At 34.9% G+C, this 144,179-nt stretch overlaps 2 protein-coding genes across 3 annotated transcripts; both read left to right on the top strand.

Annotated features, from left to right (window-relative positions):
- Window positions 1-36,361: 36,361 nt before the first annotated feature.
- Window positions 36,362-89,967, top strand: LOC149410806 (low density lipoprotein receptor adapter protein 1). 2 transcript variants are annotated; one of them, XM_089647778.1, is made up of 6 exons: window positions 36,362-36,542; window positions 59,892-60,126; window positions 67,580-67,682; window positions 78,314-78,539; window positions 85,980-86,068; window positions 88,351-89,967. In XM_089647778.1, the coding sequence occupies exons 2-6, from the start codon at window positions 60,073-60,075 to the stop codon at window positions 88,452-88,454; spliced, it is 576 nt and encodes a 191-aa protein (XP_089503904.1). In that variant the 5' UTR covers window positions 36,362-36,542; window positions 59,892-60,072; the 3' UTR covers window positions 88,455-89,967. The 2 variants fall into 2 exon arrangements, with proteins under 2 accessions (XP_089503904.1, XP_089503905.1); XM_089647779.1 differs by lacking the exon at window positions 36,362-36,542 and adding an exon at window positions 52,689-52,729.
- A 2,361-nt stretch (window positions 89,968-92,328) lies between these two features.
- On the top strand, window positions 92,329-103,885 carry LOC149410805 (uncharacterized). Its single transcript, XM_089647858.1, has 6 exons — window positions 92,329-92,453; window positions 92,651-92,784; window positions 93,207-93,304; window positions 96,729-96,878; window positions 98,228-98,376; window positions 101,837-103,885. The coding sequence occupies exons 2-6, from the start codon at window positions 92,758-92,760 to the stop codon at window positions 101,995-101,997; spliced, it is 585 nt and encodes a 194-aa protein (XP_089503984.1). The 5' UTR covers window positions 92,329-92,453; window positions 92,651-92,757; the 3' UTR covers window positions 101,998-103,885.
- Window positions 103,886-144,179: the final 40,294 nt, after the last annotated feature.

Here is a 144,179-nt window from a genome sequence, read left to right as displayed (position 1 = left end):
AAACTTGTTATAACTAGGTGTGTAGGGTAGTTAACTTAATAGTTAAATTTTCTTTTAATTGGGTATTCGGGGTAGTTAACTTCAAAGTTAAAACTTGTTATAACTGGGTGTGCGGGGTAGTTAACTTAATAGTTAAAACTTGTTTTAACTGGGTGTGCGGGGTTGTTAACTTATTAGTTAAAACTTCTTATAATTGGGTATGCGGGGTAGTTAACTTATTAGTTAAAACTTGTTATAACTGGGTGTGCGGGGTAGTTAACTTAATAGTTAAAACTTGTTATAACTGGGTGTGCGGGGTAGTAAACTTAATAGTTAAAACTTGTTATAACTTGGTGTGCGGGGTAGTTAACATAATAGTTTAAACTTCATATAATTGGGTATGCGGGGTATTAAACTTCAAAGTTAAAACTTGTTATAACTGGGTGTGCGGGGTAGTTAACTTTATAGTTAAAACTTGTTATAACTGGGTGTGTGGGGTAGTTAACTTAATGGTTAAAACTTCTTATAATTTGGTATGCTGGGTAGTTAACTTCATAGTTAAAACTTGTTATAACTGGGTGTGCGGGGTAGTTAACTTAATAGTTAAAACTTCTTATAATTGGGTATTCGGGGATGTTAACTACATAGTAAAAACTTGTTATAACTGGGTGTGCGGGGTAGTTAACTTTATAGTTTGAACTTTTTATAACTGGGTGTGCGGGGTAGTTAACTTAATAGTTAAAACTTGTTATAACTGGGTGTGCGGGGTAGTTAACGTAATAGTTAAAACTTCTTATAACTGGGTGTGCGGGGTAGTTAACTTAATAGTTAAAACTTCTTATAATTGGGTATTCGGGGATGTTAACTACATAGTAAAAACTTGTTATAACTGGGTGTGCGGGGTAGTTAACTTTATAGTTTGAACTTTTTATAACTGGGTGTGCGGGGTAGTTAACTTAATAGTTAAAACTTCTTATAATTGGGTATGCGGGGTAGTTAACTTTATAGTTAAAACTTGTTATAACTGGGTGTGCGGGGTCGTTAACATAATAGTTAAAACTTCATATAATTGGGTATGCGGGGTAGTTAACTTCATAGTTAAAACTTGTTATAACTGGGTGTGCGGGGTAGTAAACTTAATAGTTTAAACTTGTTTTAACTAGGTGAGCGGGGTAGTTAACGTAATAGTTAAAACTTCTTATAATTGGGTATGCGGGGTAGTTAACTTAATAGTTTAATTTTGTTATAACTGGGTGTGCGGGGTAGTTCACTTAATAGTTATAACTTGTTATAATTGGGTATGCGGGATAGTTAACTTCATAGTTAAAACTTGTTATAACTGGGTGTGCGGGGTAGTTTACCTTATAGTTAAAACTTGTTATAACTAGGTGTGTAGGGTAGTTAACTTAATAGTTAAATTTTCTTTTAATTGGGTATTCGGGGTAGTTAACTTCAAAGTTAAAACTTGTTATAACTGGGTGTGCGGGGTAGTTAACTTAATAGTTAAAACTTGTTTTAACTGGGTGTGCGGGGTTGTTAACTTATTAGTTAAAACTTCTTATAATTGGGTATGCGGGGTAGTTAACTTATTAGTTAAAACTTGTTATAACTGGGTGTGCGGGGTAGTTAACTTAATAGTTAAAACTTGTTATAACTGGGTGTGCGGGGTAGTAAACTTAATAGTTAAAACTTGTTATAACTTGGTGTGCGGGGTAGTTAACATAATAGTTTAAACTTCATATAATTGGGTATGCGGGGTATTAAACTTCAAAGTTAAAACTTGTTATAACTGGGTGTGCGGGGTAGTTAACTTTATAGTTAAAACTTGTTATAACTGGGTGTGTGGGGTAGTTAACTTAATGGTTAAAACTTCTTATAATTTGGTATGCTGGGTAGTTAACTTCATAGTTAAAACTTGTTATAACTGGGTGTGCGGGGTAGTTAACTTAATAGTTAAAACTTCTTATAATTGGGTATTCGGGGATGTTAACTACATAGTAAAAACTTGTTATAACTGGGTGTGCGGGGTAGTTAACTTTATAGTTTGAACTTTTTATAACTGGGTGTGCGGGGTAGTTAACTTAATAGTTAAAACTTCTTATAATTGGGTATGCGGGGTAGTTAACTTTATAGTTAAAACTTGTTATAACTGGGTGTGCGGGGTCGTTAACATAATAGTTAAAACTTCATATAATTGGGTATGCGGGGTAGTTAACTTCATAGTTAAAACTTGTTATAACTGGGTGTGCGGGGTAGTAAACTTAATAGTTTAAACTTGTTATAACTGGGTGTGCGGGGTAGTTAACTTTATAGTTAAAACTTGTTATAACTGGGTGTGCGGGGTAGTTAACTTTATAGTTAAAACTTGTTATAACTAGGTGTGCGGGGTAGTTAACTTAATAGTTAAAACTTGTTATAACTGGGTGTGCGGGGTAGTTAACTTTATAGTTAAAACTTGTTATAACTAGGTGTGTGGGGTAGTTAACTTAATGGTTAAAACTTCTTATAATTTGGTATGCTGGGTAGTTAACTTCATAGTTAAAACTTGTTATAACTGGGTGTGCGGGGTAGTTAACTTAATAGTTAAAACTTGTTATAACTGGGTGTGCGGGGTAGTTAACATAATAGTTAAAACTTCATATAATTGGGTATGCGGGGTAGTTAACTTCATAGTTAAAACTTGTTATAACTAGGTGTGTGGGGTAGTTAACTTAATGGTTAAAACTTCTTATAATTTGGTATGCTGGGTAGTTAACTTCATAGTTAAAACTTGTTATAACTGGGTGTGCGGGGTAGTTAACTTAATAGTTAAAACTTGTTATAACTGGGTGTGCGGGGTAGTTAACATAATAGTTAAAACTTCATATAATTGGGTATGCGGGGTAGTTAACTTCATAGTTAAAACTTGTTATAACTGGGTGTGCGGGGTAGTTAACTTAATAGTTCAAACTTGTTATAACTGGGTGTGCGGGGTAGTTAACTTAATAGTTAAATTTTCTTATAATTGGGTATTCGGGGTAGTTAATTTCAATATTAAAACTTGTTATAACTGGCCGTGCGGGGTAGTTAACTTAATAGTTAAAACTTGTTTTAACTGGGTGTGCGGGGTTGTTAACTTAATAGTTAAAACTTCTTATAATTGGGTATGCGGGGTAGTTAACTTAATAGTTAAAACTTGTTTTAACCGGGTGTGCGGGGTAGTTTACTTTATAGTTATAACTTCTTATAATTGGGTATGCAGGGTAGTTTACTTCATAGTTAAAACTTGTTATAACTGGGTGTGCGGGGTAGTTTACTTAATAGTTAAAACTTGTTATAACTGGGTGTGCGGGGTAGTTAACTTCATAGTTAAAACTTGTTATAACTGGGTGTGCGGGGTAGATAACTTAATAGTTAAAACTTGTTTTAACTGGGTGTGCGGGGTTGTTAACTTAATAGTTAAAACTTCTTATAATTGGGTATGCGGGGTAGTTAACTTAATAGTTAAAACTTGTTATAACTGGGTGTGCGGGGTAGTTAACTAAATAGTTAAAATTTCTTATAATTGGGTATGCGGGGTAGTTAACTTCATAATTAAAACTTGTTATAACTGGGTGTGCGGGGTAGTTAACTTAATAGTTAAAACTTGTTATTAATGGGTGTGCGGGGTAGTTAACATAATAGTTAAAACTTCATATATTGCGGGGTATGCGGGGTAGTTAACTTCATAGTTATAACTTGTTATAACTGGGTGTGCGGGGTAGTAAACTTAATAGTTTAAACTTGTTTTAACTGGGTGTGCGGGGTTGTTAACTTAATAGTTAAAACTTCTTATAATTGGGTATGCGGGGTAGTTAACTTCATAATTAAAACTTGTTATAACTGGGTGTGCGGGGTAGTTAACTTCATAATTAAAACTTGTTATAACTGGGTGTGCGGGGTAGTTAACTTAATAGTTAAAACTTGTTATTAATGGGTGTGCGGGGTTGTTAACTTAATAGTTAAAATTTCTTATAATTGGGTATGCGGGGTAGTTAACTTCATAATTAAAACTTGTTATAACTGGGTGTGCGGGGAAGTTAACTTAATAGTTAAAACTTGTTTTAACTGGGTGTGCGGGGTTGTTAACTTAATAGTTAAAACTTCTTATAATTGGGTATGCGGGGTAGTTAACTTAATAGTTAAAACTTGTTATAACTGGGTGTGCGGGGTAGTTAACTAAATAGTTAAAACTTCTTATAATTGGGTATGCGGGGTAGTTAACTTCATAGTTAAAACTTGTTATAACTGGGTGTGCGTGGTAGTTAACTTAATATTTAAAACTTCTTATAATTTGGTATGCGGGGTAGTTAACTTCATAGTTAAAACTTGTTATAACTGGGTGTGCGGGGTAGTAAACTTAATAGATAAAACTTGTTATAACTTGGTGTGCGGGGTAGTTAACATAATAGTTTAAACTTCATATAATTGGGTATGCGGGGTATTAAACTTCATAGTTAAAACTTGTTATAACTGGGTGTGCGGGGTAGTTAACTTTATAGTTAAAACTTGTTATAACTGGGTGTGTGGGGTAGTTAACTTAATGGTTAAAACTTCTTATAATTGGGTATACGGGGTAGTTAACTTCATAGTTAAAACTTGTTATAACTGGGTGTGCGGGGTAGTTTACTTAATAGTTAAAACTTGTTATAACTGGGTGTGCGGGGTAGTTTACTTAATAGTTAAAACTTGTTATAACTGGGTGTGCGGGGTAGTTAACTTTATAGTTAAAACTTGTTATAACTAGGTGTGTGGGGTAGTTAACTTAATAGTTTAAACTTCTTATAATTTGGTATGCTGAGTAGTTAACTTTATAGTTAAAACTTGTTATAACTGGGTGTGCGGGGTAGGTAACTTAATAGTTAAAACTTCTTATAATTGGGTATGTGGGGTAGTTAACTTCATAGTTAAAACTTGTTATAACTGGGTGTGCGGGGTAGTTAACTTAATAGTTAAAACTTCGTATAATTGGGTATGCTGGGTAGTTAACTTAATAGTTAAAACTTCTTATAATTGGGTATGCGGGGTAGTTAACTTCATAGTTAAAACTCTTTATAACTGGGTGTGCGGGGTAGTTAACTTAATAGTTAACACTTGTTTTAACTGGGTGTGCGGGGTAGTTAACATTATAGTTAAAACTTTATATAATTGGGTATGCGGGGTAGTTACTTTCATAGTTAAAACTTGTTATAACTGGTTGCGCGGGGTAGTTAACTTAATAGTTAAAACTTGTTATAACTGGGTGTGCGGGGTAGTTAACTTAATAGTTAAAACTGCTTATTATTTGGTATGCGGGGTAGTTAACTTCATAGTTAAAACTTCTTATAATTGGGTATGCGGGGTAGTTAACTTAATAGTTAAAACTTCTTTTAATTGGGTATGCTGGGTAGTTAACTTAATAGTTTAAACTTCTTATAATTGGGTATGCTGGGTAGTTAACTTAATAGTTAAAACTTCTTATAATTTGGTATGCTGGGTAGTTAACTTTATAGTTAAAACTTCTTATAATTGGGTCTGCTGGGTAGTTAACTTAATTGTTAAAACTTCTTATAATTGGGTATGCTGGGTAGTTAACTTAATAGTTAAAACTTCTTATAATTGGGTATGCGGGGGTTTAAACCCTATACATTCAGTTCAAGAGTGAGGGAGATCACCTCTACGCCACGGAGGTCGTAGAACTATGTCCACAAAACTAAACTAGCATTCTAAGTTCACGTTTTTTTATTCGTCAATTCTTATTCACCAAATGATTTTTTTTTATCGAATATCTGTTTGTTTTATTTATATTTCACATAATTTTAAAACCAAAATAACAATAAATTCCGTATTAATTGTGCCATCTGTGGATTTGAAATTCAAACAAAATGTTCGTCACAAATAATAACATTTAATTTAATTCCGACAATCAAAGCTTTGCTTTTCAGTTTTTCATCGAGGCGCTGCCATCTATCGAATCATTGTCAAAGCTCTCTTATAGCATAATGGTTATTGCTAAGAAAGTCTCAATAACCTAAATTAATGCAACTGTAACGGTTAAAACTGTTATTATTAAAATAACTATTCACATTATATTAATAAACGCAAACATAGCATGATTTACTGCAAATATTAAAAAAGTATTTTCCCTTAATTTTTTATGCGAAGAAAAAAAAGCCAATACGGATACTGAGTACACAATTTTGGGTTACCAAATAAATCATCAAAATGACAATTCAACAAACATTTAAAATGTGATATGTAGTCATAAAGAGTTATAAAATTTATAAAATAAAAACTAGATTAAATAGAGGTTTTTATGTTTGTTTTTTCATCGCTTTCAATAAATAGCAATATTGAAATTAATATAAATTAAAGCAATATTGAAATCAATTAAATTAATTAGTAATATTGAAATAAATTAAATAGCAATATTAAATTAAATTAAAGTGCAATATAGAAATATGGAAATAAATTAAATTGCAATATAGATATATTGAAATCAATTAAATAGCAATGTTGAAATAAATTAAATAGCACGATTGAAATAAATTAAATAGCAATATTGAAATAAATTAAATAGCAATATTGAAATAAATTGAATAGCAATATTGAAATACATTAAATAGCAGTATTGAAATAAATTAAATGGCAATATTGAAGTAAATTAAATAGCTATATTTAAATAAATTAAATGGCAATATTGAAGTAAATTAAATAGCGTTATTGAAATAAAATTAAAAGCAATGTTGAAATAAAGTCATTTTTATACCACTATTTAAAGGTGTGTTGAATTGTAATTTTGTGAGTTATCATGGATCCGTTTTTTATGCGGTACAACGCAGTGGGATTATACAAACCCTAATACGAGAAATCTTTTAGAGCTGAGGGAGCGAATAGAAGAAGGATATGAAGAAGAAGAATGTTGAAAAGTACCTAGCTATTCGGATCTGGTCACTCAACACGATTAAGCCATTTAGATTCACGTTTCGTTTCTAAATTTCCGTTTTCACTAGGTAGATACTGATTAAGTGTAACATGTTGCGAAAATTGACCCTTGACAATATTTCCACTGCCGGAGCCAAGGTCTCAAGACATTGTAGAATTGATAAAAAACAATGTTATTTTTAAAAAAATTGTCTAAATGACCATCTTAGATCATAACATGTACATCTTGAATATTTCAAGATTAATTCACTTAAGGCGAAGCTTAATGCTAAATCACTATTTTGATTAATCTTTATAACGAATTGGTGTACATTATGAATACCAAAAAATATACTCTAGATAAATTGAAGAGTTTCCTATCGTTTCGCTTGAGTAGAATACAAATAAATTAATAAATTACTCCATAAAAAATATAAATATAAAGTACTGAAAAAAAAAATTCATTAGAAATGTATGAACGCGTAAAAGAAACACTTTTTAAAAAATTCAGTGTTTTAGCTAAGATTATCTGTGACAGTTTCACTTGATTAACTTTTTTGCTTTCTTATAAAATTATTTACAAAATAAATAAATACCAGTTTTGTGCTTGAAATCGAACGTTTCTAGATTCCGTTTGTCCAGCGATTTTAATGCCTATTACCTACAATATAAGGTATACCAAGAATATACACATTTTTGGCTTGTAGCTTCCTCTTAAAAATAAAATGTATCTGACTGATCTAATATTGACTACTGACAAAATTTCCACTGCCCGGAGCCAAGGTGCCAACGTAATCAATTTCGAAACCACATTACTGTAAATTTCAAGACATTATAAAATCGATAAAAACAATGCTAAGATTGTTATCTTGATATTTGTCTAAATGACCATCTTAGATCATACGATGTACGCCCTGAAAACTTCAAGATGAATACATTTAAAATTAAAATGCATCTGATTGACATAATATGTTTACACAAAATAAATCAAGGCCATCTTGATACTGCATTGTATTCTATTATCTTTGACATCATGTTTTGCAATATGCCTGTCCCTGGGAGAGATCCTGGGTTCGATTCCTAGTTGTGATCGTTTTCAAATTATTATAATCAAAATTAGTCACCTGTAATATCAATACAAATTGAAAATATCTCCCGATTAAAAATAAATTAAATACAATAAGCAGTAATTGTTGATTGAAGTGTTGGACCGGACATGAAAAGGCGCGGGCTCAATTTCCTTATAATTTATTTATTTATTTACACCCAAAAAGGCTTTTACATGGAAGTGATACATGATGCAGTGTACATAGGAGAATATCTGTATTATACAGGAGATACTGACAGTAAACAGTGTTAAGTAGGGTTTGACCCAGGGTACAAATAATAATAATTGTATAAACTTTGTTCGGTAGAACGCGCCAATCTAGGTTAGAATTAATCATCTAGAATGTTTATACTCAATAATCTCAGGTGTGAAAGTTCGCAACCAAGGTCGCGTGTCAGCATCATGATAGTTTCTTTTGTTTTAGGATGGTATCTCAATGTACATAAATAAAAGGCGGTGCATGGATAGATATTACATGTATTAGAAACCTTTTGGACATTTTGCTGATGAGCCCTAGCTCAACAGATTAACATAATTATATAATTTTGACTTACCCCAAAGACCGACCAGTTTTTAGCTATCTGTATCCAAACTATGGAAGAAGCGACGGAACGTCCCGCACACCCATTCGGCGGCGGACGTAACTCCGTAGAAGCGTGATCCGTCTTCTGGAAAGGTGGATATACTCCTCCTGGCCACATCCATGAACTCCAGCTATCTATAAGCGCGTAGCCGTTCCTGGGGATGCTGCAACCCATACATAGGGCTCTTTCTCGGCCCGTCGAACACCTGCGATGTCGGGATTCAAACTCCAGAAATCAAAAAGAACGAAGTTCCCGATTGACAGCCATGCATGGCACAAAATATAAATCGCGTATGACCCAATCCTACGCAGGATTGACCGTTACTTTACGGATTCCCGTTCAATCGTTTAACGGCGGTCGCGTGGTCCGTCCGTAACAACTTCCGTCCAGCGAGATCACTATTACCCACTTCGGGAATGGTTATTTTACGGTCACAAAAACGTTTACCGCCGTGCCCGTAAGCAAAATAGCACTCATCGGCGACAAAAAATAAGGAATTACATTCCGTACAATTAAGTATTCAAAAACGAAAAGCACTGCGACCATCGTCTGTACAGTCTACCAACCCACGCGTTGACTGTCCAGCCAAGAAGTGTTTTGTTTTTCTGTTTCCGCCCGGTACAGATTTTAAATTTTAAATTATGATTCGAAATTTTACCAAAACCAATACCAGCGACAATCGCCCAGTTCCTAACTAGGTTAGAGAATCGGCGAGGATAAATGTGATGATGCAGAATAAATTAATGAATAAAATATTAAAACAAAAGGAGTCTAGCCCTGCATCATAACAACAGATGTAATCCATTGTAAAGAAGGTACAAAATACACAATTGTAAATTTGTGATTATAAGTATAATGAGAAAATATTAAGAAATAATTTTTAAAAAAATAATTAAATATTAAGCAATATTAGTAAAACGTAAGAGTAACATAAAGTAAAAAAGAAATTACAACAACACTACATATAAGACAAATCATTAAAACTAATTTACCAACGCTACTCTAATTTGTAGGATTCGACAAAGTGTTGGTATAGATCAGTCATACTCAACCTGCGGCCCGCGGGCCGCATGCGGCCCGCCGAGCTATTTTGTGCGGCCCTCAATACATTTAATATCAGGAACATGATTTACAAAATCTGGCATTCTATATCACGTTAATTTGAGATTAATTGCGACTTTGACGTACAGACATTGAAACCCGAAGAGGATAGTATAAGTATAATATACTATCTATATAATATAATATGGTATAAGAGTGTTGCTACTGCATACCATAACTGCACAAGCTTGGATCTATCTCTAAAAAACAAAGATTTGACAGACAAATATGCGCGCAAATAATTTTGCTCGTGGCAACACATAAATTTTTGACAGTTCCAAAGTTAAATGGTTACCAGTGTTACTTGTTACTACCAACGAAGGCGATGTATCGCCATTTAGGCTACTAAACATAACAAAAACCTATCTTTATATATCTATTCTATTTGATATAATATTTTTTGCGGCCGGAAATTTTCGAAAACGGAATTCCGTAGCTACCCCCCCTCCATGGATTTCGAAAAATTGTTGTGGGGAATTACATATGATGCTTTTGGCTGTGCGGAATTTTTTTTCAGCGAAGTTCTGTAACAACCCCCCCCCCCCCATGGATTTGAAATATTTTTCGTGGGGAGCACTCATTTTGGATTTTTTTTGTGGGGAATTATTATGTTTTACAGAAATTCTCTAACAACCCCCCCCCCCCCCCCATGGATTTCGAATAATAAAAGGGGGAATCAAGCTCACACCGTTGGCAACACTGACCAGTATAGTGTTGCGGCCCGCGTAGCTTTACAAACATATGAATGTGGCCTCCAGAAGAAAAAGGTTGAGTATCACTGGATAGATTCTATAAATGGAGTCAATAAATAAATCAATAGCACCCCCATACTTGTTACCCAGATCATGCATCCTATTGGTCACTGGGTGTGTCTGATAGTTGGTCGTGTATGTATTACAGAAGAATGTTATATTTCGTCTTATATTCCTAGTCGGCACATGGAGTTTAATAGTGGCAAGTATGGCAGGACTATCAATTAAGTTGTTATTGACTCTGTGTAACACAACCAGGTCTGAAATAATTCTCCTGTCAGACAGTGTTATTCGATGCAATTGATTCATCAAACTGACATAATTAATGTAATCAATAGGAATTCTGAGCTTAAAATTTACGTACTTAAGAAATTTGTGCTGAACTCTTTCTATATTATTGGAGTAAACTTTATATAAAGGTTACCAAATTATAATAATTTACTATCTAATAATTTACTATCCTTTGTGCTTTGCATCAAAACCTTGTATTATAAACATTAGTTTATCATTTAAAAAAACAATAGTGATCGTTATCATTTTATTTTTCTGTGTCTTGTTCTGTTTCATGTTTCGTTTAGTTTATTAGTATTATCTTCTTCTTCAATTATATATTACATTGAAAACCTTCGTTCTTCTTATATCTTTGCCTTCAATATAAGCTAAAGAAAAATTTGTTCCTGAAGTTTTAATAATTAATTAATATTGAACTTGTTTCAAAATACGTATATCTAGGCTTAACAATTGATTGTAATTTTAAATGGGATATACATATACAAAAAGTCTGCACACGGCTTAGAGCTATAGTGAGCAAACTTTATAGATTGAAGTTTTGTATTCCACCAAATACCCTAAGAATAGTATACCTGTCATTGGCGGAATCCCTAATAAGATATGGAATAACTTCATGGGGACATTCAACAAAAACAAATCTTCTTTCAGTCCAAAATGTACAATATTCTTTGGTAAAATTATTATTAAACTAAACTAAATACGAACAAAGAAATGACGTACCAAATTCATTACTATACAATTCTGTAAATTTATTATCTGTTCGTGCTATATTGTGGCTTAAAATTGCGAGTCAGCATACATCTCAATCTGAACATAATAAAATAGTGACACATGTTCATAATACAAGACTAATTGCAAACGATAGACTTGTAGTTCCCAGATACCTGAATAAATACGGTCAAAGAACTCTAGAATACCTCGTTCCAATAATTTACATCATGTTACCAAACTCATTAAAAAGCTGTGAATTGACTCACAGAAGGAAATTTATGTTAAAAAAATGGTTATGTCGTTATGTGAAAGAATTTTTTTGTACTAATGTAATTATTTGTATATTTTATGTACTTGTTAAAATTGTATATGTATTTAAAAAGTAATTGTTAAAAGAACCCGTTGACAAACTGATATCAATCAGTTTAACGGGATTTAATAGTAAAAAAATGTATTTTTGAAAGTTAATAAATGATAAAAAAAATATTATTATAATCATTGGATACAATATTAGCTACTTTCTAACGAAAATTTAATGGTATTTGTTCAAAAATAATTTGCGAATTTCGCGTTTTACGCGTAAAAACTATCTTTATCGGAAACGCGAGATTTTCAAGTCTGCTGATAACATTATATCATATTATTTAGAGAGACCTGATATTTAACTGTGACGGTACGGACTACGGTTCGTTGATTTATTTATAACCGACTGTTGTGCACCATTGAAAATCGATATGTCTAGGAAAAGCGCTGTACCGGAATTAACGCACTGGGTGTTTCAAAACCACATTTTCTATTTATTTTTAAAACATTTTTGGGAAATAATTACTAACCATAACCGAACAGAAGGTGGAGGGTACCTACATCTTTATAATTAAAATAAACATACGAAATTATATATTCAAAGAATGATATTTTACAATACCTACGTACACGAATTACTCTATAAGTAACTAACTGTTATATCTGGCTTACTTTGCAGATTTAAGTGTTAGGAACTCTGTGTAAAAAGTAAAAGGTTCTACTTATAATTGTGTTTATTTACGTTACAAATAATAGGTCTGGATTTAGCTACACTGTTCATTACCCGAGGGTTGATAATTCTCTGGTTCGAGAAGTTTGTTTCCTGTCAATCTCATCTCACAAGTAATTGTTACACTCTAGCGACATTTGTCGGAGTCTGGAGTAAGCTTTATGACTAGCGCCATCTATCGCTTAAATACTCAATTTTATAACCATACACCACACTAACAAACTAACCATAACGCTGTTTCCCGGTAAGTATAGGCAGAGAGAATGGACCGCCAAACAAATCGGTCTTGGTGCATACTATTTGCTGCATTCACCGACTCAAGTATCTGGTTCACTTGATCGTTCCATGTCTTCCTCGGGCGTCTCCGACTTATTCTATCATTCACATACTCCTTGCACTCCTTTCTCCGTTCATTCGCTTTACGTGCGCAAACTATCTAAACGTCCCGTTCTTAATCTTACTCATTACGCTTACACCAGCCTAGCGTTCTTTGCGAATCTTCGCATTTCTCTCACGATCATACATGGTTTTACCACACATACCCCACGGGGATCTCATTTCATCAGCATTCAGTCTACTTTCATCCTTTCTCTGCCAGTTCCATGCCTCGCTTCCATACATCAGTGTAGGTACCAGCACTTCATTTTGGACTGCTAACTTCGCTTCTTTGGACATTTTTGGACACCAAACACATTCATCAGGGATCTCATTTCGCATTATGTCTACTTTCGTCTTTCGTCTCCCATGCCCAATGCCTCACTGCTTTGGGAATGTCGTAAGGATACAAATGAATTAGGTTTTGAGGTAACAGCGTTTATTGTAGCGAGAGATGAATCCGGACCGATGCTCACGCAATTGGTGGGTGTAGTCAGCGACGAATTCCCCGGGTCGAAATCGACACCGGGTCGAGGCGATGAAGTAAGTATCTCGACGCCGCGTTGGTGGAGACTGGACTTTTAGATGGTGTTCAGCACTGGAGATGACGTTGAGTCTTCTCGGTACTCCAGTGTGAAGTAAGGGAGCCGTAGGTAGGATTGACATAGTCGGCGGATGATGCGAGCGCATGTGAGCGTGAGATGCAGGCCGGCGAAGATGTCGCAGGGCCAAGGCGCAGACCAGCGAAGATGTCGAAGGACCTATACGCGTCAGAGATGATATCACAAGGCCAGGGCGCAGTTATAATCTCGCGGAGTCGTTGATTATTTGTAGCCTCTCTTTTAAGGTCGTGCAACGCCGGGCGTAGTGGTTCCGTGGCCTTTGCCGACCGCCCGATTCAGTTAGGTGAGCGCTCGTAGTGGGAACTCACTTGTAGCTGCAAACTATTGATTGACTGACTGACTTAGGTACATTGACGTAGCCGCTTATATAGGCGCAAATGCGTTCAAGAACAAACCAGCAGATCGCGAGTAGGTAGATGCGCCGTACATACGATGTTTCACTAGTACATTATTTTTTGAATATTTTGTTTTGAATTTTAGTTGGTTATTAGTATATCAGTTAAATTTAAATTTTTGAAATTTAGCTGGTTATTAGTATATTAGTATATCAGTTAACTTTAAATTTTAATTTATTTGTGTTCCTAGATCTGTTATTATTTTTTATTTATTATTTACAATTTTGTATTTTTTGTAAATTTCTCAGGCCACGGGTACAGAACCCTTAGTTTCTTGTTTTAATATTTTTTATTATTATTATAATTTTAAGTGAAAATCTGTTATTGGATTTTATCTTTATTATTTAGTTTATTCTTATATATGTATAATTATATATATGTATATTCTTATATACACGGTGTCCGGAAACTCGTAGTACAAGCGGGAAACTGGAGAATCTACACCACATGGGGAACCCAAAAAAACATAAAGTTTTTTGATTTGAGCATTTTCAAAAAAAAAAAAAAAAAACCAAAAAAAAATATTTTTCGGCTATTTTAGGGTTAAAGTTTTTTCTGGTGTTTAGGGTTGAATAACAGATGTTTTAACCCTGCAGAGCAGAAATATTTTATGATTACACCGGGTAAAATGAAGGGTGATTTCAAAATAATGCTTCAAATCCGAGTTTCTTCATTTGTTTTACTTTCAAATAGTTTTAATTAGTTGGGTACTTTGATCTTCAGTAATAATTTATAAGAATTTGATTTAAAAAAAAACAAAAAAAAATTAAAAAAAATCAAATTCAAACTCGATTTACTCGATAACGAAAGCTCAAATAAAAAAAATATATACTACAAAATCGACTCCAAATGTGATGTAGATTCACCAGTTTCCCGCTTGTACTACGAGTTTCCGGACACCCTGTATATCAAATTACCCATCTGGTAACACATCTAATACTTATTTTTTTCTTTAATTTTGAAATATTTTGTGTTTGTATGTAGAATTACTTTATGTTTGTGATTACTCTTATGTTTGCTTCACTCGAATGTAAATTGTTAACCTCGATACAGGCTCAGTCCTAGTGAGGTTGATTTTGTGATGTTTGGATACTCACATAAAATAAACGAGACAAACATACTCCAAAAATTTTTTTGTTTAGAATATGAGAAGATTTATGGACAGACAGGCCTGGAGTAAACAGATTCCCACGGGAAAGGAGAGACCGGAGCGACAGTCGAGGCTTGAACTTGGGTGCATTGACAGCCCCGAGAAATGGATACAAATCAGAAGTGTTGTTTGAAATTACAGTTAATTATTGAATTCAAATGGTATTAGAGAATATTGTGGAATTTTGAACTAAAGTGAAATATTATTGAACCGGTTTTTGTGTGAAGTGAAAGTGGTTGGACTCAGTGAGAAAACAATTAATAATAATGACAATAAGGAACAATCGGATAATTTGTAGAGCGCCGTTTTGTAAAAACCCACCTCAGGGGCGCCCGGTGTTGTGCAATCGCGATTGTGTTATAAAGTTGTGTTGATTTAAATGTGTAGTTCAAACTAAATTACTTGTCTTAAAAACATGAAAATAATAATAATAATGATCGCGTTTTTAAAATAGAGTGAATGTACTTAAAGGCAGGAAGTTTTAATCGGGCTAGGTTATTGATTTGGCGAGATGGCATTCTATCCACGGAGACCGAAAAACCAGAGAATCAAATAGATTATTAACTGTGGGTTCGAATCCTAACAGATTAGGGAGGTACAATTTTATTTACAGGAATATTTAATTACCCTTTTATAAGCGTAGGGAGGAGGTCGAAAATTAAAGTGATTTAGCTATATAGTGTAACCAGGTAAGCTTCACGCTGAGAATGAGAGGTGCCTAACTGGGTGAGTTTTTTATATTATTTATTAAATTCCAGAGGACCCCCTTTAAAAGACGGATACAACTAAGTTTACGACACCTGCCGCCCGAATAATGTTATCATTAAAAGGAATACCCTAGACGGATTGTCAATCAGCTGTGAGTGAGAGACAGGCCAATGACTTTTCATATATAGGCCGAGAGGCGCGGAGTACAGTCAGTCAAAGGGGAAGTTTTGCTAGCGTATGCCGTCCCAAATTGAAAGCGTTCGGATGCAACCAGACGGAACAAAATGAAAACTTTTCTTCTGTTATTTGACTTTTCTAATTTAATACTTTTCATCTATTGTTTGACTTTCTAAGTTACGAATTGGGATGCACGAAAACAAATCTAAAGTCGAAAGAGGGAGATGGTAATCTCCGAAATAAAACTACCAACCGAACAACTTTTCTCAACAGGTATCTTTCGAGAGGTAGGCAGCCTCTTTAAATTAAATGCAAAACATCAAACCAATTATCCGTTTATACCTTACCTGAGAGGATAGGTATTCAGTAGGAGTTACCCATACCTAATACACGAGGATGCTAGTAACCTCATAAAATAAATACTGGAACCAAATATTAAAATACAGACAGTCCTCATCCCAAATTTGGCATATCGAGTAGACCTTACATATATCTCACATGATAATTGGCTGAATGGGTAGGCACACAACCTATCGTTAATAAGCGGGCAAAATGTCGACAAGATCGTCGTGTGTTATATATGTATTGACCTAGAAAGGGATGTAAATCCCCGACGACGTGGGAGTTACAATGTTTTCTAGAGGTGGCTCGTAACTTAGGACCTTACGTGTCACACTTTCGCGACTAGATTCGTGACAAGGGATGTCATGGCTTTCCCCTTCTACACTCAGTAAAGTAGGTTATCCTGGAGGTGTTTGAGATTGGGGCAATTCTGAAATTGGTGATGAGACCTGGTTTTCTTTATTCTGGCGTGAAGGTTGCCGATTTGGAACAAGGGGAGACCCGGCCGGTTGTGATATCCAGACACGCAGATATCGATCGCCTTGCTCAAATTATCATCCATCAGTTTTGTTTGGTAAGCGGAGGAGCCAATCTTAACTTGAAAAAAATTCATTTCCTTTCCTCTCCTTCCCCTCCCAAAAATATATACATGGATGGCGCCGACAACTAACACCATAAATTTATCGTATGTATATCACATATATAAAATCTAACACTTTATTATATTCACATTACCCTACGATAGGTAGAATCGAGTAGCTAGGGGGGGTGAGCAGGCGACTTAGAAGATAAGGTTTATGAAATGGTTTTGAAAAACAGCGGTAATGGATTCAACCCACTCTATCTCAAAAGAACCAAGGGATACCACACAAAACATAAATAACTAGGTTTCTAAACCGAGAAACAAAAACCCAACACAACGTTCGGTGAAGCCTTTTTATACTGAACCGTCACGTGAAATGAGTACGTTCAAGGTCGTACGTCACGTAGACAAACTAGGATGTACACACTTGAAGGGGTGTGTAATAAAGAAAAGGCGGCAGGGAGGACCTTCCTACCCCGGATATATAAAAACCAAAGCCTTATGGAAAAGTTACCTACGGGACTTAAGAAAAATGTATCGTAGAAAGAAGAGAAGGAAAAGTTTGAAGTAGAAAGGGCAAAACATTACAATTTTTATGTGAAAAAAAAAGTGTTTTATGGATAGTGAGATGCAATAAATAAATAAATAAATAAATCTGTTGATTTTCCCAAATAAATAAAATAAAATAAAAAAAAGTATGTTCTAAGGCGATGCGTGTTGTTGGTATGAACGTTCCCTAACCTTGTAGTAGCTACCGCTACACTGTTATATATCAGGGTAGGTACCAGCACTACTTTTTTTAGTGCCAACTGCATTCAGGCACCTCGTTATAGCAGTTACTTACATTTACCCTTCATTCAATATCTCTATCAGCCATCACTCATCCACCTGCTCCAAGTATTCCTCATTCACAACTATATTGCACACTGTTTTAGTTTTCTCTCTTTCAAACACCATGACTTTGGACTTACTGTGTCTATACATTTATTATTTAGGTAGTAAATATATTTAACTATTGAAGACAATATTAGCGATTTCTAAACGAAAATCTGAAACAGAAATATCAGAAAGGGATACGGTCACATCTAGGACTCGAACCCAGGACCCTTGTCTTTCCGGGACACCGCTCTACCAACTGAGCTAATGGGACCCTATCCCCCTCGGTTATATTTAACTGTATCATACTTCGAATAAGAACTATGAACATTGTCTTCATTTTTTCACCGCACATTTTTGGCGACAAGGGTCCTGGGTTCGAGTCCTAGATGTGACCGTATCCTTTTCTGATTTTTCTGTTTCAGATTTTCGTTTCGAAATCGCTAATATTGTCTTCAATAGTTAAATATTACAATTTGAGGTTTTACTCAATAAAGTTATTCCGAAAAATAAAAAAGTAATTTTTTTTTTTTTGAAATTATTTTTTATTTTTAATAATATCTTTACATGGTACATAATTCATTTTACATCTTGGGTCTTTTTACTACTCTTCCATTGAAAGCATTTGCTTGTGTATGGATTGATATGGTTCTTAATAAATAAATATTCACGTCTTTGGTATTATTATAAACATTCATTTCCTTAATATAAGATTAGAAAAGTACTGAAAAAAATAATGTAAAAAGCCGAAATAAATAAAGGCATCACGATATCAGAATCAGAATCAGAATCGACATCAGAATATTTTTGCAATCTTCTTAGGAAAAGTTTTTACGCAATGAAAATTAAGAACAAACAATAAAAATTTTAAAAAAATAAAAGAACAATCAAACATCAAACTTCTTTCTTAGTTTTTTACCGTAAACGGGAACTTAAAAAGCTCCATAGCTCATGATGGAAATGGAGTGGACCGAAAGTTAGCGTTAATCTTCAAAAATTTCAAACAGAAAAAACTTTGTAAATTTTAAGACGCCAGAGATCACAAATAAACGTAACTCTGCTGGATTTCAACTAACATATTTTTATTAAATTTACAAATACAAGCAGATAAGAATTTAAAAATAAAACGTATCTTTGTTTTGTAAAATAGGATAAATTTAATTCCTGATGAAATTTCGTGTGATAAAAGGAAATGGTACATTAAGAACACCGTGTTATGTAAATGTATTTGAGATAGGTACCCATCACGGTTGAGCGAACAGCTCGCGATGCAAAGCGGATAGCGGAGGGAATGGCGTTAACATCTGCGAATCACATACTCAACCTAGCATCTATTTCTGTAGAAGATACGGCCTTATTTGATTATAATATAAGGCTCAGTATGCTACGTTTAGGGGAGATTAGATAATCCTTTTTGGAGAAAGATGATCTATATACGGTACCGTTTTTGCCATGTTTTGAATCTGTATAAATAGCATTTTTGCTTTGAAATCTGCGAATTTCGAAATTAGAATAATCCCGGTTGTCGGAAATCACAACACACTTTAGCGTATGGCAGAATGTCTTTTGATATGCGTGTTTAACTTTGAGGAAAACGATTCACAATCAAATAGAGATTTGTGGATACAGGTGATCAAGTGATGCACTAACGAAAGATCGTAATAAAAAAATGTACACCGTTGTTTACAGTAGACAAAATATTGTCAATCTCAATTGAACTATTCTTTAACTCCACTATTTTGATTAATCTTTATAACGAATTGGTGTACATTATGAATACAAAAAAATATGCTTTTGATAAATTGAAGGTTCTCCTATCGTTTCGCTTGAGTAGAATACAAATAAAAAAATAAATTACTCAATAAAGAATATAAATGAAAACTACTAAAAAAAATGTTTTTTCAATAGAAATGTATTAACGCATAAAGGAAACAACTTTTAAAAATACAGTACTATAGCTAAGACTATCCGTGACAGTTTCACTTGATTAACTTTTTTGCTTTCTTATAAAATTATTTACAAAATAAATAAAAATCAGTTTTGTGCTTGAAATCGAACGTTTCTAGACTACGTTTGTCAAGCGATTTTAATGCCTATTACTTACAATATAAAGTGTACAAGGAATATACACATTTTTGGCTTGTAGCTTCCTCTTGAGGGTGGAGTAAAATATTTAATAAATCTTGATTCTATGCAAAGTACGTAAGACACGATGTACATAGGCATGATGGGTCTGTTCCACATTTCTTTAAGGAGCCTGCTAGTAGGATCTAGGTTCCCGATAGCTTCCTGGTGATGCACGTGCGTGATACTCGACAGACACGAGCGGAACACCCGTTAACATTTGATGTTCGCTTCATGAGAACGGGTCGTTTCTCGACTCGTTCAATTGTAAGTCAGCTCGTATGAGGAATAAGCTACCGACAACTGTTTTTTCTCCTTCATATAATCCGGGCGTCTTCCTGACAAGCTTTAATAAATCCCTTTCTACAGCCCCTACCTTAACCAGCCTTACAACGCTGCCCAACTGCGTGGCTATAAAACAAACAATTACTTCGTTTATTGCAGAAGGGCGCTCTTGTTAAATGTCACATAAAAAACATTAGTAAATCAGAGCACATTTTTAAAGTTATCTGTGGAGACGGACTAATGGGAACCAACGAACGAAAAAAATCTGTATAATAACTTTTTAAATAAATATACAAAATCTTATTAAGTATGAAGAAATCGAGCAGTAAAAAATCTTCTGTAATCTGTTTTCTTCTTATTTGGTTATTTAATCTATGTGTGTATTGTCTTACAGATGGATTACTATCTCAATGTGTTTATAAATTTCCACAAAAATGTATGAAACAACTTCGACAAATCATTAGTCGTAGAAATAATGCATCACAAATCTCATGTGATATAAAATAAAGTCGCCATCCGCGTCTGTCTGTCTGTGCGCTTAGTTCTTCTAAACTACGCAACGGATTTTGATAGTGTTTTTATTATCATTTAGAGTATTTCTTCAGGAAGGTTTATATATATAATACATGCATATTGTATTTATATAAAGTAGAGAAAAGTCGATGTTTTATAATTAAGTCGTGAAAATATCTTTTCGGGCAATACATTGCTAACGCTGGCTAAACCTTATGAGATACATCAAAGTAATGTACTACGGAATTGTATATCTTAAAAGGGCCTACAGAAAAGTAAAAGACGGTATATGTCTATCTCCTAAGGATAACTCCCAGCAACGCCGGGTCAGTCAACTAGTTTTTGATAAATCTGAAATATTATTTTTATATTTGCACCAAGCTGTGCAGAATTGCTTACTCTGTACTAAGAGCCCGCTGAGAAAAGCGCTTAAACGATTTAATTACAGCGAAAATGCATTAAACAAACAGAATTCACGGCGCAATGATTCAGAATACTAACTCTGAATCCGTAGACTGGGGTTTCATCGCCGATGACGAATAAATTGAATATACAAAGCACGAAGAAATTTTTTAAAATCGTGAATTTTTGGTTTAAAAATTTGATGCCTTATAAATATTTCAGATGCTTTAATTAAATACCGTGAGTAGAACACATATTGGCATTGGAAGAAATGGAGCACATTTGTGATAATTATTTTCAAGCTCTGAAAAAACCTGGTCTATGAAAACTGCTTTAAAGTTCTAAATGTCCTACTTACGAAAATTAAGGTCTTTATAAAATGGGCGTAAAACACCAAAATATTTGTTTATGAACTTCGCAAAATAAAATTAAACACATGTTTGGGAGGTTTTTTCTTGCAAAAATTAAAATATGCAGCTGGTGTCGAGCGGGAATTTAAACCTTATCGTCACCTACATAAAGAGTGCTATTGTTACCGGTCCGATTCTAAATATTACACGGCGAGGTGCATCACCTTAATGTAAACATGTGTATTTTTATAGTGGAATAATGTTTTGAGTAAAACCTCAAATTGTGTAATATTTAAAGTGATTTAGCACAAAAACGGCGCTACACAAATCGTTCGTACCCGAGTACAAGCAAATGTGTGTGAGGGAGTGTGCGAATTATGACCGGTTAGTCCTAGAAAATAATGCATGAAAAAATATTCCATTTAAACAATTTTAGGTCACCTTGCAACTCTTGATTGTAACCGAGAGCAGCTGTTTTCTGTCATGTTTTAGTGTTATTTAGATTGGTATGTAGATACTTTTTTTAATCTTGTTATGTAGCGAAAGTGTTACCTACGACTTTATCTACACTTGTACAATATAATATATTAAACAATATAAATTCCTTGTGCGAACGAATGTGACATTTCAAAATTTAAACTGATTTGTATAAAAATTGTTATTAAAATTATCAAAAATATTAATGTCGGTCGTGTGTCTGTGATTGTAACTAAGGTTCAATGAAATTAATTGTCATGTTCAATATTGGAACTAATTGTTTCAAGAATTCATATTATTATGCAGATCTGTGATGTATAAGAAACCTTTCAGATATTCGAGTGACGCTCTCTTCAAGGAATTTAATGTACTAGATGTCCGACAGTGCTATATAAAAAAATTGTTATCCATGTTCATAAAAATAAAAACAAAATGAAAACAGCCGAACACAAACATCAAACCAGAAGTGAGGGAAGGAATGACCTTTCCGTTCCAACAAGCAACAGAGCGGCTTATCAAAAAATATTTTCATATCTCGGTCCTAAAATATATAATAAAATCCCCTCTCAGCTGAAACTGTGTGAATTGTCATCTTTCGGTCCAAGAGTGACAAAATGGTTGTTGGATCTAGGCAGGACTGATTCCGAAATGATACTAAAAAATATAATTTGAAATCACGAACGCCTCTATGTATCTTTTTTATGTAACTTTTTTATGTCTCTTTTTATGTACCTATCTTCGTTTTAACATACTTATTTTAGCTAGTCTTAAATCCTGTATTCGTCTAGGATAACTTGAAACTTGTAAATTTGACTGTCCTGAAACGGGAATCCTTCCTAGTTGGACAGTCAAAATCATAAAATGTAATCAATTTTATTTTATAAAAAAATATATATAAACTAAACAGAAGTGGACCCAGAACTGATCCTTGAGGAACACCACCATGGTCATATTTCGCTCAGTCGACAGCTAGTTGCCAATTTGAACTTGTAATTTTCTCTCAGTGAGTAAGGATTTGATCCATATATAAAGTCGACCAAGGAGGCAAACGATGCCTAGAAATTTAAATTTAGCCAACAGTCTATTGGTTGGAACAGTATCGAAGGCTTTCTCAGAGTAAAGTTATATTGTGTATGTGGGAATCCATTTGTCCCACTCGTTTACCCAATACCCAGACACAATAACATTGGTTATTGGGTATTCAATCAAAAAATTACTTATAACATTGGTTATTGTGGATCATTTCGGTACAAATACCTATACCAGCCTATATTATAATATTTGTTTACCAGAAAATAATTTCGATTCCATATTTGAAATAGGGTGTTCTTTTGTTTAAATTCCTTAAGGTTAATCGTGAAAAATAAATTTAGTTTTCGTGATTTTTCAAGGGCCTGCGATTTTCCATTTTCAAGAAAGCAAATGAAGAAAATTAGTATTGTAATTTATTAAGAATCTCTTCAAATTATTTGTAATCCGGTTAAAAACGGGATTGATGGAATTACGAATGAATCAACAGGTTTCCTGATAAACTTCTAGTAAATTGCGAATATATTATCACGATGTCGTTATACGTGTTCACGAAATCCGAAATTTTTCGTATATGGTCATTTTTTAAATATATTTTTTAACAGTAACCCACACGAGAGGCCATTAGGAAAATAATTTCTATAATGGCCTGTCATCTTTGGGGACGCTGTGTGGAGGCTATTTTTAAGGAAGGAAGGAGAAGAAGTTCTGGGAAGGAAAAAGGTATGATGAGAGACGGGTAGGATAGGGTATCTAAGAATCAGTGGGTCCATGAGTAACGGACGAATGATCTATCCCTTCCACTGCAGCGCAAGGCGATGGGTCGAGAGACACCAGTTGGAAAGATCAAAGGGTCTCCCCAAACCAAACCTGCCTCTTCTTGATGAACCCGGGTACCCCTGCTAAATCACCAAACGTAGGAAACCACTCGTGGTGACCTATGGCAGAGGCGTTCGTTATCCAATAAATGGTCACTGGGGCGGCGGTCCCCAAACCTGCCTCCCAAATTAATTATATATGATATATTATCGAGGCAATACTCATTTTTCTCCGTGCGTTATTTACTAGTCATTTATAAACGTAAAGGTTTTAAAATCCAGATAAACAATAAAGTACTTACCATTAATATATGTTACAAAATGATTATTTTTGTTCTATATTTGAAATGTTTTTTTTATTCTCTAGAAACATTTTTTCTCAGTTTTCATCTTTCAACAACAACAAGAGTGAATAACCATTAATTATACATCTAATCCTAGTTGTTAGTAATTAATGGTTATTCATGGATCGATTTTTAAACAATTGTAGCAAATAAATAAAAATAAAATAAAACAAAAAGTCTAGGAATTTTCACATAGCTAATGCCTAAGAAATACAAAAAAATAATTGTAATAAATTTGATTAGAAGCATCATCAAGGACATCTTTAATTAATTATTAATTAAATCGAATGAAACAAAGTCGCTATTCGCGTCTGTCTGTTTGTGAGCTTAGTTATTCTAAAGCACACAACGAATTTGGAAAGAGTTTTCACTATCATTTAGAAATTTTCTTCTTGAAGGTTTACATATATGATACTTGCATATCATATTTATAGAAAGCAGAGAAAAGTCTCATGTTTTGTAATCAAGACGTAAAAAAAATATTTTCGGACGCTTACATTGTTAACGCTGGCTAAACCTTATGAGATACATCAAAATAATGTACTACGGAATTGTATATCTTAAAAAGGCCTACAAAACTTCATGATGGTATATGTCTATGTTTTAAGGATAACCCCCAGCAACGCTGTGTAGACGTCAGCTTTGAAAATTAAATAAATTGTTTCCTCAACCTTCTGCAGACAACGACTCTTATTGCTGCTTCACGGAATTAATCAATAAATAGCCATCTAATCGCGTTATAATCAATTTCAATGGTATTCGCTGCACTGCATGATGTCATTGGGTTGAGAAAAATCTTTTAGATTGGATTACTAGAGTTACCCCATAATGTATGTACTTTGGTTTACTTGGGATACGAATAAATTTTTAAAAGAGATTTATTTTCGTTGCAAATGAAGATATCTACTTCAGGGAGAATGTTTTAATATACAGGGTTTTCCAATAAGAGGTGTTATTTTGATATTCAATCGTAAAAGATCAATGGTTTCGTTGCTTGTGTGGCACGTAGTGCCGTCTTGTTGAAATCAAACGTTGTTCGGATCAATTCCGTCCAATTCCGGCCATAAAAAATCATTAATCATCTCTCGATAGCGATCCATTCACCGTAACTTTTGCTCCAGCTTCATTTTCGTAAAAGTAAGGTCCAATGACTCCGCCGGACCATAAACCGCACCAAACAGTCACACGTTGATGATAGAGAGGCTTTTCAACAATAACTCTTGGGTTTTCCGAGCCCCAGATGCGACAATTTTGGTTGATGAGGAACCCACCGAGTTGGAAATGGGCCTCATCACTCAAGATGATTTGCATTTAATTCACTCAAGTGAATTTTAATAATTTCAATGCGTTGTTGAAGCGTGTATCGTTCCATTTTTATTAATGGCGTAGTTTTTACTTGTCAAATGTCAAAAAATGACAGCTTCAAAAGTAACATCTACCGAAATAGCGGGCTATTCAAAATAACACCTCTTATTGGAAAACCATGTATTGTGTTGAACACAATCTAAACATTTTGATTCGAATTCGTTTACAATATTTTCCATTAACAATAATTTACGAAAGCGTGTGCCGCGTAGGTAACTAACTAACCATCACGCCGTTTCCCCGCAGGGGTAGGCAGAGAGGACGGACCGCCAAACAACTTTGTCTTGGCACACACTCCTTGCCTCATTCACATTCATACATACTCTTATATTATTCTGACTCTTGACATGGCCCGACTCAAGTATCTGATTCACTTGGTCGTGCCATGTCTTCCTCGGGAGTCCCCGACTACTGCTACCATTCACATTTACATCGTATATTCTCCTTACACTCCTTTCTTCGCTCATTCGCTCTACATGCCCAAACCATCTAAGCGTCCTTTCCTTGATCTTACTCACTACGCTTACATCATCAATTCAATTCCATTTAATAATTCAGGACATTCAGTAAAGTAAAGTTATTTTACGATTTTATACAATAACTAACTGAAGTGGTTGCTGTGGATTATCCTTAGGAAATAAACATATACCAAAGTACACTTTTCTGTAGACCTTTTTAAGTTATACAATTCCGTAGTACATTATTTTGATGTATCTCATAAGGTTTAGCCAGCGTTAACAATGGAAGCGCCCGAATATTTTTTTTCGACTTGAGTATAAAACATCGACTTTTTTCTACTATCTATAAATATAATATGCATGTATTATATATATGAACCTTTCGGAAGAAATTCTCTAAATGATGGTGTAAACTCTATAAAAATCCGTTGCGAAATTTTGGAAGAACAAAGCGGACAAACAGTCAGAGGCAGATAGCTACTTTATTTTATACTATTTAAAGATATCTGTAAACAGTTTACTCAGTGAAAACATTTTTGAAAAACACAGTTGCAACAAGATAATTGTGATTAGATCGATTGTGCGATTTGTAAAACATGTATTTCATGATTTATTTTCTGATAATATTCAATTTTGTTTATATAATATTTAATGCATAAATGGAAACCACAAAGTCGACGCAAACACTAAATTCATGCATTTGCAAAGTGTAATTGTTTGATATGACAATGTGTGTGAAGTCTTTTGTATTTCTTGTTTTTTATCCATGTATTTTAACTGCTTTGTTTATTATCTGATAGTGTTACATTTATATTGTCTCTTACTAAAGTTTTTCCTTAAGGCGAAGCTTAATGCTAAATCATCATTTTGATTAATCTTTATAAAGAATTGGTGTACATTATGAATACCAAAAAATATGCTTTAGATAAATTGAAGTTTTTGCTAGCGTGTCGCTTGAGTATAATACAAATAAAAAAAATAAAATTATTCTGCAAAAAATATAAATGTAAACTACTAAAAAAAAACTTTTTCAGTAGAAATGTATGAACGCGTAGAGGAAACAACTTTCAAAAATACAGTATTATATACGAGAAGATTATCTGTGATAGTTTCACTTGATTAACTTTTTTGCTTTCTTGTAAAATTATTTACGAAATAAATAAAAACCAGTTTTGTGCTTGATATCGAACGTTTCTAGACTCCGTTTGTCAAGCGATTTTAATGCCTATTGCCTACAATATAAGGTATACCAAGAATATACACATTTTTGGCTTGTAGCTTCCTTTTAAGAGATTATTGATTGATTTACATTTTTTTATTCTTCTTCTTATGTTTTCTTGAACCATAAAAAAATAAGTGCTTATTCTGCCATCAAACAAATAGCTACACTACTTAAGTCACCTGTTATTTGATAATATCGGTTATATATGGGTTTGTACAGATTGGCATCAATGGAAAATAATGTATTATATTTCATTAATACGTCAATTGAATTTTTATATTTTCTATTTTATTTTTATTTTATTTATTAGGGAAAATCAACAGATTATTTACATATACAGGGTGTCCGGAAACTCGTAGTACAAGCGGGAAACTGGTGAATCTACATCACATTTGGAGTCGATTTTGTAGTATATATTTTTTTTATTTGAGCTTTCGTTATCGAGTAAATCGAGTTTGAAGTTGATTTTTTTTATTTTTTTTTATTTTTTTTTTAATCAAATTGTTATAAATTATTACTGAAGATCAAAGTACCCAACTAATTAAAACTATTTGAAAGTAAAACAAATGAAGAAACTCGGATTTGAAGCATTATTTTGAAATCACCCTTCATTTAACCCGGTGTAATCATAAAATATTTCTGCTCTGCAGGGTTAAAACATCTGTTATTCAACCCTAAACACCAGAAAAAACTTTAACCCTAAAATAGCCGAAAAATATTTTTTTTTTGTTTTTTTTTTTTTTTTTTGAAAATGCGCAAATCAAAAAACTTTATGTTTTTTTGGGTTCCCCATGTGGTGTAGATTCTCCAGTTTCCCGCTTGTACTACGAGTTTCCGGACACCGTGTATAAGAATAAAACTAAATAATAAAGATAAAATCCAATAACAGATTTTCACTTAAAATTATAATAATAATAAAAAATATTAAAACAAGAAACTAAGGGTTCTGTACCCGTGGCCTGAGAAATTTACAAAAAATACAAAATTGTAAATAAAAAATAAAAAATAATAACAGATCTAGGAACACAAATAAATTAAAATTTAAAGTTAACTGATATACTAATATACTAATAACCAGCTAAATTTCAAAAATTTAAATATAACTGATATACTAATAACTAATAATTTCAACACAGCAGCAATCAATAAAAGCACTACACAATAGCAATAATAACAATATAATAAATGTATACCTACAACTAAATTGAACAGATGAGTATAAATTGGAAGGTAAGTAACTGGAAAGGATTCAAAGCAATAACATGATAACTTCAAGTAGAATATTTAAAATTATTTAATGTTAGTTATTACATATCTTTTAAAGGTTCCTAAATTACTTGAGAATATGTCCATATCATTAAAATTCTTATTAAATATACTACAGGCTCTGAATATAAACGCATTTTGTCTTATATTAGTAGAACATTTATGGAGATGAAAAAGTGATTTTTCTCTAGTTCTAACGCTCGGGATTCTAAAATTAATTTCAGACAGAACTTTTCTAACACTTTATACTTTTAACTTTTAGCCGGTTCGAATCTGGAGGTCGCGAGTTCAAATATATTTAAATTATGGTTAATTAGAGGTACCTATTCGCGGCACGTTACGGTGTGGAAATTAGTGTCAGTACCGTCCAGGTGAAAGACCACCATTTAGAATGGAAACGTTGCTTGAAAGGACTTTAGCCGTGTTTGTTGACCAGATCGGAATAGCAAGGTACTTCCCCACCTTCCTCTTCCCCACACGGAGTAAAATGACTATTGCTAATTCATTAATAATCCCTTAAAATTATTGGTTATTCCGGTTAAAAAAGGATTGCAAGCACAGACATAGGAATTAATAGACGAGAAGATAAGGGCGAGGGGTAAAATCAACTGTTGAAGAACGAAGGGGGTAAGGCTGACTGTGATTCGTCAATAAATCAATCTGACAGTAAATAGGCATCTCGCATTATAATATCACCATTTAGTTCTTAAAAGTAAAATCTGCATTTAAATGAATAGATATTTTTACATGGGAGCGCAAATTACTCGCCACGTTATGAACTAATTTGCGAAGTCCAAATTCGTCAAAGTAAATTTCTTCTGTTTGCAGAGTCGTAGTTAGTTTCAGAGTATTTAGTTAAAACACTTTTATAAATGTTCATAATTTACTTCCCAGCAACCAACCAGCTTTGTGTTTCGCGTCCAGACGTTTCTCGATGTGATAGTAACAACTGATTCATATTATACGATGTGAATATGCTTAAAATAAAGTAAAATAATGCTTATATATGGAATGTAATACGACAATTGGGTTTATTCTCTTTTTCACATCTATTTTTACAAGTTTTCATAGTACAAGTCAACATTTTGCCGTGTTATTTCGTAAAATGAACCGATGATGCCTCGACCATAGTTCGCACAAGAATGATGACGTCACGTTTTCAAATTTCATTTGAGGCCATACGCGAGCCCAGCCGGCTCAATGGAACCGGTATGGGGAGTGGGGATAATACGCTTTTAATCACTTAGGGCAGGTCTACTAATATTCATATGTCTATGATTGCAAGCCTTACGAATGAATTAACAGGTTTCCTGATAAACTTTTAACAAATTACGAATACATTATAGTATGTCGGAACCCGTCTTCATGTAAATCCTAATATTTTTGCATCACAACGAAAATTCTTTTTATCGTCGTGATATACTCGTATTATCAAGGAAAATCTATAAAACATTCTTAAATCGATGTTTTTTTAATGACTGACTAATTAACTATCACGCCGTTTCACGCGAGGACGGACCGCCAAACAACTCGGTCTTGACACACACTCCTTGCCTCATTCACATTCATACATCGTCTCACACATACTCTTCTATTATTCTGACTCTTGACATGGCCCGACTCACGTATCTGATTCACTTGATCATGCCATGTCTTCCTCAGGCAACCCCGACTTCTGCTGCCATTTACATTCGCATCATATATTCTCCGTACACTCCTTTCTTCGCTCATTCGCTCTACATGCCCAAACCATCTAAGCGTCCCTTTCTTAATCTTACTCATTGGGCTTACATCAGCCTTGCACTCTTTGCGGATATCCACATTCCTCACACGATCGTACATGGTTTTACCTCACATCCGCCTCAGGGATCTCATTTCATCAGCATTCAGTCTACTTTCATCCTTTCTCTGCTAGTTCCATGCCTCACTTCCATACATCAGGGTAGGCACCAGCACTCCATTGTGGACTGCTAACTTCGCTTCTTTGGACAATTTTTTGTTAGCGCCAACTGCGTTCAGTCCTCCATTACCGGAATTACCTGCATTTACCCTTCTTTTAATATCTCTGTCAGCCTTCTCATCCCTCATAAAAATACTTCCTAAATACACAAACTCATCAAACTGATCCAAGTATTCCTCATTCACAATAATATTTCACACTGTTTTCGTACTCTCTCTTTCAAACACCATTACATAAGGCTTGTTAATTTATCGTGATGGCAAAAATCGATATCTCTCCCCTTCCAGCTACCTTCAGGCTTGCAACATATCCCAACATAACAGGGGATGTCATAGTCTAACTGACTCCGGTTGGGAGCGGTTGGAACTCTTGTGCAGTATTCAGTATATAAAAAAGTGATCAGATCTGAACGGCCAAAACATCCAAATCTTCTCCTCTCTCATCTCTTTTCCCTCCCAACTTCTTTTTGGCTCAAAATTATTCTCAAATAGGCATGCCATAGTCACAAAAAGGTGAATAAAAAGCAACGTCATTCGCTTCCTGCAACATAAATCTTTTACCACCAATAAATGATTATTATGTGGTAGAACGAATCGAAGAAAGGTAACCTAGTTACTGTCTCTTGTTCTCTTCTTGTTTGTATCTTGTTATTTGTTCGATTTTTAGTTATTTTGTTTGTTGGTGGAAGAACCATTTCTTCAAAAACTTTTTTAAGTAACGTTGAGTCTATACATAAATAAACTATGCAGTACACATCCAGGGACACTTATTTATCCACTCGCGCGACGGGTGTGTAAATATACATATATTTGCCATATATTGCATTAATATAATTCCACAAAATATTAATATGGAAACATATGAACTGCTTACTGCCGTTTAAAGCCAATGAATTCACATAGATTTCAACTTCCATCCCATATTTTTAATTTCAATAGAATTGGTACATTATTTTAATTTTATTTAATTTGATTTTACGCCCAGCTGGGCTATTACATGGATTATAAAAAAAAATATCCATAGTGAGATATCGAAAATTATAAATAAAGTTTTTACAGCATTAAACTGATAAACTAAATATGAAACTATATTAGTAAAACATGTAACAGTAACAACAAATAATTTAGAAATTAGAACAATACGACATATAAGACAAATCACTAAAACTACATTACCAACGCTACTACAATTTGTAGGATTCAAGAAAGTGCTGGTATAGATTACGCTTAGTTTTATAAATATATCAATAGTACTCCCAAACTTATTGGTCAGATCATGCATCTTATTGGTTAGTGAGTGTGTCAGATAGTTGGTTGTGTATGTACTGCAGACGAATGTTACATTTCGTCTTATTATGGCAAGCGATCCCTCAAAACGGGTTTTGTAAACTTGCCAAAATATACCCAAAATCGTACGAATTGTTAAATGTGAATACTGTACAAGAGACCCAACTGTTCGGAGCCAATGGGACTATGGTATCCAATTATTGTATGACGTTGTGATGCTGAAGAGAGCGAAAACACTAATTTATTTGCTGATTTATAATGACACATAGCTATAATATAATACTGACTTTGTTCTACAGGTATTTCAATGGAAGATGCTCTGGTGAACTAGCGTCATTTATTCCTTCAGCTCCGGTGCATAGTCACTCCTTCCTCTCCAAAAAAAGACCCTCCACACAGCATCCCCAAAGATGACATAGGCCCCGAGGGAAATTATTTTCTTCAGGGCCTCCTGTGTGGAGTAAATATTAAAAAAAAAAAAAAAAAAGTCGGGAAACATGCCAAACGCGCGCCCAATTTATTGTACTAGAACATTTGTACACTGTTGAAATTGTTCATAAAAGAACGGGTCGCTTTTACTACTCGTTCTGATTTATTTTTTTTTTTAAAGAAAGACAAACATTCCCGGGTTACGAATAACCCAACAATGTTTGAAAATCTCCTACTACCACCACAGAAAGCCGAAAATGTTGCTTGTGTTGTGATGGAGGACTTAGCCAGCCGAGGAATCGAACACGCGACGCTCGGGTGAGACCCAAGCGCTATGCCCACTCAACCACTGACTGATGCTCGGTAAATTGCTGACCACTGTATTTCCTCCCTCCTACAACATGGGCCTCTTCAAGACCAAATTTCATTCCTTCTTCTCCTCAAAAATACCCTCCACACAGCAACCCCAAAGATGATATGAAAATATTAATATGCAATATTGATAGACTTATTTCAAAAACGAAACAGACAAAATGTAGATCCTAGGAAACAAATTGTACAGCGCCCTTGAGGTGATTTTTCACAAAAACGGCGCTCTACAAATAATCCTATTATTATTATTATTATTAAAGAAAGTCATCAATACAATTGTACAATCTAATGTGTGTAATCGGAGGCTTCCCTGCTGTAAATATATTAGATACAAAATTGATTGAAAAAAGTCAGAAGGAGCTTACGTGGGGATCTGCCCAAATGGGGCATTAAAAAAATAGGAACACTGTTAATGCAATAAAATTTTGATTTTCGGTTTATTTTGCGTCATGGCAGTAATGTATCAAAAATAATATCTCGTTCGTTCGGGGCCTTACAAACCACTCAATATAGTTGGTTCAACTCAGATTCAATAATTCAATTCAGCAATACAACGCATTACCTAGTAATCTAAAACTTTCGGTAACGAACAAAAAAACATTGGCAAAAGCTCTTAAAAGCTATTTCCTCAGCAGTTTTATTAATGACTGACACATTCTTTCTTTGGAACTCCAAAATAACTTCTGCGTTTATTTATTTAAATGTATTTATGTTGTCTTGTCTTTAATCTAATGTTTTCTTTCCCGAAATGAGTTTTGTAAATTCACTGAGAATAATACATTTAAATTTTTTTATCATTTTGTAATGTTTTTATTAATTGATAATTTATTATCTTATGAAATAAAATGAATTTAAAATAAACCACCGAGATTCAATTGATAACCTTATCGCATACAACCTCCACACGAGAGACGAATACATTTGTGATTCGAAACGCGAACCGTACCACGAATTACGGATAAGGAACGAATCAACTGCAAGCGGCGTTTCGCTCCAATTGCGGTTGTTTCGTTTCTTTCCCATAAGTTGAGGTTCAGTTGCGCATTTTGGCTCGCAAATGTATACGTAGCATTACGTTCTACTCGATCAGATTGATAACAACCGCTCAGCAAAATTGAGTCGTATGTAGCGCCCATAAGTTCTTCTATTCATTGGCTGTCTGCAATATGTCAATTGTTAACTTCTTTAATATATTAACAGTGATAGAAATAATCTATTGCAGGAAATTAACTCGCATATTGTAAATAATATGTCATTGATAAAAATGATAAATTGATTTGTTGATAAAGAAAATAAATTATTGTATATTATTTATATTATAATGTGTATACGAGATAGCCAGTGCCAACCCTGATAAAGTCCACCTGCTACGGTTGTACCTAGGGATCGACAACATTTAAAATAAATATCAATTTCCATGTTTTTTTGTAAAAGTTGTCATCGAGGAGTATAATATTTTACATGAAATTCAATGAACTCGGATTTGTTTTTAATTAAGGTATTATTTTCAAAATTGGAACTGATTGTGTCAAGAATTCAGACGTAGGAAGTAAGAACATCGATTCAGTGTTATATAGACCGTAAACCTTAAAATTAACACCGAAACCAAAACATAGGTTCAAGAAACTATTTATCAAAAATAAAGTTCATTATCTCGCAATCGAAAGATCGGAAGAAACATTGCTTTTTACTTTTTGTTGGTCTACACGGTGCAAATTTCTCTTCCAGTAAGTTTGAGTGTTGCAGAGATCAATTTTCTAGTACGAATTTCATGCAGTTTACAATACTTCCGGTAGAGGCTTTCGTGAACTTTTTATTATCAATTTAATCAGCTTTATGAATATTTAAAAAATTTACGACAGCGCTTTTGCCACAAAATGAACGAGTTTCGCGAAACCCGGGTTTAAACATTGAGGAATATTGTCTATTAAGTTTAGCGACGTTTTAAGTTTGACGGCCGGCATAGTCCAGTGGTAACGCATTGGACTGCCATTCCGAAGGTCGCGGGTTCGAACCCGGCGTGCGCAAATAAATTTTATTTGATTAATTTGTGTTATTTCACAATTAATTAATTAAAATAATATATAGTATATTTGCGGCACGTTCCAGAGTGGAAGATACTACCAGTATCGCCCTGGTGTAAGACCACCATTCAGAATTGAAACGTTGCTCCAAATGGCTTTAGCCGTGTTTAGTGACTAGATCTGAATAGCCAGGTACTTCCCCACCTTCCTCTTTCCTTTCCCCACTTACCTTCAGCCTCACAACATCCCCCAATTGGGGATGCCATAGTCTCACTGGCTCCAGACGGGAGCAGTTGGGACTCTTGTGAGGTATTCACTATAAAAAAATATAAAAAAAGCGGATGCATTAAAAATAAATTATTCCATTTAACACTGCAATTAGTAATTGTTCCATTAAACATAGTTCTGGGACTGGTCCTTCGGGTGTGTTGCGTAGGGCTCATTCCAACAACACCAACTAATAGGGTGGAGTCGTAGTTTCTACATATTGTGACGTGTTGCCTTTCATGCAACTGGCCGATAAAATTAACAAATTACACCACGGGATAGAGTGATAACTGTGTGCTTTATTTTATATTGTATGGAACTTGCAATTGTTTCTAGGCTTTCAAAGTGAGGCATCGGAAATCAAAGGAAAATATGTATTATTTATCTTCTCTTTATTGGTGTTATTTTGGAATTGGTATTAGTTATAAGAGAGAAAACCTATTGTTAGCTAAAACAAATTCTTACGTTTCATAAATTTTAAAATTGCTATTCCAGCAATTTTGTTGAACTAAAACACTCTGTTAAATTATATGAATATGCTCAAATTGTCAGACAGAAGAATTTGCACTGACTTGGTATTTCTATATACAATTCTAAATGATTTAGTCGATAGTCCGGTATTGCTAGAGTTGATAAGCTTCCGGATTCCACAACGTAATACTAGAACTCAGGATTTTTTCATTGCAGAATTTCTGGGACCAACTACCATATGTATTCGTCTTTGCCAGGAATACTAATGGAGGGAAACAATTATACCAAGTCAGTAGACATCTTCAATTTATCTTTAAACAAATATAAAGTTTTGTTAATGAAGCAATTCAGTTATGTAAAATAAATAATGTATATTTCTTAATATTCATACGTAAAAGCGCCAAAAAGGGCGTTAATTAATTAATAAATAAACAAATAATTATATATCGTCAATTCGGTACCTACTTGTCATATGATTTGTTTTATAAAATTATTTCAATTCTGTATTTGAAACGTGTATTTCATTTGTTTATATTTTTTTGAGTTAGGGCGTCGTCAGACGAGAGACTTTAGTTGTGGAGACAGTTGCGTTGCAACATTTGCGTGAATAAAAAACGGTTTATGGAGTTGCCATGGAGGTGAGAACGTGAGCACTACCGGCAACCGCAACTTTCTTCGCGGATGAACGATTCTATCTAAAGTCTTCGGAAACTGTTCCAAATCCAATTTTTACACATACTACCATATTTCCTCCAATATGCAACCGCAACTGCGACGAAATAGTTGCCGCAACTAAAATGCCTTAATATTGGCAAGTGAAGTCATATTTTGTGATTATTCAAGGTAGGGTCTGAGCTATTTAGCTTACATGCAATAATCATTCCTACAATTAACAGTAAAAATGCAGAAACGAAACTTTAAACAGCTCTTCTGCAAAACTACAAATTATCACATCCCTATTTGCGTTAGTACTTAAATAACAATGCGATTTTTTTTACTAATCCTCTTACACGTATCGCACATATAAATAATGACTAAAACACATTTATTTAAATCGCAAATAAATTTCAGAACTAGTAATTAATTTAATATAAAAATATCATAAAGCCAATGGTTGATTCTCGCTGTACCGGCAGGTAACGCACCTGTTCGAATATAGCAGTTGCTTCTCCACCGACAGTCAGTTCAGTCAGTCATACACGAGCGCTCTCGTGTCGTGGTAGTACCGCAAAGTCGTTGGACCGATATTACACCTTATACTCGACACCCCATACCTCATACTCTGTTATACCCGGCCTTGCAAGGTACAAATGACAAGTACTCATGGTTTAAATAACATTTTAGTTGTGTTTTGTGCGAGTTTATTGTGAAGTGAGTGTTATAATTCAAAATGTTTAGTTTTTCTCTTGCAATATACCCGCATACTTCTCTCGTTAATAATAAAAGTGTTTTAAATTGTACACAACTGATAAACTAGTAATTTCGTGAACTGTAGTCTTCGCGTAATGTTGATTATTACGATTTGGCAGTTTACAACAGCGTAACGCTAATGCGCTCTGGCGGAAGAAAAAGGTAGCATCACACTTGGCTACCATATTGACAGGATTGATCAAACAAATGTACAGACAGACTTAATATAAAGTAGTCGAGTCAAAACAGGAATTCGCCAAATTAAAATAACAGCTATCAGTTGTTTAAAATATAAAACACATTAATTAGTGAGGCCCTTAGTAATTAGACGTACTTGTAAATAGCCCAAAACTCATTTCTTGGGTTTGAAACAAGACGTACAAATGTAACATGATTTGTTTTATATTTGAATATATATTTTTTTATATTATAGAAACAAACAGTGCATGATTTACAGAGATGAAACAAAATACAGGAATAAGATACTTCATGTTGAGTACCTATGATATGTTTCCTTGTAATGTCTGCTAAGTGGTATGTTTATTCCTTAATTACCAGGTGACGTGTGTAGTATATAGGAGTGTGTGTAATCTATATGTGAGTGTTTATGTGAGTGTGTCTGTATGTATGCGCATTGAACAGTTTAAATTATTGACATGATGCTACGTTTGAATTTGGGCAGTGAATCCGAAAAAATGTCAATGTTAGAGTTAAGACAAATATTATTTAGAGTATGAAGAGCTCGGTTAATTGGCGAATTAGATGATGTATTAGCAATATATTTTGAAAATATGAACCACGTTCCAGACTGGTAGATATTCCAAGTATCGCATAGAGCATAGAGTTTCTATTGAGAATCGAATCGCTTACCACTAAACATAACGTAAATTGCGAAAGACAAACATTCCCGGGTTACGAATAACCTGACAATATTTGAAAGTCTCCTACTAGCACCACAGTAAGCTGAAAATTTTGCTTGTGTTGTGATGGAGGACTTAGCCAGCCGAGGAATTGAACACACTACGCCTGGGTGGAACCCATACGCGATGTCAACTCGGCCACCGACCGACATAAACATAACTTAGTAATAATTATTATCTGTTCGCGCTCGGTCAGCTGTTATATAAATTATATTGCTCGTGAATGTATGCTCTTTTATGTGTTAATCTTTTAAACATTAATAGGAAAACTTTTCTGATAAAAATAATACTGCACAAGAGTCCCAATTGCTCTGGAGCCACTGAGACTATGACATACCCAACTGGGGTAAGTTATGAGGCTGAAGGTGATGAGGGATGGGGAGGGGAAGGTAGGGGAGTACCTGGCTATTCATATCTGATCACCAAACACGGCTAAAGCCATTTCAAGCAACGTTTCAATGCTAAATTTTGGTTTTACACCAGGGCGATACTGATAGTATCTTCAACTCTGGGACGTGCTGCAAATATACTATATTATATTATTGAAGACAATATTAGCGATTCCTAAATGAAAATTTGAAACAGAAAAAGATACGGTCACATCTAGGACCTAGTCCTAGTCCTGTTCTAGATGTGACTGTATATTTTTCTGATTTTTCTGTTTCAAATTTTCGTTTAAGAATCGCTAATATTGTCTTCAATAATTAAATATTACAATTTGAGGGTTAATAACTTAGTTATTCTATTATACATACTATCTCCATAAATAGTTAGTAATAATATAGATCACCGTAGAAATGTATTATAAATTTGTACAGCGTCCTCGAGGTGATTTTGCACAAAAACGGCGCTATACAAGTCATCCAAATATTATTATTTATTATTATTATTCCACAAATAAAATGTTATATTTTATTTGAAATGACTAATTTGCGAAATATCACAAATTAATCAAATGAAATTTACTTGCGAACGCCGGGATGTGAATCCACGACCTCCAGCTTGCTAGTCGAGAGCCTTACCGCTAAACCGCTTTGTTTAAAACTTTGTTAGAATTTTTTTTTAGAATACCATAAATAATCTTTCCCAAAGTTTCGCGGTATGAGCGTAGAACATATTTTGTATTCTTCCCAAATGATACATTAATGTTATTATATCTTTAGTTTTCAGTCATGTTGGAAGTCCTTCTCTATCTGTAGCCAACGTTTCGGACAGATGTACAGTGTTCTTTATCGCATTTTCACTAACGATGGGTGGGATACAAGATGTAGGAAACATAATTTCTAGTAATAGAAATATACGTTCGTATATTATTACACATGCTAGCACAGATGGTGCACGGAGAATTGTAGTATTGCTAATGTATTAAAATTTTCTTCAAATTATTGGTAATCTGGTTAAAACGGGATTGCAGGCAGTTTCCTGATAAAATTTTATAAAATTAACATATCGGAACACTTATTGCCCCGGTAGTTCTTATTGCCCCGGTATTCCGACATCGTGATATATTCGTATTTCACTAAAAGTTTATTATGAAACTATCAATTCATTATATAACCTGTTGAAGGCCGGAGTATGAAACAGAAAAATATTAGTATAACCTAAAATGTTATTATTACAAACGATGATGATTTTGTTTTCATACATTTTATTATGCAAATAATTCTAATATTAGTATAACCTAAAATGTTATTATTACAAACGATGATGATTTTGTTTTTATACATTTTATTATGCAAATAATTCGTATATTAGTATAACCTAAAATGTTATTATTACAAACGATGATGATTTTGTTTTTATACATTTTATTATGCAAATAATTCGTATATTAGTATAACCTAAAATGTTATTATTACAAACGATGATGATTTTGTTTTTATACATTTTATTATGCAAATAATTCTAATATTAGTATAACCTAAAATGTTATTATTACAAACGATGATGATTTTGTTTTTATACATTTTATTATGCAAATAATTCTAATATTAGTATAACCTGAAATGTTATTATTACAAACGATGATGATTTTGTTTTTATACATTTTATTATGCAAATAATTCTAATATTAGTATAACCTAAAATGTTATTATTACAAACGATGATGATTTTGTTTTTATACATTTTATTATGCAAATAATTCTAATATTAGTATAACCTGAAATGTTATTATTACAAACGATGATGATTTTGTTTTTATACATTTTATTATGCAAATAATTCTTATATTAGTATAACCTAAAATGTTATTATTACAAACGATGATGATTTTGTTTTTATACATTTTATTATGCAAATAATTCTTATATTAGTATAACCTAAAATGTTATTATTACAAACGATGATGATTTTGTTTTTATACATTTTATTATGCAAATAATTCTAATAAGCATCATCTTAGAATGTTAGAATGATCTCCAGAGACCCATCGGCGTTCCACGGGTTAAGGGCCTGCAATCCCGTTTTTTACTGGATTACAAAAAGATTCTTAAGCCCCCGCATTACCAATTTCTACCGATTTATAACAAGTTTCTCATTGACTTTTTAAATTTTTAAGTTCTAAAAAAAACGTTATTTTTGAAGATAATATCTATACATTTATTATGCCGAAACGTTAATTATTTAAAATCCCATCGATAGAAAAAAATCGCAAAGTAAGCTCCGAAAATTATTAAAAACACGTTATGTTCTGTTATTTAATGTGTTATAGGCATGAAAAAATTCACAGTGTATCTTTAAATACAACTAAAGCATTCATCGAGAGATTTTTGCTCTATATCAAACTAGTCGTGTTTTATTAAATATTTTCACCCTTTTCGCTTAATTGTGATTGTTTTTTTAATATTAGCGCGCTCCCTCTAGCATTCGTATTTACATATCTCCCTTTCAAACCATCTTTGAACGCTTACTACGGGGCCTTAATAAATATTCAATATTAGTTACTCTTCTTTCGTGTGTCATCCAATCCAATTTCTATAACGACGCGACTTGTTTCCGACCAATTGAGATGAGATGAGAATGAGGCAAGAAGTGTGTTCCAAGACCGAGTTGTGTGGTGATACGTCCTCTCTGCCTACCCCTGGGGAAACGGCGTGAATGGTTATTTAGTTATAATGCGTAGCAGCGTAGAACCGACTCCAATAGTACCTTAACAGTTGTTGCCGAAAAGGATTGCTCAAATCGATGTAAATGTTTACGTTCAGGTCTCTCACTGTGCCACAGATGATCACATTTTCTATTGTTACTTTGTAAATAGATTGATGCACTGGATGACGTGGTATGAAACTTTAATTAGTAAGCTTCATATGTAATAGAGTGCCACATCCATAGATAGTTCTGATAGATAATGATAGTTCTGCGAATGCATTAGATTCGCTTCATGTAATTACCAAGTAAAACTTATCTTATCTGTAAATCTTTTTACATTAACATTAAGTGCAGATTACTCTGTAAGCAGTGCCGGAGTAGCTCAGAGGGCTACCGTGTTCACAGTGTCGTATAATTCATTTTACACAAATTAAAGCTTTAGGCATCACTTTTTAAACAAACCATTAATTTTTTTTTTCGAAGTAAACAAATAGATATTTACTTTGTGGTATGACATTATATATTTACTGAAAAAAACACACTTTGTATTACACCACTTTTATTGAATTAATAAATGACAGCCAACCAGGTTACGCTTATCTCAAGCGCCATCAGTCTCCCCTTTTTCTATTTGTATCTTTTTCTGTCACCAATAAGATTTCTTATTTTCCATTTGTATCTTTTTCTGTCACCAATAAGATTTCTTATTTTCCATATGTATCTTTTTCTGTCACCAATAAGATTTATTATTTTCCATTTGTATATTTTTCTGTCACCAATAAGAATTCTTCTTTTCTGTTTGTATCTTTTTCTGTCACCAATAAGATTTCTTCTTTTCTTTTTGTTTTTCCTCTATTTGTTTATTTAATTTCTCTTCGGGCGTCCTCGACCTCTTCAACCATTCACTTCCAAGTAATACATTCTCCTTACACATCTTTCTTCGTTCGTCACTTACGTCTAATTTCACCACAAATAATTATGTGATTCACCTCTTCCTCGGGCATCCCCGACTATTTCTATCATTCAATTCATGTAGTATCATGATATCCACATTGTTACTCAAAATATTACATTATGTCGACATTCATTCGACTCCTTATTTCATTCCAGTGCGAACGAATGATAGAGTGTTTTTCGAGCATCCCCGACTTCTTATACCGCCCATCCACTCTCAAACACTCCTGGCACTAATAAGAACAACAATTAAATTTTCATTAGAGTCGGTTGAATGCTATAGGAACGCGTTCAAGAAAAACAAAGAAAAAAATAAATAGATAGATTGTAATGAATTTATATAGAGAGAGAGAGAGAGAGACAGATTGTCATGAATTTTTATATATTTATATAGATAGATTGTCATGAATTTTTACATATTATGTATAGATAGATTGTCATGATTTTTTTTTTTATTTCTTTAATTTTGTCTTCTAATATTAATGTTGTTATTTTATTGGTTAATGAAATAAAAAATCGCTGTGAAATATGATTGTATAAATACTGTAAAAGCAAAAAATATTGAAGATACAATTTTGCTCTAGTAATTTACCACAATTCTGAAAGGAAACTTAACTTGAAACAAATGGCTTTAGTTAGATGATATGTTTTCAAACCAGATCTAAATAGAGAGGTTCCTACTTACAAATCCTCGTCTTTCCAGAAAGCCTACATTTTATTACGTGGCATTATATCATGCTTTAGATCAGGGGTTCCCAACTCCGTGCCCGCGGGCACCATGGCGCCCGCGGAACGATTCTTATGTGCCCGCCACTATTCGAAAGTGAAATAATTTTTTCATAAACATTAATTAAAAATGTGATTTTTTATTTATTTGTCAGAGTTTTAATTTGTTTGAGTCCCCAGGTTTACTAAATACGTTCGCATGTTTGCGATATTGTATGTATGAGTGGTTCCTTTGCTGACAGTACTTGTCGCAACCTGTCTAGCGGCGAGCCAGACTACACTCTTCACGCTAGCCTGGAACGGGGAGTGCTATTTGCACATCACTCCTTGTACACGCAGAAAACCCGAAGTGAACGAACGCCACAAACTGAGCCGATGAACGCCGAAGGCGCCAAAACACATGGAACATGACTCTGCCAGCTCTGTCTGTCAGTGAAAGCAATAAGCATGGCCCCGACAGCCAAACTGACAGTAGTCACGTGCTCGTACCGTCCCGATCGGTTCGGCGATCATCGGCTCACTTCGGGTTTTCTGCTTGTACAAGGAGTGATGTGTAAATAGCATTCCCCGCCTGGAACCGCGTTGTTGTCATTTTGATTGCGATTGCTGCCCCGAGTTTGTCGATCAAAAATAGGTGGTGCCCGCCACACTACCTATATTTTAGAATGTGCTCTAGAGTACAAAAAGGTTGGGAACCCCTGATTTAGATGCATCAACTGGTGAAAAATCACGGGATATTTTTATTAATAAAAAATTTAAACCAATAAATACACTTTTCAAATATAGATTTATTAATTAATTCTTAAAAATAACATTATTTTAGTATCTACGTTATCGCTTACTAACTTAACTAAAATCAGTTCCTATTTTGAAAATTAAATCAAATCCCAGTTCTAGAGTTCATTTAATTTGAGTTACATACACATACAGAGAATATAAATACACACAGGGGTATAAAGACACTGCAACACTGCATATCTTTTAACAAGAAGTAAACATAATAGAAGAATATGGATTAAAATTCTACCTATTCTTTTTAACCATTAATAAATTTTTATCATATTATTTTGTTTAACATTTTGAGGTTAGTTCCTTTAGTTCCTTAGCTAGATGCCTTTTTTAAATCGGCACACAAAACATTAAGTTGAAGAATATTAGAAGAAAAATCGCAAAATTGTGTTTAACTAGCGTGATCCTAAACTGCGTACAAAACTATTTTCTATGATTTAATTACAATGACTTTTGCATTAAGGTCCAGCTAATTGCAATATAATCTTATAAGAATTAAAATAAATTAATGTCTTGAAGTACGGTGAATCATTTTAAAGAGATTCTTGCTTGTGTAGTGGTGTATTGTATCGTAGGACTACACTGTGGGGCAAGAGGGGACTGCGGGCGGGTGTTCTAAACTATTTCAAATACTGAATAGAAAGAGTTTGAACCACTATCGGTGTGCATTACTGCATCGGTACTGGTGTCATGAAATATGCACAACATTTTGTCTGGATTACTTCATAACGCAATAATTTATGGTAACCGGGTAACGCAAGACAGTGGCAATTCGACACACTCTTGAAAAGTGGTATAAAGTCGTGAAAAGTGATATAAAGTCATGAAAAGTTATATAAAGTCAGGAAAAATTATACGAAGTCATGAAAAGTTATATAAAGTCATGAAAACTTATATAAAGTCATAAATAGTGATATAAAAAAATATGTAAAGTAGGTTAGGTTAGGTTTTAAAACCATTTTTCTTTTCTCATCACTTTTAATAACTTTATATCACTTTTCAAAAATGTGTTGAATCGCCACTGTCCTGAGTTGCCATGCAACGCAATTTACAGCTCGCAAAGTCATATCTTAACTTTCAAGCAGAAATCTCTTTGGATCATTTCTGGAGCAGAATAACTATCTTTCAATGAGCTCTGGTCTCATGAAATTTGAACAGATTTTTCATACCTCTAATATTTAATTCATCGCAACTATGTTTGTTCAGCTCGCAATAATACATCATATTAATTTAACTCTAAAAAACTAAAAGGAGATGCCATATTGTTTCAACCATAGAATAAAGAAGTGTGTGAGAGAGAGAGAGATCGCGTGCTAAATGCGCTAGACCCAAAAGGTCAGTAACGACATTCGTTTGCATTCAAATCTACATGGAAGGCATTTCTAGTGTGTATTATCTATTCTATCCTTTCAAACATATTTTTCGACTATCCAATATCACAATAATTGATTAAAATAATGCGAAGCTAATGTAAGAAAATAACCTTGAAAATTCAAATGAAATACCCATTATGATTCGTCGCTTTTTGTTGACAGATTCATCATAAAACTAATTGATTTCTGTATCAATAAAATATTGCATAAACAATGAAAATATTTTACATGAATCAATTCATTCATAATCATATCATGTTGATTTTATATTAGATAGTTAACATTCATAAGAAAATAGGTAGATTGCATACAAATATAATGAACATGTTGAAAAACAACTTAATATATATTTTTAAATCTATTTGATTGTATTTTATGATAAACTAATTTAATTATTTATTTATTTAACTCCCAGAGGGCTTTTACATGTAGGTAGTACAATTATTCATGACAGTTTTGAAACATAAGAAAGAAATAATAAAAATAAAATTACATTAAAAAATAATATATGCAAGAAACACAATTAAAAATTACAAGAACATACATTAAAAAATACAGCTATTTGACTAGTTTACAAAAATATAACTTCCCTTTAGGAAAAGTCTTGAAATAAGTCTTTTACGTTATCCACGAAATTCGCAAAGTAAATATTAAATATATCGACATCACCTAAGTATTGGTTTCCCATAGTGTGAAACCGTTGTATTTGGGAGTTCGCAATGTAATTGCGCTTATGTGTGTTGCAGTGGAATAGTGTATTTTGTCTTGTTGTTATTGTAGGTATTCGTAAGTTTATGAGTTGCAGAAGCTCGCAAAAGTCGAATTTAGAGTTTAGATCTTGAATAAAAAAGTTAAGTCGTTTATTTTACGCCTGTCTTCCAATGTGTGTCTTCTCGTTGGACACAGCACAAAGGATAACGTAATATTTCTAAGCAGTAATTATTGGCCTGAAACAACCATATAATACGAGACAGGCAGTCGCCTAGTGTGGTGATTTAATGTATCACGTGTAAGAAAATGTATTATTGTATTATCATGTATTCTATAAATAAATAAATAATTTTTTTTAAATCTTCCGAGTAAAAATACATACCGCTCTCATTTGGCGGTCAGGTGCTCTACCAATTGGGCTACGTCGGTTAATTCAAAACCGCAAAAAAATGGTACGGTGCCGAACCGGCAATCAGAAGGATGCGGGTTCAATTCCCGTTGGAGGCATGTATTTTTTCACTTAAGATTTTGTCAATTTATATACAGGGTTTTCCAATAAGAGGTGTTATTTTGAATAGCCAGCTATTTTGGTAGATGTTACTTTTGAAGCTGTCATTTTTTTACATTTGACAAGTAGAAACTACGCCATTAATAAAAATGGAACGAAACACGTATCAACAACGCATTGATAATATTAAAATTCACTTGAGTGAATCAAATGCAAATCATCTTGAGTGATGAGGCCCATTTCCACCACGGTGGCTTCGTCAACAAGCAAAATTGTCGCATCTGGGGCTCGAAAAACCCAAGAGTTATTATTGAAAAGCCTCTCTATCGTGTGACTGTTTGGTGCGGTTTATGGTCCGGCGGAGTCATTGGACCTTACTTTTTCGAAAATGAGGCTGGAGCAACAGTTACGGTGAATGGATTGCGCTATCGAGAGATGATTTATGATTTTTTATGGCCGGAATTGGATGGTATTGATCAGGACAACGTTTACTTTCAACAAGACGGCGCTACGTGCCACACAAGCAACGAAATCATTGATCTTTTACGATTGAATATCAAAATATCACCTCTTATTGGAAAACCATTGCTTTTAGGCTAATCCTAATTATTGGTTAAAAATAATATATCTATTTGAAATTCAATTGATTGAATGTATGAATTTTGGTAGGTCTGGGTACCAACCGGGAGCCATTAATTCGATAACCAACCTCTGCCATAGATCACACCAATTGGTTCGCTACGTTTGGTGACTCAGCAGGGGTGCCCGGGTCCATCGGGTGAGGTGTGTTCAGGATGTGCCTGCGCATCAGCTGCATGGCGTGCCAAATCGAGAGAGGCTGGTTTCGGGAGACCTTTGACCTCTCCACTGGTCTCTGGACCCATCGCCTATATTATATGCCCATATGTCCGTCACTCCTGGACACACTGATCCCTAGATTCCTACACAACCCTCATACCTTTTGCCTTACCAGAACTTCCCCTCTTTTCGTTCCTTAAAAAAGACACCCCACACAGCATGACAAGATGACAGGCCCTGAGGGAAACTATTTTCTTCAGAGCCTCCTGTGTGTGTTTTTAATGGATGAAATGTAATATTGGAAATGGAGATTTACCCCCTTTCCGACATCCAATCGAGCTGATACTCGGCAGGTGGACTCGTTGTCGATGACAATGTATTCTATCAACTTTTGGTAGCAATCACGCTAACACGCGAAAAAAACGCCTTTGAGAATTGTATTGGATTAAAAAAACAGTCCTATGAACATAACATAACGTATCCAAATTTATCATATTAAAACACAAATAACTTTGTTTACATCACTTTATTATATATAACCTCTACATGTTTCATTAACAAAGTTCACCTCATCAGGAGCAAGTATATACTAAAGTCAAAAATTAAATATAAATTACAATTGAACAGTGGAAGAAGTGGGGAGGGGTAAGAGTGGGCGGAGTTTTTCAGAATTAGGAATTACAATATTGTTAGACGGGAAAGACCAGTTAATGGGAAAATATTTAAAAATTTAGTTTGTAATATTTTTTTGCTTATTAATTAAGTCTGCTTTTTAAATAAATAATGACATCACAAAGTGATAAGCTTTCAGAAGAAATTTTGTCGAAAAATTAACCTATTTAATCTATTTTTTTCATCACTTTTCATGACTTTATATCACTTTTAAAGAGCGTGATAAATTGCAAATGTCCCGAGTTGCCCGGTTACCTTCTGATCTAGTCATTAAACACGTCCCCACACCTGAGTGCTATAGCTATGCCCTTAGTGATACTATGAAATTTGAAATGTAGGAAGATGTTCACCCGACTGTACTACGGAGTTCAACAATTATCAAAATTGTCAAGGCAAACTGACCAGGAAAAAAATCTCATTACGTATTATAAGAATACAAAGTGACAGCAATTATTTTCCATACGTGGATCGCGGGCAATAAATTAATTTTATGTTCTATTGTCGTCTTGGAAAACCAAGGTCACTGTTGTGTTCGTACAAACAGGTCTCCAACTCGTCTTGTAAGGAGTTTATAATTAAATGGTTCTTTTAGATTAATCAGGGATTTATTAATACTCCGCGTGTTATAATGGTGACTCGATAGTCGACCTAACTAGAAGCTTGCTAATTGGAATCTGAAACAGTAAGTTTCTCTGAGAGCCTTCCCACTGGCCCTGGTGACTACTGGCCACTGGCTCCATCTTGCGGACTATCACGCAAGCTCCGTGCACTGCCATCTGTGCGTGCATCTATGAAGCTCTTATTTCCCAACAGGTCACGAAACGCATTTATATATAAAAGGAAAAATATTATATATGTCAGTGAGCATTGCTTTTTTCGGTTATCCAATCTCGAATAATTAATATAAATATAGTAGTTTCATTGCGGAAGACAATGTCAACAAGTAGCAAAGAAAACATGAAACAAATAAATACACAAAAAATAAAATGATAACGATTGTAACTGTGGTTCGAACCCAAATACTCTAGTTTTACCGGGACTGCGTCCTTCCCACTTGATCTTTTAAATCCTTATTAAAATCAGACATTTAAATCAATCTCATATTTGAATTTTAATAATTACTAACATATGTAAACTAGGGATGATATTATGAATGTTTTATGGATGATGTACCTAATCTACTGCAACTAATTCCCTTCAATATCCCCCGCACAGACTCAGAAATAATGAACTGCTCTTCCTCAACCATCATTCGACAAATTATGGATATTATTCACCATTGTCCAGAATGTGTAGACTGGTCAACTCAAGTCAAAACCTTAACTTTTTTGGGATAAGTCTGAATGATTTTTGCCAGTCGCTAAACAAGTGACGGAATATTATAAGTGTCCTGTGGTCCTGACCCACGGCGTATTCTTGTCTTGATTCGACTTGTCACTTTATTTTCTTTTATTATATCTGCCTTATGCCTTTGCCTTCATGTAGCTTTGTCTACTCCTGTATTTTTCATTTTACTGTATTCGTGTTATTATTTTGTAATTTGGACGATGTCCGTTAATAAATAAATTAATAAATGTATCAAATAAGAACGCCATCAAAGTTACTAAAGTGTCAGCTACACTACTCGCTTCGACGCTTCGACGAAGTCCTCGACGAAGTTAGCCGAAGTTCGAAGTGCGTGCCCACACACTCGTGCAACTTCGCGAGTAACGCTTCGAGTCTTTTGACTCGGGCGCATTTACCGACAACAATCGGAAGTCGGTCAAAGCGAAGCGAAGTTGCCCGAAGCGAAGTGAAGTTCGTGCCCACACTATCGTATTCGGTCAACTTCGATCAACTTCGCGAGTAGTGTAGCTGGGCTTTTACAGATTTATTTGTAATCAATTAAAACACATCATTCATTGCTGATATTTAAACTAGAAGGTGGTGAGCGAACATTGAAGCACCTCGCAGGTTATTGCACCTCGGCAGTCAGAAACTGAACGAATCGGTTCAGGCTAGCGAATGAGTCATTAATAACAGGTACTCTAATGTAAGATCTCTCCTGATTCTAGTTTAATATAGTCTCACTGGCTCAATAGGTATTCACATACAATAAATATTGGTATAATTTCATCAATGAAACCAATATTGGCCTCATCATTTATTATACAGGGTTTTCCAATAAGAGGTGTTATTTTGAATAGCCCGCTATTTCGGTAGATGTTACTTTTGAAGCTGTTATTTTTTGACATTTGACAAGTAGAAACTACGCCATTAATAAAAATGGAACGATACACGCTTCAACAACGCATTGAAATTATTAAAATTCACTTGCGTGAATCAAATGCGAATCATCTTGAGTGATGAGGCCCATTTCCACCTCGGTGGCTTCGTCAACAAGCAAAATTGTCGCATCTGGGGCTCGGAAAACCCAAGAGTTACTGTTGAAAAGCCTCTTTATCCTCAACGTGTGACTTTTTGGTGCGGTTTATGGTCTGGCGGAGTCATTGGACCTTACTTTTTCTAAAATGAGGCTGGAGCAACAGTTACGGTGAATGGATTGCGCTACCAAGATATGATTAATGATTTTTTATGACCGGAATTGGATGGGATTTGGTATCACACAAGCAACGAAACCATTAATCTTTTACGGGAAAAGTTTCTTTGAATATCAAAATAACACCTCTTATTGGAAAACCCTGATACATATATGAACACTTGTATTAAGCTGTCGTAAAATGAGAAATTCTTTCTAGTTGTATGGCCTAAACATTACATTATTGGTAAAATATTTTTTTTGTAATAAATAAATTATATTAAACATAATATTGTTAACCCCTCAGGCCTCTGGCATAGTGACCGTTATATTTCTTAAAGTTGCTGTCAGAAAGTCTTGAGAATTTGTGCTTATTTCCGATTCTCAATAAAATCCAAATAAATGGAATATGTCTGAACGTATCCAAAAACTAAAAACTTTTTTTGAAATGTGATAAAATACGCTTTAAAATTTTAATATTAGAAATAAACTTAAAAGTTTTGAAATATCAAAATTTTCAAATCAAACATAAAATGACTTACCTGACCTTCGTATAAACCCTTACTTAAAATTACTGATAAAAAATTACATATTTTACTGTACAAATGTATTATAAACATTACTGTCAACTCACTTTTTATCGTTTCATGTAAAAATAATCAATAAAAAATTCACAAAGTTTCATAATGTTTTTGGTTTCATAGAGGGGTACATTTAAATTATTCTGTGATTTAATTCTAGATTTGAATATAAAGCGTGATATTTTTTTTCTTTCTAACACCGTTTAGTTCATATTTCTAACTATGGCAGTAAGAGAGACTCAAAGAATTCTATTAGACCATATGAGCTGTTCCGAAAAGTGAACAAAATCGACTCTACGGATATTAGTCGTTTGTTCCTAAAACCGAATAAATTAACCAGCGGAGTAATTTGAACTTAGCCTTCAACACCAGCGACTAGATTCATCTTAAGGCACTGCAAATTCGTGTAATATTTTCCAATAAATTATTTCATTGGAAACCGACTAAATCTCAATTCATCCTCTCACAAAGAAGGTAGGTACTACGTAGTAATATTTTTTTTCTAAAAACGTTAAACAAGCAGAACGCTATAAATTATTTTACGACCTCTTATCTGACGGTTTTCTTATCAAGTAATTCGATGCACAGTTGATAACGACATTACCTTCAACAAAACAAATGAGTAAAATAATTTTCTGTTTAAATATTATAATAGGTTTCACCCGTACATATCCTTTAAATGACTCTCTTTCTAGTGCGTTCCGTTCCATCTAACCATGAATGATGTTATTTGTAGCCATTTAATTCATTCGCACATATTCGTTGTTGTTATTCCTTTCTTATGCGTTTAGTTATTCGATTTCAATCTAGAAACAGGGCCGCGATTCTCGACGAAGTCATTCCACTCGAACAAGTCTATGCCTGAAACTGGACGCCAGAAAGCTTATGAATCATGAATAACAAGTTGAAATGTGATTCACGATTCTTGATTGAATATGATAAATGAAATTTCGTTTCTGTTTTTATTGTTTCGACAAATAAATTATAGACCTGTTCAGAACGGTTCTTTTTAATAACTTCTCTGCCGTCATTATCATTCACCTGTTATTATTTTTCGTTGTGATATACCATCTACGAAACAAACTAATCTATGACTGTACGAGTATCAGTGATGTAAGAATTTCAGAAGATATTGTAGTTGTTAAAACATAGTTTTTTTGTAATTAGTTGAAATTGAATTCATAACTTCTTGAGACGGTACCTTCGAAACATTGTGTAGGTTTCAAACACTGCAATGGGCTAACCATTTAGAAAGAATGACAGATAACAGTGAGGATAGCAAAAAAATGTGACAGAGTGGGTACATCAATGGAAGCGATCCAGAGGTAATCTAAGGAGGATGTGAATTGACTGCAACGGAGAAGATTGAGAGGGATTGGAAATTGGGGATAAGATTGACTAGAAACCTGAAATTGAGGAGAATATTTGTATGGAGAAGGTCGAATCCCACCAATCAGTTCCTCCAATTCTCGGTGAAGTCTTCCCCAGCTTTCCGGAATGGGCCTTAGCTGAATCTAGGTCTTTAGCAAGAGTTTTATGAATTCTTCCTTCTCCCAGGAGTCTGTTTTGATTTTCTAGATTTCTTCCTTGGATTGCTTCCGAGCATTCCAGTTTTCAGACTTTTTGGCCCTTTTGAACGCTTGTCTCACTATTTTCCGTGGCTCATGTAGTCCTTTACGCTACCAATGTATTTTGTCCTTGGTACTTTCGGAGGGCAGCCACTTTCGTATGTCCACGTCATTGAGTCCCTCAGTATGTCTCTGCGTCCTCAATTTTTTCAAGACGACCTATTTCAAGAAACGTTTAAAAAAATAGACTTATAACAAAAATTTTACTGTCAGATGCAGAATAATTCTCTTTCTGAAAACCTATTTTTTAAATTATGTAATTCACAATTTCAGACTTCTTCATAAATAAGGATGGCTTTTCACATGTGTTTTGAATTTTCTTATTAATTATCATGTCTAATAGTTAATTTATTGAACGATGCATAATTAATATTAACCCCGAGTAATTCAAATCACTCAAAACTGTATCACGAAAAAAAGTTAATGTAGATATTTCTTAATTGTAAAAAGCATTCACTTTGTGGCTCATCATAATTTATAATAAAAACACAGAAATTTGTTTTTATTGTAGATATTTCTATTTGTGAAAACGCTCCCCAATTTTGGTATGCTGTGAGGCTAAAGGTTGTGAGGAAGGGAAGAAGAGGGGATAGAGGAAGTATTCAAATGTGATAAACAGACACGGATAAAACTATTTCAAGCAACGATTCCTACAAAGAAACAACGAAGCCGACTAGTTTTTGTAAAAGTCTGATCAGTCGCCAAGGCAATACTGATAGTATCTGCATCCGCTACAGTCATATAATCCTAGCTCTTGCCTCTTTATCAGATTGCGTTATCTCCCGTTTGATTGCTTTGCCGTGTAGAGTCCAATAAATTTATCTTTTATCCAGTTTTACGATCCAACTAGTGCGGCACTTAGTTTTTTTGATATTTTCTGGTAAATATACACAAAGTTACCTCCTCAAACTCAAACAGTGACTAACTTATACCAACTCGTTAGTGGTAATGTTTTAAAACATACATTTGATGTTCATCTGTAAATGATGCAGATTTGTTCGCTGTACAGTGAATTTAAACATCCAAGAACATTTTATATATCATACCTTTATATTTATACCGGGTATTTATATATTTTACTCTATTTTAAAGTGGTTTTGTGACTTTCGATTGAAGCAGTCCACTCCGAGCGCCGAATTGCCTATACCCAGAGGCGGATTAACTGTTGAGAGCGCCCTAGGCAAGCACCTCATCGGCGCCCCTCTAGCGACCACATATTATAAATTTTAACAAGTACCTAAAGTAGCCGAATTTGTAGTTAGGTGGGTTTTACGTGAAAATAAAAATTTCGTGGGAGGGGGGGGGGGGTGGCTAGAGAATTTCAAGAAAATAAAATTTGTCCCGAAAAAAAAAATTCATGGGGGGGGGGGGTGGCTAGAGAATTGTTTAAAATTGATGTTTTTACGTGAAAATTATGTTTTTAACTTGACTCTGAAGTAGCCCGACCAGTCGCCTTTTAGATTTTTTTCAGCGCCGATTCTCGTTCTGGGTAGCCTAAATGGCGATATATCGCCCTCGTTGGCAACACTGCCAGCTATCTTTTTTTTACATACCAAGTTTCATCACAATCGGTTCAGTAGTTTTTTTGCATGAAGAAGTAACATATACCTATACAAACACACACATATACACTTTCGCAGTTATAATATTAATAGGGATAATTAATAAAACATAAAAAATTTAAATGATCAATTATTTATGTAAAGGAATAAGTACTCACTAATAAGTACCTACCTAGAAATGCCTAGGATCCCTTTGTGTTTAAATTACGAATTTTATTTTATGCACTTTTCAAATGTCACTTATGTGTTGTCTTGGTTACACTTAAACAGCATTTATTTATGAACAGCATTGTGTACTCGCTATGTGGCTGACTGAGTGACTAATAAAAATAATGTAATTTTTTAATATAAAAAAGGACGACAAATAAACTTTAAATGTCGTTTCTTTGTACTTCAGAGCAACGCATTGTTTTATTTGTCTTATAAAACGATATTTTTAGTGAAGAAAAATGGAAAAGTTACGATTCACATTTACAGTGTTAGCAGCATTGGGTGGAAAAACCGGTGTGAACTGCATAACTTCAATCGAGTCACCCGATGAACATTTATTTGATATTCCTGATGATTTGAAACTTGCAAGAAAACACACCGCCATAACAACTACGGACGTTTTTACTAAAATTCAGAATTCTCTAAAGAAAAAACATCAAACACGGAAAATATTTATTAACCGGTATTTCAATGGAAGATGCTCCAAGGAACTAGCATCATTGATCCCCTCGGCACCGGTGCATAGTCGGGAAACACACCAAACGCGCGCCCAACATATGTACACGGTTGACATTTGTCATGTGACAAATGTCAAACGGGTTGCTTCTACGACTCGTTATTGTGTTCAACAGCTCGGCTGTGGAACGATTTGCCGGGCTCTGTGTTTCCTCCTTCCTACAACATGGGTCTCTTCAAGACCCACGTTCACTCCTTCCTCTCCTCAAAAAGACCCTCCACACAGTAGATGGATACATTCATCAACAAAGCACTTTTCTAAATCACTAGAATATACTGTTACTAACATACTAACACTATTTTGAACTTCTTCGGTGTTCAAATTGACCAAATTGCTTAAAAACGAAAATTTGGTATAAAAATTGCTGTACGCTTCTCGTCTCTTTTGAAGTTCAACGACAAGTCTGTCTATAATTACTAAATATACTGTCACTCTAAATGTTTCCCGACCAGATAATGAAAAAGTAATATCTTCGGCAGATTCATCTGCTGTGAGTTTTCTCTTCCGTATCCTCTTGATGTCCTTTTCATATTCTCTGACTAATGCGAATTCTAAGGCTTGCTCTTCATATTTATTAAAATTTTCCCTTTCTGAAGAAATTATTAGAATCAGACTGTCATACATTTGAATAACTGTACAAATATCAAAATCAACGGACTGTAATTTTTTATTGGTTTTATTCATGTGAACTAAAATAAAACCCCAAAACACGATCATGAAAGCAGTTTCTAGTCGTTCTAATTTCAATCTTATGCCTTTAGCTTCACATACAACAGAACGTTTTTGCTCTGTATTGCTCTCGATAGCAATTAAAGCATTGCAAATTTCTGGAAATGACTCTTTCAAACTTTTGCAAGCATCTGCTCGAGCTGACCAGCGTGTGTCAGATGGATTTTTGACAGTAGTTTTATTTTTTTTATCATTACCTAGGATTATTTGAACTTGTAGAGTTTGCCATCTTTGAGTTGAAGCTGTAAAAAATGTGTAGATTTCTTGAAGGAGACCAAAGAACCAACAAGCTTCTTGAGCGCATTCAGCGGCACATTCACCCACTAGGTTAAGCGAATGTGCAGAGCAGGGTATATATTCTGCTAGGGGACATAGTTCTTTTATTTTGGCCTGTAATCCATTGTAAATGCCTGACATATTTGCGGCATTATCATACGACTGGCCTCTACAGTCTAATATATTAATTTCAATCATGTCCAATGTTTTAATAATAGCATTTGCTATGTCTTGTGATTTGTGGCCGACATTTGCGATAAACTTAAGAAAACGTTCAACGGGCGTACCGTCGGTTTGAATGTATCGGATCACGAAAGTTAATTGGTCAATGTGGGAAATATCTGGTGTTGAATCCACTATTATTGAATAATATTTTGATATCTTGATTTCATGTTTTATTTGTGTTAATATTTTGTTTGCCATCAATTCAATAAATTCGTCACACGTTTTAGAACTTAAGTAATTGGTATATCCCTTTCCCTTGCCGCCATATTGAGCAATATGTTTACTTAAAAACGGATCAAACTCCGCTATGAGTTCCAGCGTCATTAAGTAATTTCCGTTATGAAGAGAGCCAAGTTTTTCGTCATGTCCTCTAAAAGGTAAGCCACGCGATGCTAAAGATTTTACAGTGGCAACCACTCGTTTTAAAACTTCACGCCAATAAGTCATCTCTTCTAGAAATTGAGCGGCGAGCTCATGATCGACACGACCGTCAATGTTAGATCTACGTTGCAAGCTCAAAATACATGTTTTATGTTCACATGAGTTTTCGTGGCTTTCTAATCTATTCGATGCGTTCTTCCAATCATTAAAACCAACATCTTGTTTTCCAAAACTAGTTCCACCACCGAATAATAAACAAGGTCCACAATAAACTTTACCTGTGCTTGGAGAGTAAATAAGCCATTTCCTTGGAAGTTTTTCTCTATTTAACAACTTTCTTTCAAACATTGTTTTTGTTAAAAAACGTGAGATTTTATCTTCATATATTTTCTTACTCAATGAAAAATCTGCATTTTGATTTTGATTAAATCCATTAATTGCAATGTATTCTTGTGTTTCGTTATTGATATCCCATTTGACTGGGTCACATCCCACGATAAACAGTCTATTTTGCGACTGCCTCACAACTTCTACGGCTGACGGAGTAGGCAGCATGGACAAATCGTGTTGTTTAGAACTAGTAGGAATTTCACATTGAATAGACTCGGTAGAAGACGCACTGTGAATTGCGTTAGAAAATTCCGAATCATCACTTTTTAATTTAGAAAAAAATGTCTCAATATGTTTCGTATGCTTTATAATATTTTGATTTTATTCTTCTTTTTCCTTAGCCTTCCTTTTATAAGCTGCACCACTAGGTTTCTTCTTCAATTCACTCATTATTTGGGTAATGAACTAAAACGCAATGTACTAATTAATTCACACAAATACCGCTGCGAGTACGTAATCAATAGAAGCGCGCGTAACCGGCGACATCCAAGCTGAAAGTGATGAGTGTGACTGTCACCCCGTCATTCGTTCGGAAGTCCGGTGCCGGCCGCTTAGCCCCTGCCCCCGCTGCGCCCTTTGCCCTGTAATCTAGCAACGCCCGCGAACGAATCCACGAGCGAGCGGTCTTCTATTAAAAAATCATGCGATGGAGGCATGGAGGAATAATCAAGAAGGCGAGTATGCTTTGGAAGCTCTGCATCTCTACAGAAGTAAATAATCTTTTATATTGTGTAAGCAGGTGCATACTTACTTACAAAATTAAGTTTATATATATATATTTTTTTAATTCTAGGGGCGCCCGCCGGCGCCCCTTTGTAACTGGCGCCCCTAGGCACGTGCCTACTTTGCCTTAGAGTTAATCCGCCACTGCCTATACCTAATATCTAACAGTCCAAACACATCGCGCTTGACATTATTTTTCATAAAAACGGCGCAACTATCATCTAAATATTACAGTAATAATAGTGATCACCACCTACTACCTAGGGCCTAGACGTCTACTGATTTTGACAAGGGGCGCCAAAATTTTACTGCAATTTACGGCTACAAATCACGGCCACGCGAACGTTAAGCGCTGCAATAGTGCGGGAGTGCAAATTATATTCTATTTATTATAGTGATCTAAGAACTCTCCAAGTTATCCTTGTGTTGTGTCTGAAGGAAGGAGATGGTAAATTGGAATTTCTTTAGAAAATGATCGTAAAACATTTAAATATTTGTGCCTAAACTACCTACCTAACGCAAAATAACACACTTTTTGGGGATGTTTTTTTCTCACATAAATCAAAACAGGTGTTAAGCGGGAATTTAAACCTTATCGCCATCTAAATAAGATATGTTATTGTTAGCTGCCCGATTTGAAACGTTATACAACGTGGTTAAATTTCATTTGAAAATCAGCAAAAAATCGTTAATTTTAATGTTATAGAAAATTTATTCTGATGTCATCTGAGATAACTGGAATCGCAGCTAACGTAAAATTCGTTAATACTTTTAAGGTTAAAGACAATTCTTCCTTATCCTTAAGTAGAACCGGAATCTCCCCCTGCTCACTAAACACTGCTAAAGCCATTTCAAGCAATGATCAATTCTGTATGGTATTTGTTTATCACCAGAGCGATATTAAAAGCAAATAACAAAATCTGTTTGTATCCATGGAAAAGCCAATAATGAGAAGGCTTGCATACATTTAAATTCTATAAAATTGCCACAAATAATTTTGGCACGTGTTATGCTGCGTATAAACACGATAATATTTTCTCGAGCCGGGCTACTATTATGGGTAAGGAACGAAAGAACCGCAAACGACGCGAAACACTCGCGTTTCGCAGAAATTTTCTACAGTTTATACACAGCATAATAGATTTAGAAAGAAAGGTTACAACGGAGCTGTCAGTGACACAATTGTTTATATTATGTGTTGTTTTGCCATTCTTCTAATGTTTCGAAGGTCAACAAGGGCAATGCCTAACAATGACAAACTGTCGTTGTGATAACCAAACATGTGTTGACCCACTGGACCATTGTGCAATTTACCGTGAGAAATAATCGTGATAATACAAAGAAACCTGTCGATTGCCAACTCGTAATTTTCCTAGAAACTTTTAAAATTAATATTAAATTATTGTTATTAATTTTTTTGTTAACAACACAAACTCATTTGTTTATTATTTATGTTTCTGTGAATAGTAGAACCTCGAGTCCAAAAATGCTGTGTTCCAAATTCAAATTGATTTATTAAGTAATAATAATTTTATAAATCAATGCCAAAATTTTCTAGTAGGTAGGTACTAAAATTCCTAAACCATAAATTTTATATAATAAACATTTTGGTATTCAAATAAATAATTATACAATTTATCCAAAGAAACTTAACTATCTCAATTACATTTTTTCAAGCGGGTAAGTAGGTACTATAATAGTGAAAAAAATATTTTCATTCAAAAAAATAATCTTTATGAAACCATTAAAACGACCGCCATCTTGTACCGGAAACAGAAAGTTAAAACAAATTTACAGACAGACTAAATGCAAAACAGTCGAGTTAAAACAGGACATGACACAAGATTGGTAGATACTCTCAGTAGATCCCTGGTGAAAGACCACTATAGAAGTATTGATTATTGAATTATTTATTGTTAAAATCTGAATATTCAAGCACCGCCCAACCTTTATCTTTCTCGTCTCCTTTCGCTCCCACTCCCTTAAGCCTCATAACACACCAAAGTTCGGGGTGCCAAAGTTCCAAAGGATCTCGGCATTTAGGATGTTGGAAAAAAGTTAGAAAACTTTTGAACCCTGATACCCTTCAAGTAGATATTTGGTTCACTTGATCGTGCCATGTCCTTCTCTGGCATCGCCGTCCCGAACTTCTTCTTCCATTCACAGCCGCATCATATAATATTCTCCTAACACTCCTTTCTCTGTCAATTCGCTCTACATGCCGAAACCATCTAAGCGTCTCTTTTTTATCTTTAACTTTAACTTTCTGTATTCTATGAGAATCTCCACATTTCTCACAAGGTCGTGCGTGGTTTTACCACGCATACGCCTCAGGGATCTTTTCAGTTTTCAGTTTCAGTGCCGGCAACCCGGGCGTTTATTTAATTTCATGGTTGTTTACATTGTTTTCTTTTCTTTTTTCTCCATATTTCTCCAGTCTACTTTAATACTCCTATATATCAGGGTATTTCATTTGGGAGGCGGGTATAGGTACCGCCGCACCGGAAACCATTTATATGATAGCGAACACCCCTACCATTCATTCCAAGCGGTTCGCTACGTTTGGTGACTTAGCAGGGGTGTCCCGGTTCATGGGGTGAGGTCTGTCTAAGTCTTGGCAGCAGAAGCGTTTGCCCACTTGCTGTGTAGCGGGCGGGATCGGCAGAGACTGGTTAAGGGAGACCTTTTCCTCTTTGAGTCTCACTCCAGCCGGATTCTCTCGACCTATCATCGCTTTGCACCGCAGTGGGAGAGATGGAGTCATACGTCGGTCACTCCTGGTCACATTAACGCCCAAGATTCCAACCCACCCTCATACACTTTTCCTTCCCAGAACTTGCTCCCTTTCGTTTCCCTAAAAAAACCCTCCACATAGCATCCCCAAAGATGACATGGGCCATGGGGAGATGTATCTATGTGGAGATAATGTAAGTTTTTTTACGTAAGGTACAAATCAACGACAATACAAAATAGAGCGTGCAAAATATTTTTTCAACTGAAAATAAAATGAAATTTTCCATACATAAAAGTTTTGCAGGTTTTTTTTACCAAACACCACGTTGTGATTTTATTTGCAATCAAATAAACAGTTAATAAACAAGCAAAGTGAAAAGTGAATCAAACTTTCGTTTTAATCTAAAACTGTGTAATGACTCGGTGAAGTGAAAACAATATTGTTATAAAAATATTTTCAAAACAAATATTTCCAAAATGGCCGACAACGATGATGTGGTTACCATAAACGACCTGCCTATAGAATTTCAAGTAAGTGGATATTTATTTATTTTATAAATTTATGAAATAAGACTGAGAAAACGATATATAGTGCATTATAGGGTGTCCGGGGGTAAAGTGCACTAACTTCGGGAAGTGATTCTACATGATGATAGGAGTAAAAAAGTTAGTGACTTTTTTCGAAATTTCAATGTTTATTTTCCAACACAAAATAACCTAAAAACTACCTTAAAACGTTGGAATTTCGATAAAAATGTTTTTCTTTTTCACTTTTTCTATGTTGTAGAATCACTCCTCGAAGTTAGCGCACCCTCGGACACCCTATATAGTTGTGAACGATGAATACTTGACCAACGGAATGATTGTGTGTTTAGGAACGATGAGTACTTGGAACAACGGAATGAATTTGTGTGTTTGAGAACGATGAGTACTTGGAACAAAGGAATGACTTTGTGTGTTTGGGAACGATGAGTACTTGGAGCAGGTGGATGATTTTGTGTGCTGGGAACGATGAGTACATGGAGCACGTGGATTACTTTGTGTGTTTGTACATTGGAAGAAGGGTGAAAGTGTATTATTGTGGTGAAATGTGTTTTTTTATGTATACGGTACCGTGTTGCAAGCGTTAATCCTCTTAATGTGGTTTTCTGTGTTTAGTTCTGGTGTAGAACTGTTAAGTTTAGCCCCGTCGTCAACCTTTTTTTCATAAATTTGCACAAAACCTACATTAGTTGCATTAGATCTGTAGCGACAATGTGTCAATGTCAACAGAATGATATTCCTCAACACATCATTGTAATGTGTGTACCTATTCAATAAATGTATAGGTAGGTACCTACCCCGTGTACTCACGTTCGAAGGACAAGCGTGGACTACCATAAATAGTGTTGCGTATACTTACGTGGACTTACATAAATAGCAATCACACCTTTGTGGGATTCAATCGTTAGTAATGGATCGAGTCACGAGTGGTGATAGGTGTTTCCTTCCGAGATAAATTGACTAATGAGAAGATTAGAAGCAAGACAAAGTGCAGCAGAAAATTAATTAATATTACTTTATTATCTCTTTTTAAAGGTGTTTAATTGTCTCCAAGTCTTCTCTCCAAGTTCTTTTCTTTAATAACACCTTAATCATTTTCAAAGCCTATAATGGAGCTGTTGTTATCCTTAAGGTTATAAAAATCCGTGGAATAGATTTTTTTTAAATAGAATTGGACCTAGCGTACTGCCTTGTGGAACTCCAAAATAGATTTCTAATGGTTCAATTTAGTCTTCATTGAGCTTAGTAATTTGGGTCCTATTTGCAATATATCTTTTAAACTACTGTTTTTCTAGTTTGTTTTTAATTTCTTCATTCAAATTCATCACAAAAATTTTTAAAAAATCAGAAACAAACCTGAACATGGAAATTGTATAACAACATCACCTAAATGGGGAATGTAATTGTCTTACATTGGAAAATTTTAGCCACATAATCACAATTTGAAATGGACTTATCACATTATATATTGAATTAATGTATTTTTTCTAAACAACTTTTTTAAAACAATCAAAATGTTCTTAGGAAAAAATATCTTATCAAGATCTACATGGTTCTCTTCCGATCACTATTATAATACGGTATTATCAGATAGGGCAGTGCAAATTCACAGATTAAAATCAAATATAATTCACCCATTAAAATCTCTTTAACAATAGTGGTGACGAAACCTTCAACAATCTTTACATCATATCAATTAAACAACTCTAATCTAAAATAACACTCTCTTATAAAATTCAGAAATACAAAACACGAGAAATAATGACAAAAACGTATAAAATACTAGATCTCAGGGTCAAAACATATCCAACAAACAACTACGAATACAACATTTGAAGTTAAAAACTTATTATACTGGGGCACTAAACTAAATAGCAAAATCCCACTTTCATTGAAAAATCATAATAACATCAAAAACTCAAATAAAAAGCTAGATACAAAACGTAGGAATATCTGAAATGGAAAACATACCAACACCAAAAACACACTGAGACAGAAACCACACAACAGCAGTAAAAGCACTACATTATAACGTAATTCTTTAGGTAAATATATATTATTCAATTCAATTTATTTATTACTATCGTCATCTGAGAAGCATACCTTATTTAAGATTTATAAAAACTGGTATTTTTGTAATTTATTTTTTTTGATTGCAAATAATCCCTTTTAAAGCCTTCCACGTCCATAAATATTTTATGGAAACCAGATATCGGTTATTTTCTTTATAAACCCTTGTTTAGTATAATTATGGTAATCAACGTAGGTATTGGGGATTCTGGATTTTAATTAATGCGAGGAACACGGTATTTTTTAATAATTCATTTCATTTACTGGTGAGATTGTCTTGAGTACTTTCATATTCAAATTATTTCACTATATAATCATCAGTATTGTCTTTGATGAAATGCATATATAGGCACATATATCTGTCACATCTTAACTATCTACTATCTCATTGCATGATCATTATTATTGTCTACGATCAAAAACATCTATATAGGTCACATCTTATATACCTACTATTTGATTACATAGTCATCAGTATTGTCTTTTATTAAATGCTATTTATTTATTTATTGCATCTCACTACACATAAATAATGTTTTTTTCTCATAAAAATCAAACTCACTAGGACTAAGCCTGTATCGAGGTTAACAATTTACATTTGAGTGAAGCAAACATAGAGTAATCACAAACATAAAGTAATACTACACATTATTATAAAATATGTTTTCGATGAGTTACCAGATGGGTAATTTGACAGTATATTGTAACAATATTTGAACTATAACTTCTTATTAATCATTATTCCCAAAACGAAACAAGTAGATACTAAAGACAGCTAGGGTGACATTCAGTTTTTAGCAAACGGCACTTATATAAAAATCTTATTGCTTAAGAAAGGACAAGGATGAAAAAATATTAAGACAACTGTCTGTCAATACAAACATCTCAACTAACTCATTAAATTTAATTAAGAAATTGGTAGACTTGATATGATTTGGAAGAATATTAAACATAATTGGTGCCTGATATAAATAGTTTCTTTGACCAAAAGAAGTTTTAGTATTTACCGCCACAAAGTTCAATGTAGAGCCAATTCTAGTTGCACGCGTTTATTGTTCTTACATACAAACACAAAATATTTAAAAATTAAAGAAAAAATTAGTATTAGATGTGTTACCAGATGGGTAATTTGACAGTATATTGTAACAATATTTGAACCATAACTAATAATTAATCATTATTCAAAAGAAGAAGCAAAGTAGATAATAAAGACAGATTGGGTGACATTCTGTTTTTAGCAAATGGGACTTACATAAAATCTTATTATTTAAGAATGGACAAGGATGAAAAAATATTAAGACAATCGTCTGTCAATACATAAACCTTAATTAACTTTTTAAATTTAACTAAGGAATTGGTAGACTTAATATGATTTGGAAGAATATTAAACATAAGTGGTGCCTGATATAAATAATTTATTTGACCAAAAGAAGTTTTAGTATGTACCGCCACAAAGTTCAATGTAGAGACATTTCTAGTTGCACGCGTTCGTTGTGTTCTTTCTGCAAATTTGATATTGATAAAATGTTGACAAAGTATTTACGTGATATATAGCTTTTTATACACATAAAGTTAAATTCCTTATTAAGTAGGTTGGATGGATAACAGATTTCTTTTGTACATAACTTTAAGGATCAATTTTTGAGTAATATTTAGTGGTTCTACATTGACTTTAGAAGTGATCCCCAGCAAACTATAGATAAATCTTGTCAGAAGGTAAGAGTGTTACCGCTTTGGAATAAAATACAAATAATGGAATATTTTGTAACGTATTCGAACACTAAAAACCAATGGTAAAAGATCAATGGTTTCGTTGCTTGTGTGGCACGTAGCGCCGTCTTGTTGAAATTAAACGTTGTCCAGATCAATACCATCCAATTCCGGCCATAAAAAATTATTAATCATCTCTCGATAGCGCAATCTATTCACCGTAACTGTTGCTCCAGCCTCATTTTCGAAAAAGTAAGGTCCAATGGCTCTGCCGGACCATAAACCGCACCAAACAGTCACACGTTGAGGATAAAGATGCTTTTCAACAATAACTCTTGGTTTTTCCGAGCCCCAGATGCGACAATTTTGCTTGTTGACGAAGCCACCGAGGTGGAAATGGGCCTCATCACTCAAGACGATTTGTATTTGATTCACTCAAGTGAATTTTAATAATTTCAATGCGTTGTTGAAGCGTGTATCGTTCCATTTTTATTAATGACATAGTTTCTACTTGTCAAATGTAAAAAAATGACAGCTTCAAAAGTAACATCTACCGAAATAGCGGGCTATTCAAAATAACACTACTTATTGGAAAACCTTGTATATAAATACTATATTTAGATATAAAGCGTGATGTTTTCTCTTTCTAACACTCTTTGGATCATATTTTTAACTATAACAGTAAAAGAGACAACGATTTCCACGAGATCTACATGATCTGTTCCCATAAGCGAACAAATTAGCCGGAAAGATTAACAAGTTCAATAAATATTAGTTTTCTCAAAAGCCGTGTTATGTTTTACACATTAATACCTACAACGCTCTGTTAAACTTTAGTATCTGGTATGCTGGAAGGCACTAACAACATTTCCTTGGCTTCCTAACATAATGTAAGGAAAACGAGAAAATCAATAAAGTAGATTGAAACAAGCACTAAAAGTGGCCTCTAATGTTTGTACCGTGTACTGAGCTGTTAGGTGTTTTTGTATTTATAACGGTATAATATTCAAATGATGTTGATTTTATAAAACATACCGTAGCGTGTGGTATCGTACGATTCATTACACTTTATTTAATATGTAGATATAGAGCCACAATCAGTGATGGATTGTGATTATTTGAGATTACAGATATTATTCTTCAGTACCAAAATGAACAGTAAAATATGATCATACGCCTGACTTTTTAAGCTAAACAACAAAATATTTAATATAGCTAGATATACATGATTCCGGTGTATTACTAAGGATGGGATGTTTCGGAGAATTTGAACAATTCATCAAGGTATTTCTGAGGCAATATATGAATGTGAATAAAGCAAAAATGTGTGTCAAGACAGATTTTTTCGGCAGTCAGTCCTCTCTGCCTCCCTCCGCGAAAACGGCTTGATAGTTAGTTAGGTTAAAAAACAGTTATTACCGATTTTGTGACAAGTGATGGTGAGCGGATAACTATAAAGTCATGAAAAGTGATGAAAAAATAACTAGGTTAAATAGGTTAGTATTTTTTATAATGATAAACTAATGTATATAAGACAAGGTTTTTTTATGCATAGCACAAAGGATAACAAATTATTATAAGCAATAATTAGTCTCCTGAAATATAAAAAAAAACTTGTCTTAAAAATATCATTTATCATTATAAAAAATAATAATCAAAATATTTCACCAACAAATATAGATATAATATGTCTCGACACCATCTAGGGGGAAATTTAGCACTAACAAAGGCTTTCCTACAAAAATAAAGTTGGTTGTTTACAGATGAAAAAGTATAATAAGCGGTAATTGTTAATAGAATTACTAGTACACATTGGATTATTTGGCGTGTTGGAAATAAGCAGACGTAGCTCAGTGGTCTAGAGCACCTGACCGGACATCAGAAGTCAGCGGCATTTAGTTTTACTCGGGAGATTTTTTCAATTTGAATAAATATTTCAGGAGACTAATTATTGCTTATAATAATTTGTTAAATTGGTTAGATTATTGTGAAATTGAACAAATTCTAAACCATTCTCCTTTAGGAGAACGTCGGAAAAAATCTGATCTCATTTATTACTCACCTACATTACCAGAACTCATCTCATTCAATATACCTTCTCGTAGACTCAGAAATAAAAAAAAACTGCTCTTCCTCAATCAACACTCGACTAATTATGCTTATCACCATTGTCCAGAATATGTAGAATGGTCAACTCACGTCAAGAACTTGGTTTTTTTGGTATAAGTCAGAATGTTTTTTGTCGCTCACTATGCAATTGATATTTTGTATCACTTTAGTTTTAGCAAGGTCTTGACTTGACTTGACACTTCTATTTCATTTCTATTTTCTTATGTTTTCCCTGTTCGTTTCTGCTTTTATATACCATCCATTACTCTTGCATTGTACAATGTACATTGTCCCAAATCTCGTGTCGCTTTGTAACATATTGGACGTAAGTCTTGATTATTACTCGTAGATCCGATATCCAATCCATCCCTGAACACAATTATTCAGATACGATAGCTACATAGTAACCAGCACGAATATTGTGTTGCGCTCAACTCCGGGTATCGAACACAAAGCAAACAGCGTGCAATGGAGGTACACAAAGCGTGACGCCGTAGCCGGTATAGAGAGCTTCCGGTTTGACACTTCCGCAATAATACGCTACCTACCTAACTATCATAATATATTGTGTTTTGTTGTGTGGATTCTTTATTTACCTGTCAATGTCAGGGAAGGCAAAACGATCGGCAATTTATTTAAATTTATCCGAGCCGTCCCATGTAGATCTACAGGGTTTTCCAATAAGAGGTGTTATTTTATTTTAGAGGTGTTGTTGATGATCGAACGCCTTGAGTTCTTGTGTTAACTGAACTTTATAAGCCTTAACACACAAATCTTCATGCAAAATACGGTGTAATGACGTTTGTGGAATGCCTAATTCCAAAGAACGACGAGGAATGGACAAACTTGGGTTTTCTTCAACACTTTCGGCTACAGCAGCAATATTATCTGCTGTTCTTGAGCGACGTGCACGGGTTTTATTCTTCACATCACTAAATTGTCCCAACAGCTTGAATTTATCCACCAATTTCTGTGTTGCGGTCCGACAAGGTGCTTCACGACGACCTAAAAATGTTCGAGTTTCACGAACCGTCTCTGCCAAATTTTCACCATGTGAATTTTAATAATTTCAATGCGTTGTTGAAGCGTGTATCGTTCCATTTTTATTAATGACGTAGTTTCTACTTGTCAAATATTAAAAAATGACAGCTTCAAAAGTAACATCTACCGAAATAGCGGGCTATTCAAAATAACACCTCTTATTGGAAAACCCTGTACTATAAGTTTCCGTACACTGTTTATTTGTGCTTGCATTCATCGATGGCACGTTGGAGATGTTTATTGACTGCTCTGGTTGGAAATTATTGGAAAACCCTATAGCACCGACGATCAATAACGCCATCTGTCAATGCAATATTGACGAAATCCGTCGTCTATGGTCAGTTAGCGATATTTGCGAGCACGTAAGAATATAATACCGACAGTCAGTTGACGGTTCTGTTGAAATCCCGAGTTGAAAACTATAGGTATAACAACGAATGAACTAATAAAGATAATAATACTATGATAATTTTTATAATATTATTTAAATAGTGTGTTAATTCCTTTCCAGGTAAAATACCTTGGTCAGCATGACGCCGGAGGACTATGGGGCATCAAGCACACCAGAAGACCAGTGGACAACATGGTCTCCGCAGCCAAAAACCTTCCTCAAGGTAACAACACTAAATAGAACTAACTCCTCGTGCACCAGTTTCTGTAGTTGAGCTGCAAACAAAAGAAGATGCGCAGACGCATCCTGCTACGCGCAGAAAGGGCGCGATTTATTACTAGTTCGCTAACGCTGGTTGGTGGATTGCCACGCCGCGTCGGCCGCAACAGTCATTTGTTTTTTGTCGAACTTTATATATACAGGGTGTATCGGCACGTACCCGACAAACTTTAACCAGCTATTCCTTAGCACATTTAGAGTAAAAAATGTTATGGGCACTTTGCTGTCCGGTAGCATTTTTTTTTCAATTAAAAACAAAAAAATTTAAAATTTCCACACTACATCACTGTCATTGGCATTGCGTTTCGTGTTCAACAGCTGTTATAAGCAAGTATGTCAAAAAGCGTCTTCGCTCTTTCGCACACACTAAATAATAATACTTAAAAATGAGACGAATGGTGCCGTGCCATTTCGTTGTGATTGTAAAAGCGCGCCAATATAGGTACATACGTACATTATTCAACGGAAATCGAATAAAATATTTTCAGATGGGTTTTCAGACTTTGACAAAGGATAAAACAGTGGTGACATGTGGTGAAAATATGAATAATATTTTTTTTATTAAAAAAGAAACGTTACCGGACAGCAAAGTGCACATAAGATTTTTTACTCCAAATATGCTAAGGAATAGCTGGTTCAAGTTTGTCGAGTACGTGCCGATACACCCTGTATATGTAGATAAATAAATTTACTTACTATTTAACCCTTCAGCATTCTAGCTTATTGACATGTATATGTGGTATGTAATTTAGTCCGTATTAATAACTTCCTTCTATTCTCTAAATAGAATAACACAAAGTCGCTATCCGCGTCTGTCTATTTGTGCCTTTAGTTGTTCTAAACTACACAACGGATTTTGATTATCATTATCACTATCATTTAGAGAATTTCTTCCGGAACGTTTACATATACAATACATGCATATAATATTTATAGAAAGTAGAGAAAAGTCAATGTTTTGTAATCGAGTCGAAAAAAAATATTTTCGGGCGCTTACATTGTTAACGCTGGCTAAACCTTATGAGATACATCAAAATAATGTACTACGGAATTGTATATCTTAAAAAGGCCTACAGAAAAGTAAAAGACGGTATATGTCTATCTACTAAGGATAACCCCCAGTAACGCCGGGTACACTTTATGCTCAAGAAAGTCAAGTACTTGTATATATTGTTTTGTATTAAATCTTTGCTGATAAGACTTAAGTAACAATTACTGTAAGGAAGTGATGAAGGATATTGATTAAACAGATTAAATTTATCATGACTTATGGGCCATAATATTATTGATAGGACAAACGAGTATTTAATATGGCTCCTGAAGCAACGCATTCTCAATTTCTACCGATTTATAAAATGTTTCTCTTTAACTCTTTGAGTTTTTTACTTCCAAAAAAATATATGTTATTTTTTAAGATAATATCTATTCATTTGTTATGCCAATACGGTATTTATATGAAATTAGCAGTTATAAAACCCGCTCCGTGGGTTTTTTGCTGCTAGGACCTGCGGGCGGCACTTGGTTGGGCTTCGCCCAGTTTAAGTGATACTAACAACAGTTACATTTAATAGTTACATATTAGGTCATTCACAGAGAGAGGGTGAGTATATATTGCAAATAGATTATTACAATATAGCGCCCCTGAGGTGATATCTCACAAAAGCGGCGCTATACAAATTGTTCAATAAATAAATAAATATAATGTTTACATTTTATTGCGTACATATGCATTGATATACAACGGAAATAGATAAAATAATGTAATCTTATTAAACTTTATTACAAACACAAATAACTTTGTTTACATCACTTTATTATATACAACCACTACATGTTTCATGAACGAAGTTCACCTCATCAGGAGTAAGAATTCATTGAAGTCAAAAATTAAACATAGATTACAATTGGAAAGAAGAAGTGGAAGTAGGGGGGAGGGGTAAGAGAATTAGGACTTACAATATCGTTAGACGGGAAAAGGTTATTCGGGATTTACCCAAAACATACGATTTGAATTCGACCAATCAGAGGGCCTAGATCGTCCATACGCTGGCGTAATAATACTATCAGATTCCCTCGATAGAAAATAATCACAAAGTAACCTCCGAAAATTATTAAATCACGTTTTGTTCTATGTTATAGGCATGGAAAAATTCACAGTGTATCTTTAAATTCAACTAAAGCATTTGTCGAGAGATCTTTGTTCTATTTCAAATGAGTCGTGTTTTATTATATGTTTTCACAAATTTCGCTTAATTATCATCGTTTTTTAATATTTCCTTTTCAATTTATCTTTGAACGCTTACTACGGGTCTGAAAAGGTGTACGAGATAATCATTGGGTGGTAATCATTATAATAGACAGACAGTTTTATCTTTAAAACATACGTAATCTACAAAAACAATCTGTACCTAATCCCTCAGGCTCCAGTGAAGAAAATTTCTTTCTTATCTAATTATTAGTAACACCTTATAAATTTTGTTGTTTGGATAGATCGATGCCACAAACAAGAGGCAGCGGTACTGTGTTCTGTTACCAACTTACTTAGAATTACATAGTTTTCCTTGAGGGTTAGGTTTAGGCAGAGTTTGACATATACACAATACCTATACAAAACATAAATTACAATTACCTCTTGGATAAAATGTCTCTACTGAAACTTTCAGAAAGAAGAATAAGCACAGATTTAATACTGTTACAAAGAATACTACATTTTAAAATTGACTGTTCCGAATTACTTCAATGTATCAATATCCATGTTCCCAAAAAATCATGCCGACATTTCTTACCTTTTTACTTCAATAACACCAGGACACTAGCTTACCAAAATTCTCAGATTCCGAGACTTCACAATCTCGGAAACAAATATTCTGATCTGGGTGATATATTTCATTTGAAAACTAATCAGTATAAATGTTGTATATTCTATCACTTTTATTCTTCTAGACACAAATAGACCTATGTACCCATATAACTTCTCCGCTTCTACTATTTTGTTTTGTTGAATCTTTTAAATTCAATTATATAGGCCAATCAATAAAGAGTTTGAGGTATGCAAAAATTCCCCCGTCGATGAAATTTTTGCAGTCACGTTTAGTATCATTTAGGGATGACGAATGACAAGAGATCCAACAAAATATTTAACGGGAAGTTAGTTATTTTTAGCAAAAACTGAAAAAAAATTATTACTCTCGCTGGAAAAGTATTTCTTTCGAGAACTCTTCACATATTGTTAGTATTAATTAATATCCACCTGATTAAATAGAAATCCAACAATATTTTTGTAGGGAAAGTGTTTTTTTTAAAAGAGATTTGTTTTTTAATTCTATTGTTACCGGGAAAATTACTCCCTCCAATTTTTGATCACGGAGTGTTTTTATATTGGTGTTTGCTTTATTTAATCAAGAGATCCAACATTTTTTTCTTTTGGAACATGCTTTTTTGATATCAGTCAAAAATATCGCTCCGGAAAAATCATCCGTCCAATTTTTTTACGCCAAGTTGATGGGATAGCTATGTAAAAACGATTTCTGCAAAGATCCAACAAAATTTTGAACGGCAACCTATTTTTAAAATTAATTTCGAACGCACGCTCATTTCGCGTGATTTTTGGATGAACGGGAGCCCGCGGGGTAAGGGGAGGGGTGGGGCTAGTCGCACGGGGGGCAAGCGAGCCGTTCGGCGCGAGACGCGAGATATAGCTGACCGCTGCCCGCCGAGTAAGCCGCGGTGGGGACTTGGGGAGGGGTGGGAAGCCGACTTGATGTTTTTTGTGTTTGGTTGTCCGAAAATGTGAAAAATGCATTGAATATTATACCTCAATGGAAGAATGAATGTTTTAAACAAAATCTGTTTCTATTACTGTAAAAGTGTTTTATAGTAACCATAGAATTAAATTAAATTTTACTAGTGGTTTATATGCGAAGTGCAATATAAACAAACTCAATATATATTTTTAAATTATTGTGGCATTGTAAATGAGGTTGTTTCATAATTCTCAAATTCTCAATAAAAAGCAACACAAACAGGCATTTCCGAAAGCGTTGTTAAAACCAATGAAAGAGACGTAAAGCTTCTATAATATCAATTTTAATTTTAAAATACTTGCATAATATAATGTTATTTTAACCAATTCATTATTTTGACAACTGCCTATTTATGTGACAGAAAATTAAATGGGTGTAGTTAGTGTGGAATAATAATATTAATTATAAGACATTATAGGTAACTACAATACAATGACAACAATTGGGATCAGTTCTCGTTTTATTGTTGAATAAAAATCTATTATAATATGAAAAAAAGTTTTACACCTTAAAAACATTACTCTGCGAAACTAAAATTAGAGATCATTTACTAACTGACCAAAAAATAAAACAAAAATACAATAAAATAAGGTACAAAGGTTGATATTATTTTTGTTATTATAGAAACAGAAGATAGAAAAAATATAGAAATAGAACTACATTTTAAAATACACATTTTTTTCACAATAAGATCATAAGAAATATTTTCATACTATCTAGAATCTAGATAAAACAAATAACATGTCCCACATAATGTGTTAATTGCGAGGAAAAAAATTAAATTAGCTGTTAATATAAAAAAAAATCTGTGTTTCAAAAAAGGTTTGTTGAATTAATTCGGATGAAATAATTACGCTGCAAACTTGGATTTTTTTGAAGAAGATGGTTGTTCACTTTGCAAATCATTTTCACTACTATTGTCATAATTTAAAATATTGATGCCAATGTATTTAAGAAAACATATGGGAGGGGATCGAATAATGGGCTTGACTATGGGAAACGGCGGACTAATGACCGAGCCTTTCCACGCGGTGGCTTCGGTTAGTACTAGACATGGGCAGATTCATTCACAATAATGAATCAATTCATTCTTATTCACCTGGTCAAGTGAACTAATTCATCGAATTCATTCATTTAATTCCTTGATTCGACACTTCATTTTGGTTTTGTACCTAGATTGCTCACATTTAGGAAACTTAAAGAAAGCAATAATGAACCATTTTTTCGCATTCACATAAATGTGTTCGTTTTGAAAAAAACATTTTAAATAAACACTCAAAGAATATCAAATATAGGGATTTATTTTGTACATTGCAGAAGTACATTTATAACTTTACTTAGAAAACCTGTATTTGTAAGCTTTACACTTGAGGCCCCTAGAAACAAAGACGGAAGTGTCCACCAAACGTCAAAAATGAGTTGAATATGCAGTTTTATAGAGAAAGGTTCATTCTATCTCGAGAATATATCTGATTTTAATATAATTGTCATTAAACCATAGTATTTTGGCTTTAAAGTTTTGTTGTTGTAACAAATACGGCAGTGTCCACCTCCTTCCGAAACAAAAGCGGCAGTTTTTCAAATAGCCAATCAGGAGCCTTTATTCATAATGGCGGCCGTACTTGAATTCATACAAACTCATGCGGAAGCGTGAGTGAATCGTGTAGTGAAAAGTTGTTATTTTTTGTGGAAATAACCATTTATTGTTAGTGGACGTCAAATATTCCAAGAATGGAAACTTTCCCCGATATATTGCCACCGGAATCAGTGAGAAAACGTGTCAAACAACCGCATAAATGGAAGGCAAACATCGCCAAGAAAAAAGGTAAACCGTCATCATGTTGTAGGCAAATGTCAAAATATGACATTTTTAGATTTATCTGAATTTGTTCACAATTTTTTTTCACAAATCAAGTAAGGGGAGATGTCTACTAAATAATAGTAACTAATCGTTTTAATATTATTCACAGATATTCTCCAACGTGTTTACCTGCAAATATGATAAATCCCAGTTTAATTGAGGCTAATCAAATTTCGGTTAATCCTTTAAAATTACGAGATGTTGCAAAACTGCTAAATATCCACTTTGGCGGTGACTGGAGAAATATTCCCGAATTGAATTTCTACTCGAAATTATGTCCAACTACTTCTCTTGTACCTCAAGAAGAAGAAGATGATTATGTTCACATAGAATGTAATGAGGAATCGGCAGAAATCGTGTCAGACTTATTAATGATTTAGTTAATTTTTGTATTATTTTATAATTTAGTTAACTTTTCTTTAAATCTATTTTTACCTTTAATTAAATCTATTTTACCTTTTTTAAATCTATTTTCTGTTATCCAGAATTTATGAAAATTTCTAAGATAGAAGTGACCTATCAACTTTCAATAATATCTTCAAGAGGAACTCAACTGCAACTTTTTCAATAAAAAAAAATCTTCCTAAAAATATTGTTTTCTTACATTGACTGCAACATCTTTGAAATTGTCATTTACATCAAAAGCGGCAGTTTCCAACTGTTTGTGAAACAAAACAGCAAGTGTCCAAAATGGTCAAAATGATTGAAACAAAAACGGAAGTGTCCATCAAAAAAATTCATTTTTTAAAGAAACTGGGGCATTTAGATACATAGATGATTTAAAATAGTATTCTTAAACCGGTTTACTATCATATTATTAAAATTTCCTTGCATATTGATGAATAACGGACTGATTAAACGTTTTTTTTAGATTGCCAACAATTTAACAAAGTGGACACTTCCGTCTTTGTTTCTAGGGGCCTCACTTTATAGCACAGAGTTCTTAAAGCGAGGAGAGCTTTGGAGTAACTTTAGTAAAAAACAATATGTCGTTCCACAAAATAAACATATTACAAACTTTATAATAAATATGTTATTTTACGAACAAAAATAAAAAGTAATTTTACAAGTCACTAATAAAATCGTTGAGATGGGTGCCGCAAAGGACACGGAAGGCGCAGGGCGCTGGACCTGGAGAGGAATAGTCGGATGTTTATTTTTTAACTCCCATTTCTAAATTGTGGAGCAATGCATCCCTCCATCTACTTCAGAAAAGTAGCACCAAAGTTCGATCCTTTTTCTGGAAGACATCTTGGCTATTCAATATGTTGCTTTTTCCTATAAAAAACGACAAACATCATTAAACAATACCAAAAATAAAAAGTCCCACTCGATTTTTCTTTTTTTTGCATAGAAATTTTTTGCTGGCAAACTGAATCCCAGAATAAAAATTATTATTATCTTTCTTCGTAAAACTATCTACATATTTACTACAAAAAGTAGGTAAAATATATTATTTTAGGGGCAATGAGATACGTTCTTAAAGCAATTATAAGAACTACATTATTATTATCCCACTTTTGTTTATCCGACCCGTTCACCTGGAATAAGCTTGAAATAAATATATATTATATTTATTTATTTTAATGTTTGCAGGTACTTACCTCAATGGTAATTTTAAATCCATGCGCCAAATAAAAACTGATTGAAAGTCTGAAATTGAGTGGCATACAATTCAGTACAAAAATACAGAAATCAAAACATATTACTTGTTATCATCACACACAATTCGACAGTCAACCGATCTCGTTTTACGTCTACAAGTAGGCAGGTACATAAAAAACATACTTATAGGAACAATAACGTAAACATCGTTTTGTTTCTAGGCGTATTGCAATAATTTTCGTACGTGGAAGGGAGAAGAATATAGGAGATACTTTCGCGTTTTTACTAGGATTCAGATTTATTTTGTCTGGTTGGTATTTCCAGCAAATGTCATATTACTTTGTAGTTGCTTTGAAATCTCGCGAACAAATGTAATATGGCGTTATGATTTTGGTTGACGACCGGTGTATTATCGTATATGTGAAATAATTAAAACGAAATAAAAATTTGAAGTGTATATTTTTTTAGGTTTTCCTTAACATTAAGAGTCACTTTTAGTAATAATATAACTAAATTCAAGTATCAATTCAAATAAACATTCCATATTTACCGTGAAGCGGAATTCCAAATTTACCAAATTTTACCAAATCAAATCAAATTTACCAAAGTGTGTTATGTTTTGTTATGAATTAAATTATTAATAGAAATGTATTTTAATTATCGTTGAATGTGCCAACCCTTATCATAAAGCAACATTTTTTTATGGTTTTTACCCGGTTTCAGGGCAAATATCAATTCGTTTCAGAATTGTGTTATTAATTATTAACTTATTAACTGCCAACTTTATTTTCGATTTTAATAGAAGTATTGTCATGTTTTTTTTTCTTTTCAATGTAACTATGTAAAAAAAGTTTTTTGAAAAGTGTAATCAATTTATTGATAAAACTGATGAGTTCAGATTCTTTTTCGAATAAAAATGGAATTTACAAAAAGTCCATATTGGATTTATTAATCCATAAGGAATTGTGGTTTTAAAAGCTCGAATCGAAAGCAGATATACGAAGCGTTGTCAATAAACCATGCAATTTGCCCTTTGTTAATTTTACACAGACTCTACAAGCGGCCGTCAAACGCGTAGCGTAGTCCCGAATGGAACTAGCCCTACCCCTCCCCTTACCCCGCGGGCAGCGGTCAGCTATATCTCGCGCCGAACGGCTCGCTATCCCCCCGTGCGACTAGCCCCACCCCTCCCCTTACCCCGCGGGCTCCCGTTCATCCAAAAATCACGCGAAATGAGCGTGCGTTCGAAATTAATTTTAAAAAATAGGTTGCCGTTCAAAATTTTGTTGGATCTTTGCATAAATCGTTTTTACATAGCTATCCCATCAACTTGGCGTAAAAAAATTGGACGGATGATTTTTCCGGAGCGATATTTTTGACTGATATCAAAAAAGCATGTTCCAAAAGAAAAAAATGTTGGATCTCTTGATTAAATAAAGCAAACACCAATATAAAGACACTCCGTGATCAAAAATTGGAGGGAGTAATTTTCCCGGTAACAATAGAATTAAAAAACAAATCTCTTTTAAAAAAAACACTTTCCCTACAAAAATATTGTTGGATTTCTATTTAATCAGGTGGATATTAATTAATACTAACAATATGTGAAGAGTTCTCGAAAGAAATACTTTTCCAGCGAGAGTAATAATTTTTTTTCAGTTTTTGCTAAAAATAACTAACTTCCCGTTAAATATTTTGTTGGATCTCTTGTCATTCGTCATCCCTAAATGATACTCCACGTGACTGCAAAAATTTCATCGACGGGGGAATTAATGCTTGGGTTAGCCTCATTTTGAACCTTTATTGACTGGCCTAATATGCGTGAGGATTCATTTTTGCTATTATGTTTACATTTTTCTTTATTGTATTAATTTTTAATTGTTTACTCTGATACAAAATGCTTGTATTTTTTTAAAAGAAAAGCCCCCTAGGGCGTGTAATAAATAAATAAAAATTAAATATCATTTCAGAAGTTAGTGTTACCAAATATACTGTAGAATATTTATAATACCTCCAACTTCTAACGTTTCTCATACTTTCTGATGGCAGTGTGCTACACTAGCACCTCCTGACGGCATGAGTTGTGAGGCTTGATTCATACATTACCCATACATTTGATTGGATTATAGGCATGATTATGCCATCTATTGACACTGGCGCATCTAGCGGCCAGAGTTTCCAGCCAACACAAGTAAATACTTCCAAAGTTTTACTGGAGTTGACGTATTATCAATATTCTAGGGTATTAATTTGGTGTTACTCACCAATTCACATAAGGCATTTTAAATGCTAGACTCTTCGCCAATGAAATTTAACAACTACGCCAAATCTCGATTAGGTATTGTTATATTTCGTATATTGACTGTTGTTATGTAATGTCATCCGATTTCAGAGAAATGCGTATATGTCCACGTGTTTGTAAATGATTGAAACCAAAAGTTGATGGAATGCATTGTCATCGACAGCGGGTCTATTTGCCGCTTCAGCTCGATCTGATGACAGGAAGTGGGTTAATTTTCTACTTCCAAGATTTGCATTTATTTACGAAAACAAAAGTGAAAAACGTGAAATTCAAATGCAGGGTTTTCCAATAAGAGGTGTTATTTTGATATTTAATCGTAAAAGATCAATGGTTTCGTTGCTTGTGTGGCACGTAGCGCCGTTTTGTTGAAAGTAAACGTTTTCCAGATCAATACCATCTAATTCCGGCCATAAAAAATCATTAATCATCTCTCGATAGCACAATCCATTCACCGTAACTGTTGCTCCAGCCTCATTTTCGAAAAAGTAAGGTCCAATGACTCCGCCGGACCTTAAAACGCACCAAACAGTCACACGTTGAGGATAGAGATGCTTTTCAACAATAACTCTTGGGTTTTCCGAGCCCCAGATGTGACAATTTTGCTTGTTGACAAAGCCATCTAGGTGGAAATGGGCCTCATCACTCAAGATGATTTGCATTTAATTCACTCAAGTGAATTTTAATAATTTCAATGCGTTGTTGAAGCGTGTTTCGTTCCATTTTTATTAATGGCGTAGTTTCTACTTGTCAACTGTCAAAAAATGACAGCTTCAAAAGTAACATCTACCGAAATAGCGGACTATTCAAAATAACACCTCTTATTGGAAAACCCTGTAGATGTACCTACATATTTAAAAATTAGGCAAGACAGAGTAACAATTAATCACCAATAATACTTACATAAATTAGAAGATAATTAATAATGAGATTATGTAATAACTCAGTATGGCAAAGATAAATAAATAAGTAAATTCAAAAATTTTAGGTTATGTTTCTGATTCCAGGACAAATCCTTCCCGTGGTAAAGCTGATCATCTCCACGGAGGGAGTCAAGCTCCGTTCCGTCTCCAAGAACCAGGGTGTGGAGCTGGCTTCTGACTTCACCATAGACTCCATTTCCTACGGAGTCCAGGATCTGGTCTACACCAGGGTTTTCTCCATGATAGTCGTCAAGGAATCGTCCAAAGGAATGAATCCGTTTAACTGTCACGCTTTTGTCTGTGAATCAAGGTAACCACACACTTTTATCTTTTTTTAGGTTACACCTTACAAAAGACTCATTACAATTTAATTAATACATTTATATGTATTTATTAATTTTAGTTGTCACTATGTAGTTGTTCTTAATCTTAATTGTAATAACCACTAGTAATAAATCTTAACTGTAAAAAGTTATTACTTATAAATAAAATTGTATAGGTTTCTATACCCTATTACTTAGGCTATAGGGTATAGGTTCATATACCCTATTACATAGATTGCCTTTTGACCTCACCAAAGTGGGAGGGATGGAATCATACATTCGTCATTCCTGGACGCATTGATCCCCAGAATTCCTACCCACCCATCATACCTTTTTCCTTCCCAGAACTTCCTCTCCATTCCCTAAAAAGACCCTCCACACAGCATCCCCACAGGCCCTGAGGGATCTTTTTCCTCAGAGCCTATATGGAGCTAATGTAAAAAAAAAAAAAAAAAAAAATACCCTATTACTTCGACTTTTAACTAATAACTTCCTACAGTTATGATCTATTGCAAGTGACTTAAAACTCTACATATATATGTACAACCAGTGGCTTACAAACGAAAAATAATAATAGATTGATTATTCCTATAGCGCTGTTTTCGTAAGGAAATCACCTCAAGGGCGCGATAAATCTATAATGTCTCCACAGATAACATCTCCTCTCTCTACTTATTTATGTCTCAATTGCGAGTTTTTAACGTTACGTGTATGCATTCTCAAACTTTTATTAGCGTTTAAATATTCAGTTGCATAAAATGAGAAGTATGAATAAAACACTATCTCATGTTCACGTTTAGGCTTGTTGGCTTTCACAATAATGTCAACAATGTGTCACATGACGTGACCACATGCCATGTTTTCCTTTTATATTTTATCTTTTACCAGTCACTCATGAGTCAACACTGATATGGTGCGTCATAGAGTAGGTAGTGCACTTGTGTGGCATTAATTTGATAGTTCTATCTCTCTAAAAAGCCATTTGCAAATGATACAGGTAACATTTTTTTTTTTTTTTTTTTTTTTTTTTTTTAAGTCGGAGGCGGTTTACTTACGTTCCCCGCGAGCACTTAGGCCATAGGCCCATTGTACTATCTCCCATTTTACCTCATTCCCTTGCCAGTAACCCGGTCCCTTTAATGAAGTTCACCAGGGCTGTCATTGGATATGTGGCGATGTCTTCTGGTTCCACACTGTGTCTTCCCAGGTATCTGAGCCTTATTCCCAGCAGAGCGGGACATTGGCACCATAGGTGAATTGGAGTCTCTTCCTCCTCTTCACATTTCCTACAGATGTTGGTGTTTTCCACTCCCAACAGTTGCATGTGTCTCCTGAGATGGCAGTGTCCCGTTAATAGTCCTACCAGTTCCCTCAGTGAGTTTCTGTCCATATCGAGTAGTTGCCTGGTTCGGTTAGGGTCCGGTCCGTTTATGAGTACTTTAGATTGCCTCATTCCGGGTGCCTTCTTCCATTCCTTCCAGTGTTGGGATTTGACCCACCTCTTGATATGTAGTTTGGTGTGGCAAGCTGCTACTCCTACGGCCGGCTCGGATCCCGCAAGTGGTGCTTTCGCCCCTTTCCTTGCTAGTTCGTCAGCCCGCTCGTTGCCCTCAATACCTTTATGTCCTGGTACCCAGAGCAGGGTTACTTTATTGATGGTCGCCAGTTCTATAAGGATAGTCCTGCATTCCATCACCAGTCTGGAGTCGCATCGGTTACTTTCCAGTGCCATTAAGGCCGCCTGGCTATCTGAACATAGATTTATGTTCTTATTTCTGTACCCGATACTCATATTCTCCTGTGCGCAGGCTAAGATGGCTTTCATCTCAGCTTGAAACACAGTGCAGTGCATTCCTAGAGGTATACTGAGTTCCCTCTTAGATCCCTGTAGACAGACCCCGGCCCCTGTTCCTTCCTCCATCTTGGACCCGTCTGTGAACCAGATTAGTTCCTGTTTGGAGTTTGGACCTGGGACCGTGTCCCATTCCTCCCTTGTGGGGTACGTCACTTTAAACAGCTGTCCGAAGAAGTATTCGGCTTGCTTGCCGTCCTGCTTCATCCCAGCCGTCGGACTAATTGCCCTCAGTCTTATTCCTATCTCCGTGTGACTGTTTCTGGGCAACTCTCCTCTCCATTGGCCATTGCAATGTAACCTGTAGGCTGCCGCCATCGCCGCCCCCTCTATTTCTATGTTTAGTGGGGGTAGGTTCAGCAGCACTCCCATGGCTAGTATTGGAGTGGTTCTCATGGCTCCTGTGATGCTTCTGCATGCAAGTCCCTGTATGTGATTGAGTGTGACCATCACTGTTTTCAGTGTTGTTCTCCTCCACCAGACCAGGGCTGCGTGCATGATCCTTGGTTTTACAACGGCTGTGTAAAGCCATTGCATCATTTTAGGTTTGAGACCCCACGTTCTGCCGCAGATTCGCCTAGTTGCCCACATCAGAGCACAGGCCTTTCTGCCTACAGTTTCCACCTGGTTTTTCCAGCTCAGTTTGGCATCTATGATGACTCCGAGGTACTTAACCGTGTCAGAGGGTTCTAATTCCTTTCCATAGAAGGTTGGATTGCTCCATCCTTCTAGTTTCCTTTTACGCGTAAAGATTACTAGTTCTGTCTTGTCTGGGTTGACTGACAGTCCTGTTTCTTCACACCATTCTTCCACTGTTGCCAGTGTTGACTGTATAAGGCCTCGGGTTGTGTCTGCATCCCAACACCTTATTATGGTTGCAATGTCATCCGCATACCCTTGCGTATATAGGCCCCTGTTGTTGAGTTTCCGGATGAGGTTGTCCACCACCAGGCTCCACAGCAAGGGTGATAAGACCCCTCCCTGTGGACACCCTCGTGTCACCAGCACTTTGATGCTTACCTCACCCCTTGTCACCGTAAGTATCCGGCCTGAGAGCATGTTCCTCAGCCACCTTCTGGTGGTTTTGTCGAGTCCATGTCTTTCTGCCGCTTCATCAATGGATTTAATAGTGGTGCAGTTAAATGCTCCCTCTATATCCAGGAATAGCCCTACCGCCAGTTCCCCAGTCGCTTGTGCCTGCTCCAGTTTGTACACCAACCTGTGCAGTGCCGCGTCGACTGACTTACCTGCTTGGTAAGCAAATTGTAACTCGTGGAGGGGCTTCTCTTTCAGTGCCCCGTCCCTTATGTGCCTGTCCATTAGCCTCTCCATTGTCTTCAAAAGAAATGAGGTGAGGCTAATTGGGCGGAATGCACCTGGTTGGTCGTAGTCAGCTCTCCCCGGTTTGGGTATGAACACTACCCTTGTCTTCCGCCATGGTATGGGGATGTATCCGAGGGCACAGCATGCCCTCAGGATCTTCGTCACCGGAAGTAGGATTGTATCTAGGCCCCTCTGTAGAAGTGCCGGAAAGATTCCATCCTCTCCTGCGCTTTTAAAAGGGTCAAACCCTCTGATTGCCCATTTAACTCTGGAGGGAGTAACTATTTTAGCCGCAGTGTCCCAGTCCTTACCTTCCCGTGTAACTCGGGCTGGTGGTGGACCGGTGTCATCTGCTTCTAACTTTTTGTAGCCGGGAAAATGTTTCCCCAGCAGTACCTCCAACTCCTCCTCCCAACTGTTGGTAAATCCTCCATCAGATTTTTTGAATGGGCCTTTTGCTGCCCCTGGGTCTTTTGCAAGAATTTTTTGGATTCTTGCAGTCTGTGGGATGGTTTCCACCTCCCCACAGTATTTCTCCCAGGAGCATGTTTTGGCTTTCTGGATTGCCACCTTGTACTCTTTCTGGTATTGCTTGTGGGCATCCCAGTTTCCTGACTTTTTGGCCTTGTTGAAAGCTTGCCTTACTATTTTCCGTAGCTCCTGCAGTCTTCTGCTCCACCACGGTGTTTTGTCCCTGGTACTTGTCTTCAGAGGGCAGCTATTTTCGTATGCACTTATCATTGAGTCCCTCAGTACTTCTACTGCGTCCTCAATTTCTTCGGGGCAGCCGTATTTAGCTGGGAATCTTGTCATTCCTATATTTAGTTCCTCCGAGTATCTAGTCCAGTCAGTTGCTTTTGGGTTCCTATATGTATCGGTCCCCGTTTTGCTTGTTTCTCCCTCTAGTTTAAATTCTATGTGTCGGTGGTCCGACAGGGATGGTTCGTCCGATACTCTCCATCCTGAGACTCTCAATGTTCCTAGGGTCAGGTCTATCACCTCCTGTCTGTTACTTATAACGAAGGTGGGTTCCCTACCTCTATTAAGAATCTCAAGGTTCACTGTCATCAGGTATTCCAGGAGGTCCTGTCCTCGTTTGTTGATGTCCGTACTCCCCCACACAGTGTGGTGCGAGTTAGCATCTGCTCCGAGTATCAGTTCCCTACCCTTCTCCCTGCAGTCCTGGACGAGTCTCGTTATTTCCCTTGAGGGTGGTGGTTCCACAGAGTCATAGGGCATGTATGCTGATGCCACAACTACTTCCCTGCTTCTTTGGTCCAGCGTGACCTGTAGCTTCACAGCCACTAAGTCCCTACTGCAGTGTTCGGGTAGCAGTGTGCCAGGTATCCCTCTGATGAGAATACAGGCCCTGGGTCTGTCCCCCGACTCGTTATAATAGAGTAGACCTTGGTTCATGTTTAGTCCTCTGACCTTCCCCCTATAAGTCCAGGGTTCTTGGATCAGCGCGACGTCCACACTGTCCCGGGTGACTCTACTGCTAAGCACTGCAGTCGCTGCCGGACTGCGGTGCAAGTTTATTTGAATGAACTGTAAGTTTTTAGCCATTACTGCCTAATCCTTAGGTCATTCCTCCTATTTACGCTCCTCGGTGTTAGGAGGGCGCACCGTGAAAGTGGCCTTCCTTATCCCGACATGCGCTATTTTCCAGGTCCCCTGATGGTCCCTGCATTTCCACGTCTGGATCCCCTGGGGGATCCCGCCGCGTTGCGTCCGTCGGAGGTCCTTCTTTACGGTTCCCAGAGGGCCCCTCAAGGGAAGAGTCCACCAGGGTGGTCCCATCTCTCCTCTCCACTTCCTCTTGGTTCCTCAAAGGCCCCAAGAGGGATGAGTCCACCGAGGCGGCCTCAACTCCTCCTTCCACTCCCCCTAGGTTCCTTAAAGGTCCCTCGTCAGTGTTGTCTTTGTTTTTGCAGTCCATATTTGGTCCCACGAGTATCTAGGGAAATAAAAGGTCCACCCCAGCAGAGCCCCGAATGCCGGGGTAAGGTCTGTATACTCCGAGATGCGACCTTGTGTCTCGGAGGAACCGTTCGTGACACTGTTCCCCAGTATCATTCAGCTCTGGGCACGGTATCCCACACCTTAGCTTGGGATGGCTATTGCAGGTCGTGTTTCCACTCCGTGAGCGATGGGTTCGCCACACTCCCTACGCTAGCATTAACATTTTGATACAGATATGAAATCAGCTTGATAAACGTATTGACCGAATAAGATAAGATTTTTCTCCATCTATGTTAGATTTAACTATTTATGTATTTTATCCAAACATGTTCATTAACAAAATTGCATCTTCAGAAGATACAGGACAAAAAATGCTGCAAAAAAATAAATTTTATTGTTTTGTGAACACTGCACATCATTGCCAACTGCCCAAAGCCAGTGGGACTCTGAAATCCCCTATATGCATGTTGTGAGACCGAAGAGAGTGGGGGCCCAAAGGAGATGTCAAAGAGGAAGGTCGAGAAGAATCTGGCTATTCAGATATGTTCACCAAACATGACGAAAGCTTTTTCAACAAAGTTTCGATTCTCAAAGGTGGTCTTTCACAAGAGCGATACTCAAGACTTTCTACCACTTTAGGGATATTGGAAAAAAGTGCTAATATTTGTTTAGATCAGTGAGCACCAGCTTTGTAGAATCTATAATGAGATCATAGAATAGATATTACACTAGCTCCACACAGGAGCTATCTTTTGGGATGCTGCGTGGAGAGTCTTGTTAAGGAAAGAAAAAGGTGGAAGTTCTGGGAAGGAAAACGATACGAGGGGTGAATAGGAATCTGGAGGTCAGTGTGTCCAGGAGTAACGGACATGTGAGTCCATCCCTTCCTGTTGGAGACGTCAAAAATGCCCTACATGCAGTTGGTGGGTAGACGCATCCCCCGCCAAGACCTAGACAAACCTTACCCCATGAACCCGGGCACCCCTGCTAAACATACCATATGTAGCGAACCACTTTGTGCGACTATGGCAGAGATGTTGGTTATCCAATAAATGGTTCCCGGGGCGACGATTCCCATACCTGCCTCCCAAATTGTAATGAAGTGCCAACATCCTATGAAATGCAATCAAAATATTATTGTAATATTTTGGTTTAAACTTCATAGTGGAGAAATGGGATGATTTCTGGTGAAAGAGAACTAGTTAAAACTCAAAATATCACAAAAAAATTAACTTTTCAAATTTAAAAAAATGTCAGAAACACACCACATTATTGATAATATAAGTTTCTACAGTTGGCAATGTTGTGTTTGAAAACATTAACGACATCTATCAAAGAGATTGGAAACTAGAATCTTATTTAAAATGTGGGTAAAGATTGATTTGAAACCTCGCTATTTTCTACTGAAATCATTTTTAATCTAGTTTTTAGAGCATATAATAATATTATAAAATAAAAACATGGGAAATAATCATCACAATAACACCAATATAAGTATAACCGTGTTATAACAATACAGGGTGTATCGGCACGTACCCGACAAACTTTAACCAGGTATTTCTTAGCACATTTGGAGTAAAAAATGTTATGGGCACTTTGCTGTCCGGTAAAATTTTTTTTCAATTAAAAACAAAAAAAAATCAAAAATCCACACTCCGTCACTGTCATTGGAATTGTTTCTCGGGTTCAACAGCTGTTATTAGCAAGTGTGTCAAAAAGTGTCCTCGCTCTTTCGTACACACTAAATAATAATAGTTAAAAATGAGACGAATGGTGCCGTGCCATTTCGTTGTGATTGTAAAAGCGCGCCAACGTAGGTACATACGTACATTATTCAATGAAACTCGAACAAAATATTGCCAGATGGGTTTTCAAACTTTGACAAAGGATAAAACATTGGTGACATGTGGTGAAAATATGAATAGTAAATTTTTTATTAAAAAACAATGTTACCGGACAGCAAAGTGCCGATAACATTTTTTACTCCAAATGTGCTAAGGAATAGCTGGTTAAAGTTTGTCGGGTACGTGCCGATACACCCTGTATACTTTACATTCAAAATCGCAATGTTGCTTGAAATGGCTTTAGTCGTATTTAGTGACTGGATCTGAATAGATAGGAACTTTCTAATCCTCCTCTAATACATCTTCTCCCTCTCCTTACTTCCTTCCCAGATCCCACCACTGTCCATCTTGCTATGGACAATAACTTTTATTAAGACTCTTGCAATGTAATCCTTAGCGACAATCGGCACGCTTCCATGTCTTAATACACTGTCATTGTTTTGCAGAAGTGCAGCTCGAGGATTGACCTACGCGCTGGCCGCTGCCTTCCAAGAATACTCCCGGAAAGTCAAGGAGAAACAAGGAACTGATCCAGGTAAACATAATTTTATTCAACAGTTAATAATGACGAATTATATATATAACTAATGAAAAAAAAAAGTGGGTGTGTCAAGCCTACGCAAGACAGAAGTGAAACTTCTAGTATTCCTCTCTCTCTATTTTCATTTCATCAAAAATTAAATGAATTAATTAAATGAACTACAACTATAAATGTAAATGTAAACGCAACACAAAACGCGAACACAACTTATCACAGCGGGAGCACGCTGCTAACTGATTCACTGGCCGTGGTGGGCGTGGCCGCGCAAGTGCGCTACCGGCCGACCTGCTAAACCGAACTCGTATCTCGCTCGTAACTCAAAGCAAAACGTTCGTGAGCGGCTCCCCCACCTCAACAAGCGCATATGGTGAGAGAGGGACAGTGAACGGTGAGCGGTGGTGGGGGTACCCGCATTTTCGTGTCGATCCTGACTCGGTTTTACTCCGTCCCCGAAAATCCATTACGCGCCTAAAGAAGTTTCACTTCAAAAATCATTTATCCATCAAATAAATTATCCTATTTTTGTAGAAAATAAAATATTATGCAAACATATCTTTTCTATTGTAAGCCCAAATCAGTTAACACTTTACACGCCGCGAATTTGCATGCGTGCTAAGCTTTTATATCTATACTAGCTTCCCCCCGCCATGTTTGCAGAATAACAATAGTCGCTTTTACATCCAACAGATGGCGCAGTTTTTCAAAATAGCATGTTTTTACCTTTCATATGAGACACCTATATAATATAGGTATATAAAAACTCACATTGTGTCAATCTTTCAAAGCAATCTGTGAAGAATTTTGGAATTTTAAGATTTTGAACAAACGAACACATACATTTTTATTTATATAGATTTTATATTTATGTAATATTTGTCTTCTTAAATAATGCTTTTGTCATTTTGCTTTGGAACAGTTGTTGATGTTATCGCATCCTATATTTGTATGTTATATGCAATGATGTTACAATACATGTATCTAGATGCGCTGTAGATATCTCAAAATGGCAAGCCAAAAGCAAGTCAATTGTAGTGCTTTCGATTTCACAGTTTTAGCAGTACTAAACTGCCATGCGTCATGTAAGATCTAGTTGCATTGCATTTAAAAAGTTCCAAAATGACACCACATAATGTTTTCATTACTCGACAAACACTAGTACAAGTTAAGAAATAAGATATCATTTGTAAAATACATACAAATTATTTTATCATTATAAAAATACAATTATTTTTAAGCCAGTAGCTAGTCTAAGCAAGTAAGCATATCTTGTTATCTCAGTCACTCCTGTAAGTAGAATGTAGTATTCGACGCAAATATGAATACGCCAACCGCTGTTGTTTATTTCGTTCATACGCACATATTCTTTGAAAATCTATCTTTGTCATACATGAACAATGTTTGAATTAAGAATTTACTGGAAACAGTAGAGTGTTTCTTACATTCCAAGTTTTATCTTGAGTTTGTGAGACAATAGCAAGTCTAGATATATTCTAACATCATTGGTTGTATGTATGTAGATGGAAATCATTATTAATTACACAGATGAAAACAGGAAGATAGGTAAATCAGAAAATTGCATCTTTATTTGATTAACTTGGCATTTTATATTGATCTTCAATTATCAATGATTAATTACTGTGGACGAAGAACACTGCTGAAGCGTGTGTTGTGTACTGAATAGACCGATTTGTACAGGAACTTTAGTGTACTATTATTAAATCTGTGGCATTCCTCTGCAATACATACACAACCAACTATCAGACACACTCTCTAACCAATAGAATGCATAATCTGGGCAACAAGTTTGGGGGTAGTATTGATATATTTACTGATGATTTATTATGGTAATCTGTACCAACACTTTGTTGAATCCTACAAATTATAGTAGTATTAGTAATTTAGTTTTAGTGATTTGTCTTATATTTAGTATTGTTCTAGTTACTATTTTATTTTATATTTTACTAATATTGTTTCATATTTAGTTTATTAGTTTAACCTTGTTCCATGCATTAAAATAATTTTAGATAGCTCACTACTTATATTATTTTCTTAAAATCTAAGTAAAAGCCCGGTTAGGCGTAAAACCATATAAAATCTGCAGACTCTATGTAAAATACCTAGCTTCTAGGTAAATAAAGACCCTCCCCCCCTGTGTGGAATTAACGAAACTGGGAGTCTTAATTAATTAAGTCATCGGGGAGAATAAAAATACATCTCTTCTTCGTGCAGCAATTTTGTCTACTCTTTTAACTTTTTTTTCTTCTCTATGCTTTCAGAAAATGAAGGCGACAAGATAGCCACTCTGAAGAAAAAGTTTGCCATTGATCTCCGGACGCCCGAAGAAATAGAGGCGGACATGACTGCAGAAACCGAAGCTTAATTATCAAATACTAGAGTGTTTTATGTGGACCAATTTTAAAGCTATACCAAAACTAGACATTGTAGGATTTTATAAATTGCTTTTAAGCATACTGTAGTCAAAAATAAGAGGAATGTACAGGGTGACACGGACAGTAATACAGACACAATATTTAAAAAAATGATTGAGAAATTAACACATTGTTGTGTACAAGTTGCAATATAAAGACCACAGACATCCAAATTAATAGACTTGCCCTAACATAAAATCTGGGTATCATTTTGACGAGCTAGAGGCAAACAATCAAAATTTTTGGTACCAGGGGGGTTCAAGAATGCTCTGAATAAACTACGACATCAGTCGTAACCCTATTTCAGCCTAAGCTTGCCATACATTCCCATTGGTAATGTATGGCAAGCGATATAGTACGCAATGAGTACATTGTCAACCGAAGAGCTCACATTGAAAAAACCAGGCCCTGCCCAGAAAAGTAAAGTTTGCTAAAGTGAGGCAACGCTTAGAAGCGCAGTCCACTGTGTGACTTTTCTTCGCAGGGTCTGAATGTTCGCTTTTAACCAAACCGTTTAAAAATCGGGTTGCATAATGAATAAGGTGAGTAAAAGTGTCCAACTAAATAGTGTAACAAAATATTCGATTTTGAAAACAAGCCCAAAATTTTATATACCCGATTTGGGGTTAAGTTTTTTGGTTCCATGATAACTCAACACAGCAACAATTCAACACACTTTTAAAAAGTGATATAAAGTCATTAGAAACGATGAAAAAAAAATTTTTTTTACCTAACCTAACCTAACCTACATAACCCAGTCAATAAAATTTTTGTTTCATCACTTTCCATGACTTTATATAACTTTTTAAAGATTTGTTGAATTATCATTGTGATGATTTCATTCAGCCACATGAGCGCCATTTTAAAAAGGACTAGAAATTCTTTTATTTTCGTGGACCAAATACTGATATTACAATGCGAGTTCCCTGTATATTGTTAGATTCATTTATTGACAATTCACAGAAAGGGAGACGGGCTTGTCTATCAATTGGGATGTCTGTGATAATGATCTTTATTTGGCTTTATCTACTGATGCGTCTGTTGCCAATTTGTTTCCCAAAACGAAAATCAGCATCATTAAGTATTAAATAAATAAGTATTTTAGAATACCCAAAAAACATCAGATTTTTAAAAAAATTACATAGATTTTCGGAAAGATTATAAATTTATGCGTTTACTTTATTTTTTCTTCGTTATCCCTTTGAAACTGTTTTTAATTAAGGTGTTTAAATTGCATATCCTCCTTGTTTACATCTAAAGGTACTAATTTTGTAACTTAATTATATATTTAACAATATGTTGTATAATAACAAATCTTATAATGCTTGATACATAATTAATATTATGAGCAAGAAGTTTTAATTTACCAAAACCAAAGAAAAGAAGTATTCACGTTTTTTTTTACCAAAGAGTTTTCTTAGCAGGTAAAAATTTAAATCGTACTACATTATTTAAAATTAAAAATGCAACCAAATTTGACATAGTTTATTTTCCTTAGATTATGTTTCAACTTATTCCAGTTTGTATTGTGTGTGTAGTGATTTCTTTTTTAATAAATTTATTTATTGAAAATTCTGCATTTATTTCTTCGGACCTATTTTGGTAGAATGTCTTATTATCTAGAACCAAATAAACCACTTCTAGAATAACTGCTGTTAGATAAAATTCCATAAAGCTAGACACACACGTCAGAGCCATAAATAAACTCTGACCATTTGGCTGAATCCATAAATATACCACTCTCTAGATCGATATCTTCGGGCTTTTTGTATACAACAGAATTATACAGTACTTAACCACAGATATACAAGCAGTACCTACCGTGCGGAAAAGAGCAGTAGACAAGATAGAAAAAACTCAAGGTCATCTAAAAGTAAGATGCAACCATAGACAATATAATTGCTCTCGGCCTACTCCATTCATTCACTAGCCCAAAAAAATATTTTAAAAATAAAAATGTCCTTGAAGCAGAAAAATGTCGAAATGTTTTCCAAGGGCAAGGTTCATCTGACTAAGAAAATAAACTTTTACAGTGCATTTCCTTAAGATGAAACTTGTTAATCTGAGAAGAAGAAACCCAAAATGACAAGAAATTTGCAACAACACTGAAGAAAATTTCCAAAACATGATTGTCCGACAGTACGACGAAGAATTCCGACATTTTTTAGCCTCATGAACTCCTGGTTACATATGTTTAAAAATCTTTAATTTCACCAAAACAATAAGATAATACAGGATAACACTAATCAATAACATGAATAAGTTGGTCGATATAATAAATAACATTTATACGTTGTGGAGGAAGACATATGCCAAGTATGTTACTTAATAACCTAAAAACTGTCAATTCACTTTAAACTTGAACTTACGTAGGTAGGTTGAATATATGTTTGTAACTCGCTAACACTATACTGGCTTATATTGTATTTTTATCACGAACAACTTTAAAACGACGGAAATGATAGTATTTCGGCAGCAAATGACAACCCGCGTGTATAAATAAACCATTCACGGCAAAATTCCGTCATCTCTTTCTGTTACACGAGTCATTATGGTAGAGAGCGAGAGATCAAACCAATCCTTCTGCTCTCACCAATGAGATCTGAGATTTTAGCCATATTATTCGTTTTCTATAAGAATTTTGAGGTGGGCGTGGCGGTTTCAAATGAGTTTCAAGGCCAAAGCTGAGAGAAATGCCCCGGCTGAATCCGTTTGGACACGGTGCAAATTAGGGGCCACACACGAACGAGCCGACGAGACATGAAAATCGGTAAATATTTATAGGGGCTAGTTAATAAAGTTCTTTGTGGCTAGAGAACTTCAGGGAGAAAAGTTTTCCAAAATATTTTAGGCATTATCTATGTCACCATTGAATGAACATCTCGAATTTGTTCACTAAAATCGTATTATGGATACATAAAATAGGTTATTAAAGTTTATTTAAAATACGTACTAAGAATAATATAAATAAATAGAACACTTTTTGTTTGTGACAAATATGTATTAAAAAAAAGAAAGTTTATTTAAAATTGAGTATAAAATAATTTAAGCAAATAAAATAGTTTTTTTACAAATGTTCATTTAAAATTAAGTGGTAACAAATAATATAGGTAGATAAAATTTATATATATAAAACACGTTAACGATTTTTGGCTCGGCGCGGGGTTATTTGGCTCGCTGGCTCTGCCATATGTGTCCAGCTTCAAATTTTCATCTGTCTTCCTGTGTGGCAAACAAAAATTAGTATTTTTAATGAATTAATTATAATTTATCCTGAGTGGGTGTAAAATAAAATCTCATTGTTTTTAGTGCACAAATATTTATGTGTGATTGACCAAGCAGTCAGGTAGGTACTTCGTTCATCTATGGTATTATTCCCAGTTTCCACGGTCAAACATTTAACTGCAATTTAAAAAAAAAACAGCGCCGCTTCTCGATATTCGGAAGTAAAATACGAAAAATAAGGCGATGAGAAATTCTCTCACATTCGCGAAGCAGGTTCAAATAAATTCTAACTCTTCTAACTACTAATAAAGTTGGTAAAGTTGCGTAAATACGTAACCACAGAATACGTAACGATGACATAATGTCGAGTATCTAAAAGTAAAATTGACGATTCTAAGTTTCCGCGACATTTACGGTTTGGAGTTGAACTACAATACAAAACAATAGAGTAATGTTCGCCAACGTCAAAGTAGATTGTGGTTTTAAACCGTTTTCCTTCAATCCTCTAGATGTCGTTAACAAAAAACTACATGAAATTAAATATTTGAATGCGATTTTTGAGTTTTCTTTAATTGTTTATGGTTTTGTTTCTGTCAGAATATTATGTCAACGCATGCCTTTTGTTTATTCGTTTGTTGTATAATATTGTACCGCTTCCTTCCACCGCAACGACAGTAATTCGCAAAAGGCGTCTTTATGATAAATTTCTCATCACAATTTGTAGTGTAAAGTATTTCCGGCTTTCTTTCAGTCTATAGTTTTGAACGTGTGACTTTACAATATGCAATTTTTTTAAATTCGTATTCGGGTTAACAAATCAACCAGGAAGTTAATATCCAAAGTGTAATTACGAAAAATCGCGAGCGGAAGGTCACATCGAGTGCCGAGCCTTAAAATTCTAACAAATATTGTATAATTGCAGTTATATTTGATGTGTTATGAGATGATTCCGGTGATGTAATGTGTCGGATGTTATAATCTGTGCAACAGTTGGCTATTACTCAATTCCCGTAGAGGCAGTCTCTAACAATGGAGGAAACGCCGGTCATTCCAATGGTAAGACAAAATATCTGAAGTAAATATTGTTTTATACTCTGTGAATCATTTGTACATTGAGGAAAGCCTGTCCTTCAGAAAAACATGAAACAAAATAGAAATTCCACTATCTAATAAGTCATAAATGAATCCCTGACAGTCCACTAACTTTAGATACCAACAATCTTCATCAATAGAATTTATAGAAGTACCTTTTCTAAAACATGCTTGCTGATTAGTGGGCGTGTTTCACATTGTAAAACTTGGTAAACCTCTCAATCTACAAATTCAAGTTCACTCATAGATTTTTGTTAACACTATACCTAGCCTGAGATAATTCAATGCAACAGAGGATGACATTTTTGAGTAAAAAAAAAATAGATTAGAAAATAAATTATTTGTTTGGAAATGCCAGAACTCCAAAAAAAAAAGTTTTTTTCCAGAATGAAGATGCGGTGACTTGCTCGGTTTATATGTGCAGTTCATCTTCAGATCAGAGTTCTCCTCCAGAGTTCTACAGGTTCCCCAAAGAGCTGGAAAGGTCAGTACCTAGATAGATAGTACACAACATTAAACATAATGCATGATAGTAAATTGATTCTGTTTTGACACTAGCAAATCTAATACGGTGATACTTATTTCACATTGTTAGTAAACTTGAAGCCACTGAATCAGATATTCTCTTAACCAAAACCGCTTGTAAAATCACACTTGTCATAATGCCGGGATCACACGAGGACAAAACAATAGTGTCCTGTCCCTGCTCCGTGAACAGCCTCAAGCACGCAGGGCAGGACAATGGGACAATACAACAATTCTACCGTAATTCAAATGCAGAACGCTGTCAAAATGGATACACAACGATGCGCGAGGTGGTGGGGGTAAGACGCTATCTTTCGGAGACAGTTTACCCGTTTATCTCTGGGACAGTGTGTCGGTTCATTGTACTGTCTACCGAGCTACTATTCACACTAGGACGGTGGGTCCGGGGCTGAGACCAAACAGTATTGTACTGTCCTCATGTGATCCCGGCATAAGTTACTACAGTGGGTTGCCATATTAATAGGGACAGTTCCAATATTTCCTGATTTTTATGTTTACGTTATCTCTACTTCTAAATAACTTGGATATGATGGCCATTCATTCGTTATTTTTGTTGCTGGTATCACCACTGATACTTTTAAGAAGTGGCAACACTCGCAAAGTGCCACATCCCTCGAAAATTTAAGGTTTTTTCCATGTGGCCAGCATTTTTGTGAAAATTCGTGATTGAAGTTCTGGTAAATAAATATTCATAATAATTATATTTAAGAGTTTTAACAGTTTATCTGTACAAAAATGTAAGTAATTATTAATTATCTATTTATTTTGTAATTTTTTTTTTCATATCTTATTTCAGTGAATAGTTTTTTCCATATTGAGTCCAATGTTCTGTTTTTTCAGTATGGCTAGGTCTTCAGACACGTCCCCAAGAAAATGTGTGGAAGTGAAGACACTATTGTTGAACACTCAACATTCCCAAAGGGAAATAGCAACCATTACAGGTATTTTAAAGTCTGTGGTTAACGGGATAAATTAGAAAATCAATCAAAACCTGCCCCTTGAATTGAATCACAATGGGAAATGTGGCAGAAAACGAATCACTACACCTCGTACTGACCGCAAAATCAAAGACGTCTGTCTCAAAAAACCGCAAAAAGAGTGTGGCTCGTCTGACCTTGATGATCAACGAAGATGATATCGAAGTCTCCCAAAGGAGAGTCCAGAGGATATTGGCTGAGGAGAACCTCATTGGTCATCGGCCAGCTAAAAATCCTCGCCTCACAGTAGATATGAGGAAAAAACTACTGGAATGGGCCAACGCACACCAAAACATGACTATAGAGAACTGGAATATGGTAATTAACAATTTTGTGGTTATCAAACTTTAAAAAATTCCATTAGTTAAATTATGGCCTTTTTTTAGGTGTGCTTCTCTGACGAGTCCATATTCCAAATTTTGTTGTATAAATCATCGTTCGTCCGACGACGCCCAGGAGAGAAATTTCATCCGGACTGCCTTGTAGAGACGATCAAAAACCCTACCAGTATCATGGTGTGGTCAGTCATCTCTTCCAAAGGGATGGGGCGCCTCCACATCGTGCAAGGGACTATGAGGCAGGATCAGTACAGACAAATACTGGAAAATCGATTACTGCCTCAAGTCGGAGAATGGCTCCCTGGTGGCCAGGAATACGTCTTTATGCACAACTCCGCACCCTTTCATAAAGCCAGGACTGTCACTGCACTCATGACTGAAAAAAATGTGCCGGTTTTACCTTTGCCGGGGAATTCCCCTAACTTGAACCCTATTGAAAACCTGTAGGAGCTCACCAAGAGGGAGATTGCCAAGGAGGTGGTCACAATAAAGCAGCAGCTCATCGAAACCCTCATCCGGGTGTGGCATCATTCTCCTAAACTAAAGATTACTGCAAAATTGTGCATTGATAGTATACCACGGCGTGTACAAGCTGTTATTGCGGCTAAAGGCGAAATTACGAAATATTAACTTTTTGTTCGATAATGTTTAAAAATAATAAAAAAAATAAAATAATCGCAGATTAAGAACAAATACGGTGTATATAATTTTCAAAATTCAATGTCCTTGTTAATAAATAATAATTACTGCACCAAAATTACAAACATCTTTGTTTTATGAACACAAAGTGTGAAAAACACATTTTCCATAGGTGTCCCTATTAATATGGCAACCCACTGTAGCTTGCTATGGTTTTCGTTTTAAAATTTTACTTTTACCAGTTCACTAATTTACCAGTGACGCACAAACCGTGGCCCAATTCGTGCATTCCGCATGTCAATTTCGGTTCCATGATAACTCAACACAGTGACAATTCAACACATTTTTAAAAAGTGATATAAAGTTATTAGCAACAATGAAAAAAAAATTTAACCTAACCTAACCTACTTAACCCAGTTAATAAAGTTTTTGTTTCATCACTTTCCATGACTTTATATAACTTTTTAAAGATGTGATGAATTATCACTGTTGATAAATAGGCAAAGCGGTCCCTCTCCTAAAATAGTTGTGCACCACTATCATATAACATACTCATAAAAGGACCAGACCCTAGACGAACCAAGAAACTACTCGATATGGACAGAAACTCACTGAGGGAACTGGTAGGACTACTAACGGGACACTGCCATCTCAGGAGACACATGCAGATATTGGGAGTAGAAAACACCAATAGATGCAGGAAATGTGAAGAGGATGAAGAGACTCCAATTCACCTATGGTGCCAATGTCCTGCCCTGGTGGGAACTAGGCTCAGATACCTGGGGAGACATACAGTAGAACCAGAAGACATAGCCACATACCCACTGACAACCCTGGTGAACTTTATTAAGGGGACTGTGTTGTTGTTAAAGGATTGAGGTAAAATGTGAGATAGCACAATGGGCCTATGGCCTAAGTGCTCACGGGAACTATGTGTAAACCGTATCCGCTTTAAAAAAAGAATCATAAAACATTGTTACTTTAATTCACAATTATTGTTTTTTTTTTCAGACCCAACGATCTATTCATGTATTTTGAAGCTGTGTCGACAAAATTATTTGCAGGGTATATCAGTGAATCGTGCTCGTTATAACAGCCAACAATTATATGAAGATAAGCCTGAACTAAAATATCATTTGGTAATTGCTCATTATAAACTTGCTCTAACCAGATGACTGTATTTTGTCTAGTGTTTTTTTAGTTGAAACCGGGAAGCTTTGCTGACATGAACGCAGGACAAAGGATTGTCAGGAGGCCTACATATAGATGTGGCCGCAGTTACACACCATACACTGCAGTATGGTGTGTAGGCAAACACCGCAGCCTTAAGTATTAGAGAGTGGAAGCGTTTCATGAAGTTGAATGAATTATAAAATTGTTAGTTAATTGATCTCATGTTGTGTTGCAGGTGCTCCATCTGGGTGAAGCGCTGCAGCAAGAGTGAGGTGTCGGGCCTGTTCCGGCGCCACGGCACCCGGCGCCTGCACTCGCGCAGGAAGGTCTGCTCCGAGCACTTTCAGGAGAAGGACTTCCAGCATCCCACCGACAAGAGCAAAGGGTACACATCCACTTCCAATACAAATTTTATACACGGTGTTCGGAAACTCGTAGTACAAGCTGGAAACTTGCTTTTCTACTTCACATGGAGAACTCAAAAAAACTTCTGCAGTTGGGTCCGACGCTTTGATGCAGTTTAAAAAATATTAAACAGCTGATATTAGACCCTAGCGACCGATTCTGCTTAAATTTAAAATAAAGCGAGAGCTCAAATCAAAAAAAGTAATTCTGCAAAATCAACTTCAAATGTGGTGTTTTCCTCCTATTCAAGGTTTTCCAATAAGGGGTGTTATTTTGATATTCAATCGTAAAAGATAATACCATCCAGTTCCGGCCATAAAAAATCATTAATCTTCTCTCGATAGCGCAATCCATTCACCGTAACTGTTGCTCCAGCCTCATTTTCTAAAAATTAAGGTCCAATGACTCCGCCGGACCATAAACCGCACCAAACAGTCACACGTTGAGGATAGAGAGGCTTTTCAACAATAACTCTTGAGTTTTCCGAGCCCCAGATGCGACAATTCTGCTTGTTGACGAAGCCACCGAGTTGGAAATGGGCCTCATCACTCAAGATGATTTGCATTTAATTCACTCAAGTGAATTTTAATAATTTCAATGCGTTGTTGAAGCGTGTATCGTTCCATTTTTATTTATGGCGTAGTTTCTACTTGTCAAATGTAAAAAATAACAGCTTCAAAAGTAACATCTACCGAAATAGCGGGCTATTCAAAATAACACCTCTTATTGGAAAACCCTGTACTATAAGTTTCCGTATACTGTTTATTTGTGCTTGCATTCATCGATGGCACGTTGGAGATGTTTATTGACTGCTCTGGTGGCATTGGTCCGTTGCAGGTCCAGTCCTTCCTCGGAAGACTGGGGACCTTGGATTTCAAATATATATATTTTTTTAGGGATAGTTTCCCGGGTTAGGAATTACCTTAGAAAATTTGAATGCTTTCTACCACCATCATGATATTGACGGAAAATGTTGCTCGTGCAATGATGGACGTCTTAGCTAGCAGAGGATTGAAAACGCAACACCTGTGTGTTAACCTGATATGGACCACTCGGGCCCTGGTCAATTGCAGATGGTTGGAATTCTGTTGTCCCGAGTACCATGATTGCAGTAATATGATTATCCTAGTCCAAGTCGCTACTTGTTGGTTTTTTGACATCGCTTTTGGGTCCCACCCAGGCGTATTGTTCAATTCGTCGGCTGGCTAAGTCCTCCATCACAACACAAGCAACATTTTCCGCTTACTGTGGTGGTAGTAGGAGATTTTAAAATATTGTCAGGTTATTCGTGAACGTTTGTCTTTCAATTAAATTGTTTTTTTTTTTCAGTTTGAGGAGTGACGCCGTCCCCTCGAGGAACCTGCAGACCTGCTCATCCTCGGCCAGCATCTCTTCGCGGGATTCCTCTCCGTACTCCTCGGACGGGGAGCAGCCTGATAGTCCCGTCTGCGCTGATGCAGCCAGCAATGTCATTCAAGGTAATTTAGTTGCATATTTCTATTTGTTGACTGAGAATAATTTTGTGATTTTTGGAAAGCCTTCACTCCTGTTATGAGTGATAGTAACCTTACAATAGGCTGAGGTAGTTATTCCTTACTCTACAAAGGATTTCGGTGATCAATCTGACAAACTTCTACCTGTGCTTGTTGCAACAGTAACAGCTCCTTTACACCTGAAACACATGCCTGTCTACTGATGAATGTCCATTCTTTTAAGATTTTGTTCCCATCTTACTTATTCATATTCATGATTTATTTTTAAATATTTCTGGTTAAGATTAATTTTCAAATAAATTTAGCTGTTTTTGACCATATCCCGAAATGAAATACTGTTTTTGAAAGCAAATAAAAGAGTCTTTCATATTTTAATATTAAAAAACAAACATGTGTTCTTTACAAACATACAATAAAGAATGCTAGTCACTTTTCAATTATGAATTCCCCCTTTGTAACATAAATATTGGTATTTTTTTGCAAATGTCAGTTTCATAGTTAAAATAATTTTCAATTCAAATTGTTCACACTTTTCAAAGCCCACCAAAATGTTTGAAATCTGACGGGGTATGTGTGATGTCATACGTACCTTGTTTCTATCGATTAACAGTAAGGTCAGTCCCATTCGTACCTCTTTTCTATCAATTAACAGTAAGTTCAATCCCATTCGTACCTCGTTTCTATCGATTAACAGTAGGTCCATCCCATTCGTACCTCGTTTCTATCGATTAACAGTAAGGTCAATCCCATTCGTACCTCGTTTCTATCGATTAACAGTAGGTCCATCCCATTCGTACCTCGTTTCTATCGATTAACAGTTATCTCAGTCCCATTCGTACCTCTTTTCTATCGATTAACAGTAAGGTCAATCCCATTCGTACCTCGTTACTATCGATTAACAGTAAAGTCAATCCCATTCGTACCTCGTTTCTATCGATTAACAGTAAGGTCAATCCCATTCGTACCTCGTTTCTATCGATTAACAGTAGGTCCATCCCATTCGTACCTCGTTTCTATCGATTAACAGTTATCTCAGTCCCATTCGTACCTCTTTTCTATCGATTAACAGTAAGGTCAATCCCATTCGTACCTCGTTTCTATCGATTAACAGTAGGTCCATCCCATTCGTACCTCGTTTCTATCGATTAACAGTAAGGTCAATCCCATTCGTACCTCGTTTCTATCGATTAACAGTAGGTCCATCCCATTCGTACCTCGTTTCTATCGATTAACAGTTATCTCAGTCCCATTCGTACCTCTTTTCTATCGATTAACAGTAAGGTCAATCCCATTCGTACCTCGTTACTATCGATTAACAGTAAAGTCAATCCCATTCGTACCTCGTTTCTATCGATTAACAGTAAGGTCAATCCCATTCGTACCTCGTTTCTATCGATTAACAGTAGGTCCATCCCATTCGTACCTCGTTTCTATCGATTAACAGTAGGTCCATCCCATTCGTACCTCGTTTCTATCGATTAACAGTAAGGTCAATCCCATTCGTACCTCGTTTCTATCGATTAACAGTAGGTCCATCCCATTCGTACCTCGTTTCTATCGATTAACAGTTATCTCAGTCCCATTCGTACCTCTTTTCTATCGATTAACAGTAAGGTCAATCCCATTCGTACCTCGTTACTATCGATTAACAGTAAAGTCAATCCCATTCGTACCTCGTTTCTATCGATTAACAGTAAGGTCAATCCCATTCGTAACTCGTTTCTATCGATTAACAGTAAGGTCAATCCCATTCGTACCTCGTTTCTATCGATTAACAGTAGGTCCATCCCATTCGTACCTCGTTTCTATCGATTAACAGTAAGGTCAATCCCATTCGTACCTCGTTTCTATCGATTAACAGTAGATCCATCCCATTCGTACCTCGTTTCTATCGATTAACAGTAGGTCCATCCCATTCGTACCTCGTTTCTATCGATTAACAGTAAGGTCAATCCCAATCGTACCTCGTTTCTATCGATTAACAGTAAGGTCAATCCCATTCGTACCTCGTTTCTATCGATTAACAGTAAGTTCAATCCCATTCGTACCTCGTTTCTATCGATTAACAGTATGGTCAATCCCATTCGTACCTCGTTTCTATCGATTAATAGTAAGTTCAATCCCATTCGTACCTCGTTTCTATCGATTAACAGTAGGTCCATCCCATTCGTACCTCGTTTCTATCGATTAACAGTAAGGTCAATCCCATTCGTACCTCGTTTCTATCGATTAACAGTAGGTCCATCCCATTCGTACCTCGTTTCTATCGATTAACAGTTATGTCAGTCCCATTCGTACCTCTTTTCTATCGATTAACAGTAAGGTCAATCCCATTCGTACCTCGTTACTATCGATTAACAGTAAAGTCAATCCCATTCGTACCTCGTTTCTATCGATTAACAGTAAGGTCAATCCCATTCGTACCTCGTTTCTATCGATTAACAGTAGGTCCATCCCATTCGTACCTCGTTTCTATCGATTAACAGTAAGGTCAATCCCATTCGTACCTCGTTTCTATCGATTAACAGTAAGGTCAATCCCATTCGTACCTCGTTTCTATCGATTAACAGTAAGTTCAATCCCATTCGTACCTCGTTTCTATCGATTAACAGTATGGTCAATCCCATTCGTACCTCGTTTCTATCGATTAACAGTAAGATCAATCCCATTCGTACCTCGTTTCTATCGATTAACAGTAAGTTCAATCCCATTCGTACCTCGTTTCTATCGATTAACAGTAAGTTCAATCCCATTCGTACCTCGTTTCTATCAGTAAGGTCAGTCCCATTCGGGTCGGTATGAAAATGAAAAACCCAATTTTAATATTTTGCAAAATTTCCAAAATACATGAATTCTTTTGATATAATTTGTAAACCGCAATAGTGACCCGTGTGCGAGTATACGCAGGCACAAATTGTCCCTATTCTTAATATACGCGACAGGCCAACCTGTGAGGTAGCTGTTTAAGTGCTGTCAGAACCCACCAACCAATCACAGGGCGTTTGTGTGTCTCATGATTTTAATTTTTTTAAATGACGATTTATTATTTCTATGTGTAATAAAACTTATATTTTCTCAATCAGCGTTTGTTGATCTATGCGAATATATGTTTTTTAAGCTTTACTATTTTTCACTTTTTTCGCTTACAGATTGTTTTCAAAAATGAACTCTAAAGTGTTCCAAGTGCTAGCGATTCTGTTAAAAATTTGTACACACTTTCTCGTGGCATAAAGATTTAAATTGCAAATCAAAAAATTCCAGTTAGAGCGAAATTCCAATGCCAGCAGCGCATGAACGGCTTGTCGGCGGGAAAAAATTCTTCTCACTGGAGCGCAAACGGTTTTCCAGAGGTTAAACGAAACTAAAAGACGTATTTAATATTGCACACATACTTTCCAGGAAGACAAACTCTTTCTTAAACATATCTAAATTTGTTCATTTCCAGACGATTCTTCGGACTCCTGGGAAGACTCCAAAGAAGGAGCTCTGAAGAAAGAAGCGGCTGTCTTAGAGCGTCGGCTCCTCGAGCGCAAGAACTGGCGCCTCAAGCGAGACATTGAAAGGCTGCGACGACAGAACGTGCGCTACAAGAAGAAGCTGACGTGAGGCGTCTAACACCGCTAGCAATAATTAATATAAACATACATTCTACGTAAAGTATAACCTACAAACGGTTTGCTTGTTTTTCCTGATAACACTTTATTTCCTTGCATAATAAGTTTTATTACTTTTAACTATACATACCTGAATATAATATATGTATTGTACAAATTGATCACTTTTCGTCGTGGAATAATTATAAATTTACCATGATAGGGTATTTTCAGTTTTTTTTCTTTCGTTTAAATTACTAAAATTTTGTTAATTTTTACTGTGCATACAATACTCTCTCAGCAATTTTCCGCTCGATTATCCGACAACTTCTATAATCCGTTGTTATTTTTACGAGTTGAACGTGCAAAATCATACTCTATAATTCACCGGTATTCGTGTGTCCAATGCAGTAGTCCGCGTTCCTAGACTCGAGTGCCGAGCTTTGTGCACCAACGGCTTTGGTTATCTTAATCTTACACACTCAGTTACTGTGCCGCTGTCTAGCTTGCTAGGGCTGATCATTTTACCATCCACCAGAGTTAATAATTATCGTTTTAGAACATTTCGGTTAGTCCTATGTGTATTTTAGCAACTGTCACATGTGTTTCTGTTCATTCTGCCGTTTGTTCCAATGCAACCCGGGACAGTGGCAATTCAATACTATCGGTTACTTCGGGCTACCGGTGGGTTGGGGTAACATCACGTCGGGTTGCAGATCACGTCGGGCTGCAGATCACGTCGGGATTCAAGATGCAGATCAAGTCAGGATGCATATCTACCGGTTATTACGGGCTACCGGTGGGTTGGGGTAACACATCACGTCGGGCTGCAGATCACGTCGGGATGCAAGATGCAGATCAAGTCAGGATTCAGATCTACCGGTTATTACGGGCTACCGGTGGGTTGGGGTAACACATCACGTCGGGCTACAGATCACATCGGGCTGCAGATCACGTCGGGATGCAAGATGCAGATCAAGTCAGGATGCAGATCACGTCAAATGCAGATCACGTCGGGGTCTCACTTTGGGGATGGGGTGATTGATTGACAACCAATCGCTCAAGTGGCTTTTTAAGCTAGTTTTTTTTTCATCATTTTTCATGACTTTATATCACATTTATGTTGACTGGTCACTCGTTCTGCCACAGTTTTGGTCTTGAATAAGTCTTCACACATAACGCGTTAACTTTTCATACCATAAAATGAAAATTTAAAATTACAGATCGATAGTGGTGTTTTTATTTCACGAAATACCTGTTTTAATTTTGAACATATTTAGTATGTTTGTACTATAATCCGCCGCTTTCGCTAATTAGTCACTTGCTCTGTATTTTGGGTGGCGGGTTAGTGAGAGAGCACTATATTTTAAATTGCCGCAAAACGATATGTTAACGGGGTGGCCACAGACCTGGAAAACCGGGAAAACCGGGAATTATCAGGGAATTTTACCGAACCGGGAATTATCAGGGAAATGTCAGGGAATTTTAAAATATTCTTAAAATATCAGGGAATTCCAAAAATAAAACGAAATTCGTTATTTACGATTTGTGAAGTCCCAAAGTTGTGTTTTATTACTTTTACTTGCGGCATGTGTAACAAAAGATATGCCGACAAAGACAAACTAGATAAGTAGGTATTTTTTTATTATTATTTTCGTAAATAGCCCTTACAACACAATCATGTCGTAAACCACCCGCCTTGGTTTTTCCCCTATACTATGTAGGTGCGAAATCTGTAAAGAAAAAGCTAGCAAAGTTACAACAAAGTGTCAAAAGGGTCGGACACCCAGTACGGTCGTAATAAAATTTAAAGATTATCATTATCAACATTTTTACAAAGTGTCAATACAGTAGAACCTCGTTAATTCGAAATCCACGGTACGGTCGTAATAAAATTTAAAGATCATCATTACCAACATTTTTACAAAGTTTCAATACAGTAGAACCTCGTTAATTCGAAATCCACGGGACATCAAAAATCAAATTTCGAATTAACGAATTCCCACGTAATTCGAATTTTTATGAAAAAAAAAAATACGCCTAAAATCGATTTTCTCGGCCGCCTCTTCAAATCCGGGTGGTATTTTAGTTGTTAATTCGTATTAATACCAATTATTTCTTTATTTTAGCGGCCGATTACCGTAGCGGCGGGCCCTTTAAATTCAGATATTCGCAATAAATTCGTAAAAATGCTATATATTTACGCGTAAATCGAGATTTCGCTGCCGATTTCGGTCGCGGCCTACCCTTTAAATTGAGATATTCGTAAAAATACGATATATTTCCAAGTAAATCGAGATTTCGCGGTAATTTTCCGTCGCAGCCGGCCCATTATTTCAAATATCTGAATTTAAATTCGTAAAAATACGATATATTTCCGCGTTAAACGAGAATTTGCGGCCGTATTCCGTCGCGGCCGGCTCTTAAAATACAGATTCGAAAAAAATTCGCAAAAATACGATATATTTTCGTTTAAATCGAGAATGCGCGGCCGATTTCCGTCGAATACGATATATTTCCGTGTAAATCGAGAATGCGCGGCCGATTTCCGTCGCGGCCGACTCTTTAAATTAAGATATTTGATGTAAATTCGTAAAAATATGAAATATTTCCGCGTAAATCGAATTTTATCGGCAGTTTTTCGTCGCGGCCGGACTTTTAACACATTTTGATCGGGCAGTTTTCGGCCGCGTACTAATGCTGGTAACGGGTGTTTTTTCGCGCTAACGTAGACCTCTAGAAAAATTGCGATAACTTCAAAAATATTTTTTGATTTCAATAATTCTTTTTGCAAATTATTTATTTTATTTTATTATATTTAGAAATGTATTCTTCATCGTTAAACTAGTGCAGAATTTCACATAAAGTAGGAAAGTTTTGAACAAAATAATATTTTTTTTACATAACATCCTTTATTTTACAAATTATACACAAAAAATATTTCTAAATGTAAAATAAAAATTATTATTGCATGGCTACAACCCTACAGACGCTATATAGCGAAAACTCAAGTATATTGGAACCCGTATTTTAACGTGACCCGCGCTCCACTAACAATCTATCAAAAACGTATAAATACGTGATCCGCTCTCTAGCATTAATGTGCTAAAAACGTATTAATACGCGATCCGATTACAATGTGTTAAGTTCAGACATTTGAAGTAAATTCGTAAAAATATGTCATATTTCGGCGTGAATCGAAATTTTTCGGCCGATTTCCGTCGCGCCGTATTTTTTAACTCAGATATTCGAAGTAAAGTTAGTAAAAATACGATATATTTCCGCGTAAATTGAAATTTCGCGTCCGATTTCCGTCGCGGCGGGCCATTTCAAATTCAGATATTCGAAATAAATTCGTAAAAATACGATATATTTACGCGTAAATCGAGATTTCGCGGCCGATTTCCGTCGCAGCGGGCCATTTAAATTCAAATATTCGAAATAAATTCGTAAATATACGATACATTTACGCGTAAATCGAAATTTCGCGGCCGAGTTTCGTCGCGGCCGACCCTTTAAATACAGATATTTGGTGTAAACTCGTAAAACTACGACATATATCCGCGTAAAACGTATTTTCTCGGCCCTTCAAACTCGGATATTCGAAATAAATTTGAAAAAATACAACATTCCAGTGTAAATCGATTCAGATTTGCAAAATAATAATACTAATTAGGACGATGTATAACCACGTAAAAATACATTTTTCGGCGTTTTACCGCCACGGCTTACTTTTAGATTCAGATTTACGAAATATTATGATTTATTTTCGCAAAAATCAAATTTTTTCGAATTTCACGAACAAATTTTCGTGCGCGGACAAAAATAAATTTCAAATTACGAATTAACGAATTTCGAATAAAAAAAAAATTTGTATGAAAAAATTTTTCTGCGGAATTTTTTTTGGCGAAAATTTCGAATTACTTACGCGTTTTTTCGAATTATCGGGGTTCTACTGTACTTACTTTCGTTAATTGTCTATTTTTGTCTGGTCTTTTCATTTGTACACAAATAGTCTTCAGGCGAAATATCATAAATTTGTAATAAGTGTATTTTGTTTTGAATAGATCATTATGGTGCAAGGAAATAATAAATGCTTTAGATGACGGAATTCCCTTTATTTATGTATCTGTTCTAATTTTCTGGCGTAGATGAAAATCGTGTTTCAAAAATAAAATTTTGAACGATATGTCCTTATACCAAATAAAACATATCAGGGAAAAATATAGAAAATGCCCCGGAAAACCTGGAATTATCAGGGAATTTTGAAATCCGTTTTTTGTGGCCACCCTGTTTAATGCAGACGACAGCAGTTAAGTTGCGCCTCCCACTCTTTATAGGCAGTCCCTGTCTATCAGCCTATAATGAACCGATTAGGAGTTTGCAGTTTTAGATCATTATCAATTGTTGAAAATACCCTATTGTTATAAAACATTCGACAGGCTGTATAACCTCTGAAAGTGTTGCTCGTTTTTTCCACACAAAACTTTCTTTCCTCACATAATAATATATTATATCACCTTTCTCTATACATACCTGAATTTATATCATGATTCCACAACTTTTTTTGTGTGAAATCCATGGCAATAAATAAATTAACAATTCGCAAGGAGTTGCAAATATTAATATATTTCATTTTATAAATGGTAAATATCTCGGATGATGTTGGTAGTTAGTACATGATATAATCAATAGATGGCAGTGATGGTTCAATAATTAAGTAATTATTTTAGAGAATAAAATTGTCTGGCAATAAATAATATTGGCCTATTTGTGCCATTTTCATCACATAAGTGTACTTAGATGCTATATTCCAAATATCATGTATTACCTATTTTTACTTCTTAATTTTCTAATAATGTAAATAATATTTGATGTGTCTACTCTTTGTGTATTTCAACTGGTTGAATAAAGACTGATTCTTACTTGTTCTTTTTATTTTACAATATTATATTGTACCTTTTCCACTACCAGTACCATAATAATAATAAAAACAAGCGTTATCAACATTGTTCACCCATACAATGCAAATTGTGTTAAAACCCTACCATAGATAATGGAAACAAAAAAATGGGCCACTAATCCTGGGGGTATAACACATTGTGACGTCATATGATTGCCTAACTATATCCACCAATGAAAAACTCTGAAAGTCTGTGGAATAAACTTTTAGAGTTTTTCATTGGTGTATAGTATAATAAGTAGGCTCCAAATGAGATTTTTACTGTCTATATATTGGTATATCTATGGTTTTGTAAGACCAATTTGTTTCATACAAAAAGCCTGAAGTTATCGATCTAGTGAGTGGTTTATTTATGCACTAACCTTTATTATTATGAAAGCAAGCGCACAATGCGTGTTGCCAGTGTTGGTTACCCATGTTAGTGCCTTTTTTTCTACCTCTGCACACCTAATGCAAAACTTTAATTTTTTTTACATTATTCCAAACAGTGTTTTTGATCTTTGGGGATGTTGTGTAGAGGGTCTTTTTGAGGAGGAGAAGGAGTGAACATGGGTCTTGTCGGCAAACCGTTCCACAGCCGAGCTGTTGAACTCAAGAACGAGTCATAGAAACGACCCATTCTCATGTCACAAATGTCAACAGTGTACATATGTTGTTGTAGCGGACATTCGTTGACCACACGTTCGGTAGTCTGCACTGCACTGCGTTAACACGTTATTACAACTCTTTTAGGTTCCATCTGTGCATCATATGGGCACAACAGCTATGAGAGCACCTAATCCTGTTAACTGAGGACCAGAATCTACGTGGCAGTGAGAACCCAGTATCAGTGGAGGTCTTTCTCCTGAATAAGTGGCAAGTAGGCGATAATATTTTCAAAAAATGGTCGTCACCAAATATCAGGAGAGAGATTGCGACTCTTTGGAGGGGTTATTTCACAGAATTCTTCGAATTTCAAAGTTAGTATTCAAGTTCCGTAAAAGTCCTATTCGAGTTCCGTTCAATTCAAGTAACAACCTGCCCACAATGAATTAACAACAGAACATGAATTTTAATTTTGAAATTTGATAAATTGTTCAAATTCTGTGAATTAGCTTGTCCTTACATTAGGAAAGCAATGCAAGGTCGCCATGCATTCATTATGAAACTAATGCTCACAAATCCGTGAAGATATAAATAAATTGAAATCATGCTTTATAGTCAAGAGTTTGGTACTTTGATGGAAACGAAAATAGACAAAGAAAAGAGAATCCACACAAATTTATTCCTGGAATAATCAAAATAACATCAGCATACTGTCAAAATAAAGAAGATGGAATGGAGGAAAAAAGAAATAATGAGCCAAAGGGGCAGGAAGAAAGGGAAGTGAAATTGAACACAAAATAAATACCTTCTTAGGTAAAGAAACAAAGGAGAATATAAAGATGGTAAGAAATCACCCAATGCTTAAAATCCATTTCTTTCGTTAATATGAATACCGCAAAAGAGTCCAACTGTCACCCAGTCGGACTATGGCAACCCCAAACGGGGTTTGTTGTGAGGCTGAGGGAAGTAAAGGAACGAAATGGGGAGGAGGAAGGTTGGGAATTCAGATCTCACACTAAACACCAAACATCATCTCCAAAAGGATCTCAGGAAATTTTCGATCTTGCAAACTCGGCCATTCGGACAAATCGGCAGTTGCCAAGCACTTGATTGGATTTGTGCCTAAACTCCTGGGAGGATCCAAAACGAATCGAGCGCTCTTAATTACGGAGGCAATTGAAATCCACAAAAACCCCATAAATATTCATAGGGACGACGGGGCTATGCTCTGTAGTACTCAGTATCCGGAATTGATGACTACACCAAAACTTGCAAAAAACTACACGCTTGTAACACGGCATAACTTCCAAATGCATAAATACACTTCAATCATAATCTCTTAATCTGCACTGGTGACGGACACTGTAACGACGTCCGAAACGTTGGCTAAAGAAGGATGAAGAGTAACACGACATAATATCTCGAAAATTAATCGGGAAAAGACTTTTGGCCGTGAAAATCTAAAATCGTTTCAAGCGGCTAAATCCATTTCAAGCAACACTTATAAAATAATAGAATATAAAAGATGGGCTTTCATCGGGACTATACCTACCACTCGAACCTGTAACCTCTAAGAGTCAAGGAGATTTTTTTTAAGGACGGAGACGGTTTCGCGTAGTTCCCGTGAGCACTTAGGCCATAGGCTCATTGTGCTATCTCCCATTTTACCTCATTCCTTTAACAACAACCCAGTCCCTTTAATAAAGTTCACCAGGGTTGTTATTGAGTATGTGGCTATGTCTTCTGGTTCTACTGTATGTCTCCCCAGGTATCTGAGCCTAGTTCCCACCAGGGCAGGACATTGGCACCATAGGTGAATTGGAGTCTCTTCATCCTCTTCACATTTCCTGCATCTATTGGTGTTTTCCACTCCCAATATCTGCATGTGTCTCCTGAGATGGCAGTGTCCCGTTAGTAGTCCTACCAGTACCCTCAGCGAGTTTCTGTCCATATCGAGTAGTTTCTTGGTTCGTCTAGGGTCTGGTCCTTTTATGAGTATTGTCTCATTCCAGGTGCCCTCTCCCATCGCCAAGGAGATTGATCTTTATCTGAATCCATGCATCTATTCTGTATTCGATCGCATATTTACAAAGGGAATGCAGTCTACAATCTTGGTTGGGTCAATCCAATAATTTATGCTAATAACGAGGCCACAACCAAAAAAGTTAGAGTCCATCCATGATTAATATATTAATATCGGATGGCCTGAAATTTAATTGACAGTTACGAAAAATGAAAGTTTTAGAATTCCAACAGCTGAATATGGTTGCCTACTATCAGCTGGTGTCATATTCCTTTTGGCAGGGAAAGTGTAAAGCCGTTTTTGTAATGTTAACATTTAATAACAATCTCATCATAATGTAGGGTTTTCCATCCTGCGGGATTTCAGGATTATCTTGGGGGTTTAGGATCACAAGGGCTTCCCATCTACGTCATATCTGAGAATGCCCCATGTTGTAAGAGGGAGGAAACACAGAGGCCGGCAAATCCTTAGACAGCCAAGATGTTGAACTCAATAACGCATCGTAGAAGCAACCCGTTAATCATGTGACAAATATCAACCATGTACAAATGTTGGGCGCCCGTTTGGCGTGTTTGTAGGGGGCTAGTTTCTCGGAGCATCTTCCATTGTAATACCGGTAAAACAAGGACAGCGTACCTATCTGACGCTGTAACGGTATAAATTAAGTACCCGTTGATTTTATTATTTGGTGTGGATGTCCGACAACTGGCGACACCATGAAACAAGGTTCGGAGTTGGAGGACGGAACAAGAGGAGTATTCGGGTGGCGGATCCAGCAATCACACGTACGGGGAAGAAATGACTCTTCGCGGATGGCGGTCATCACGAAATCGGAAAGTTTTTAGTTTATCATTATGCATTTCAATATTCATTTCAAATATTCAATCTTTAGTTCTCTTACTGTTTGCAATATTGGTTTACTATAATTTTATAAATTTTGTTCTATCGTTATATGGAACTGGCGCCCTTAATATTTATAGTAATGATATTTAAAATTATAATTCATTTTACTACCTACAATTTAGCATAACTTTCAATCACCGTGTTAATTATTTTTACGTAATAATACCGACCTACTAACGCATCTTCGAGGTTAGTCGCACCCTGAGATTATTTATATTTAAATTATTCATTGAGTCTCTTGCTATGTTTTGTTTTACAATAAATTGTATTTCTTAAATATTAATCTTTTATTAAGATTATCATCCTCATTATTCTCACACTATTCACACTAAAAATCTTACGTTACATTGGCGGCCCAACGTGGTTAAACCGGTTTTTTTGTTCTTTCATGGTGATCTTATGTGCAGTTGTGGGTAGTTTGAATAGTTTCATGTTAATTTCATGTAATTTTTTAAAAATTTTTGAGTAATGGAATGCATAAATGAAGCTTCACGAGTTCGTGTTGATTCGCGAGAGTTTTTTGTTCTTCCGTCGTTATAATTGCAATCGGGGGTTTGATTTTAATTGGAACATTATTTGTAATCCGCCACTCAATACTCAGAACGCCAAGCGTTCATTTTATTTCTTTGTGACGTAAAATTCTAAATCGTCATATATTTTATTTTTATTGTTACCGTTCCGAATCCGTGACGTATTTAGTAAGGCGTCATCACATTATTTAAAACATTCTGAATCAGAATACTTGATTCACTGGCAAATATTATTATTTAAATAATATATGTATAATGATTGTGTGTGGGTAAACTAATTATTATTTTATTTCCTCAGTGCACCGGTAGTTTATTTTTTTCACAATATTCGTGAACATGCGTCGCAATTTTGGTGACTATTTATTGCAACAAAATTAATTGATCAAACGGAGTAAGTTACATTCTTATTGTTAAAATGGATTTTTTTTTTCTCATATATTTTGTGCTAAATCTCCTCAAGATATATTAATATTCTTTTTCAGGTTATGTTGAATTACATTTGCATACCAATTCAAATCCTGTATAATTTTAATAATCTGATAGTATTATTGTCCCAGCGTCTGGACGGTGTAGGCCCTCTGATTGGTCAAATTTAAATTGTCTGTTTCGGGTAACTTGAATATTAAAACACGATTCCATACTAAAATAGGATCGCCTCATAATAATACGAGATTTCTTCATAAGCATCGTTTCTGCTCATATAATTTTTGGATAATATCGAAGAAAATATGTTTTAGAAAGTTCATAATTCATTGGATTAATTACATTACAATGAAAATTCTCCACAGTTACGTGATTATGTTTGACGTTTATAAAAATTCACGCGTTTCTTCAAGATGGCCGACAGAGCGCACCTCTGGCGGTTTAAAAACGAACCAAATGCCTGGCGCGAATATTTAAATATGCAGCTAACAATACTTGACTACTTACCATTAACGAGCGTTTTATAAGAAGATTTCTTCTGGAAGCTTATCACTTTGTAATGGCATTTATCATTATTTTTTATATTTTTTTTTCTTATTAATTATATCTGATTTTATATTGGCATGTTTTCTAATTTCTAAAATTACAAAATTATTTATTTGCGATGCTTTATATCCTGAGTGAAGTATTTTAAGACCTGAATTTTTATCGAAAGTGTGATCATTATTTAAAAGATTATTTGCAAACTCAGATTCACTATTTCCATTTATAGCCCTGCGATATTCTTTAGTTCTGACTTCAAAGTTTCTATTGGTTCTACCTTTGTAAAAGAAATTACAATCATCTCAATTGAGTTTTTAAACTCCTGTTTTTTTTTGTTTGAATTTTGCTATCATTATTATTAAGAATATATTTCTTCATTGTTATTAGTGTAAAACGCCAGTTGAATGGTACCAGGATTGTTTATATATATAATTTTAGAAGTATCGTTATCCACAAACAGAATTCTACGCCATTGTTTATTTCTATCTTTAGAAAGACCGTTTGAAGAGAATGTGTTTAATTTTTTTATTTAGTATTTCAACTATCAATTTATTAGAATAACCGTTATTAAATGCTATTTGTCTTATGAATATATTGTTTTATGCTTATATGCTATTTGTTTTTTTCAGGTCTTAAAATACTTCACTATAAATAATTTTGAAATTTTAGAAATGAGGAAACATATTAATATAAAAGCAGATATAATTAACAAGAATTTTTTTATAAACTCTCTTTTAAATATTTTCCCACTCAACTGGTCTTTCCCGTCTAACGATATTGTAATTCCTAATTATTATAAACCCAGCCTACTCTTTCTCCTCCCCCCTCCTTCCACTTCTTCTTTCCCAATTGCAATCTATATTTAATTTTTGACTTCGGTGTATACACAATAAAATGTAAACATTATATTTATTTATTTATTGGACAATTTGCATAGCGCCGCTTTTGTGAGATATCACCTCAGGGGCGCTATATTGTAATAATTTACCTTTATATATAGATTTTTACTCTCCTGATGAAGGTGTATATATAATCTAGCTTTAAACTTTATTAGATACAGTAACAGTTGTAGGTAAAGAATTACCACCAGTTGGAGTAAAATTAACACCTTTTAATTAAACCGACTGCTAATGTCATCGCACAATTACCCTCCTTTTATTCATAAACGTGGGTACAATTAATCAATATGTAATAATCTATTATTTAAGTCAACTTTGTTAAAACTATCTTTAATTGTGACAAACTAAACGATATTGATTCAACTTATAGACATTGACGGTTGTAACCTTAGAGTAATAATATAATTACTTTAAGGTTGTAACACATATTTAAGCACTGCAAGTCTCCTATGAGCTAATTATATTAGGTACGATAACAGTTAATATCAGTTGTAGACATGTAGTCAATAATAGTGTTTCATTTGAAATAATCCATCACAAATACGTAAAATTTCATTTATTCAAACAACTGTCATTCTTATTATGCGTAAATTTAGAATGTTATTATTAATTAACTCCTTCCTGTTCCCTTTTTTAACAATATATATACTCACCCTCTCTCTGTGAATGTTCTAATATCTATCTATTAAATGTAACTGTTGTTAATATCACTTAAAATGGGCGAAGCCCAATCAAGAGCCGCCCGCAGGGCCTAGCAGAAAAAAACCCGCGGAGCGGGTTTTTAACTGCTAGTAACATTATAATATGATACATCTTAGTCATTTTCATTTCAATTGACTTAGACTTTTAAATCTTCCTGTTATAAGGCATACATATAAATTATTTTTAAATTAATAATCCTTTTAAATAAATTGTCCTGTTATAGGAAATAATTAAACTTTCCATCAAAGATAAAAGGGAGTTATTATATTATTTTTTTAAAAAATATAATAAAATATATAAATGTGAATTTCAGATTTCTACATCAATGCGTTCAAGTATCACGGGATCGCTTGCTGGTAGTTTTGGAGGAGACGTCTTTCATCACTGCGGCAGACGACTCCTGTATATTGCGGTTTGCCTGGATAAGCATTGCATAAAGAGATTTCTACATCAATGCGTTCAAGTATCACGGGATGGCTTGCTGGTAGTTTTGGAGGAGACGTCTTTCATCACTGCGGCAGACGACTCCTGTATATTGCGGTTTGCCTGGATAAGCATTGCATAAAGAGATTTCTACATCAATGCGTTCAAGTATCACGGGATCGCTTGCTGGTAGTTTTGGAGGAGACGTCTTTCATCACTGCGGCAGACGACTCCTGTATATTGCGGTTTGCCTGGATAAGCATTGCATAAAGAGATTTCTACATCAATGCGTTCAAGTATCACGGGATGGCTTGCTGGTAGTTTTGGAGGAGACGTCTTTCATCACTGCGGCAGACGACTCCTGTATATTGCGGTTTGCCTGGATAAGCATTGCATAAAGAGATTTCTACATCAATGCGTTCAAGTATCACGGGATGGCTTGCTGGTAGTTTTGGAGGAGACGTCTTTCATCACTGCGGCAGACGACTCCTGTATATTGCGGTTTGCCTGTATAAACATTGCATAAAGAGGTTATATTGTTTTGTTTATTTTGTTGATTTTCTTTGGGGCTATGCGAGGTGATATAATGATATCTTCTAGGAAGGATTTAAAGTTATTTTATCGGTTCAATTGGTTTCGTAGGAGTTGACTCAAGTAAAAACAAACAAAAAAATCTCAATAATTATTTTTTAACTGTGTAACCTTTAATGTTTATTGTGGGTACTTTAAATTTATGATTGGTATTGCATCATCTGGGATTAATTGGAGTCTGAATTTTATCACAATCATATTTGATAGTCAAAGTTACATGCTTTATTTAAATCATGACATGGAAGTCCATTAGTAATTTCGATATAATTAACTTATTGCTATATTGTGGATGTAACACATAGTTTGCCTAGTTTGATATTTTTAATTTTCTGAAGAATTTTTTTGAAGTCAGGCATTTATTTTTTTTGCGTTCATTTATTTCGAAAAGAGATTATTAAATGGTTAAAATAAAATCATTTTTTTTAATTAAAATGGTTCTTTTAAGATTTTACATACAGAACAATGTTACATATTTATTCGAGGAAATGTTTATAATGTTAATATTATCTAAAGGAAAAAAAATAACATCACACACAATTATTATTTTCATGCATATTTTTTTCTTTTACAATACATATTTAATGTTGATGATTTTTTCAAGTAAAATTTACTAAAATACACTTGAATATTTTACTACATCATGGTAAAATAATGTTGTCTATCTCACTATAAATATTTATATTATTCGTTCTTAACAAGTTCTCGTAATCGTTTGAACGCCACAAACGAGAAATGACAATTTGATCGCTTACATTTGATGCGTAAACGTAATGCGTATGTTTACACATTAAATGTATGTTTTGTTTTGTACTATTCAGTAGTCTTATCGTATTGTTTAAATTTTGTTTGGGTAGGTCTTAACGTTTGATTTTCAATTTAAAAAAAAATATATATATAAAAATATGTAGCCTGTATCTTAGAGTGGGAATGTCACTTCATGCTTGGGTAGCCTATGAAAGTGAATTTTTCTTTTACATTGCACATGTTTTTAAATATAAAACCGCTGAGGCTTTGTACAGCTCGTAAGGGTTGACTGTAAGGGTGGGAATGATGTATATATTTACATCTAATGTCCATAGGGCATAGAGGGCCTGTAGCGTGTGGAAGTTTTTGCCTACATGAGACAGGGGAACTATGTTCTATTTGATATAGTGAAAGCAATTGGCTTTTGTTGCAATTTTCCCCGGGAGAAAAGTACTACATGTTTTTAACCTCTGAGAGTACATTTTCTTTAATGCCGCCATGCTTTTATAAGCCTCTGAGTGTGCGCCTGATGAAATTGTAGATAGTGTTTTTGGCACATTTTTGGAAGTTGATAATTTTAAAATGGAAAATCATAACGTTAATTTCCTTGTGAGAGCGTGTTTTTGTTTTGTGTTTTCTTTTTTTTTTAAAGTAAAGGATTAAATTGTTCAAATGCTAATTTCCATCTCTATTGCAGAGGATATGTTGGTTATTATTTGGCAATTTTTTTTCAAACGCTTATTTCCATCTCTATTACAGAGGATATATAGGATATTATTTGGCAATTTCTTTTTAATTGCTGTAAATTCAGTAATTCATGCTATTTCCATCTCTAATATAGAGGATTTGTTGGAAACTCATAAACAGTGTTTTTATGTTTAATTGTCCATTGATTTGATTTTTTTTTATAAATTCGGAGTATTTTGGTCATTTTTCTTCTCCATTATAGAGGATTTATCGGAAACTTTGTTTTGGATTTATAAGCGTAAAATTTTTCAATAAATTTAATAACGTAATATGGCTAATTATTATTTATTAACATTATAATTTTTCAGAGGTATTCACATCGGGTAGAAACAAATACAATTGAATTTGTAATTTTAAAATAAGTCCAATTTGATGGCAATCTAAGTACAATTTTATACAATCTATCAGTAATTTAGAGTTCTTGCGCTCGTACAGTTTATTTAAAGTAAAATAAAATTTAATATTCAACTTACATTTTCATTCATCGATAATAATTAATGATGATTTAAATATTAATTTTAAATTCATACATAAATGATCTCGCATTCGAATTTTACAGGGAAGTTCAAATATGACAACATTTATCGCTTGACTTAACAATAAAGTTATTTTGGTCTTTAATTTAACTTTTAAAATTACATAATATAGGAACTTATAAGGTAATCTTTACACATTTTCACACTTTAGATTTGTGATTTTCATAATTATTATTTTGAAATTTAATAATATTTACTGCCATCTTTTGGAAATTGTTCTAAACTTCGAACTTACTTTTAACTAATAGGTTAGCACCTTGGATAGGATGTAGACGTTAATCGATATTAATTTTGGCAATATTTTTTTTAGAAAATACCATTGAATTTTAAACAGGTGTTTATTTCTATTTAAAAATTTTTACCTAAATTTTTTAAAGTTCGTACATAAGTAGAACTAATTGACACATTTAGTTTTTTTTCTATAATAACAGGCATTGCAGTCTGATCGCTTCAGAGGCTCATACATTTCTATTTTTTGGAAATTTAGGAAATTTCATATAATTGGTTATGCCAAATTCATTATATCATGATTATTGGGGCCAGTATGTTTCAATCAAAATTATAACTTTTGTTAGTGTTTATCATCACTTCTATTTTTTTATGATTATACTATTAATATGATTAATTATAATTTATTCTTACCTTTCTTTGTGAAGTAAACCATTAAATTAGTTAGGGGTTAGAAAATAGGGGACTTTAAGAAGACTTGAAAAAAGAAGCGGAACCAAGGATCTCAACATAGAAGCAATTGACCACTACAGAGGCTATAAACATCGCATGGCTTACTTCGCATCTCCTACGGGCAATCTCATCATCAAGAAGTAAACTCCTTGGATTCTTCTCAACCCCCCATTCAACGACAATCAGCCTTCTACTTCATAAGGAACTATATACCCTTTGGCGTTCATCTCACAAGAAATTATGGAATAGCCTGGCTCTAAAGGCTTCATGCGGAGTTGGATTTTCTCTTCAAACTTCTTATAACCGGAGTGCTGCACTGTACCCAAAATGGACTTTGAGGAAGTGCCAGGAGGCACCACAAAAAAAAAATTATAACATAAAATATAAAAAAAAAATTCTCAACGGAAAGGGGTAATGTAACGGTATAAATTAAGTACCCGTTGATTTTATTATTTGGTGTGGATGTCCGACAACTGGCGACACCATGAAACAAGGTTCGGAGTTGGAGGACGGAACAAGAGGAGTATTCGGGTGGCGGATCCGGCAATCACACGTACGGGGAAGAAAGGACTCTTCGCGGATGGCGGTCATCACGAAATCTTTTAAAGTTTTAGTTTATCATTATGCATTCCAATATTCATTTCAAATATTCAATCTTTAGTTCTCTTACTGTTTGCAATATTGGTTTACTATAATTTTATAAATTTTGTTCTATCGTTATATGGAACTGGCGCCCTTAATATTTATAGTAATGATAATTAAAATTATAATTCATTTTACTACCTACAATTTAACATAACTTTCAATCACCATGTTAATTATTTTTACGTAATAATACCGACCTACTAACGCATCTTCGAGGTTAGTCGCACCCTGAGATTATTTATATTTAAATTATTCATTGAGTCTCTTGCTATGTTTTGTTTTACAATAAATTGTATTACTTAAATATTAATCTTTTATTTAGATTATCATCCTCATTATTCTCACATTATTCACACTAAAAATCTTACGTTACAACGCCTATACTCTAAAGATTGCTATCTGCTTGTTAGGATAGGGGAATCTACCAAACGGGCCGCCCGTTTCTGCCCAGAGTCAAGGGTTTTTTCAGGTATTTCGGGGCTCTGGACCAAAGGTGGCTGCCAAATTCAACAGTGGGGCGTACTTGTGATTTGTACAGTGTCAGCAGTTGTGTACTATCTGCAGTATTTGCGGGCCCTGTACAGTACACCCAGCTTCTGTGAGGCTATCTCGACTCTGGCTTCGAAATATACGATAAAAAAGATGTTAACTGGCGTCAAAACTGCAAGTCTGTTATTTTTTATAATTAATAATGAACAAGAGTACCTTGCTGAACAACACACCTACACTACAAGAACGAAATCCTCAAATCTACTAAACATTCCAAAATTAAATACATCTTTTGTCCAGAAAAACCACTATTTCCATGCTATAAAATTATATCCTATTGAAATTAAAACACCATGGATATAGTAGAAAACTTTTAAAAAGACATCAAATTATGGCTAACTAAACACGAAGATGAGGAAATCATTAAATTTATGAAGTAACCTCAACGCAACCTACAGACAACAAACATAAATACTTTTTGCTTAATTTATTTTATATTTTGAGGGAACCAACAAATTAGAAGATGAGGAAATCATGATCAACACAAATACAACAAACTACAGGCCGCCTCTGAACAGGAATGCCTAGTGAGGAGGACTGAGAACAAACTACATCACTTTATATCTTTATGTTACTTAATATTGCCAGAGAGCCACCGGATCGATTTTTATTTTATTTTTTAACATTAACTTCACTAAAGAACACACTTCCTTAATGCATAATATGTCATCTTTGCTTTGAAGTGGGAATCTAACGCATTTGTCCAATCGGCTGCTAGCCGGCTAAACATACATGTTTTAAATATTTACATTTTAGAAAATTATTTTGAAAAGGAATTTGGTCTAGATATTGTTGGGATTCTGACTCGACAGAAATTTTTTCGCCTGCGGCGCTTTTTTCTTATGTCTTTCTTAATAACATCACATCTTTGTGCTCTGTATTGAATTTGTAAGCAATATTCTTGATGCATAATGTTATGTTTAGGCCAGTTACACCTCTTCCATAGGTCACCCGAAGTGATTCGTTTGGTGACTTAGCAGAGGTGCCCGGGTTCATGAGGTGAGGATTGTCTAGGTCTTAGTGGCGGATGTGCCACTTCACAGAACTCTCTCGACCCATCACCTTGCAATGCAGCAGGAGGGATGAACTCAAACGTCCATCACTCCTGGACACACTGACCCCCAGATTTATACCTACCTCTCATACCTACATTTTTCTTTTCCTAAATCTTCCTCTCCTTCCTTTCCTTAAAACAACCCCTACACAGCATCCCCAAAGATGAAATACAGGGAAACTATTTTCCTCAGGGCGTTCTGTGTGGAGCTAATGTTAAAAAAAACGTTAAAAATGTATTATGAGCAATAATTAGTGTCCTGAAATATCCATACAAATTGAAAATATCTCCCGAGTAAAAATAAATGCCGCCGACGGGAATTGAACCTTTTGATTGCCGGTCAACTGCTCTGAACCACTAAGCTACCTCGTCTTATTCCCAACCCGTCAATCAATTATTGCTTATTACATTTTTTCACCTGTAAACAACCAACTTTATTTTTAGGAAAGGCTTTGTTAGTGCTGAATTCCCCACTAGATGGCGTTGAGACATATTATAATCTGTCTAAATATGCCCAAAATTCGACGCATATTATAGTACATATTATGTATGTTTCGAATAATTTGTTACCTTGTGCATGCATAAAAAAACCTTGTCTTATAAACATAGTTTATAATTAAAAAGATCAATATTCGACAAGTCAAAATATTTCACCAACAAATATGCTTTTTTTGTATGAAAGCTTTTGTTAGTGCTGAATTTCCCAATCTACATTATTTGTTGGTGAAATATTTTGACATATCGAATATTACAATCACAAGGCGCGGGTTCAATTCCCGTCAGCGGCATTTATTTTCAGTTTGTATCGATATTTCAGGCGTATTTCATTATTCTCAATTTGTATGGATCATTGTCTAATTTAGTCTATGGTGTGGATATTTTTAATTGCTTATAATAATTTGTGCTATGCATAAAAAACCTTGTCTCATAAACATTAGTTTATCATAAAAATATTTAAAAAGTTATTAGTAATCTGTACTTACTGATCTGTACCTAAAACTTTCAACTTCCTACCTGCAACCGGAACTTACGGATAAGGCATGACGTGTGACATTTTCAGTAGTTACAATTGGCAGCTTTCTTTTGCCAATAAGTTTACATGTACATACATGCTATATATATTAATACTTGTTCTTGTTGCTGACTCGCACATTTAGTGGAAGACAAACCAATTTCTGATGAATTAAATTGTAAGCCAGCAGAATCAAGATAAATAATTGAATATTGAATGAGATCATCGGGTTTGTGGATGACAAGAACGTGACAGAATCTCACTTTTGCTATAAGGTCGTAAGGCACTAACTCTTCCGTCTGCGGAAGAGTTAGTGCCGTTCTTAATTGCAGAATAATCCTTCAGAGAGGTTATTTATTGATTGCTGCATCTCGAATATAGGTAGTTTGCGAGCAGAGATGTGCAAAATGGGTACCCAAAACCATTTGAAATGCAAAATGGAAATGGGTCAAAACTTTTCCATTTGAAAATGCAAAATGGTTTTTAGAAAAGCATTTCAAATGCAAAATGCAAAATACCTATTTTCAAAATGCATTGAAAATGGTTTCTCAGGTCAAACAATTAAAATAATTATAAAATTTTTAAACAATTTTGTTATTTAATAATGGACATCAATGTAGAACAAACATATTACATGATGGTAAATCCAAAAACACCACGACTACAGATTATGAAACCACAAAAAATTTGCGCGGGACTAATGTTGCCAACGTAAAAACATAGAAACTGCTATCTAACATTACAGCGTCATGGCCCCATGTTCAGTATTTTTTGTAATGGTATCACTCAATTGCCAGGGCTCCTACCAGGGAGCAGAGGTTGAGGACCGACTGATATTTGGGGCTATGAAAAAAAAATGAGTGGAGATAGTAGGAAGTATGTTCGAAAAAAGCATTTAAAATGGAAAATGCATTGAGAAAAGCATTTAAAATGCAAAATGGAAAATACCCATTTTGCATTTTCATTTGAAATGGATTTATTTGAAATAAAGCACATCTCTGTTTGCGAGGCTGTGAGAAGTGGAAAGAAGGAGATAGGAAGTACTAATGTTGGGAAGGTCCTGACTATTCATATACGAAAAGTATGCATTTTATGAGTGTCGTTTTGTCTTCATACCTTGAAGTTTCTCACATTTTTTTAACAAAAAACTTCAAAATAATTTTGCCAATTCTTTTTTGGAGTTTTATTTTTAAATAATCGGTCCAGAAGCCAATTATATCAAATACACTCAAATAATACAATTTAATTAATATTTTACTAATTCGTCATGTTCACTTTGCGACCATCTTACTTTGTGACTTACGGCAGTAGGTTTTTAGGTTAGTTTTTCTTGGTTTAAAACTGGTTAGTTTTATTGAAAAAATAAAGAAAAACTGGCCGAAAACGTGATCCAACAATGGCCTAAAATCATATTTCAGATTAGTTGTGCGTATTGGATGATATTTACCAAATAATGGTTCAATGATAACTAAACATAATGACAATTCAACACATCCTTAAAAAGTTATATAAAGTCATCATTAAAAAGGATGAAAAATAAACCTAAACTTACTTACATAATTTTTATAACCTATTTTTTGTTCCATTACTTTTCATAACTCTACATCATTTTGAAATGTGTGTTGAATTGTCACTGTGTTATCTTTGTTTCAGGGTTACCCCAAATAATATCCACTGGTCGACACCATAAATTTATTTAATCGCTTCGATAGGTGGCCTCCAGGCGTCCCTGTCCTTTACTACTTCAGCAACCTCAATCCATTGCAGGCCCAGCCTCATTCTTCTTTTTCAATAATGTCTCATAGATGTGCAAATCAGGGTCAAATAACATTTATTATCTTATATCTACCCTGTCAATATGGTGTTGAGTACCTCACACAAGATGCACTACAAATGTCCCATAAAAAACGTTAAATGTCCTACCACCTCACAAAATATTATTGTCCCAGCTCTTTTTCTTTGTATTACTACAAAAAGGTTTTGTATTAACCCCATTGGTTAATGTTAGGAGAGTTTTTTGGGAGATATATCCCAGCCTGACACGGTCTCGTAAAAGTTATACTATCTCATTTTTTATTACGGTGAGAAATGTGAATTAAGCAGTGTTAGAAATAGAGGGTACCACGCTTTCAGTTTGCATTCAAAAGTTTACCATGAACGCTCCCAAAAAAATTTAAATAATTTTATGAATCAATATTTATTGAAAAATTTTTTAGTAAATAATTTTATATTAAACGAAAAAAATAATGCTACCAGTAACTTTAACAGTAATTTTGTCTAATTAAATATACTTTTTAGTTTCGTGTAAAGTAATAATTACAATTTACACGATTAAAACTATCAGAGAGCGACTTTTTAGTTTCGTGTAAAGTAAGAATTACAATTTACACGATACAAACTATCGGTACCTAAGCGACTTTTAGTTTCGTGAAAAGTAAGAATTACAATTTACACGATAAAAACGGTTCCATGATAACTCAACACAGTGACAATTCAACACACTTTTAAAAAGTGATATAAAGTCATTAGAACAATGAATTTTTTTTTAACCTAACCTAACCTAACTTAACCTAACCTACTTAACCCAGTTAATAAAGTTTTCGTTTCATCACTTTTCATGACTTTATATAACTTTTTTTTAATATGTGATGAATTATCATTGTGATGATTTATCCGGTCACCGATAAAAACTATCGGTAAGCGACTTTTAGTTTCATGTAAAGTAAGAATTACAATTTACACGATAAAAACTATAACTCTTTTGATTTATGCATGAAAAAAACATGGCCAAAAAGTGCCTTTTATTTTATTTTGTGGATGTTCAGGCATAAATATTTAATTTTTTTTCGATCAATTTATAAATAACTTAATTTTCCACACTATGCAATAAAATCATAACCGAAAATTGGTTCGTAAGTAGAAGATTTTGAACTTTAAAGCAGTTTAGATAGGCCTTATACATTATTTTTTCCTGGGCTTATAAAAAGACATCTAAAAAATGCTCGATTGTTTCAAAGGCCAAGATGTATTCTACTCGCAGTATTTAATTAAAGCATCTGAAACATTTCTAGGCGACCAAATTTTCAAACCAAAAACACATGATTTTGCATTACTACGTATAGCATCGCCTGTTCAGCGTTCAAGAACAGTATTTTATTTTGAAATACATTCAATCAAATGTAATGCGAAAATATTTTACGCGAAATCTTTATTTTGGCAGTTCTCGTAAGAGAAATGCTTTGCAAAATGTCAGAGGTTTTAGGGGTTAACACAAAAAATGTTGTAATACTAAAAATGTTTTGAGGTGGTGACACATTTTATGCCACTCCTAGGATACGAAAATATTTTGGTGAAATTATGCTTTAACTGCATAAGAATTTAGTTTTTTTTAATACTCTTCCAAATCTCACCTCATTCAAGGTGGGACACCTGAACACCTCATTTCAGTATTTGAGTACCTGTACTATTTGAGTTCTTTATGAAATCGTGTCCTACCCAACACTAACCAATAGTATAAGAAATTGCAAACTGTCCTAGAAAGCTTACGCAGTACGCGACTAACACCTAATCAAATATCCGCTACATATTATTCAGAGAACCGGCGATTAGTGTTATTGTTAAATCATTTAAACAAAACACACTAGGTGAGGCTTTCACTATAAATATATTATTTTTTATTTATTTTATTTTATTTATTTATTTGCAAAAACAGTACAAAAACCAATACATTGCAAAAGCGGTAAACAAATTATGTAAATTAAGATCGCATTCCTTGCAGCTTGATGAGTAGAATAAAAAAATCATCCCGTAAAACATAAAGTATTTTGATTATTATTTTTTTGGTTTGTCTGAGGATGGTACCTTCCTCCCCAGAGACTGGAGTCCACCGCGCTAGCCAAATCGTAATTGGGTAGGAACGATATTTATTTCGTATATTAACTGATGTAATGTCATCTGATTTCAGACAAAGGCGTATATTTATTTATGTACGCCTATTAAGGCTTTTACATACATATATAACAATATTTAAGAAATTATACTCAGGAAATGACTGTTTAAAACACATATTATAAAAAAAATATTGTTGAATTTGATCCACACAGTATGTAGGTACAAAAAAGAAATTTAAAAAATCAAAAATATTTTTTTTCTTTCAGCCGACAAAATACTGTTAACGTGCAACATACTGTACTAGTGTCAATTTAAATAGCTTTATCAAAATATTCCCCTACTTGATTCAAAAAACTTCAATAAAGTATGTTTACATAATGAAATTGATGCACTAAATATATCAACAACATCGTAGTATTTGTTCCTAGCTTTTGAATCCGTAAAAAAATAAGATAAATATATGTATAAATAAAATAAATAAATATATGTCCGGGTGTCTATACGTGATTGCCACAAAAGTTGATAGAATGCATTGGCATCGACAACGACACTATCTGTCGAGTTTCAGCTTCATTGGATGTCGGGAAGTGGGTTAATTTCCACTTCCAAGATTCCACTGCATTCATACACTCATTCAAGAAAACGAAAAAAAAGAAGAAAAAAAGTGAGATTCAAACAGATGTATATAAAAATAAGAAAAATGAGTTCTAGAGTACCTATGTAAGTAGTTTATATGACCGTTAGTTTTACAATAATTGATTCTCAACATTCTGGCAGTTTATCGATTCCATGCCTGAAGCAAACTGGGGGTTAGGAGGTGAAGAAGTAGTCAAACGAAAAAGAGCAGCGATGATATTAAGCCTTAGACACATTACGCTATATTATGCGCGCATAATTTGGGCGTGGCATATACGTATTATGTTGGGCTGTCACACTACGCTATAATCTTTCTCAAGACCCCCAGTTGATCTGACCCCTTGTCAGATCAATTGGGAAACTGCCACGGAATATCATTTCTTTGTATGGGATCTGTCACTTTGACTGATAACAGCCGCGTAATTACGGCGCTCCGTAAATTGTTCTGATAATAATTTTCAAATATCGCCTAGCTATAAATAGCGCATATCTTCGCAACGCCAGTACTTATAACACATCGTATTTTTAGGTGTGACAGGTCTGTATGGGATTGTATGGCGAGCAATATGGAGTTATATAAAACGCTTAGAACTTATATAGTTATATTTAGTGAACCCTTTAAACTTTTTAGTTGTTACTGTTTGACAATTTGTTGAACATGCACCGGTCATGAATGAGCTGGTGCCAATGGAACACGAGGAGAAAGTGTTAAAGAAAATGATAACGGCATACTTCGAACACAATACCGGGCAAGTAGTGCTACATGTCCAAGTTCGTCATAAAAGGAGTAGTGGAAGGCCGAAAGGTCTAGGACGTGTCACACGTTCGTGACTGAAAACGATTTGATAGTGGACAGGTGCTTAAGTTATCGATGAAGTCATTTGATGGAACCAAAAATCAATAATATTAATATGTTTTCTATATGAAGGGTAAGCGGAAATGCGTAAAAGTCAGGGCAAAAACAAGATAACAATAAAATCTTGTATAGTTTTTAAAATCACTATCCCCAATGTGTCAAAAGAAAACATCGAACTTCAAAAGAAAGATCCATGTCACGATAATTAAAGTATAAGCAGATGAGAAAAACAAATAGGACAACGAAGAACAAGAAGAACAAGAAGAGCAAGAAGAGCAATAAGAACAAGAAGTTCAAGAAGATCAAGAAGAACAAGAACAACAAGAATAACAAGAAAAACATGAAGAACGAAAATAACAAGAAGAATAAGAAGAACAAGAAGAACAAGACGAGCAAGATGAACAAGAGGAACAAGAAGAACAAAAAGAACAAAAAGAACAAGAAGAACAAAAAACAAGAAGAGCAAGAGAACACGCGGAACAAGAAGAACAAGAAGAGCAAGAAGAACGAGAAGAGCAAGTAGAACAAGTAGAACAAGAAGAACAAGAAGAACAAGAAGAGCAAGACTAACAAGAAGAACAAAAGAGCAAGAAAATCAAGAAGAACACTAAGGACAAGAATAATAATAAAAACATGAAGAACAAGAAGAATTAGAAGAACAAGAAGAACAACAGGAACAAGAAGAACAGGAGGAACAAGAATAACAAGAACAACTAGAAGAATGAGAAGAACAAGAAGAACAACAGGAACAAGATGAAGAAGAGGAACAAGAAGAACATGAGAAAAATATGAAAAGCTTCATACCATTCATCGTCTCCATTCTTTAAGTAAGGCCAATCTTGTGTATTTTAAATCTTTGTTTAAATAAGAGAAAGTAGCGGGTCCTCTAGAATCGCCATATTTACATATGTTATTGACATCCATTAACAACATAACGCAAATCTTATATGCATAAATTAGCATTTTAATGGGCCAAATCTACAAACAATCTATCCTTTTTTTATTATTATTTATATAAAGTAGATTGACTGTATGTACGAGTATGTGGCGGACGTGCGGGCGGCCGCTTGAAGTACAACGGGCGAGCGATACAAATATACAATTTTATTTCGAGGAAGATGAAATTTGGCACACTTTTTAGACAAACGACACTTGGTGGAAGTAAAATTTTGGCGTCCCTTGACAAAACCTAGACTCTGATCACTATATTTGCTATTTGTTTTTGGGGTGTTATCAAATAAACAAATCAAATCAAATAACACATCTGCCCTGATGATGGACACTGCAATGTTGTCCGAAACGTTGGCTAAAGAAGGAGTTAGCGCAACACGGCATAACATCCCAAAAACAAATAGCAAAAATACTTTTGGCCGTGAAAATCTTAAATCATATCTGATCACTATAATCCATAAAATGTTCGTTGGCACCCGCCCCGGCCGGTTCTGCACAATTAGCCATCAAAACAAGAGGAAGGTCACTGCATAAAGCCCGGCCAATGCCGGGGACTTCAGCTACTGTGCAATAAAACGTATACCTATACTTATATACATATATATATATATATAAACAAAAAATCTCTTCACTTTATATGTTTTTTTTTTTTAATTTTTCTTCTATGTAGGTACATATGTATATGTATATTTTTATTTATTTTCCTTTACACATGAGTGTTAGACTCTCGTAAAGGTAAATATGTTTAATTATAATTTGAAATATGTTCTTATTATGTAAATTTAAATAATTATATTTTATTTTTATATTTTGGAATAACTTTATTGAGTAAAACCTCAAATTGAAATATTTAATTATTGAAGACAATATCAGCGATTTCTAAACGAAAATCTGAAACAGAAAAATCAGAAAAGGATACGGTCTCATCTAGGACTCGAACCCAGGACCCTTGCCTTGCCAGATGTGACCGTATCCTTTTCTGATTTTTCTATTTCAGGTTTTCGTTTAGAAATCGCTGATATTGTCTTCAATAATTAATTATATTGGATGTTATCAGTATAATCGGATAGTGCCGTGTACGCAGCTTTGAAGAGTTCAATATAATTCTAATAGCGCCGTGTACGCAGCTTTGAAAAGTTCAGTATAATCGGATAGCGCCGTGTACGCAGCTTTAAAGAGTTCAGTATAATCGAATAGCGCCATGTATACAGCTTTGAGGAGTTTAGTATAATTCGAATAGCGCCGTGTGTGCAGCTTTGAGGAGTTTAGTATAATTCGAATAGCGCCGTGTGCGCAGCTTTGAGGAGTTTAGTACAATTCGAATAGCGCCGTGTATGCAGCTTTGAGGACTTTAGTATAATTCGAATAGCGCCGTGTATGCAGCTTTGAGGAGTTTAGTATAATTCGGATAGCGCCGTGAACGCTGTTTTAAAGAGTAGCATATTAGAATGTGACTTATCACAGTCACGTAGCGTGTAAGTATATCTGTGTACGAAGTGCCTTAATATCACTCACTTCAGACGGTTGGTACTACTATTCGGTACTCTCATAGAAATAAATTTAAAAATACACCACTACACAAGCTAGAATATTTTTAAAATGGTTTACCTGTATGCAAATATTGGGCATCGTATCTGTTTTACGTAACTAATAAAATAAAATATGAAAACATTTTTTCGTTTCGCAGAAGAACTCCGAAGACGTCCAATAAATCAGAATTTCTACAGAGAAATTTAATTAACCAGTGGACACCCGAAGATGCCCGGGTGGAAAGCCGGAATCCATTATGCACTTACAGTCACGCCGGGGTGGCCCCAATTCATATCGAGTTTAATACAAAATAATATGGGACACGTAAACATGCACGTATGCCACGCATAGGAACTTAATCAGTGAAAAAAATCAAACCTTGAGTATTTCAGTTGGCTTCAGAGTTTATTTCTAACGAGTAGATAAACACCCACTGCCGCAGTTTTGAAAACTTCAATATTTTTTTTAAATAACAGATGGCGCCACTTCTGTTTACAACAATTATAAACTGTAACTACAGTCATTAATATAATAATATTATCAGATGTATAGATAAATGCAATCCCCCTGTTCAACTATCGTAAAATTTCATCTATCGATGGTATAGACCGCGCATTCAAAATTTGTAATCGTTGACCATAACAACGCAAACTTAGGATTCTGTGTACTGTTCTGTGTAGAATCCTAAGTCATAGTGATTGAATAGCTATTATACATAATGACTCGTCATTATATAAATTAATCACTTTATCCGGATATTATTCATAATATCGGGTCAAAGTTAGCTAAAGTAATAAATACGGTCCAACTGACTTGTTACCCCCCTATCCTAACCTAACCTATAATAACCCAACCTAACCTAACCTAACCTAACCTATCATAATCCAACCTAACCTAACCTAGCATAACCCAACCTAATCTAACCTATCCTAACCTAACCTAACCTATAATAACCCAATCTAACCTAACCTAACCTATCATAACCCAACCTAATCTAACCTAACCTAACCTATAATAACCCAATCTAACCTAACCTAACCTATCATAACCCAACCTAACCTAACCTAAGCTATAATAGCCCAACCTAGTTTAAATTTACTTTTTAAATTAAAGGCAAATTGAAATTTAATTTTATAATCTTTACCTATACTTACTTGTTTTATTACTTTATCCTTACTATGTCTTCGAAGATATTATATAAAATTGCTAGTTAATGTGATTAATTCTGTGTCAATTATCACTTTGTCTAAATTGGGTAGAAATTACAAATAATGGCTGGATAGTTTATATAATATCCGGATTTATTACTTTAGCTGTAACATATTATATACATATATATTTCTGACAGTGATGTAATTTCGAAACGTCACTGAGATACAGCATTGTGTCTGGCTTGGGTGTTATCAGCGGGAAAGGGACAGCAAATGTATATATTAAAAAATAAATTATAATTTTTCACTTTTATTATGATAACAGCGATGCCCACGGTCGCCGAATATTAATTAAGCACCCTTGCGATAATTTTTTCACCAAAGCTGCGCTATACAAATAATAGAATTTTTATTAATTCTCACCGGACCCGGGGTTTGACCTGCATTTTTTTTTTTATTTTTTTTTTTTTATTGTTGGTACATTTTTTTTACAATATTTCATATTTCAATTTAGTAATGTTGGCCTCACTGGGTTGTTTACCCGTGCTGAGGCCCCCATTTTATAATTTAAGAATTTATACATTTAAAAAAAATAAAAGAAAAACAACATTAAAATAAAGATAAATTTAAAATAAAAAATAAAGATTAAAAATTAAAATATAATTATAACACTAAAAGAAAAATATCAAAAGAGAATGTAAATCGGCATTTATAATGATATATGTGTTTGTGCGTGTTGCGTGTTTTATATATTTTTTTTTTGTGTTGCGTGTATATGTTTTATTCTTTTATGTTATAGTATTTTGGTAATATTGTCTTTTTGTTCTTTAATCCATTTTTTTATTTTGTGTTTGAATTTATTTTTATTTTCCTCAATTTTTGTTTCAAGTGGAAGACTGTTGAATGCTTTAATAGCGTGGTATTTATGGTGTCTTTGTCCAAAGGTAGTGTTTACCGTCGGAGTTTTTATGTTTTCTTTGTACGCTTGTCTGACCGGTCTATTAGTGATATTTTGTGTTTGTTGGGGTTTGTTTTTTTGGTCGAAAATGTAGTTTAGTAGTGTTTTAACATATAATTTGCGTATATCAAGTACGTCACAGCTTTTAAATATTTGGTCTGTGTCGGTTAGTTTATGTTTTTTGAGTATTACTTTTAATATCGTTTTCTGTGCGATTTCTATTTGTGCGATAGCTGCGTTTGTTGCTCCTCCCCAAGCAATTATTCCATATTCTATTATTGATTGGCATAGTGCATAATATATTGTTTTCAATTGTTTTATTTTATATATGTTTCTTATGTTTAGGAAAATGTGTATTGTTCTGAGGAGTCTATTTGTGATTTGTTTGATGTGATGTGTCCATCTAAGATTATGGTCAATTAGGATTCCTAGATACTTTATTTGTTCTGTTTTTTCTAGAGGGGGGCAATCGCAGATGTTGGTGTTTATGCATTCGTGTATTTTTATGGTGTTTGTATTGTTTTTTGGCTGTCCTGTGTTAGTTATGCTGTACGTTGTGAATTTTGTTTTCGATATGTTTAGTGTGAGTGTATTTGAGTCCAACCATTTTTTAACTTGCATTGAATTGAGAACTGGACTGGACGGGATTGGACTTGAGAAGCAGACATGCAATATGAAGTCATTGGCTCGAAAACTTTTGCGAAAATGACTGGTACGAGTGCAGTTACAGGCTGCAGGGTGAAGATTTCCCCGATTGAAGCCAACCTCCGATAGGATGAAGTACGAAAAAAAAGAATAAAATAGTTTGTCCTAGCTTTGTTACGTGAATATTACCGGTTTTCCCTCTAGCAAAGTTTGTATCGGTCACAACTCTATGGTTAATCTTTTTTTTGTTTTTTTTTCATTTTCTAGATTCTTATTTTCCACGAGGTGGTGAATCATTTAAATATACTGCGTTTAATGTTAATGTTCTTTATACAAATAGAACGGCGTCATATGCGCCTCACAAATTTTTACCTCATATGGGTGTTTAAATGTTACCTGGCTATTATAAACTTAGAGGCCTTGTATTTCCTCGGTAGGGAAAAATTGTTTCCTAAAACACCCTACTAAAATTGCATGTTCTTGCATCATCATCAGCACAAGCATCAGCAACAGTAGTCAACCGCGGCTTTATATTACATACATGTCTGTTTGTGTCGTGTTGGGAGTGGGAAGGAGTCGATTATGGCCTATTTTTAAAAATTCCTCCGCATTCGCCTGTTTTATTAAGGGAAACTGTGGTGAATCTGATTTACTTGTGAATTTGTTGACTGGCAAAGGAAGGATGAAAGTAGACAGAATACTTAGTAGAAAGAATGCAAGACTGGCGTAAGCGTAGTGAGTAACATTGAGAAAGGAACGCTTAGATGGTTTGGGCACGTAGAGTGATTGAACGATGAAAGTAGTGTAAAAAGACGTGGCACGATCAAGTGAACCAAATTCTTGAGTCGGGCCATGTCAAGACGTCAAGAGTGATAATAATAGAAGAGTATGTATGAGATGTAAATGAGGCAAGGAGTATGTGCCAATACTGAGTTGCTTGGCGGTTCATCCATCTGCCTACCCCTGCGACCAAACGGCGGGATGGTAAGTTAGTTATAAATTTCTATTTTATACGTTTCTCCATTCCTCCCACGTTCTTACAACTTAACCTATGGCGGAATTCGTTAAGATCACCACACCGTTGAAAAGTGATACGGATCACACCATTAAGGTTTAAATTTACCGTAAATGCAAATTAACACAGGTAATGTACGCTTTAATATAACGCAATATGACAAACCAACTGTAAAATACATTTTTTTGTTATCTTATAACGCACTCGGACCGCAGAGCAACGAAGAGTAGACGATACAAAAAACATCTGCGGTCAAGTGTTGTAATTAAGCAAGGACAAAGCCGCGTGAACTTTGTTTTAAAAAAATTAATACCAATTCACTGATGATAGGTACTACTGATGGGCATAGTGAAAATTTATTATTGGATTGGTCATTTAGAGATATTGTATGAATGGCATTGAAGCCAAATCTAAGGTCTGAACTAGTAACTAACTAACTAACCATCACGAAGTTTCCCCGCAGGGGTAGGTAGGCAGAGAAACACTCCTTGCCTCGTTCACATTCATACATCGTCTCATACGAACTCTTCTATTATTCTGACTCTTGACATGGCCCGACTCAAGTATCTGATTCACTTGATCGTGGCATGTCTTCCTCGGGTGTTAACGACTACTACTACCATTGACATCTGCGTTATATATTTTCCTTACACTCCTTTCATCGTTTATACGCTCTACATGCCCAAACCATCTAAGCGTGCCTTTTTTAATCTTACTCATAACGTTTACATCAGCCTTGCATTCTTTGCGGATCTCCACATTTCCCACACGATAATGCATGGTTTTACACACATCCGCCTCAGGGATCTCATTTCTACAGCATTCAGTCTACTTTCATCCTTCCTCTGCCAGTTCCATGCCTCACTGCCATACATCAGGGTAGGTACCAGCACTCCATTGTGGACTCTCCTTCTTTTGACACTTTCTGATCTAGTAATCTGAGGTTAAATAGCCTGGCAACCATCTTGTATGATTAACTTTTGAAATGTTTTATATGCAAAGTGGCAAAGTCTACTTACGAATACTTCGCGTATATAAAAATCGAATAAAATTATTTCGGAATATTTCCAAATAATTAAATAAATAATAAATAATTAGTAATATTAATACATTTTGAATATATGGTCATTTTGAATACATGTAGGATAACAAAAGATTTTTTAAATATCTATGTTGAGGGATCAGTAGGATTTATAGGCCCTGTTAGAAGTTCTACCGAGCCGAACCCTCTGATATGAAAATATCTGGAGTCGGTGAATTTTTTTCCCATTTGATCTCTGGTGAGTTGACGTGTTGTTGTTCTTGTATTTTTTGTATTTATTTTACTTATATAATGCACTTGCATAGTGTTGATTGACTAGCTGATCATTTGTGGAAAAGTGAGTGGAAGAGTTTAGTTTTTCCTATGGGGAAGATTTAACCCGGACAACAAAATCGGAAGCATAAAAAAAAATAATAATATTAGTACCTAATCTAAACTGACTTTTATTTAATTATTGATATAGAGTGTGTAGGCAATATAGAAATATTATCCATTTGTTGTTGTGTGTGTTTGAGGAATACAGATTTTATTGTTATTACGAGTATTGTGGTTGTTGATATCTTGATTGTAAAGTGGCTTGATGTTAGTGTGGGTTGATTGTTGGGTAGTTTAATTTCATGTTTGGGAAGGACTGTGATTGGAAGATACCGGAAACTGAAACTGTCCTTGACATGTGTGTCCTATGGAAGACCAAGAACATTTCTGAGAGCTCGCTTTTGGACCACCTGCAGGTCAACTATAAGTTTCTTTGATGCAAACCTTTAAACCTAACCTAAGTAATCTATTTAATCTAGTATTTGTTTCATCACTTTTCATTACTTTATATCACTTTTTAAAGGTGTGTTGAATGTTCATATTGATGAGTTATCCGGTCACCGTTTAAAACTTGACATTTTTTTCAAGACAGCTGATAATTTTAGATTATTTTTTTATTTTATGCAATCGTAAACCATATGCAACCAATGTTATTTACTAACCCTTGTGTAAAAAAAATATATTTATTTTATGAATGAAAAAGCCCCATAAGAGAGTAAATAAATAATAAAAAATAAATAAAAAACAAAAACTAGGTAATTAAGTCACATTTTGACACTTATCATGAATCACACAGTAACTAAAAAAATGCCAGTCTTAAGAAAGTGTGGCAAGGACATTTTCACTACTTTAAGTTCGGCGTACAGGAGTAAATTTTAGGTTTTAATCATAAATAATGCACATTGAAAATAATTGGATACGATGGAATGTACCATAACCTCAAATAAGTAGGTATATTTACTTTTAATATTATGTTCACCTTACAGGTATTTACATAGACACCCAAATGAATAGACTTGCCCTAGCAAAAATCTGGGTATCATTTCGACGAGTTGGAGTCAAACCACGTGACTATATTTTTGGCACCAGGAGGGTTCGATAATACTTTGAATAAACTACGTCAGTCAACTACGTACGAGTATATCAACTACTATATCAATCGTAAATTGACCGCCGAAGAGCGCACATTGAAATATCCGTACCCAGCGCAGAAAAGTAGAGATATAAACAATAGAGACATAACATTATTCACAAACCATCAGAGAAATATTCTTTTATGGACCTCTTGTATTTGGTATGTTCGCAACTGAACATATCAACCTTGGATAATACGCCATTGTAATTATTGCATAGTCTATTCAGGCAAGAATTCTGCTTTGATCAACTCTGAACAGGACACAAGAGCGTGTTGAACGCGCAGGTACATTGAATGGAATCTTGTTTAGCAACTCTGGGCATTGAATATTATTGTAAATAAGATTCGTTAAAGTACATAGTGGGACCTTTCTAGATGTTCGTTTTCAAACTTACCACCTAGCGACGCTCAAAATGAGTGAGGTAGGTAAATTATAACACATTTATAAAAGTGTCTAACCAAACAGCGCAACAAAATATTCAATTTTGAAAACAAGCCCGAACTTTTGTTTACCCGATTTGTGATTTGTAGTTAAGTTTTTTACGCAGCCCGGAATTTGCGCACCACTGTAAAAAGGATTAGTAATTTGTAAGCATATTTTAAGATCGAGGACTGAAAAGTGATATTGCAATGCGAGTTGCCTGTATACTATCAGATTCATTTGTTGACAATTCACAAAAAGGGACGGTCATGCCGTAACTTTGTTTATACCTCTTTAGCTGATTGGCTGATTTATCAATTTGAATACCTATGATATTCATATTGCTGTCAGATACAATTTCGATCGCTGATATTTTATGCTATAATACTTGACCTGAAAATTGCTCCTTGCGCCAATCATCATAAAGTGTCTTCTCAGTGGGTCAGAGAAATGTCCTTCGACATGAACAGTGGTGTAGCTACCATTTAGGCAGTTTGGGAAACCGATAAGGGCTACAACTTTGTCCTAACACACTCATTGATTATTGTATCCAAAAACCAATTTCTCTCAAGTACAGGGTTTTCCAATAAGAAGTGTTATTTTGAATAGACCGTTATTTCAGTAGATGTTACTATTAAAGCTGTCATTTTTTGACATTTGATAAGTAGAAACTACGCCATTAATAAAAATGGAACGATACACGCTCAAACAACGCATTGAAATTATTAAAATTCACTTGAGTGAATCAAATGCAAATCATCTTGAGTGATGAGGCCCATTTCCACCTCGGTGGCTTCGTCAACAAGCAAAATTGTTGCATCTTGGGCTCGAAAAACCCAAGAATTATTATTAAATCAAATAAAACACTTTGTTTATTAACCACGACTTTTTTATTATTACATCTACCGGTTTCGCTACGATCGAGCTTCATCAGGATGTGAAATATAACTAAGGATGTGATGAGTTATATTTCACATCCTGATGAAGCTCGATCGTAGCGAAACCGGTAGATGTAATAATAAATAAGTCGTGGTTAATAAACAAAGTGTTTTATTTGATTTAATATATAATGTCTAACCACAAAGTGATTGCTTCCTACGAAAAAACCAAGAATTATTGTTGAAAAGCCTCTCTATTCTCAACGTGTGACTGTTTGGTGCGGTTTATGGTCCGGCGGAGTCATCGGACCTTTTTTTATCGAAAATGAGGCTGGAGCAACAGTTACGGTGAATGGATCGCCATCGAGTGATAATTAATGATTTTTTATGGCTGGAATTGGATAGTATTAATCTGGAAAACGTTTACTTTCAACAAGACGGCGCTACGTGCCACACAAGCAACGAAACCATTGATCTTTTACGATTGAATATCAAAATAACACCTCTTATTGGAAAATCTTGTACTTACACAACCATAATTAGCAGGATTCTTGAGTTCGGTTCTATAGTTTAGAGTACATTAATTATATATGCAAATAATAATACTAGATGTCTTCCATGCAGAAATGGAAACAAACGATCCATTTAGCCCCCTGACGTCGTAGATCTCCATTTGAATTTCGTTTAGACAGTTTTGTATTAGAAATTTAAGCCTCGATTAGGCAAATATTTGGATCACGAAACGTGCCTAAAAGGCACTTCTTGAGTTATAATTTAATCTATTTGTATATGAGATTCGGAAAATAAGGATCGAATCTGTTTAGTATTGAAACAGCTTGGGATAATACCTACCATAATTTCCCATCATATACTATCATACCTACTATCCATTTCCTTCCTTAAAAACAGCCTTACCCACATTGGAAAGAAGAAGATGATTTTTGTTGCATTGTAAATTGTCGCAAGTCAGTATTTTCGCATTCGTATCGTTGTGGCAAGCAGTTACAATTGTTGTGTCGTCGTGAATTGGAGTCGTATATTCACACGCTTTGTGCTCTGTTTGCAAAATAGCATCTCGTTTTGGAGGAAATTTTCACCCTGTGTACAGTGCCATTTCGTCGAAAACCATACTGCAGGGATTCATGGGAATTCAAGGTAGGCTGTTTCCGTCATTCCACATTTCCCGTGATTTTCAAACCCAATTAAATGTGCTTTATATGTTCGCACCCTTGTTGATTTGGTTTACAGTCCATTCCGTGTAATAGAACACTGTACAAAAGAGACTAACTACGGACATTACCCATACTTCATATTGGAAACGCCTTGAACATTTCAAATTAGAAACATTAAATGAACGTTGTGACAAAAATGACGTCAAATTTCTTTTCAAAATTATAAATAACCGTGTAGAATCTTCTCTCTTGGCAATCAAAATCAATATCAATCACCGTCTACTAAGAAACTTCAAAACTTTCCATATTCCTTTACATATAACCAAATTAATTTCCTATCAACCGCTTGTGGCAAGATTCCGTATATATTAAGTGATAACCCACAGAACCTTACAAAATTTCTCTGTTGTAATTTTATTTCACTTGACTCAATCTTTACCGTCTCTCGTTTGTTGTTCTTTACGTTGTTGTTGTTATTAATTTACCTACTACCTACTTGTTGTTTTATGTTAAGATGTTGTTGGTGTTTTTTATTCTTCGTAATTCTGTGGAATTTTTTTATATGTTAATGTTAATCCTCTCTATTGTGTACATTAATAGTATACAAAATAAGAATCATAATGCGTGCCGTGCTATATCCAAATTCATACTTATATATCTACCTACTCTTAGTCTTTTGGAATGATTCGTCTAATGTACCTATTTAATCAATTCTTGACCGTGGGCTAATCTCGAATAACACACACAGTCCTACATTAATTAATAGAGTTTCCTATATTCATGGACCACCTTTCAAAGTTCTTATTAATCTTTCCACCTCACGCAAACATACTTCCCAAATATACAAACGCATCCAATTGCTCAAGTATTTTTCGTTTACACCTATATTACACCACATTCTCGAACTATCTTTCAAATACTATAGACTTACTTACATTCATCATTAACTTATTCTACCTACATACTCTGTTCATCATATGAGAGAACTGTGGATCTTTCACATAGTATTTTTGGTAAATTTGTCTATCATTGTCAAATGAAAAAACTGTGCATTTACAACTACCTTACGAGTATCTACCTTGACCTATCTGTAATTACTTGCAAACGCTCAATCGGTAAGAAGGTCATTCAATATTCATATCTGTCGTTTGTCGTGTTTTGTTCATTACACGTATATAACAAACACAGTCGAAAGTATGAGTCAAGGACAACCGACAAATTTACAGGTGGGTTCTTTTCATCTCGGTTAGTAGGTCACCTGAAACTCTTGAGGAAGCAGCAAAATTTGGTTTTGGGAGGCAGTGGTATCGTTTTCCTCAGGAGCGAAAACTATTCACTCTTTTACTATTTGTTCCAGAGTGTGGGGAGGTTAGTGCAATCCCGCACCTGCACATCTCATAAAGGTTTGGTACAGGTACTTACCTACATGCATTCTGATAAGAGTGAAAATACAAAAGAAACGAAACAGATGTCAAAAATATTACAAAATTATAGATATGTCAAATAACAATGATTGAAGACGGGGAAAATTCCTTTAAAACTGTAGACAAAGGTTTCCTGCAATCTCTGCAGGCAATCTGTATGGTATCTCTAGGAAACTGTAGATATTTCGCAATCAATATAGAATGTCCTGGATAGATCAGCTTATGATACAGGGTGCTCGGATGATGGGTTGATACTCTTACTGAGACTTTCCTTGATATCAGTGACCCGGTGCCTGGAGAGGGAGGCGAAGCTGTGGATGCGTCCTTCCGCAAACATCAAATGAAGCGCTGCAATAGTGCGGTAGCCCAAACAGTATTCTCTATGCACTATCGAAATGACAAATAATTCTGAGTTACCTGAGAATGCTGACTCATCGGTCCTGATGATGTACCCTGCAAGGCTTTTTATAACTTATTTTCAATAAAAATCTTGAACTACATCACAAAAAACTTTTCAAACGTTTTAAAAAGTCACAACGTGTTCGAGTTTCTATCTAGTTTAATAAGTCTTTTGTAAATGAAAAATACGTAAAATGTAAATTAAGGAAATCAGCAAACAAAAGAGTAATCACATTGCAACTTAAAATGAAAAGTAATTAAACAAGAGAAATTGTGATAAAGCAAGCAAAAAAGATCAAGGACAAAGCCGTGGGATCGGGAAAGTAAAAATAGAGAAAGACATCAAATTAAAAGAAAACTAAGTTTTTTTTAAACAGTTCAACAAGAATGAAAGGAAAATATGTGAAAAAGCAAGAGCGAATGAAAGCATTTAAAGAAGTTAGCAAGATAGGATAGAAGAATGACCAGCGAAAAAACAACCAAGAAAGTTAGAATTTAAAAAGAGAAATCATAGTAATAAAAAAAAAGTTGTGAGAAACAAATTTATATGGCACATCATCAATACCAAAGAAAATAACCACGATTACAGAAATCAATAATATAGCAAGAAAGGAAAGAAGAGAAAAGGCAAGGACGAAGGGAATAATTTAAATAAGAAATATGAAAAGAAAGTTAGTTAAATCAAGGAATCCAAAAATTGATGAGACAGAAAAGAAAGCATGAAATGTGAAAAATCATCAGGAACCATAAATGTTCTGGTCTGATTGATCTACCCACCCCTGCCAAGACTATAACATGAATGACGAGACATGAATGTGGATGAGAAAGCGTCTTACCGTATTCCGTATCAAGGACAATATGTCAAATTAATAAAGGCCCAATTAGGATCCCCGCCAAAACAGCCCACGACTCTTGGCCAAATACGCCCGTGCGTGGAGGCTGGGGCTGGTAATAGGTAGATAGGATGTGTTCTCTTCTCGGGTACACTGCGCCCGCTGTGAATAGAAACAGCGATCTTCAAGCGAATACAATCTTTGGACAAAAAAACTTCTTATTCTAAAATCTACAGCAAAATCACAACAAAACATATTATCTCTTTTTGATACTGATCGTATAAAATAAAGTTGCTCTCCGCGTCTGTCTGTTTATGCGTTTAGTTCTTCTAAACTACGCACCGGATTTTTATAGGGTTTTCATTATCATTTAGAAAATCTCTTCCCAAAGGTTAACTTATATAATACTTGCATATTATATTTACAGAATGTAATGTAAAGTCGTAAAAATATTTTTTCGGGAGCTATATTGCTCACCCTGTCTAAACCTTATGAGATACATTAAAATAATGTAGTACGGAATTGTATATCTTAAAAAGGCCTACAGAAAATTTCTTGATGGTATATGTCTGTCTCCTAAGGATAATCCCCAGCAACACCGGGTACACATCAGTTGTAATAAAATAGAATACGAAAAAAATAGAAACGATTGGGATTTTTGAATGAGCGGGATTTTGTCACGAGACTATCATGGCCGCTGGAAACGGTAACAGTCAGAATGGGAAACAGAAAAACCGGAAAAATATTCGATCGCATCAGAAAATACCCAGGACTTATGCCTTGCTGGGGTAGTGCTCTAACCACTGATCTAATTCAACTATATCGATACCGTTATTCATCCCGCACAAGGTTCCCAACCGCCTAAAACCTGTGAGACTATTACATCCCCAATTGGAGTATGTTGTGAGGCTGAAGATAGAGGGGATGGGAAGGAGAAGGGTAAGAGGAAGATGGGGGAGAACCTGCTATCCACAAAATGGCAACCATAAATGACAGAAGTCGTTTCAGGCAACGTTTCAATTCTGAATCGTGGTCTCACACCAGGGCGATACTGAGAATATCTTCCACTCTGGAACGTGTCGCAAATACACTATTATTATTGAAATGAATAAATTGTGAAATGACACAAATCCATCAAATAAAATTTACTTGCGCACGCCGGGATTTGAACCCCTAGTCGAAAGCCTCACTTTAGCCTTTTTTAACAGAATCATACTTAGATTGAGAGCCATCAAAATTATCTTCATTTTCTGAACGCATATTTGTTTGGCTGCTATCTTTATGTATGATTACAAGTTTCTACCAGAATACTATTGTAGGGTAACTTATAGGGAGTTCACATCTCCCGAAAATAACAATAATATTTACAGTTCCCCACATTCACGTGCGACTGGCAACATTACAACCTCGCGCGCGATGCCTCATGCGGAAATCATTTCATTCTCTCTCCAGTGGTCTCATCTCCTTGGATTCTGCGGATTGGAGAGCCACAGAATTATCCAGCCAACAATACATTTAAATTAGCGATAACCACAATCCTCCAAACTATTTATTTTTGTGTGTTGGATAAATAAATCTAATTTTATTTTATTTTAATAAACGACATCTAATGTCTTTTTACAGGGTTACATTACGTACAATTTGAGGTTATATCCCACTAAAAAAGTGATATGTTTCGTGAACATCTCACTAGGAGAATCTGCGCTGATGTGTTGGGATTAAGGCAATGGTAAAACTAGACTTTACATTTTCTAACAACACGCCTATTAATTTATAAGTGATACATGATGCAGTTTACATTGGAGAATATCTGTATTATACAGGAGATACTGACAGTAAATAGATGTAATCCATTGTAAAGTAGGAACAAAATACACAGTTGTAAAATTGTGATTACAAGTATAATGAGAAAATATTTAAAAAAAATGAAAGCTAAATCTAAAGCAATATTGGTAAAACGTAAGAGTAACATAAAGTAAAAAAAAAGAAATTACAACAACACTACATATATAAGAGAAATCATTAAAACTAATTTACCAACGCTACTCTAATTTGTGGGATTCGACAAAGTGTTGGTATAGATTATGCTTAGTTCTATAAATGGAGTCAATAAATAAATCAATAGCACCCCCATACTTGTTGCCCAGATCATGCATCCTATTGGTCAGTGAGTGTGTCTGATAGTTGGTCGAGTATGTATTGCAGAAGAATGTTATATTTTGTCTTGTATTCCTAGTCGGCACATGGAGTTGGCAGGACTATCAATTAAGTTGTTAATGACTTTGTGAAACACAACCAGGTCTTTAATAATTCTCCTGTCAGACAGTGTTATTAGATGCAATTGATTCATCAAACTGACATAATTAATGTAATCAATAGGAATTCTGAGCTTAAAATTTACGTACTTAAAAAATTTGTGCTGAACTCTTTCTATATTTTTGAGTGAACTTTATATAAAGGGGACCAAATAGGTGAATTATACTCCAATTGACTTCTGACTAATGATATATAGAGTGTTCTCATACAACCCTATTTAACAGTGAGCTGTCTGTATTAAAGCGCTCTATACGCAAATAACCGGTACATTTCTCTGATCATATTATGTTGTGATAAAACTCATATTTACGACTCACGTGGGAAAGCTACAACAAATAATTACATAAAATCACGCTGAAATGATCATAATCTTTAACAGCTAAAGGTTTATTATAGCTTGGAATCTGGATCGTTACTTGAGTCGCTTCGGAACTGGGGCCCTCCGAGTCAAATGTAGGTCTAACCTGGTGATGAAAAAACCATAGATTATGTGTCCATTTTTCCACAAGCAAAATAAATAAATTCGAAAATTCGAACGATTTAAAAAAAATGCGTATGATCAACCTTCGCTTAGTATCGCTAGCAAATTATTATAAGCAATAATTAGTCGTCTGAAATATCCATACAAATTGAAAATATCTCACGAGTAAAAATAAATGCCGCCGACGGGAATTGAACCCGAACTTTCTGATGTCCGGTCAGGTGCTCTGGACCACTGAGCTACGTCGGCTTATTCCCAACATGCAACACGGGATCAATGACGCTAGTTTCTTGAAACAATTTCCATTGAAATACTGATAGAAGAAGTTGAGGGACAGGCATTACATTACATTACCTGTTAGGCATAATATGTCTTTTGTTTTATGTCCCAAATACAGAGTTAAAAATGTCAGAGAAGTGATAATTATAGCCAAATTAGCTTCATGAATAAAAAAGTATACTGTAAAGCAGTGCTCCGCAACCGGTGTGCCGTGGCACACTGGTGTGCCGTGAGCCGGACACAGGTGTGCCGCGGTCAAATTCAATGAATTTGACATTTTACAATATATCATTACGTATTTAATACACAATGACAAAATATTTTTCATAATATTGTCTATTTTTGATTGTCTGCCGATATTGTTAAAAGACGTATTCACAATATATTACGAACACTGATTAGAAAACTTTTATTGGCTGAAAAGTTTGCGCTTCAGATCGACGAAACAACTGATATTAATAATAAAGCACAGTTGAAAGCTATTGTACGTTTCGTTAACGAGAACTTTATTAAATAACATTATTTATTTTGTAAGGAGGTTCAAAACGAACTACCGGTGAAGAAATTTTTCAAGTAACCGATGATTTCTTCAAAATATATAATATTAAATGGAGCAATTGCATTGCTGCTTGCACGGATGGCGCTGCGGCAATGACGGGTAGTAAAAAGGGTTTTGTCTCTTGTGTAAAACAAAAAAAATCCAACGTTACAATTTACACACTGCTGCATACATCGCGAAGCATTGATGGTCAAAAATTTACTGGAAGAACTTTTGAACACGATGAATGAATGCATTAAAATCGTAAACATAATTAAATCAAGAGCCCTAAACTCGCGAATCTTTGGAATACTTTGTGCAGAAATGGGAGTCGAATATGAATCCTTATTGTTTTATACTGAAATTCGTTGGCTATCCCGAGGCAAAGTTTTGGCTAGATTGTTTGAGCTTCGTCACGAGGTGCGTGAGTTTCTTTTAAATCAAAATACGCGCGAACTATATCAGCACCTCGATGATAATTACTGGATAGCCAAACTTGCATACATGGCTGATATATTCGAGCATTTGAATGAACTTAATAACGAACTATGGCAGAAAGAGTTGCAAAAAGGATGTTTGGAAATGTACCAAAGGACCTACCATAGTACAATTGAAAACAAACAATTAACTGTGGATCTGGCCCAACAACATTTAAGTATGCTTCAGCAGAAATTTGGTCAGTATTTTTATTCCATTAATACGGAACAATACGATTGGATTAGAAATCCTTTTGCAACCAATGCAATAAATTCTACAGAAGCACTGCCTCTGCAAAT

This window comes from Hesperophylax consimilis, chromosome 27 (genome assembly GCF_061612785.1).
Source record: "Hesperophylax consimilis isolate HC1 chromosome 27, BYU_Hcon_1.0, whole genome shotgun sequence".
Taxonomy (NCBI): domain Eukaryota; kingdom Metazoa; phylum Arthropoda; class Insecta; order Trichoptera; family Limnephilidae; genus Hesperophylax; species Hesperophylax consimilis.
This window is presented reverse-complemented; position numbering and strand designations above follow the sequence as displayed.

What these genes read in the sequence shown, in the direction of transcription:
- LOC149410806 (XM_089647778.1), top strand. Translation starts at nt 60,073, where the DNA reads ATGGCCGACAACGATGATGTGGTTACCATAAACGACCTGCCTATAGAA. An exon ending in GCTTTTGTCTGTGAATCAAG is followed by an intron (nt 78,540 to 85,979) that starts GTAACCACACAC and finishes ATTGTTTTGCAG; the next exon opens with AAGTGCAGCTCGAGGATTGA. An exon ending in GAAACAAGGAACTGATCCAG is followed by an intron (nt 86,069 to 88,350) that starts GTAAACATAATT and finishes CTATGCTTTCAG; the next exon opens with AAAATGAAGGCGACAAGATA.
- LOC149410805 (XM_089647858.1), top strand. Translation starts at nt 92,758, where the DNA reads ATGGAGGAAACGCCGGTCATTCCAATG. An exon ending in CCCACCGACAAGAGCAAAGG is followed by an intron (nt 96,879 to 98,227) that starts GTACACATCCAC and finishes TTTTTTTTTCAG; the next exon opens with TTTGAGGAGTGACGCCGTCC. An exon ending in AGCCAGCAATGTCATTCAAG is followed by an intron (nt 98,377 to 101,836) that starts GTAATTTAGTTG and finishes GTTCATTTCCAG; the next exon opens with ACGATTCTTCGGACTCCTGG.